This window comes from Quercus lobata, chromosome 4 (assembly GCF_001633185.2).
Source record: "Quercus lobata isolate SW786 chromosome 4, ValleyOak3.0 Primary Assembly, whole genome shotgun sequence".
Classification (NCBI taxonomy): Eukaryota; Viridiplantae; Streptophyta; class Magnoliopsida; order Fagales; family Fagaceae; genus Quercus; species Quercus lobata.
This window is the reverse complement of record NC_044907.1, coordinates 53,490,684-53,618,694: the sequence shown is the minus strand read 5'-3', so window position 1 is coordinate 53,618,694 and position 128,011 is coordinate 53,490,684. Positions and strand designations below refer to the sequence as shown.

Here is a 128,011-nt window from a genome sequence, read left to right as displayed (position 1 = left end):
AAAATCTGAATTTTAGCTTTCTTGGGCAAGTATTCCATTATTATTTGTTGGGTCTCAAAGTGTGTCAATTGAGATTCGCATCACAACCATCTACTGCCACCACCACCACCACTACGAACAAACCCAAAAAAGCTACCAAAACTCAAACAAGCTACCACTAAATTAAACATTTAAACAAAAACCCATCAACCCATTAAGCAAAAACTCATTCTTAAAATAAAAAAAAAACTCCAACAACTAAATTAAACACTTAAAAAAAAACCCATTAAAAGGAAAATAAAAAACAATCATAAACTTCAAATAAATACTCAAAATCCAATAATCGGTGAGGTTGAGCCCATCATCGGCGGGGTTTAGTGAAATGAGAAGAGAGAGTAATTTATGAGGTGAATAAATACAGAGGCATTTGGAGATGGGTGAGATGGGTAAATTGGCAGAGGTATTTGGAGAGAAAGAGAAAGGCTTGGTGTGATGAGGCTTATGAGCTTTGGCAAGAGAGAGACAGGATGAGAGACCGTGTGAAGAGAGAGAAAACGCTAATATTTTGGATTAAAATATAATATAATCTTTTACAATTGTGCTATAGTACCATCATAAATTTATGATGGTACTGTAAATTTATGATGGTACTGTAGCACAATTGTAAAAAAATTTATAATTGAGAGACTGGGTAATGCTCACTTTTGGGGCTTTGATGCTAAAATATACCTACATATGGCATTTGAGAGACCAGATACTAATATATATATATATATATATATATATATATTAATAGGCAAAACTTAGAGAAAGTATAATTAGAATTTCAAATTAGAGTTCAACTTTACGTCATGTGTCTTAAATTATTTATTTTTAGAGAGAGTTTTATTTCCTAATTATCAAATGTGGGACTACATCATAAATGTTCATCCAAGTGAGTTATTGAGTACAAAAACCAAAGAATCTAGAATAAATAAATCGTAAAAAAAAAAAAAGTGTGCTTCAAAATAACAAAAATTAAGAATTAATAAATAAATAAATAAACATGGATAGTTTACATTTTATCCATACTATTTTTTAAGGGGCTTCTCTTGTTTGGATTCCTTAATTTTGATGTCTAAAATACCCTCATCATACCCACTTATAAATTTTTAACTAACGATGATAAATATGTAAATTAAAACTCCTATACTTTAAGACCCACAAACTCACGTACGCTTTACCAGTTTCTCTCATTCTTCTTCAGATTGAAAACATTCAATTTAGCTCTACATCTTCTTCTTTCTTCTTCTTCTACTTTTAGATTTGTTTTCTAAACAATTTAAACGGACTTTATCAAAGGCTCCAACGGCTTTTCAGATTCTATTTTTTACAAGTTCCTCTTTATTTTTATTTTTATTTTTGTTTATCATTGACTTTCTTTGAGTTCTTACCTGCCATGGTTGCCAAGTACTTACCCATGAGTGAATGTGATTAGGGATTCAAAGGTGTTTGATGGTTGCTTATTACCCGTGGGCCGTGCCTGACATAGAAATTTCAAACAAGAGGGTTTGTACTTGAACTGGCTTCTTGATAAAGGATAAGAATCTTTCTTTTTCATTTTGCTAACTCTCTTTTGGTTTTTTTTTTTTTTTTTTTTTTTTTTTTTTTTTTTTTTTTTAAGAATTTACGCTTTTTAAAAAAAACTTTTTAGGAGTAGGAATTTAAGGTTTTTATTTTATTTTATTTTATGTTATTTTTCTAAATCTCTTCTTCCCTATTTGAAAAGTATTTAATTTCTATTTACATTTAGTTACTCCTTAGTCCTTCCTTTTTCTTTTCTTTTTTTAAATCTTTTTTATAGGGAAGTATGTTGGGTTACTTTAAAGAACATAAAGGAAAAAAAAAAAAAAAAAAATCTCATATCAAAATCGTGGTTTTTTAAAATCTTAAACAAAAATAATTAAATTTAAAACAAAGTGATAAACATCAATTAGTTATAGATAAACTTCTCAGATTCCTAAAGTACTCTACTAATAGATTTCTTTAAATTCTAATAAATTTTTATCATAATGTCACACTATTTTGCCTCTTTTTCTTTTTCTTTTTTTTCTTTTTTTTCACGTTCAGACTTGCTTTTTTTTATTTTTTTTTTATTTCAACAATAGAAATCCTTAAATTTAGGTTTCTTTTCACGTTCTATTTTGTTTTTTTTTTTTTTTTTTAAATATTTTTTCACTGTTTGGTTCATCCGGTACCCGTAAGGATTAGGGTTTTTTTTTTTTTTTTTTTTTTTTTTTTTTTTTTTTTTTTGCTATATATTTTTAGGTTCTTTTTTCATTATGTAAGGATTAGAGTTTTTTTGTTTTTTATTTTAAGGATAGAGGTCACACCAATTCTCCAAGTTGATCTTTTTTATTTTCCTAAAATTTAGCTTTTTTATTTTCTTTCAAAAACAAATATCCTAAAAATTAGGTTTTTTTGTTTTGTTATATTTCTTTTCACGTTCATTCTTATTCTATACATATGGATGAGTTTTGTTTTGGATAGAATTATTGGTGTAGGTTATTGTGGGATAAGAATAGGTTTTATTTTTTTAATTTTTTAATTTTTTTTATTTAACTTACGGTGGGTTTTTGTTTTGATAATTAGGGTTGTTTTGAAAACATGAGTTAGTGGGGGAGTGGGTTTTTATTTTTTTTTATTTTTTTTTAAATACTTATCCTTATCCCAATCTTTTCAAATACTACACCATGTTCAAAAAATAAATTACAATTATTTCTTATCTCTTAAACAAAGAAATGCACATTTATCCTTTTTATTTGTTTGAAAAAATAAAATCACGTACTACTTTCAAATACAGTTATTGAAATCACATTTTAAAAAATATCTCACGTTCATCTCTTTTTTCAAAATTATCTTTCTTAGACTGGACTTTTATTTTGTTCCAAATACCCTTAAAAAATAATCAGTAACTCCTCTTAGAATTAGGGTCAACAATGTCAAACACCACTCAACCTCCCCTTAAAAGCATAAACTCAGTGAGCATATGCTTGATTTGAATTTAAGTTATCATAATTTTTTTTTTTTTGATAGCATGTTATCATAATGTTGTATATGCTATAAAGTTCCTATTTGTAATTAAAAAAAAAAAAGTAATACATTTTAAAATGTGAAAATAGGTTAATGGCAAATGTAGTTGGAAAGCAATTAGAATGGGGAACAAAAGATATTGCTACACCAACTTTTTCACCATAACTTGCGTAGTTTGGATATGATTTTTTTTACGATGTTTCTAATGTAGTGAATTTATATACAGTTTCTTTTGATGTAAATATTTCAAATTCCTTACATTGATCCATTAACTTCTTAATAATAGATTGCATAAACATTTGCACACACTATTTTAAACTTATTATAATTACAAGATCATATTATACATTTTCACTTGAAGAAAATTTTTTATTATTTATTTTGATAGTCTAAAAATAAACACTAATCACACATTCTTTGTTATTGGAAAAACTAGCCTTTAAGCATGTGCGTTGTGCATGCTCAGTGACTCTTCTATTTTTTTCGGTAAAAGTTAATAATTTGCAACTATTATAATTTGGGATTATTACATTTTCCTATCACACACACACACCAAAAAAAAAAAAAAAACCTAGGTGTGTAATGAATATTATATGTTTTTTAGTGATTTTTTTCTCTTTCTATCACACTTTTAGGTTTTTTTGTGATTGGAAAATTTAGTAATCTCAAATTATAATAGATGCAAATTATTAACTTTTACCCAAAAAATAAAAGAGTCTCTGAGCATGCACATGATTGCATTTGTTAGTGATTTTCATATATTTATTTTTCCTAACAAACAACAAATCACTATCAAGAGCAATGAGGTTTCCAACATCCATAAGAATAAAGACAAAGGAAAAATGAAGGACGATGTGATCTCTAACACTCATGCCAACAGAGACAAACAGAGAATGAAAATCAAGGACAATGTGGTTTCCAACATCCAAGAGCAAAAAAAGATACGAAGAAAAAAAATCAAGGACGATGCAATCTTCAACACCCAAAACAGTAAAGACAAACAAAAAATGAGAGTCAAGGATGATGCGATAATAAAGCAGGTACAAATCATTACCACGTCTATTTAAAAACAAAAAAAAAACAAAAAAAAAAAAAAAAAAACCTTAATTACATAGTTTTTATTTAATTTTTTTTTAAAAAAATTTTGGTAATTAAATGATAGTTCTTCAAGTCCCAAGATGAAGTAGACCATTTCACATACATGGAGCTATGTAATATCATCACAAGGTCAGTTCAAATATTTCATTTTACAAGTTTATGCTTGATGTTTATTGTGTTTGTCATTATTATGTACGTTTTAAAGTCTATTAATAACACAAACTAACATATTTTGTATCATAGGTTCATGTCAAATGCTGCTGGAAAGCAATTAGAATGTGAAACAAATAGCATTGCTCCACCAACTTCTCCACCGTAGCCGACATAATATTAATAAGTTCACATATTCCATGTTTCAGATGTAGTCCACTATTTTATAGTTTGACTTGATGTAAATATTTCAATTTTCTACATTGATCCACCAACTTCTTCATAATAGCTTTTGTAAAGATCATCACATGTATTTTGTAAGTAGTTTTATTGTTACAATTTTATTATGCATTTTCAATATATGCACTATTTTTAAGATTTATTCAGAGGATCTTTTTTTTCCTCCCCCTAAAGGTTAATACTAAATTATTGCATCATCTTCCAATCAATAACATGTTGATTACTGCATAAAAAAAACAAATTGGCAAAAATGGATAATAATTACGGAATACTAGCCTCTGAGCACGCGCTCACGCGCGTGTTCAGAGGCTCTTCTATTTTTTGGGTAAGGGTTAATTTAGAGCATTTATTATAATTTGGGATTACTACATTTTCCAATCACAAAAAAAAAAAAAAAAAAAAAAAAAAAAACCTAGGGGTGTGATGAGTATCATGTGTGGAGAAATAATTTTTCATCACACCCCTTGATTTTTTTGTGATTGGAATATGCAATAATCCCAAATTATAATAAATGCTCTAGATTAACCATTACCCAACAAATAAAAGAGTCTCTAAGCACTCGCGTAAGCGCATGCTCGAGAAATTATAGAGTCCTCTGGTGGACTACGTCACTTGTCCATCATTCCATTAAAAAACTTCCATTTGTTTAAAATTGCTGAGTTAGTAATTAATTTCTGTTTAAAAAATTTTTTCTAACTAACAATTTTAAACAAGTGGAAGTTTTTTAGTGGAATGGTGGACCACATCACTTGTCCACTATGTAGATCCACTATGTAGATCTTATAATTTCTCCGTGTGCTCAGAGGCTAGTACCTAATAATATTCCTACAAGACTTTTTAAAAAGTTAACAAAATATAAGAATAACTATTAATAGTATTTAAATTATATATATAGGAATTATACTATGCATCTTATTATGTATTTTAAAGTATATCTATAGATATGCATGGGGTTATAAGCTGGTGCTCGTAAATGTGATGGATAGTTCCCTCAGTTCATTTTCTCAATCAATTATCATTAATTACAAACAAAAAAGGGTATAATGTTCCAATAGAGGTGATGATTGACCATGCCCCCTTATTTTAACACAACACCGTAGCTGCATATACGGTTTTTTTTTTTTTTTTTTTTTGCTACATATTAGTTTTTGAATATCTTTTTTAGTTAAAAACCTTCAGTAATTTATTTTTATATAACCTTTTTTTTGGAACTTAACTTTTTCAAAATCTAGTTCAAAGTAATACTCGATTTTGACAAAGTTGAAATCTATGCAATTCAATAATATATGGCAAACATGGAACTCAATTTTCTCCAACTCAAGTCCTATGTTTTTCTGAATTGCATAAAACTCGACTTTAACAAAATTGAATTCCACATTGAGTCCTTATACATGCTAATGGGCAGGTTCCTTGGTTCCCTTTTTTCTTTCTCAATGGATTATCATTAATTACATAAAAAAGTGTAAGGCCCTTTGAAAGGCTTTTCTACCCATTTTTTTGTTTTTACAAAGTTATTCATTATATGGTCTCAAATAAAATATATTAGCTATATAGTCTCATTTGAAACTTGAGCTTTTGCAAATCAAGTTTCAAGAGATAACTTGAGTTCCATTTAGAAAAATTTAAGTTGAGATTTCTTAAAAAGTTTGTCGTAGAACTCAAATTCAAAATAAAGCTACATAATTAATACGTTTGGTTTGATGTTATTTAACGAATAAGTTTGTAAGCAATGGGCAAAAAAATCCCTATGCATGTGATGATTGATGATTTCCCCATTTTTTAACGCAACACCAATAGACCATAGCTGCGTATACACATGATGCATGGCAAAAAATAGACCTGATTCCATTGACAGTAGAAAACTCCTCTTTTACACGCAAACGCGAAACAAAAGCAACTCTCTGTCTAATCTATTACGTTACCGGTTAAGACCAGTAACCAATTTCTACAAGCCACTCTCTCCACTACTCTCTACCACGTACACCTCCACCTTTTTTAACCTACCATATCCGGTCAACCCCATTCCTCCCTAGTCCTTACCCGCAATAACCGGTTCCCGAATAAATCTCCATTATAAAACCCATTTTCCCCGCACTTCGAGGCACTTCTTTCAACCTCAACCAGACTCATCGGAACGTCGTCGTTTTCTTCTCCGATATCACTCCGATTAGGGTTCTGTGAGCTCTCTCTCTCTCTCTTTCTCTCATCTATTTTTTTTTCGGATAGAATCTGAGCCGTTGATTGCGTAGACTTTATTTTCTTGCTGGACCGTGAATACTTTTTTCTTTGATTTTTGTAGGATTTAGTACAATCTTTGTTGTTGATTCATATGTTGTTTGGATCTGTATGTCTATGTTGTTTTCAGCTATCATAGTTGAATTTCTGAAGCTTTTTATTTTTCTTTATATAATTTGAATTGACTGTTGGTGTTAATTGATTGGATAAGATTGAATTTATTAGAGGAATTAGAGTTAATAATTGTTTTAGCTATTTCTTGGAAAAGAGAAAAGAATTACATATGTGATTGTGTAAATTGTTTGCCTATTTTTTTGATTGTTTGGTAGTATTGATGATGAGAAATGAAGTTTTTAAGAAGGAATTGGATTATTTTATTTTATTTTGTTGTTCTAGATAAAATCTATGAATGATTTTTTTTTTTTGTTGGTTTGATTGAGATAAAAGTAATATACATATATTAGATGTATTTGTCACTGATTGCAGCAAAGTGGGTGCAAAGAAAGAAGTTCTTCAAAGGTTTTTATTTTTATTTTTATTTTTTTTTATTGTATATCAAGAATTGGATGATGAAAATACTTTTACAAATTGGGTTTCCATTTTTTTTTTTTTTTTGCCTGTTAAAATGAAAGGTAGATGAGTTTTTGAGAGTATGTATTAGTAGCTAGGAAGCACGGACACGGGTACAGGTACTATGCAACAACATGAGTAATTTCTGAAAAATTATGACATGACACTGTGGGTACCAGTATGACATGGGTAACGGTATCCCAAATAAAGTGTCTGTGCATAGTAGTATGATTTATTGAGTCTCAAGCTGGTTGTTGATGGGCTATTTTTGATTTAGGGAAGTTATATCACTTCTATATTTTATTTGTTGTCTTATTGGTTTTTCCTAGTAATCGTTTGGTTATCGTATTAGTATCATGTACCTGGATCGGGTGAGAATTTTTTTGCATCTCTCTTTGAAGTTCTTCAACTGATGCTTGTGTATGATTTTTGTGTGGGGTTATCTCGTTTTATCTTCTAGTAACAAGAAAGAAAGCCTTACTATATCTTGAGTGGTTTTATTTTCAGAATAGCCCTTGAAGTGTTGCCTCTTTAGAGGCTTTTTGGAATTTAGTTTATTTTGTAGGATGGTGAAACAAAACTACTGTTAACTGCTATGTTTCCATAACACGTTTGACTCTAAATTAACATTTTATTGCTATTCTGACTATCATTTTATTTTCAAATTTTATTCTGGTGAAGGTGAATTATAGGAAATAAGGACTGAGTGATGGCAGATAATGAGCAGGGAGAGGAAAATCCTTCACGTGGGAATGAATGGGAGGTTGTGTCACTGACAGCATCTGCATATGCTGCTGCTCCTGGCCCAAAAGATGTTGAACTGAAGGATGATGAGAACGGTAATACTTATCGAGAGGGTAATGCAGCAGAAACATCTCATGCTTTGTTCATGTCTGGTCACTTTGTCTTTCCTCCCAATCAGCATGAGAATTTGCCATTGGAACCTGAACAAGGAGGTAAGGATGTGGCATCTGAATTTGATATCAATGAAGCTGGTATATCTAGTGGAAAGGATGAAGAAAACTGGTCCTTGAAAGGGTTAACTGTTCCAGATGAGTTCTCAGGGATACAGTTTTTTGACGAGAAGGGTAATAGGTTATCTCTCCATGGTACAGAGTTTGAAGAAGGCACTCCTGTCCAGGGATTAAATTTGGTTGATAAAGAACAAAGTATATATAGTGCTGCTACTTATGGTTCCTTACACGGTGAAACAGCTTTTGGTGGTTCTACATTTGGTGAGAACATGGCTGTGCCTGGACCAAATGAATCTTCTGAGCAAGGCCTAGATTTTTCTCCTGATATCTCTTCGTCCCCAGCACCTGTGAAAGATGAAAAACATGATGGATCCAACCTTCCTTGTGGAGCCTGGTGGAAGAGAAGGGCTGCTTCTTTATATGCTCATGCAAAAGAAGCAAATACATTTTGGTCTATCTTTATAGCAGCAGCTGTGATGGGTCTTGTATTACTTGGGCAGCGATGGCAGCAGGAAAGGTGGCAGGCTATGCAACTTAAGTGGCAGATCAGCATCAATGATGGGGTAAGTTGATTGCTATTGGTTACTCCTTACTTTTCCTTTAATCATGATATTGCTTTCAACTGAGCAACATGTTCTGTTCTGCTATTTGGTAGATAAATGATTGCACCTAATATTTGTTGTTTAACATAACATGGGAATAGCTTTTGTTCTATGCATATAAATGAAAAAGGGCTAATGAACTTGGGCCTTTTTTCTTTTTTTTATTTTGTTAATTGGCATGTCCTATTTACCACTACTACTATTAATGTTATCTTTGTTCTTTCTTTATCTTTTTTTAGTTCCCTCAACTTGAATCAACTCACTCTTTCTCACTAGTGCATCTATTATGAACATGACCAAATAATGTCAAGTGACTCTCCCTCTTCTTTTCATCAATAAGGATAGTCTCCATCTTTAAGTGAATTTCCTCATTTTGAATCCTATCTCTAGGTTCGTTTGGCATCAACTTATTTGGCTTTTGTTGAAAGTTGGTTAATATATATTTGTACTTTGAAATAGTGAGAAAAAGTGAGTTTTCCATAAACAAAATAAGCTAAAAGCTAAATGAAAAAGTTGTAGGCAAACAGACAGTTTATGTATATTATCATTTAGTCATCTGAACATTCTCATTTCAGCTTCACTCATTTATGAATATGTTGCTTCTTAACAGCCTAACATTCTGTACGCATAGCTTGTCTTATAGTAGTCTTATAAAAACAATTTTCTGACTTAATAGGTATTTTATTATCGCACAATACTCTCTTAATGCGCTTCTCTTTGGCAAAACAAAAATCCCTCTTCCCATTACAAAGTTAAAGAACCCCTACCCTCCCCCCAAAAAATGAGGATATTGTGATGGGTGAACAGTGTCACTTTGGTGACAGTTATAAAAAAAAAAAATGCAAATTAGTTTCTTCATCAATCTGGTTGCTATAAGACACATGGTTTTAATCAAATTGAATGGACTTGACATCCCTTATACTTTGATTCTCTAAGAATATTTGGCAACGAATTATGAGAAGCTGAAGATGGTATTGTAGGACATGAAGGTGAGTGGCATTAAGTGAGGTGGAAGATAGGTTGGGGAGTTCTGTTGATTTGGAGAAGCAAGTGGAGTTAATGGTTTGAATGTTGGGAGAGTTCGGCCATAAGAGATGAGGTTGTGGCAGGCTAGCAGCCTTGAAGAGGTTAGATCCTCTCATGTTGCATTAGTCTGTTCCTTGCCACTTTCAGGTCTGCGATGCTCGGCAGTTGCTGGTGTGGAAGTGGCAGTCAGAGAGTTGTGTGTTGAGGCAAATGATGACAAGAAGAAATTGAAAGACAGCCGGTTGGAATTTTGAGTTGTGTTTTGCTAAAGGAAATGAGATTGTTGATATTTACTAACTTCAATTTTTAATTAATGTGGCATATTTTAATTGGACTAGTGATCACACATGATAGGGGTTACATGCTTAGTTAGCATTTAATTGCCACGTGCTACGGAATTGGATGGAAGGGCTTCATTGGAAACAATATCAAAGGTTGAGGAAAAAATTGAGGATTTTAAAACTTAGGGACCAAGTTGACAATAACCCCAAGCATAGAGGAAGTAAAATGTAATTTGTTAGTCTTGGGGAAAGTCCAAAAAAGCACTGTAGTTTTTATCCTTGTGACAAATTAAATCTTGTACTTTTAACTGTGCCACTTTAAACCCTATACTTTCATTATTGTGCCAAATGAAACCCCACCTATGGTCTCAAGTGCTTGGCACAATAAAAGTGCGGGGTTTGAAGTGGCACATTTAAAAGCTTGAGGTTTAATTTGTCGTAATGATATAACTTCAGAATTATTTTTAAACTAGATTCAGATCCTCTAGATTTCTTAGGGTACTCTACCAATAAATTTCCTTAATTCTTAACCATTCTTTTATGATTTAAGAGTCTAGATTCTGTTATGTCAGCATTCCACTAATAATACTCTTAAAATAATATAATAATGTTTCAAACAAAATAATAAAGATTATTGTTAGTGGAATGCTGACATGGCAAAATCTAGATCACTAAATCATTAAAGAATGGTTAAGATTTAAGGAAATCTATTTTGTAAAATACCCTAGGAAATCTAGAGGATCTAAATCCTTTTAAACTTTCCCTTTTAGTCTTATTACATAATTCAAGTAATAGTTGAATTTTGCATTTCTCTGTATTAGTTAATGTACTACTACATAGGAAATTTTCTCTCCTGGTTATGGGTGGATGTCAGATTGAAATACTAAACAACCCTAATGGCTTAAGTTTTTTAGAAATATAAAAGAACACTGCATCAATTTCATACATATTTTACTGCCTCCATCTGTGACTTTCTTAAAAAAAAAAATCCTCCTTTCACAAGTTCTTCTTATGAATGAATTCTGTGTACTCAGGTTTCTCCTTATTAATGGCAAGAATGTAAGATTTATTTAATAATAAGATTTTCTTATTGCACATCAAAAAAAGAAAAAGAAAAATACTGATGTCAAGGGTAGAATGTGGTGATATCCAAATGTTTAGCCTGCATCTGTTATGAAAGAGCTACTGATGTGTCTGTGAAATGTTGCCAAGGTGTACAATAACTATGCACATGATATTATCATATATCATTTAACAAAGGCCTGAGTGCAGGATTTGTTGGGTTTGGTTTATACTGGTAAAAATCAAGTTGTATTAAGAAACCTAAGAGGCCAGTTGCACTGGTAAGCTCACAATACAGATTCATTCGTAACTGTTGTAGATCTACCTGTCATTTTGTTAGATAGGATTTTTCTATGTATGATTTTAGGATGTGGCTTAAGTTTAAATAGGTTCAAATATTGTCTATAAATATCTTTTTACTCTAATGTGGCTCACTTTATTGATGATGATAAAGATTTGCATATTGAGTTTCATACTACTTGCACCTTGTTTGCCTTGCCATCTACTGACATTGATTTTTATCTTGTCTTCCCTGATGATGTTGAAAGAGGCCAGGCAGGATTTTGGGTCCCATATCTCGACTTAAAGATGTAATTGTTGGTGGCCACCGCCGTGGTTCCATCCTCAGAGGCAGCACTGCAAGTGAGATTTAAGATGATGACGAAAGATTCTAGAGGGAGAAATGTTAGGGTATGAAGTGTTAGTATGTTACTGAGTGTGGTTCCACCTATTTTTCTTATGACAAGTAACATGGTACATATTTAAGTTTGATATTGCTCTGTTAATGGTGGTACTTTCTTGAGTTGCTTTGTATAGATTTGGGAGGGGATTCATCTTTTCAAATGTTAAGCTGTTTATAATTTTCAGCACAAAAAGAAAAAAAGAAAAAAAGGGTAGTCTGTTTGATCCATAGTACCTGTAACTGCCACCTAATTTCTTACATGGTTTCTTTTTCTTTTCACCTTTTTATTGTTTGTTTTCCTTATCTAAATTATTCATGCTTCTATGGGGGGTTCAAGAGCATCTAGTATCATTTAGAATCAAACGAGCAGATGGGAACAGGTTGGACAAAGGTTAGGTATAGCAACCTAATTTTATCATAGATAATGACCTGGAAGCCAGAAAGGTTTGAAACTAGTTGTCAGGGAGGAACATATGCGTAGATGTGGATGTGGTTACCACTTCCTGTTCGGGGATATGCTCAGCTAGAATCTGACCCTGGTTAGACATTTTGCTGTCAAGTCTTATCCACGACCATGAGTGAGAGAGATGCTATAGCTAGAATCTGACCCTGGTTAGACATTTTGCTGTCAAGTCTTATCCACGACCATGAGTGAGAGAGATGCTATAGCATCAATTTATATTCTATGATGGGATGGTATATACCAGGTGCTCTTACGTACAGGCAAATTGGCATGGATAACATCAATAGTTGAATGGGGAGCTTGGTCAAGGTGACAAATTCAGCTATAGTGTTGATTTAGGGGGTTGGGTCGTTTATGAGGCTCCTCATCGGGGGGTCATTATGATAAAAACTTATATATATTTTAATATCCCCATTATTAAACAAGTCAGACAATTGTTTACGTGCTAAGCTAGCCAATTGGAAGGTCAAATTCCTGTCACCCGCTGGAAGAGTTGTGCTAATTTATTGATTCTGCCATTCCAGCATGCTCAATAGAACTTGCTTTGAACTGAATAAAATCAATCATAAGAACTTCTTATGGGGATCCTATCCTATGAAGGATAAAGTTTGCGAAACCAAGAAGGGATTGGGCCCTTTGGTTTATTAAACTTATGGTCATGGGTCTTTGATAATTGACAGCCCATGTCACCTCTCTAATCCTGTCCAATTAGGCACTAATTAAGGCCACTGAATTCTATTTCTTAGATTCTTAAAATAAAAATTATATTCTTTACTGGGACACGATGGCAAAAAAAAAAAAAAAAAAAGAAGGAACACCCCACCTTCGGGATGGGCTGAGCTCAACAAGGATTCTCTGCTATGGGGAACCATTATGGGCAGGCCTGTACACGGTGCGGTGCGGCCGGTTATGAGAGTGTTTTTTGCACCACACCTGTAGGGTGCGGTTTTCCCTCGTGCTTGACCGCACCTAACCAACGGAGGGGTAAAACCGGTCTACACGAGGTGCGGTGTACAATATCGGTTTGGTGCGGTTAGTTCGGTGAATTCCTCAATTTTCTCAGGATCCAAATACAACATAATCACGAAAGAAAACAAACACGAAAGAACCCCAATATTCCAAAGAAAAAACAAACATGAAAGAAAACAAACAAATTCACAATCTCTCTAAAAAATATCCCACTTCAAATCACAAAAAAAAAATAAATAAATAAATAAAAAAATAAAAAAACCTAAACTAAACTAAACCTGAGTCGTAAAAGATGAAACAAAACTATTGAAAACAAAATAAACAATCCGAGCAGAAAGCATTACAAGGAGGAGCTTTAGCTAGGACAAAAAAGGGGAGGGGAGAGGGTGAAACTCCAAGAACAATGGCATCAAGCGGCAGAGTACAGTGACAGCAAGTGGCGAAGGGCTACAGGCTAAGGAGTGAGGGGAGAGAGAGAGGAGAGGCAGAGACGCTTGGGTTAGGAAAACTAACGAGAAGAGAGAGAGAGAGAGAGAGAGAGAGAGAGAGAGGTGGGGAACTGAAGACAACTGGGGATGGGGACTAATATATTTAGGGTTTGAATTGAAACGACATCGTTTCAAGTTTTTTTTTTTTTTTTTTTAAATCTGATACCAAAACGACGTCGTTTTGAGACTCATATTACAATTAATAATAGGTTCGAACGACGTCGTTTTGCTATTTTGTAGTTAAAATTTTCAAACCCTGCAACGTTTCCTATTACGCTCTCTTATTTCTCTCCATTCTCCAGCGCCGTTTCTCCTTCTTCCTTCCTTGCCTCTCTCAAACTCTCACCATCACACATTCTGTATATTGAAGCCTATAGTAACTATACATATAAATTATAGCATATAAATATAAATACATACCGGTGCAGTGCGATTTCTCGTCGGAGTGCAAAATGGCCGCCTATCGCCGCACCGGCCGCCTTCGGTATGCCCAAATCACTGCCGACCACCTCTCCGAACACCTACGGTGAAGCTTTGTATCGGTCGGATCGGTTCGGCGCCGGCCGGTTTCGTCGGTGCCGGTAGAATCTTGAACAGGCCTAATTTATGGGCACTCAAAGATATGTGGAGTATTGAGTGGGTGACAAATAGACGTGGACGTTTCTTAATTAGAAAAAGAACTTGATTCACTGTGAGAGTTGTTGAGCTAATTAAATCAAGTAAGATTATTAATGACTTTCTAAGACCTATTGTGGATAAGTGTAGATACCTAATAGGGAAGCTTCAAGCCTTCAACAATATCGTATTCACCAAATCTACGGCCTACAGGGAAGCTATTGGTAGAGAATTTCTATTTCCAATATGACAATTGATTTTTTATATTTGTAATTTTTATTTTGAAGTGGACATATGTGATTTTAATTATTGCATTCATATAAAGGAACCAAAAGAGTTTTTTGTTAGGCCCTTTTGTAGTAGTACTTTGGGTTAAGTAATGTGTTTGAGCTTGTTGAAAGAGTGTAATTAGATGTGTGTGTTGTTTAATAGTTTGTTTCTCAAATAAATAAAAAAATAAAAAAAGAGTTTTCTGTTAAAGAGAAAATTTTTGCTTCAACACTATACATTTTGATACACATTTAGCTTTATAGTTTACACAAGTTAAAACATATGGAAAAACACTACTAAAAAAGACTTTCTTTTTAATTATTTTAATGGTCACATTAGCATTTAGTATGCAAGTGGTGTAGTATGTTTGCCATGTAATTTATTTATGTTAGTGAGATGACAATAAAGAATAAATTGAAAACAATTTTCATATTTTAGGAATCAAAATAGGAGCTCTGAAAAAGAAAAAAGAAAAAAAGAGAACCAAAGTGAAAAATGACCCAAAATATAAGAGTATTTCCATCGATCCATGCAAAATAAAAAAATGTATCAATTTTACACTTTTAAGCTCCAAAATCATTTATATTAGTCAAACTAAAAATGTGTATATTTGTAAAATTGCTACAATAACTGTATAAATTTACATTAATACTATTCACTTTGCATTTTGTTTTTTATTCTTCTTTTACGTATCTCAAGAATGAAGAAAGAAAATAGATGATAGTTGTTGTGTGTGAAGAAAGAAAAATAATAAACAAAATAAAAAAAATGATATTTTAATGTAACGTAGTATAAATTAGATAATTTGATGTGAGATGTTTTAAAAAATAAGTATATAAAACAGGGAAAAAAAAAAAAAAAGTAAGTTCTTATACTAGATAAATATTTTACCTGATATAAATGATTTAAAGACCAAAAAAAAAAAAAGTATTCTAGCATGCTTTAAAAAACAAGAGGGATGCACGTGAGTAAAAATAATTTTTTGCAAATTGATGTTATGAAAATAAATAGAAAATGAACATATTTCAATAATAATAATAAAATTTCTAAGAACATGTAATTATAATTACGTTACGATTTTCCATTTTGGATTGATTTTTTTTTTTTTTTTTAAATTCACCGAAAAGGGGGAGTATACTTCTTTTGTGCACTTATCTGCACCAAACAAAAGCTCATTGGTGGGAAAGTTATATTTTCCCGCAGTTTCCTTTTTTATATTTTCTCGGCAATCTCGTCGTTTCCTCTCTTTCGCCAACTGCGTTCTTCTCGTTGATTCTGCAGAATCAGGCACTCGTCGCCACCATCACCATCGAACCTTTTCTCAGAATTTTGGTTTTGCTGTTTCAGCGTTCATTTTTCTTTCTGAAATTAGGGTTTGTGGAAGCGCATTGATTAGTTTAATCAGGGACTTATGAATTGGGTTTTACTCGTTTTTGGCTCATACATGTGATTGTCTGAGATTAGGGTTCTCTCTCACAAAACGATCTGCCCAGGTTTTTTTGAACCCCAAACCGTGGCTCAAACCACCTGTGGAGGAAATCTGAGAACATTGGTCATCAACGGAAATCAGTACCCAAAATTTGATTTCAATGGTTTTTTGCATTATGTTTGAATTTATTGGCTTATACATGATTTGCTATTGCTTGGATTTATGGGTTTTTATTTTTTGCTCTCATTTATGTTTTTCTCTTTCACTCTGTTTGTTGATCTCATCTATAGCTATTTAATTAATCAATTTACAGTCAATAAGCTAATTTGATTCCCTTATAGTTTCTTATCTTTTAATAAAAAATTTGGCCCCATCTCTATTTTTGCATGCCAACTATTCAACTTAAGGCCTTCCCTCATTGATATACAAAATCAATGATATTGTTAGCACATTGTTAAGCAAAAGTGACCTGCTTTTTGGTGCAATTTGGTTGTCCTTTAATCTCCCAAGTGAGACTAACCAGGGCCATAACCATAGCACAATAGTGATGGTAAATTCGTTTGCAAAATCAGTGTGTTTGTAAAATACTTAGTATGCTGTGCAACACAACCAAGAGACAAGATGAACTCTAAGTTTCTGGAGTCATTTTAAGTCTGTACAACCAATCTTCCTTTGTTTTTTTTCCTTGTGTCCGAAGTCAGCCAAACTCAAACTCATACAGAGCTTAATCCCTTTCCTTCTTCCTTCCTTCTTCTTTTATTTTTTTTCAATGCATTTTGATCCATGTGTTACAGTAATATGAGAATTTCGAAGTGAGCTGGTTTATATTGCCAAAAATGTCAGCTTTGATTTCAATCAAACTTTTTATTTGGTAATATAATCAAACTTGACATCTTAGTAGTTAGAATTGTCCCCCCTACAATAATATAACAGTTAAATAATTGACGGGGTTTGTGGAATTCACTTTACAAAAATGGAATTAATTGACTATGATTGAAATCCTGTTTGTAGTTATGAGATACAATGAGCTCTAGTTATTTATAAAGTAGCTAGAGCTTTTTGCTATGCTTTTTTTAATGTTTCCAAATTCATATGATCATATTACGTTTACTAAGCCTTAAACTTGATCGTAGTCATCAATTCTTCATGATATACCAAATTAATATGAAATGCAATGCTTCAAGTTGATGTTTAGGTTTGCCATCATTAATAAAGCTCTAGTTGATCCTCTCCATATATTCAATCATGAATGAGGTAGTACCAATTGTTTTAAAAACCGGACCGGACTGGCCGGTCCGACCGGTTCAACCGGGAACCGGTCACCAATCCGGGCCGGTTATATTAAAAAACCGAAAATAATGAAAAATCCGTGAAACAGTAAAAACCGGCCGGTTCAACCGGAAAACCGGGAACCGGCACGGTTAAACAGGTTCCTGACTGGTTACTTTTTTTTTTTTTTTTTTTTTTTTTTTGTCTTTTCCCAGCTAAAACGACGTAGTTTTGTCGTTTTAGGCTGGAATCCTAATTCCTAACCCTAAAGCTCACTGCCCCACTCTCATTTTGCGTTTGTCATTTTCATTTTTCAGACTCTCAGACTCTCAAATCTCAACATCCGCCTCCACCTCACTTCCAAGCTCACAGCCTCTCTGCCTCGCCGCTCAGACCTCGCCCTCTCCGCCTCACTCTCTCCGCCTCACTGCCTCGCCAGTCGCCGCTCGCCCTCTCCGCCTCACTGCCTCTGTACCTCGCCCTCTCTGCCTCACACTCTGCCACGCCTTCTCTGCCTCGCCCTCTCCGCCTCACACTCTGCCTCACCTTCTCTGCCTCGCCCTCTCCGCCTCACTCTCTCTACCTCGCCTTCTCTGCCGCTCACACTCTCTACCCTTTGACTCGCCCACCCCGCCTCACTCAAGCTCACACTCTCTAGTCTCTTCCTCTCTGCCTTGCCCTCTCCGCCTCAAACATTTTTCTTCCTCTCCGCCTCACTCAAGCTCACGGGTTTAAAGTATTGGGTTTTTTTTTTTCTTTTTGGGTTTTTTCCTTCTCATCCTTACGGGTTCTCGGTCTCGCCCTCTAAAGTGCTCTGCTCTCTGCTTCTCGGCTTCATCAGGTAAGGTAACATTCTTTTCTTTTGATTTTATTACTTGATTAATTGATTTTGATTACTTGATTTTGATAATTTTCTTTTCTCGTCCTTACGGGTTCTCGGTCTCGCCCTCTAAAGTCCTACATTTTTTGTGGTTGGGGTTGGATGGTAACTTGGGTGGATTTGAAGCAAAGCAGGGAGAATGATAAGCCAAGTTACCATTTTGTATAAATTGTTGAGTTTGTTGAATAGAATATGAATGTGTATCTATTGAATAGAATAGAATATGAATGTGTATCTATTGAATAGAATAGAATATGAATGATAATCCAAGTCACCATTTTGTACAAATTGTTAACTGTTTTTCCCTGTAATTGCCTAATTAGAGGAGGATTTTTTGATGGGCTTTCAATGACTTGTTGATAAATGTTGTAAATCTGTAAATGTGTGGCAGTGAACTCTTTGTAATATGCTAGTCATGAGCCTAATTATGTTTTTAGTATATTAAAAAATTATTAATTATTTATATAATTTAAATAAATATTAATTAAATTATTTATGACGTCATCGGTTCGACCATCGGTCGGACCCCGGTCCGACCATAAAACCGGTAATTAGTTCATTTTTCGGTTCTTTCACCGTACCGGTTTTTAAAACCATGGGTAGTACATTACAAACAACATATCCAGAACAGCTCTGATGATGCATTAGTTTTATTTTACAATCTCCCCTAGATATGTTTCAACAAACTGGGAATTCTCTTTGCAAAGTTTATTAACCAAAGAATGGCATAAGCCTTCTCTAAGTGTACAACCTATCCTAAACATAACATCTAAAACATGAAGGCATGCATAATATTGCATACCATGATAATTGAATTTTAATGTGATGCCAATGGAGTAGAAGACTTTGATTATGAACAAGTGCCTGAAAGCATCCCTACAATAGTGTCACACAAGCCTATAGAAGAATTTAGTCAATTTTCGGCATTCATTGCAGCCCATGAAAAAATTAGAAATAGAGAAAATCATTCTAAACTCCAATCAAATCTTGTTGAGCACTTGTGGCAACGATATAGCGGGTTGTAGAATCATCTAATTTTAAGTTTTATGCTCGCACTACTTTTTATGTCTTTAGTCTTTATTGTAATCTGAATTTTCTCTTCATTTATGTTAATCTTGTACAGGTACTTTAAAAATTCGATGTAATTTGAAATTTATCAAATCTATGTTAATCTTGAATTTTATCAATTCTTTTTGAAAAATATGACTATTGAGAAATATTATCATTTGAAAAATATGACCCTTAAAAAAAAGGCTATCGAGAAAATATAATTGTTGGAAAATTTAAAAATATAGTTGTTAGGAATTTGAAAAATATTAGTGGTTGGGAATGAATAAAGAAATATTAAAAAAGAATAAAGAAAGATTAAAGAAAGAATAAAGAAAGAAGCTGCTGGAGATGCTCTTACAATGTATATATATCTAGGCCTGTTCAAGATTCTACCGGCACCGGCGAAACCGGCCAGCGCCGAACCGATCCGACCGATACAAAGCTTCACTGTAGGTGTTCGGAGAGGTGGTCGGCAGCGATTTGGGCATACCGAAGGCGGCCGGTGCGGCGATCGGCGGCCATTTTGCACTCCGACGAGAAACCGCACCGCACCGGTATGTATTTATATTTATATGCTATAATTTATATGTATAGTTACTATAGGCTTCAATATACAGAATGTGTGATGGTGAGAGTTTGAGAGAGGCAAGGAAGGAAGAAGGAGAAACGGCGCTGGAGAATGGAGAGAAATAAGAGAGCGTAATAGGAAACGTTGCAGGGTTTGAAAATTTTAACTACAAAATAGCAAAACGACGTCGTTCGAACCTATTATTAATTGTAATATGAGTCTCAAAACGACGTCGTTTTGGTATCAGATTTAAAAAAAAAAAAAAAAAAACTTGAAACGATGTCGTTTCAATTCAAACCCTAAATATATTAGTCCCCATCCCCAGTTGTCTTCAGTTCCCCACCTCTCTCTCTCTCTCTCTCTCTCTCTCTCTCTCTTCTCGTTAGTTTTCCTAACCCAAGCGTCTCTGCCTCTCCTCTCTCTCTCCCCTCACTCCTTAGCCTGTAGCCCTTCGCCACTTGCTGTCACTGTACTCTGCCGCTTGATGCCATTGTTCTTGGAGTTTCACCCTCTCCCCTCCCCTTTTTTGTCCTAGCTAAAGCTCCTCCTTGTAATGCTTTCTGCTCGGATTGTTTATTTTGTTTTCAATAGTTTTGTTTCATCTTTTACGACTCAGGTTTAGTTTAGTTTAGGTTTTTTTATTTTTTTATTTATTTATTTATTTTTTTTTTGTGATTTGAAGTGGGATATTTTTTAGAGAGATTGTGAATTTGTTTGTTTTCTTTCATGTTTGTTTTTTCTTTGGAATATTGGGGTTCTTTCGTGTTTGTTTTCTTTCGTGATTATGTTGTATTTGGATCCTGAGAAAATTGAGGAATTCACCGAACTAACCGCACCAAACCGATATTGTACACCGCACCTCGTGTAGACCGGTTTTACCCCTCCGTTGGTTAGGTGCGGTCAAGCACGAGGGAAAACCGCACCCTACAGGTGTGGTGCAAAAAACACTCTCATAACCGGCCGCACCGCACCGTGTACAGGCCTATATATATCCTGTTATTGAATACATTCCTTTTTTAGTTGATATTCCTTTTCCAATTTAGTTATATTTAAATGCTTGGCTTTTTGTTTTGTTTTTTCTTTTTCTTTGAGGGTTTTTTTTAATTGTTTCTTACTATGATTGTTATGTTGTAAGTTTTTCTTTTTTCATGGGTTGATTTCTTAATTGCCTAGAAAATAAGCTCTTCTTTTCACTCATTTGATTAGATGGGTAAGGAGGAAAGCCCACAAGTTACCAGAAGAACAACCAGGTCTTCCTCTTCCGCTACTGTTGCAACGAAAACATGTGATCCACATCCTCTAACAATCAAGGATCTTGTGTTTGGAGAAGACCCCATTAGCTTGAATGATCTGTTATCTAAGTTTCCTGGTAGACGTATTCAGATTCTTGAGCTTGTGCGCCTTTTGGGTGCATCTAATTCCCCAATGCTTCCTCTTTTTATTTATGGAGGCACTTCTTCTGGAAAAACAAGTATAGTTCTTCAAATGTTCAGGCATCTCAACCGCCCTTTTGTTTATTCAAGTTGTCGTACGTGCTATAGTCCTCGTATCTTGTTTGAATCCGTTTTGAATCAGCTTTTGCTTCATAGGAAGGATGCAGCCAATGTTTATTCAAGTGCAAAGCGCTGTGAAAGGCCATCTGATTTTGTTAATTTTCTCCGCGAAGCCTTGAGTAATGTTATAAATAATTTTAAGGGGAACTCTGGGAAGTTGGGCACCAAAAAGTTGGTTGGACAGGCTGATGGAAATATGGTCTACTTGATATTTGACAATTTGGAGCTTATTAGAGAGTGGGATAAAAGTTTGACCATATTACCTTTCCTGTTCAATCTCTATGACATTCTAAAGATGCCGGAGGTGGGTATAATCTTTGTCAGCAATACTTCTCCTGATACATATTACTCAAATATGGGTTACATGGAGCCTATACCTGTTTATTTTCCTGATTACACTGAGGATGATCTTCGTCAAATATTCATGAAAAACCAAGCAAACCGGAAGCTTTATTCATCATTTCTTGAGTAAGAATACAGTTTTGAATTATCTTTAAATTGCATTCCTGATCTTTTACTTGATGTGATTTTGTTAATGAACTAGAGTTTTCTTTCTTGTTGAACAGTGTTGTACTTAGGTCTTTCTGTAGAATAACTAGAAGGATGGATGAATTATCTACTGCCTTTTTACCATTATTTCAAAAATACTGTGAGCCTTTACATGATTTGGGAGTTGTTCCCAATGAAGAAATGAAGAGACGGTTGTTTTCTCATCTTCAGCCACAAATTGCTCCTTCTCTAAATGAGGTATTTAAGGTTTCATCTCAGTCTTCACCTGCAGCTGAATCAAACAAGGAGACAAAGAAGAAGAGCAGCAGAAGGAAACTGGGAGTTTGTGCAGAAATTGATGAGTTGGATTTTCATATGTCCACTTCTGCAAAATATCTCCTTATATCAGCATTTCTTGCTTCAAGAAACCCAGCTACCCTTGATGCCTCCCTTTTTGATTCAATGGGTGGTATTGATAGTCGAAAGAGAAAGCGAAAGTAAGTGCATTGACAATTTGATATTCAGTCTATGTCATAGTAGTGTTGTCTATAAGTGATAGTTATTTGGAGTTTTCAGGTTGCAGAACTACTCACTCTGAAGTAGGATATATCTGTGTGGTTGAATCACATTCTTATGAACCCCATTTGCTTTCCTTGGCAGAGGTTTCCTATTATCATTTTTATTTTGCAATAGGAGAACTTTTTTTTTTGACTGTGCAATAGGAGAACTTCTATCCATGCTTTTGGTTGGTAATTTTTTTATTGAACATTTATTTTTCTACATCTTGGATTTTCTCCAGGAAACCAAGTTGGAATCTAATTGGAGCATTGTTAATAATGAAGAGAGGCATATCAGTCCCACTCCTTTTTGCCCCTCTATTTTATTTTTTGGGTTGACAAATTGGATCCTAATGTGATTTTTTTAAGGCTGTGATTTTCTTATCATGTTACTTATTATTTTACTAGCATTAACACTCAATGACCACACCGTGTTTCACACAGCTAACTAACCAATACCCATCTACTGCATTTCTTAATTTAAGGGTTTTGAAGAGCTTATAGGTTTCTGCAGGCCCTTTGCTGGAATCATTTATGTAACATGTGGTCACTCTTTTATTAGATTTGCAAGTTGACTCCCTCTATTATTTACTTTTAGTGTCACCTTTTGTTATGGGCATGGGCTTGTGTCTAATGTTCTCTTACAGAGGCTAGGTAGCAAGAGAATGCCAAACATCCATCCACTATAGGAATGATGCAGACTTGAACCCTCTAGTAATTTATTTTTTTGGGTATCCTAGACCCCTTTGCTCCTCCCCCCCCTCCCTCATTACTGCAAGTTATTATTTCATCTTTCTATGCTTGTTCATGCTTAGGTCCTCTCAAAAGTCATTGGAGAAGAAGGAGAATGCAGAACAGGAATTACTTATGAAGGGACCAGGAACTTTCCCATTAGAGAGGTTATTAGCCATATTTCAATGTCTCACATCTGTAGCAGAAGGTTCAATCGATGAAGAGGAACAAGGAGATGAAGGGTTAGGAGTTCAAGGTGGGGATGGTGGACTCATGTCTGACGTTCTGTTGCAACTATCCAGTCTCTGCAATGCAAATTTTATTGTTAAAGGGGGAAGCTGCCCATTGGAAGGCTCAACTCGGTACAGATCTACTGTGTGTGAAGACATGGCTCTGAAGGTAATATTTGTGCTCTCGTGTATTGATTTTGTAAGAAAATTTTCTGTAGGTTTAACATTATGAGTTGTTTGTTGTTTACATTAAATCTGTTTTATTGGTAATTTTGAAATGTTTACAGGTAGCAAGGAGTTTGAAGTTCCCTTTGTCAAAGTATTTATATAGAAGATAATAACCTGTAATGTGGAAGCTAATTGTGACATGGTCTTCAACTCAAAAAATCTTTCAGAGAAATTTTGTAAAGAAAAAGGTCAGATTGGTTACAATTTCAAGTTCTAATAGCCCCTGCAATGTGATCATGATTTCTGGATATCGAAGTTGAGCAAATATAAAATCACTGCTATTGAGTGGACTCATTGGTTCTTGATGTCCATTGGATATGATTAGCACTTAGAACATTGAAAGGGACTGGAAAAGAAACAGTTAATTAATATCCAGGTAGTTTAATTAGTTTGGTCACTGACTGTATTTCTGTTATTTTGCGGTCTCACCATCTATACATTGTACTTAACTGACTAACTACATCCAGTTATTGCTTACACGCAAACTCCAATTGTATGGGTTCTAGGGTGCAAAACTTGGTAGATGTACAAACTTTGTCCACACTGTGGCAGAATCCTCTTGTATTTATTCTGTTATGTAGTGTCCTCATACAGTGAGTACTGATGTTTCTACTTTGTATATAAGTTGTGCTTCCTGGGTTTTTCTCGATCCTGGGCTATATGCCGCTTTCAACGTAGCAAAAAGCCTAGGCCGTTGGGGTTATTCTGTGGCAAGGTCCACAAATAAACTTGGTGTGGTTATGATGGCCCTTGCTGCAAGCCTAATCCTCCCATAAATAGGCCAAGATGATTGGACCGTATATGCTGATCTTTTAGTTATTTCTACTTTTGCCTTTTGGATTGTCCAAACTTTCAAAATCAGTAGAGACATTCAGCTAGTATAAATATTTTGGTTTGGTATGGAAACAAACTTTTCCAACATTGAGCTCTAGATACAGATAGACTATCAAAAAGCTACATCCTAGAATAATGGTGGAAGATATTTCTTCAGACTTGAGGAGGAAATGTGCAAGAGCATTTAGTAGTGCAGGAGAGGGGAGGGAATGTTCATATAAAATGACAATTAGGATTATCTTATTATAAATTTTAAGAAATAGGTATAAATTAACATCTTTAGGGTAAAATGGAACTTCTCGCCTCTCCTCGCCCTCTAAGGTTCATTAACATCCACCTCCTTCCTCCCTCCCCCCTTCTCTTTCCCTCTCCTCTCCCTCCATCCAAACAAGCCTTTAGTTTAGCTTCCTAACACAGGCTCTGGAAACATTATCATTACTTCCCAACCATTTACATTAAATGCACTATTGAGCATATTGTTTTGATAGCTTGCTAAGCGTTCATTGTTCGCGCAACCATAAAAAATGGGCCAAAACATAAATTTGTAGAGAATTAAAGAACATTTTAATTAAATGAAATATGTGCCTTACATACACTGCATGTGCAGTGAGCAAGTTCGGTTTTCATTATAAATAACCCATGAGTCATTGAAGCCATCCACGTTCCTCATAAGGCAGTTATAATTTAGAGATAAAAGAAAAAATATAGAGAAGTGTTTGAAAATATTTTGGAATATTGAAACTTTCTAGAAGGTAGCTCTCTAGAGCTCAACTCAGTAGTCCAGAAGGAAGCTCCCTAAAGTAGTCTAATCCAAAGGCATGGAACCAGGACTGGAAGTACATCTCTTTAAGAAATTGGAGTAAGCCCTAAATTAGACCACTTCGACCTAGGTATGGTTCTAAAACTCCATTTTTAAGTAAAAGCAATACGCAAGGGCAGAATTTTTATTTATTTTTGATAAGTAATTGAACTTCATTGAAAAATTTGAAAGAATGTATACAGGTAGTATACCAGAGTTTTCAAAAAAAAAAAAAAAATCAGACAAAAAAAATCATAAACATAAAATATCAAAGCCTTTGTATCAATGGCTGTAGCATAAAGACTCTAGAAACTCCGTTAAGGAGTAATAGAGAGGGTAAGAGAATGTGATGCCCGTTCAAAGAGTCTTCAAGAAGAGAAACTTGAGATTAGGCAGAGAAATCTCCTTTCCCTCAAACGTGTGTTGATTACACTCCTTCTAAATACACCACATAAGACATGCTGGAACTGCCCTCCAAACTCTCACATATCTCTGAACTATCCTTACTCCTTCCCAAGATTTCAGTATGGTGTCAGTAGAGTTTGGCATAACCCAATCAATCCAAACTAGACAAAATATGAATGCCCATAGCTCATAGACAAGAGGACAATGCAGCAGCAAATGAATTAATAGATTCCCCATCAGATCTAAAAAGACCTTGTGCCTCGGTTCTGCCAAGGTCCCCAAATATCCAAAAAAATGAAACATGACAGGAGAATGATGCTCTCAGTCTCAGGCTGTTGATCCCATCATACCTTAAATACCTAATGTAGTATAATGAAGTAGAAGTGAAATCAATAGGGTTAATGTTACAAAACGTATGTCATGGGGTTCCAAACACCTTCCATGGACCCAAATTTATATCTATGGTTTGCAGACATATTTCTCACCTTAGATTAGGAGATTTGACACCCTCCCTGTCTTAGTTTGGTAATTAAAATATAGTTGGCCATTCATACCTATAAACCTTATATTTGTTGGGGACTCTATGAATCCATTACACATCACCAGACATGGTAAAAATGTCTCGCCATCGAGTCAAATTGAGAGGGGGTATTAACAGATGGTACCCAGTTACATCCCTTGTCCCACATTTCCAACTGAAGAAATATTTTGGGCAAGGACACCATGTGGCGTGTGCCAATAGAGTTACCCAATGTTAATCTTGAAGTAGAGGTAGTGCTAGATTCATAGTTAGTTAATGTTTTTCATTGGGTTAAGTCCGGTGGAACTTATTTTAAAATGAAGGTAGGACAGATAATTTCAAGCTAACTTGCAATGTTTTTATTTTGATTTTGATTTTATTCAAATAAAAACAAGCTGCAAACAATACAATCACAAAACAACACCAAACTAACAACTTGAACAATATCTGCTCTTCTAAGCTGCAGCTGCTTAATATTGCACATGAATAGTCTAATGTTGGATGTGCACAACTTCTTTCAGTGCTATATGCTATGATGAGCCTGCACCATCTTATGCTCATAGAAGATGGTTATGTTGGCACCAGCATCCTCACTTTTGAATTTAGTCGTCCAAACATTTTTGAAGCAGCCCCCCTTTCAACATGAATCTCTCTCTCTCTCTCTCTCTCTCACACACACACACACACACACACAAGCACAAAATTATATACAAAAGAAGATAATGTGCATTTACCCTTTTACCATTGCATTAAGCAAAATGAATTAATTTGGTTGTTTCTTCAGCCTGGCCTATATCATCCATGCTGATTCCTGCACAAATGAAAGTTGTCACTATTAAATTACTGGAGCATTCTTCATGTTGACCTCAGACATTCTCAATTTTTGTTTCTTGTTAAATTTATTTTAATTCACTGCAGAGAAACTAATAAAAGCTTCTATAAATAGTCAGAAGAGTTGTAGTTCACATACAAGAATTTGTGCAAGTTGATGTAATATATAGTAGTAATTAGTTAAACAGAAAGTACTAACCTCCACTGCATGTAAAGCTTTTGAACTGATTATTGTAGTGTGACCACTTTTCTTCAATCTTCCTCTTGATCTACTGAGCTGTCTTCTTCTCCTCCTCTGCATTAGCTGCCACATCATACTTTTCCTTCAGCTTCTTTCCATCATCGTAGATTGTTTTCTTCTCTTGCTTTGCCTTTCCCTTTTGTTTCATCAAAGAATCTATTTTTTGTTTTAGCTCATTTATTTGTCCTTCGTCTCCAGAGATACTCTTTCCAACTGTTGTTTGCATGTCATGCATGTGTTGTATCTGTGCTTCAGCCTCAATAATCACTGATTTGAGCTTCAAGTACTTTTCTTTATTCTCATCCAGTTGAGATGCTATCTCAGCCATAGGCTTGATCAGATTGGTGCACTTTTCGATGGTGTCACCGGCTTGGCAGAATCGACTTTTCAGATCTTTGAAGTCCTTTGAGAGTTGAAGCACTAGGGATTTCATTTTATCAGAGAAGCCATCATTTTCATCCAAGTCACACAACAATTCTAATGCTGAATTTAAAGAAATGGAACGGCCAGGATGACACGCAGAAGAGAAGTCAGCTACGAGTACATTTTTAACAATGTCCAATGCCTTGTCTATGTCAGATTGACCTGGCCTGGACTGGACATTTGTTGTTACACTGCTGGATGCAGGCTGAAGAGTTTCAGAATTGGCTCCCAAGGAAGTGTAAAAGGACTCCATATCATCATCCTCACTGTCAATAGGCTCCGGAGAACTCTCTTCATGCTTTACCATTGGTTGAGCATTTAATTCAGTAGTTTGAACTCTCTTCATGCTTTACCATTGGTTGAGCATTTAATTCAGTAGTTTCAGATGTTGGACTAGCTACTGCAACTGATGACATTTCAAGTGTAGTAGGATGAGAGGTTGATGCTTTTAAGTGTTTCTCAACTTGGGCTTCTGTATGCTTCGTTGAGGCTGACCTGGGGACCAATTGAGTTTCTTCTTCTTCTTCTTCTTCTTCTAGTTGTGGGTGACCTGATGCTTGTTTGGAGATTTCATTGTAAGAATCCTTCATTATAGATACAACACAATGAGAAATGATCGTTAAAGCAAAACAAATTTTAAGATGATCTGATTGAGAAAAATGGTAACCTTTGTGGAACTTGTTTTGCTTTGAGTTGATGGAGAGGATTGTTTGGATCTGCTCTCTTCCTGTTCTGCTTTTGGTTCATTTAGTGCCTCGTCAACAGCTTTGTCTACATCAACATCACTCTGATAAACCTCTGTGGCAATGGTCCCAATAACAAATGTGAACCATTACTGACTCAACCAATATCATTATTTACAAAGTGAGAATCACATCTTCCCTATACTAATTTTTTTTTTCAAGTGAACACCTCCTCCAAAAGAAGATAAACAGTTTATGAAAAAGGGTGGAAAAAGGTAAAGTGATAGAAGGAGACAAAAAAAAAGTCAATGTCACATAGAGGTAGTTATGTAAGAGTGATATTCTCTCTCTCTCTCTCTCTCTTAAAGGAGTGAGGTTTGTCCCAACAATTAGGATGAGAGCTTTTAAACAGTAGCCTTCATTTCATGGTATATGGCCTCCAGTCAATTTTGTTATTCATTGGGATTAAGAACTTCTTTGCATGAAGATGAATACTACATATTAAAGTAAATTCTTAGAAAAAAGAATCATGTTAAAGATTGTTCATTCAAAGAAATTTTGTTGTAGTGTAAAAAATTGTACAATAAAGAGTTGTTTATTTCTCAAAGGTTTTAATACATCACCAAACAACACAATGTGAAACAAACCATCTTTTCAAGGGCAGAATAAAATAGATGAGAGAGCATATGCATATTATATTATGGTGTGATTAACTCATACACTTACACAAGGTGTGGTCAAGTAGAAGAGCTAGTTTTACCTTTTACCTTTGTGCCCTTGCTTTAAGAGAGATGAATTTGGTTGTCTTTTAGCCTGGTGGGCACCAGTTATTTCTTTACCTGGAACAAATGAAATATATTAATAACTATAATAGCATTTTTGTTTGAACTGCACTGCAAGATCGCATCTGGAGAGACTGATAGAAAAAGCCATCATAAATACTCAGAATTTTTACTATAGTTTGTTTGCATGTGGGGGAGAGCACAGTTCATGACATCATCTCATGTTTAGTGAAATATTCCGTAGCAACTACCAACAAACATTAATATTTTATTTTAAGTCTTTGGGGTCCGAAGCAATCTTCATAGTTAGTTGGCATATTAGAATTTATGAGAGTTGATATTCTAGTTTTAAGTGCTAAATAGTTGTCATTCTATAATACGATTAATTTGTAAAACAATATAATGGACAAAATTTAAGTATAGTTGAATAGGTGTAGTACCATTGGTTGCTTAATTAGATTCAAACATATGGTTGCATAATTAGATTCAAACATATGGTTGCATTGACTGTTTCAATACAAATTAGTGTTATATTTCTCAAAGGAAAGTTAAATTCTGTGTGTTTGAATTTAATTGAGGACTTTAACAAACTTTTGTCCCGATATACATTATATGAAATACTAACCTCCAAAGCGCAGAAAACTACGATACCATTTCTTCTTGGGCAAAGCTAATGTTGAAGAAACTACAGGGAAATCAATCTCCAGGTCTGGCCAATCTGGACCTTCTCCATCCTCCTTTTGGCATCGCTCTGTCAACAGCTTGCATCCTTGTATTTGCAAATGTTGAAGAGAACTGGGAAGCCCATCCTCAGGCAAGGATTGGAGCATAGGGCAGTCCTCAATGTAAAGGTCCTTCAGTGAAGGGAGGCTCTTCAGTATCTCCTTGGGGCCTAGAGATTGCAGAAGGGGGCAGGAGACAATACTTAAACACTCCAGCGTAGCAGGTAGTTCCTCAGTTAATTTCACAAGCATTGGACAGTTTCGGATGGATAGAAATGTGAGAGATATCAAAGTTGGCAGTGACCCTTCTTCTCTCTTGGACAAAGTTACAAGATCTTTGCAATCACGAATGTACAATGCCTTAAGGCCAGGGAGTTGGGGCCATTTTGGAAGTGAGGTGAGGTTTGAGATGCCAGAGATAACCAATGAGTATAGAGAGCTGGTATTTGGTATTTCCCTCACTAATGTTCCATCATGACATGCATCCAGTGCTAAATGCTGAAGACGTTGGGCAAAATGTGGTTTTGGGAGAGCAACTAATAACTCACACCCACTGATCTCTAGCTTTTGTGGAGCAAAAGTGTTTTGGCAGTGCCTGCATCTTGGGACAGCTTCGTAATTCTATTTCCAACAAATTAAACAAAGACCCTTGCTACCAACTAATAGGTTGGCCTTGATCATTTGTACCATTCCAACTCAAAAGATCTTCACCCCAATCCTCCAGAATAGGATTGTCAATAAGTTTCAGAAACCTCAATCTTGGGGCCATTGGAAGTGCCTTCAAGGATTTGCAGCTTTTGATCTTCAAGACTCTCAACATAAAAAAGAGGTTGGGCAGCTTCCTTAGCTTGCGGCAATTGCTAAACTTTAGCCAATCGAGGGAAGGGCAATCGACCTCTGGCCATGTCTCCAACTCCAGCATATACCTTCAATGTAGAGCACTTCAAGATTGGGTAGGTCGCCTAGAGTGAGGGTTTTGCATTTTGTGCAATCATTCAAGGTAACTTTGACCAAATTTTGAAGCTGCCCTTCTCTCATCCAAGTTGAAAATTCAGTTCCCCTGTAGTGACAAATTTGGAGCTCTTTGAGGTTTATGTGAGGTTGTAAGTCTTCGAGTACACTATTTTCAGTTGCGTCATCATGTGTGTTGACTACCCTGTCACTCCATTCAAACACCAAATTGTTAAGGTACTTCTTCTGGTTCAACTTAGCCTCCCCTACGTTAACTGCATTTTCTAACTCTGAGATATGTAATGTTCCTGTAAGGTATGCCATGTTCTCCAGTTCTTCAATTCTGTATCCAGTCTTGTGGCCAACCCGAAATGCATGGCAATCGTGCAGATTGATTAAGTTCCCCAGATTTGGAGGCAAGTTGGAGGACTTGACCCAGAACAAATCCCTGAGCTCCAGACGTCTCAGATTAACCAATTTCCTAAGGTCCTCTGGCAATTCAAAAAGCCAAGGGTATCCCAAGAGTGTCAGCGTTTGCAAATTGTAGAGTTCGCAAATTGAGTTGGGGAGAACTTTGATTTCTGTTCTAGAGAGGTCGAGGTAGCGTAACAACCTCAACTCTTTAATTGAGCTAGGCAATTCCAAGATCGTACTTGAACTAAGATCCAAGGTCCGTACGTATTTCAATGTATGAAACACTTTGTCAAGGGCCTGACCAAAGTTTTTCAAGTAGTCACTCGGAAATACAAGTGACAGCAGCTTCTTAGATTTCTCGACAATCTTCAACATAGGCTGCTCCACATCTTTACCGAGTAAGCTCACATGAAGAGATTCTTCAGAGAAACTGTATGGCTCGTTATCTTTAACTAGACAAAAACTGCTGCTTGAAACTGATTGAGCCAAGTCATGCATATAAGATCATGCATGTTGAAAATCTGCTAGTCATCAATGAGTGAAAGTTGAAAGAAGGACCTTATTAAGAGCTCCTCAAAACATGCAAATCCAGTCTCCTCCTCAGTCTGTCCTGCTCGAGCTTGTATATATCTTTGTCCTATCCAGAGCTTGACCAACTTTTCCTTGTGGAAAACGTAGGCCTTAGGAAATAAGGAGCAGAATTCAAAACAACACTTCAGGCCACAAGGTATGGTCATAACTCAATTTCAGAATAGCCAAAATTTTGGGCTTGTCATTTCCGGAGTTCTGATCCTCTATCTCCCATATCTCACTACTTTGAATTTGCTTCCATTTGCTTACATCATCAACGCAACCACGCAAGAGACCTCCCATTGCCTTGACTGCCAATGGGAGACCTATGCACTTTCTGACAATTTCTTTACCAATGTCCAATGCCTTCCAAAACTTTCCGCCTCCGGCTGGACGATTTGTCACTGTCACTGGACAATTTCTTTCTTTATTTATTTTTTTGCTGAGAGTCAATATCTTAAATTTATATTTAACTCTTAAGTCTGACTTTTTATTTTGTATTAATTAATTATCAATATATATATATATATATATATATAAACGTAGATCTCATATGAGAGAGTATGAGGTTCTATCTTCATTGAATTTCTCTCATTTAGGCTTCCACCTTATCAAAGTTTACATTTATGTAAAACTTTTAATTCATTGAACGTGTTAATGAAGTAAATACACATTAATTATCTATAAGTATGCACTATATATATATATATATATATATAAGAATTTTATATTTTATATGGTTTAAAAAAATATATATATATATAAAAAAAAAGAAAAAACATCGCGTGAGAGACCATGCGATTCTGTCATGTGGCGTTTTGTAAGAGTAATTTTTCATTTAGTTTTACGCCTCAACCTCTTTACATATTTGGATTATAATAAAATTCTATTAATAAGATATCATTATTTTCACTAAGTGTTTAACTTACCACTATCATACTTCAATAACATAAATGTGACATCATAAATTTTAGATGATATTTCCATAAGCCAACTAAACATTTACATTTTTCTCAAAAAAAAAAAAAAAAAAAAAAAAACTAAACTAAACATTTACATGAAATTACAAATTTTTTATGCTAACTCCAAGCCAATGTAGAAGCTTCTACATTGGCTTAAGCAAGAATTATGATTAAAAATTTCAGCAAAAAAATAAATGATTAAACAAACAATCAACTTATTACACCACCTTTATTTTTTGGGAGAAGATATTACACCACATAATAACTAATTTCTAATTTATGTAACTTTTTCTCTATAGTTTAAATTCTCCATCTCAATTTTGTATTACATTATTAATTTAACAAAAATCTCTTCATGTTATTGCAACATTACTTCATGTTATTACTTTAAAATATTTTAGATATTCTATATAAGTTTTTCACATAACAGCTTAAAGTATTATTCGCGCATTGCGCGGAACCATGACTAGTTACATTGAATGACAAGGAAATGAGTGCTTCTAATTTTTAAGTAACTATCAATTTGATTCTCAAAAAAAAAAAAAAAAAAAAAAAAAAAAAGTAACTATCAATTTATTGGCGATATCTTATCCATTCAAATAATCAAAAGAGTGTTTATTTACAATTTTTTAAATTAGGCTAAAGTTCATTTTACACCCATTAGTTTGGGTTAATTGTTATTTTGGTCTCTGCAAGTTTTAATTTTACCATTTTCGTCTTCCAATTCTTCAACCATTATCAAACGCAGCATTTCTATTCATGGCTATTTTAATGCTTCTGTCTATTTTTTTTCACAAAAAATAAAAACCATTGTAGTTTTGGTTTAAACCAAAACTTAATAAAAATGACACAACACTCCCTTTAGTTTTAAAGAATATTCCATATTTTGAAAAGTTGGTGAAGAGGGTGTGTGGTACTCTAGAAATTTCAGACGAGAATTTCCAGATGTACATAATTGGATCTATGAACTTGCTTGGAGGAGTTGTTGGAAGTGTTTATTTCCTTTTTCCTACTGGAAGTATTCTTGTATAAGTTTAGTGATAAATAAAAGGTAGTCAATACCGTACCGGTGCCAGTTGGTATGTGCTGTACCGGTATGTATACCAATATCGAAATATCAACGTTTCATACCGGTTTAAATACCGGCCATACCGGTCAATTTCGGCCAATACCGGTCGGTATAGAAAAAAGTTTTTTTTTTATAAGTTTTGTAATTTTTGAATTTTTGTTAGGGCAGAATGATAACTTATTTACATTAACTTATTAGTATTATTTGTTTTCTTAGTATGCAATGGTAGCTTTTAAGCTTTCTATTTTTTATATTATGTTTTTTTTTTTTTAATTGATACTAAAATCTAAAACCATGAATAATTAATTATGAATTGAGGAAATATTTTATGGTAAACTTTTATATTTATTATAATATATACACACATACATACATACATATATATATATATATATATATAAAATAGCGGTAAACCCGAAACAGTACACCAGTATTGATCGGTATCTGAAATATATCGTACCGTTAGTCAAACCGATACAACCTTTGGTACGGTATCGACTCCCTTGGATAAATAATGGTGATATTTAACAATTGCAACCAAAGAAAAAAAAAAAAAAAAAAAGCAGGGATTTCACTAACCATTGTTATGGCTTGATCAATGGAATCTTTTCAGATTTGAAATGTTTTGTTAATTTTTTATTAATGGAAAGATTAATGTTTTGAGTTTTTCCAAACCTCGAGCACGGGGTGTATCATTTTCCTAAAGTTTTGGAGCAAGAGTGTCATTCTCGGCCCCAAACCTCAAGGGAGGTTTTTGTGATTTACCATGATACAATTATAACTTAAAATATGTCTGCCAAAATTATTAATAATTACAATAATATATAAAAATTGGAAAAAAAAAAAATACAATGCCCATAATATATATGAGAGAGAGAGAGAGAGAGAGAGAGAGAGTTATTGTCGTGCATCTAAGAGAGAAAACCTAGTCTCTCTATATCACCACAGTACCAAAGTTTAAGAAGTAAATCTGAAGATGGTATTTTTGAATATTGGTGAACACAGTTTGAAGCCATAAAACCATCCCAGTGATTTTGTAGAGGTCAACTCATTAAGGTGGTCCTTGGAGTCACGAATGTTGTTTGTAGAAGGATTTCAAATTAGACGAGTCCAAAAGGCTTGGAAGAATTATTGATGTCACGTCTAAAAGTATCTATGGGTATGATTCAGTTGTAAATTTCAATTCTAATAGCAAAATTCCTCTTTAAGGTTAGGATGAACCCTTATAGTGGTTTTTCCTTTGCATGTGTCCATAGGTTTTCCATTTCGTCACCAATAACTTGTGTTATTTGTTTTATTGATTTATTCTTTATATAGATGTGCTCATGGTAATAATCTGCTAATCAAACTAAATTATATAAATCGTTTATCAAACCTGACTAATTCTTCTTAAAATAAACTAAGGGGTCTAAATTGGTCATTTTAATTAGTGTTTGCGCAGGTTTCACTTTGTGTAGAATTAATCTCTCGAGTGTGATCCTTGACCTTGTTGTCATAGAGTAAATTTTTCAAATTTTATTTTTTGACTAGGAAACTTGGGTTTTTGAAGGCCCTAACGGTGAAGATGGCCTTCAAATCGCATGTGATAAACTTCTTAAGGATTGTCAATATTAGAAAATTGCAAGGAAATCTCAAGAAAAATTAAATGAGGTGAAACTTAATAAAGAAGTATTGTAAAATTAGATGAAACCAACAAATTGAATGATATTTTTAAATATCAATTTGCCTCTCAAGTGGACAAGATTAATCACTTGGAAGAGGAACTAGTTGAATGTAAAGTTAAATTGGAAAACGTAATAAGTGCCAATTGTAATAAAAAAGCCTTCACTCTAAAGACAAAACCTACATATTCCTCAATTTAAGAGGAATCATAATGAAGAGTATAAGGCTAATGAAGGTAGGATAGATAAGAATACAAGACCTTCGGTTGAAGTTCAAGTTTCAGAACTCATGTCTATACCTCCTCCTAGAGTACAAGATAGATCTAAGTTTGTCCTTAGCTATGACCACTGTTGTCATATATATTTAGTTCAATGTCTATTCCTATTTGTCACCACTATGTTGTATCCAGATTCCAAACACACTTAGTCCAAACTATTTCAAGCACCATCCTCATAAGCAAGTATTCAATGTCACAAGGTCATGTACCTTTGTTTGGTGAGTTATTAAAAGCCTTGAGCCTAGGCTATTTCTCTCAATCCTTCCATAGACGTGCATGTAAGACCAATGTCTTTTCACTTTTACAGACAAAGACTTGTGCTATGTGAGTGAGGGAAGGATTTCAAGACTTAATTATCTTTCTCTATGTCCTCTGCTTGAATTATTCCCATCTTGAGTAGGACATCACGTAGTTGTTCCTTCGGCTACTCTTCTTGCATAACATTCATCCTGATAAGAGTATTTGTATATTACTGCATATTGTCAAGTGGATAGCCATGGTTGTTCTTTTATATAATTATAATCATTCTCCGATATGATTAATTAGCTACTTGTCCTTGGTAAGTAAACCTTATGGGGTAACCAGGTTACGTAACCGCGTTGGTACCTTTGGGAGGGGTATACCGTTAAGTAACCGAGTTGGGGAGTGGTATCAGGCCAGCACTGGGATCTATGGATTCAATCATTTCATAGTCTCTTCCGCTTAGTCAACTTCTAGAGACACCACACGCATATAAATAGGGAACCACCGGAAAAAACCAAACATTATCCTTTAATCCTCAAGCTGACCCAATATACATATTTGCATTCTTCTTCTTCCTCGGGCTATTAACAATCCAATAGCTTACTCTATTTCACTCGTAACAAAACTGGATTGATTGGATATTGATTATGCGTTGTCTTTGGGCTTTATATATAAACAACTATAACAAGCCTAATTTGTAGCTAGACTAATCCTATTAGGGTATAACATAGATGTGACCAGTTCTAAATAAACAGCTAAAAAATGTCTAAAAATATGATGTCCTTATCTATCTTCTCCTTTCCCCTATTTTGTATCCGGTTGAAATTTAACAAAAGATTTTTACTAAAATAAATGATGTCATTTTGCTTCCTATTTCAACTAATGAAATTTTTTTGTTCTTCATAAATAAAAAAATTATATATATATATATATATATATATATAATTCTACTTTTTTAATTAAAATTTTCATCTACTCATATTATTAATTTGCTAGTGATAAATATATATTGGGGTTACGTTTTTCCAATGATGATGGTTGGAAAGGAAAGAGAAAAATAGAGTTTTCCCTATTCAAAAATATTCAACTTGTAGTCATTTATTTTAATGTTGTCTTTAATCCCAAACTACTATATTATCATCTAAAATTATGGTTTTATCACTTTTGACATATGCAAAAGTACGATAATAATCTCTCTTCTTGAATATATTGCTTATCTCAATACATTTGTAAATATTTACCAAAAATTGATTTTTGATTTCTTTTTTTCCATAAGAAAGCTTGGTTTTCAATATAATCCAAACTTTCAAGCTTGTTCAAGATAAATCATACTTTCCAAAAGTGTTTAATTAAAAGAATTTTTTTAAAAAGGGATTTTTCTACTTATTGTTAAGGGCCATTTTTGTGTGCAGCCACGTATTATCCGCTCGAATGGTGACCTTACTAGACTCAGATTTGTTTTGGGAGTTGAGTCCGAAACTCGACATTAGGTGGAATAGACCAATGACTTCCAGTCAGTGGAGTCAATTTCGTATCGTACCGGCAGGTGAACCGGTACAGAAACACCCATGATTCGTACCGCTTAAAATATCGGTCCTTATCAGACTATACCGAACGTACCGCCGAATATCGGACATCTCGGCCGAAAAATGGATATCGGGCGGTACTAAAAACTTGAAGAAAATGGAAAAAGGTAGCAGCAGAAAGCTCACGATGCCATCTTCACTGGTTGTTTTCCCATGTTGTCGACCATTTCCCCAGCCTTCCTCCTTCTGTTTTATCCAGCCGCTACTCTTTTTTCTTCTTCTTTCTTCTTCTTCTTCTTCTTCTTCTTCTTCTTCAGTTTTGACCGAGACTGTTCTTCTTGTGCCTTCTGTTTTAGTTGTGTGTGGCTCCTTTTTTTTTGAGAATCAGTGTGTGGCTCTTGATTAATTGTTTTGTGTGAGTTTTAGTTTTGTGTGTGTGGCTCTTGTTTTGTGTATGTTTTGACACCCACGTGAACTCTAATGAGTTCAAATTTCAAATATACTTGACTTTTAGGCTGGCTGCCACTCACATTTGGTAAGCAATTTTTTAATAGTTAATATCATCTTTTTATCTTTTTATTATTATTACAATCTAGTATATCAGGTTATATAAATGGGTTGATATTTGAGCAAGAAATAATCATATTAAAAATAAGCAATTAATTTAGAGAAACATGCTATTATAAATTTATATAGATTTATAAATAATTCTAAATAAATAATAAGTATGTATATATATATCTATAAAAATATAAAATAATAGCGATAAACCCGAAATGGTACACCGGTATTGACCGGTACTCAAAATATATTGTACCACTGGCCAAATCGGTACAGCCTGCGGTACGGTATTGACTCCCTTGCTTCCCGTGCATTTTTAGGCCTACAAAATAAATAAAACTCAAAGTCTGAGAATCAAGATAATGGTTGAAATATATATATATATATATATATATATATGTTTAGCATAATATCATTGTTTAATCATTCTCTAAAAAGTATTGTAGTAGGTTTTAATTAGCTCTGTACGGCACCGAGATCCCAAGACCCATATAGGCCCTTGGGCCCAAGCCCAACGGGAACAGCCCCATTGCCCTAAGCCCTTCTTGGATCTGCCTTAGCGTAAAAACTAATTTTGGACCTTGAATTCTGATAAGTGCTCGGCATAAGCTTTCCCGAACAAGCGTATTAACTATGTTCGGGAAAATCATGATATGCTCAGTAAACTGCATTACCGAGCACTATCGACTAAGCTGGAACCAAGTTCTAAGACCATAATTGTTGCACCCCACTCTCACCTAAATACCCACTTAAATCAAATAATATTAGACCTTCAATAGCACTAACAGAGGCTGAAATCGTAATCTCACCACTAACCTTAGCTATAAATAGCAGAAGTTTGGGAGGAAGAAGGGGTTCAGAAAAATAGAGAGAAAACAGTCAAGGGAGAAAAAGATACTGAGTGTTGCTTTGAGTCTCTCTGCCGAGAACAACCTAGAGTAGGAAATCCTTAAGCCCACTACAAATAGATTGTGAGGCCAAGTGAGTTAAGGCCCAATAGTCTCATCCTTGGTTCCCACAATTGGCGCCCACCGTGGGGCTCTCCTACGAAGCTGTGGTTCGACTGAGACTCAAACAAGGGAAATGTCCGAGGAGCGTTCAGGAGGGCGTGCGCCGAGCAGTTCCATAGGATCTTCTCGGGGATCGACGTGGAGGGAGAGAAGGCAGAAACGGCGGGAGGATAGGGAGCACCCCAAAGGAGAGGAAAGGTCCGGATTGGGAGAAGGGTCAGCCCAGACACACCGAACGGTTTCAGGCATCTCGGCGCATTGGCAGTATGATGATAGAGACCGAGAACTAGAGCGGTTGTGCAGATTGGTAATGGATTTGGAGCTGGAAGCAAGGGGTCGGCGCCAAGAAAGGAATCGCAATCCCCAGCAAAGGAGAAATCGGGGCGAGGAGGGTTCCAGCCGATTTGGTACGCAACGATTTCGAGACCGATCACACTCTCAAGAGTCACATCGACACTCCCGGGAGACACGTCATCAGCGAGACCGTTCACGGTCGCATGAATACGGTGACTGAGGGTCAGAATTACCGGAGGAACGGCAGCACCACAATGCCGCCGTGGACGCCATGAGCCAAGCCCTACAGATGGCTGCCCGATCGTCGTTCTCCAATGAGATTGAATAGGCCCCTATGCCGAGCAGATTCACGTGACCGCCATTCAATTCCTTCGAGGGGAAGACGGACCCCGTGGAGCATGTCAGTCATTACATCCACATGATGTCTTTGCATGCACACAATGATGCATTGATGTGTAAAGTATTCCCCTCTAGTCTCGGCTCAACGGCCTTGAGATGGTTCAATGGGTTATGGAAAGGCTCCATACGTAGCTTCGTCGAGCTGATTCAAGAGTTCGGTAGTAGATTCGTGACATGCAGCCGAGTGCAACAGCCGGTTGACGTGCTACTTTCCATGAAAATGAGGGTCGGAGAAACCCTTCGGAGTTATGCCAGCCGATACTGGGAACTCTACAACGAGATTGGTGGAGGGAATGAGAAAATTGCGGCAAGCACCTTCAGGATGGGGCTCCCCGAAGACTCTGAATTATGGGAATTGTTGACGAAAAGACCCCCCGAGGATATGAGGCAACTGATGAGAAGCATAGAGGAGTACAAACGCCTGGAGGATGACCGGCTGCAGAGCAGGGGGAAAGCTCCGTTAATTGGGAGATCTCGGCAAGGCGTTGTGCCGGCAAGACCCAAAAAAAACTTCAGAATGCAGGAACCAAAGGTGCAAATCGAAGGGGTTAATGTGGCATTTAAAGAGCTCGTGCATAAAATCTTGGAACGGATAAAAAACGAGTCATTCTTCAGGTGGCCAAACAAAATGGGGGGCGACCCGTCTCGGAGGAACCAAAACCTATACTATACCTATCACAGAGACAAAGGACACACCACCGAGCAGTGTCGGGTATTAAAAGATCATCTCAGGTAGCTAGTAAAGGCAGGGTACCTGAAAGAGTTTGTGGTAGACTCCACTGACCGAGAAGCCGGCCAGGGCGTCCAACAGAAAAGGAACCCCCTCTCGCCTCCACTGGGGGTAATCGAAGTCATCCATGCTGCACCAAGAGGAACGGCAGTAGCAAAAAGGGTATTAACAGTTGCTTGCACGGGAGGAGATTCAGCCGAGAAGAAGAAGAAAGTTGAACGGCTGACCATCTCGTTCGGAGAAGACGATTTGGAAGGAACGGTCCAACCTCATGACGATGCTTTGGTGGTGACGGCCAGGATAGGCGGGTTCCTGGTGAAGAGGGTAATGATCAACCAAGGAAGCGGGGCTGATGTCATGTACCCGGACCTCTTCGAAGGGCTCGGATTGAAGACCTAGGATTTGGCGAAGTATGACACGCCGCTAGTCTCATTTGAAGGGAGAGTCGTAATTCCCGAGGGACAAATCTCTCTCCCGGTGGACATGGAAGGCAAGGAAGTTATAGTTACCTTCATAGTAGTCCGATCATTCTCACCGTATATCGCAATCCTAGGGAGGCCGTGGATTCACGCCCTGAAGGCTGTTCCGTCTACCCTTCACGTGAAAGTAAAATTTCCCACTGAGTATGGAGTTGCCGAGGTGAGGGGGAACCAACAAGTGGTGAGGCAGTGTCTTGTCGCCGCGGTCAGATGGAAAAATGAGCAGCTCAGACAAGCTGAACAGATCAAGAAAGAAACTTCATAGCAATTACAGAAGCCCCGAGGGGAAACGGGGGCAGACGTGGCCGAGGAGGTATTGAAGGTTAGAATTCTTCCAGATACTGACAGGTATTTCCAGATAGGTACAAGCATGAATGACCGGGAAAGGGTAGAGATGTTTTTGTTTCTTTTGCAGAACGTAGATGTTTTCGCATGGAACCCATATGAAGTGTCCGGCGTAGATCCCGAGTTCATTGTCCACAAACTCAACGTGGACCCATCATTTCCCCCGAAGAAGCAGAAACAGAGAAGAGCATCAAAGGAACATGTCGACGCAGTAAACCTGGAGGTCTAGCGGCTGAAGGAGGCCGGAGTCATAAAAGAAATATTCTTTCCGAGATGGCTAGCAAACACTGTTGTAGTGAAGAAGAAGAACGGTAAATGGAGAGTTTGTGTGGACTTCACAAACTTGAACAGGGCGTGTCCCAAGGACCTATTCCCAATGCCCAAGATTGATCAACTAGTAGACGCCACGTATGGACACCCGAGGATGAGCTTCCTAGATGCCTTCCAGGGCTACCACCAGATTGCCTTGGCACTCGAGGATCGAGAAAAAACAGCATTTATATCCTCGAATGCAAACTATCACTACGAGGTCATGCCGTTTGGATTGAAGAACGCCGGAGCCACGTACCAGCGGATGATGACGAGAATGTTCCGAGAAAAAATTGGATGCACGGTTGAAGTATATATTGACGACATGGTGGTAAAAAGCAGAAAAGAGTCACAGCATACGGAAGACCTCCGGGGAGTATTCGAGATACTACGGCGGCATAAATTGCGCCTGAATGCCGAGAAGTGCACTTTCGGAGTGGGGGCTGGCAAGTTCCTGGGTTATCTGATCTCTACTCCGGGAATAGAGGCTAATCCCGACCAAATAGAGGCTGTGAACCGCCTCAAACCACCAAGCAATCCCAAGGAGGTGCAAGTGCTCACTAGAATGTTAGCCGCCCTAAACCGATTCATCTTCAAGTTTGCCGATCGCTGCCGGCCGTTTTATCAACCTCTGAAGAAGTGGAAGGGGTTTCGTTGGGACGAGGGATGTGATGAGGCTTTTCGAGAGCTGAAGGAATACTTGGCAAAGGCGCCAAGGTTGACGGCCCCGGAACCTGGGGTGGATTTGTTTATGTACCTCTCAGTCACCGACCATGCCGTAAGTGCTGTGTTACTAAGGGACCAAAGAATACAAATGCCAGTGTATTACATAAGCAAAACCTTGGTAGATGCCGAGACAAGGTACCTGCCCCTGGAGAAGTTAGTTTTAGCCCTGGTGCACGCCACTAGGAAGTTGCCACATTACTTCCAGGCTTATACGGTGTTCGTCCTCACCGAGTATCCATTACAGTCACTGTTAAAGAGATCAGACTTCATAGGCCGAATTGCCAAATGGGGGACTCAGTTGGGATCATTTGACATAAGAAACCGACCTAGAAGCTCGGTGAAGGGACAGGTTCTCGTAGATTACACGGCAAGGTAATCTGTAGTGCAGAAATTCACCTGTGGAGGGTATGTGTAGACGGCGCTTCAAATGCTATGGGGGCCGGGGCTAGTATTGTCATAATCACCCCTGAGGGCATACGATTGGAACACTCCTTCAGATTGGGATTCAAAGCCTAAAACAATGAAGCCGAGTATGAGGCCCTACTGGCCGGTTTGAGGGCCGTATTGCATCTGAGCACAAAAGATGTTGAGATTTACTCGGACTCTTGACTGGTTGTTTATCAGATCATAGGAGACTTTGAGGCTCGGGACTCTCAAATGAAAGCTTATCTAAGTACGGCCAAGCAGATTATCGGTCAATTCGGAACGGTAAAGGTGTCCTAGGTAGCTCGGTCACAAAACAAACACGCCGACTCACTTGCCACATTAGCCTCATCAGCTACCGAGGACACGCCACGGCTAGTCACAATAGAACTTATAAGGGAGCCAAGTATCAGTGTGAAGAGTATTCTCGACCAAGCCAGAGTAGAGGTTGCGAAGGTAGCAGTGGCTAATCCGTGTTGGATGAACCCGATCATAGATTTCCTTGCCAAGGATAAAGTTTCGGAGGATGAAGACGAGGCCAATAAGATTCGTCGGGTGGCTCCCTGGTACTGGCTGTCTTCGGACCACAAATTGTACCGAAGGTCCTTTGCAGGCCCTTACCTTTTATGCTTACATCCCGAAAAAGTCAGAAAGCTTCTGACCGAGCTACATGAGGGAGTGTGTGGCGGCCATGTTGGGGGATGATCTTTAGCACACAGAGCGATGACCCAGGGGTTTTGGTGGCCACAGATGCAGAAGGATACCGCTAAATATGTTCGGAGCTGCGAACAGTATCAAAAGCACGCCCCTTTGATCCATCAGCCTGCAGGTCGTCTAAATCCTGTCAGCAACCCGTGGCCGTTCACGCAATGGGGGCTTGACATCCTCGGACCATTCCCCCGAGCAACAGGGAACTGCCGTTTTGTATTGGTGGCTGTAGATTACTTCACAAAATGGGCGGAAGCCGAGGCCTTGGCCAATATCCGAGATACCGACGTGAAAAGGTTTGTATGGAAAAACATAGTCACAAGGTTTGGGGTGCCAAATTCGCTAGTAACAGACAATGGGCTACAGTTCGATAGCAAAACTTTTCGGACCTTTTGCAGCGAACTGGGCATCTGAAACAAGTATTCAACCCCGGCCTACCCACAAAGCAACGGCCAAGCTGAGGCAGTGAACAAGACTATTTTGAACGGGCTTAAGAGAAGGTTGGACGGGGCGAAAGGAAGATGGGCAGAAGAGCTACCCAGTGTATTATGGGCATACTGTACGACCCCCAGGAGATCCACGGGTGAGACCCTGTTCTCTTTGACGTACGGAGCAGAGGCTGTGATACCAATCGAGGTGAGCTTATGCAGTGCACGGGTCGCAGGGTTTGACCCCGTCCAGAACGCCGACCTGATGATGGAGCGTTTGGACTGGCTAGAAGAATGCAGGGAGGCCGCGATCATACGGCTCGCCGAGTATCAGCAGAAACTAGCCCAAAGATACAACCGAAATGTAAAGGGGAGGGAATTCAGTGCCGGAGAACTGGTGCTAAGAAAAGTCGTGGGAAACATGCGAGACATAGCTGCAGGGAAGCTTGCTCAAACCTGGGAGGGACCGTACAGAGTTACAGCCATCGCTGGTGCAGGGGCCTACTACTTGGAAGACCTCGACGAGAGGCCGCTTCCCCGGCCATGGAACGCCAACAACTTAAAGAAGTTCTACGCATGACCATCCGTGTAAGCCAGAACTTGTATTTTGCTAAAATCAAGATTATGATGAAGTTATTTGTATATGCTGTTTTTGGTTTCGTAACTGCACACCAAGAGAATTGCAAATAAAATCTCTAAGGACAGAAACCTGGCCCTCGGCTCGATTAAAATCGCCGAGCAGGTGGAAACCTTATAACTAAAATCTCTAAGGACAGAAACTTGGCCCTCGGCTCGATTAAAATCACCGAGCAGGTGGAAATATTATAACTAAAATCTCTAAGGACAGAGACCTGGCCCTCGGCTCGATTAAAATCGCCGGGCAGGTTGAAACCTTATCACTAAAAGCACAAAGGACAGAAACCTAGCCCTTGGCTTGATTAAAATCACCGAGCATGTGGAAACCTTATAACTAAAATCTCTAAGGACAGAAACCTGGCCCTTGGCTCGATTAAAATCCGGGCAGGTTGAAACCTTATCACTAAAAGCACAAAGGACAGAAACCTGGCTCTCGGTTAAGCTAAATTCGCCGAGCGGGTGAAAGCCTTATCACCACCAAGGAATAAAAAGATAAAAAAACAAGAACATCACCCTCGATAGAATCACAATCACCGAACATACGGGAACCCTAACCCTTTACAAACGCTAAATCCATTGGCGCTCTCGGATTCTCTAAAGCACCGCGCAATAGGTTTTGGGGGTATCATTCCATTAAATGGCCAAAACACTGGCATGATCCAAGCAAAACATACAAATAGATAGAAATTCATTCAACGGATTAAAACGAAAGTCAGAAAAGGAAAACGTTTTACCAATCAAACAAATAAAGGTAATTGTTCATTCACCACATCCCGGTGACTTAGGCAAATAAACCATTAAATTGAAAATATGATAAAAACAAGTAAAAGCATAAAAGGACTGTAAGAAAATCAGCTGGAGGGTCGGGCCGGATCCGTCACTTCTGGCTGGTCGGTCAGGGGGAAACGCGAGTCTTCGCCAAGAAGGTCCTGTACAGTCGGGATACTGGTGGCTTCCATGTCCTCTGGCTCGGCATGAGCGTCAATTTGTTCGACCAGCTCCCTCATACTTGCCGTTTCCTCCTCATCAATAGCAGCCGGGGTATCTTGCACGGCAGTAACAGGGCTCGGAAAGGGAATTTGGCCGGGGTCTCTCAGGTGTGAATCCTCGGGAACACCCAGTGCTTAGAGAGCAGCGAACCACCCGGTCTCAAAACCCAGGTTCCAAGCCTGAGCCACTATCGGCTCTACGGATTTCTCGGCATCAGCGAAGCCTTCGTTATACCACTTTTGCTTGGCGGTTGCCAAGGCTGCCCTAAGGTCGGCTAGCTCCTCGGCATTGGCAGTATTGAGGCTGATGGCTTCAGCTAGCTTGACCTCCGTCTCATTCTGCTTAGTCAAGAGCTCCGCACACCTCTTTTCGGCCAATGCCCTGTTCTTCTTCGCGGCAGCAGCCTTCTTCTCGGCGGACTCAACTGCCTTTAGCTTTTCCTTCACTGTTTTGGCCGCCGACTCCCGTGCCCCCTTTTCGCGCTCGACTTCCTCGGCGAGATCCCGTGTTCGGCTAGCTACTATGTGAGCCAGTTGGGTAGCCTAACAAGCACAAAAGTTAATAAAGAAGCAGAAGTGAATGTATGGGAAGAAATAAATAAACTAAATAATTACCGCAATGGCGTGCCACTCTAACCGGCGCCCCACAGATTCCTCAGATCCCTCCTCGAAGGCGTGCACGTCCTCAGGAAGAAGAAGACCTTCGGCCAAAGTTTGGTCAATACGGCCACCCTCGCCTTTCTCCCACATCCGAACACAGGTGGTTGAAGGCAACGGCTTGTCGTCCAATAAGAACTTGGGCTTCCACGTTGGAGCCACTTGGGAGGAGGACGCAACCCCCGTACCAGCCTGGGTCTACGGCTCATGGATAACGATTCCCCCTGTTGGCTGGGGAGGACTTTGGATGGCAGCATCCCCCGGGCTCGTGGAAGGTTGATCGGTTACCTTTTGTTTCTTACGGGCCCGTCCGACCTGAGAAGAGGGTGGAGGCTAAGGCCCCTGGCCCCGGCCCTGAGAAGGTGGGGGCTGGTTGGGTTGCCGTGCACCGGGCACGAAACGGTCAATGGTCATGACCCTCCTTGACACCATCCTTCCGCTGGGTTGGATAGCTTCAACCGACAAGGCAGCTACTTCAACCACTGATTGCTGAGGCTCGGCCGGGGGATTCTCAAGCTGTGGCTGCTCTTGAACAGGGCCCTCTTGTTGGATAGCTTTGTGGGCTAACTCTCTAAGGCGCCGAGACACCCGTTCCGCGGACTCGTCTTGCAATGGGGCTAGCTCGTCCAAGCAGGTGAAGCGCCGTCTAAAATCCCTCGCCTCCTCGGTTGTAAGTTTCGACGGCAAGAAGTTCGCGTACCGGACGTCTATGTATGACAGCAGGGGATTGTCAACTAGAAGTGCTTGCTTAAAATTTTGCCAGGTGGAGTAAACTGGCTCTATTCCGAGGATCAGGTGCGAAGCCCGGAGTTGTCCATCCCAATGCACGTATATCTCGAAACGAAGGATAAAGTTCAAATCCTTGGTGTGGACGGTTCTGATGTCCGGAACAAACACTTTGCCGTTTGCAAAAGAACAGGTGTCATATCAGTATCTGATTATAAAGATTTACTTCAATAAAAAGAAAAGGAAAAGTGGAGGAAAACAATTAGATCAAGGGATTGGTACAAACCCACTTCACGCCGTGAAATGGGGTAAGGGACGTCCCCGGTAAACCAATTGCCGTGCACCCAAACGAACTCCCCGGCGGAGTTCCTGTTCGAATCAGGCAGGCATGATATCAGCTGTACCCGATTATCTCCTGTCTTTAGGTAATAGTTGGTAGCTTTGTTCCCACAGAGGCTATACATATGGTTAATGTCATGGTAATTTAACTGTAAATCAAAGGTATGGTTCAACCTACTGACGCAGCTAACTACCCGGTAAAAGTTGGGGGGAAGCTGGTCGGGACACAGCCCGTAGTACCTAAGTGTATCGGTCAAAAGGGGATCTACGGGGAACCTGACCCCGCCTTCTAAAATTGCCATTAGAGGAAAAAAGGCTGTACCAAATCCTCGGTGGAGAGCAATATCACTCTTGTGGCAGTAAGCCACATCCACGTCATTGGGAATACTAAATGTGCTCCTAAAGGTGGCCAAGGCATCTGGGGACTCTAGAAGATAAGAGTAACCCATCTATAACACCTAATGCTATGAAAGGGAACTTGAAGAAATAAGCTGAAGGAATAGAAAGGGGAAGAAAAACTTACTTTGGGTTCTAAGGAGGAAGGGAACACTGGGCAGGAGAGTAAGCGCACAGAGAGTTGGTCGGCAGAGAGTAAGCGCGAAATATCAGAGGTGGAGGAAAAATGAGAGAATGTTCTGTGGGGAACTATTTATAGAGTCAGAAAGGGGGGGGGCAAAGAAATGTTTAATCAAGCAATAAATGGGCACGATTTACGAACGGCCCTGCGAATGCCAAACATAACCAGTACGCGCGCCGCTCCGGTTCACGAAGCGTCAGGCAATAATGACAACTGTACCTAGCGCCGCGAAACGACACGTCTTTTGAGATGAGCATTAATGAGAAACTGTAACCACGATTCCCAGGCCATAAAAATCTCCGAGGTCAAAAGGCTTAGCCAACTCCTTGATTCTTCTCGGCAACCGGGTATGAATCAAGGGGGGGCTAATGTACAGCACTGAGATCCCAAGACCCATATAGGCCCTTGGGCCTAGGCCCAACGGGAACAGCCCCATTGCCCTAAGCCCTTCTTGGATCTGCCTTAGCGTAAAAACTAATTTTAGGCCTTGAATTCTGATAAGTGCTCGGCATAAACTTTCCCGAACAAGCGTATTAACCGTGTCCGAGAAAATCATGATATGCTCGGTAAACTGCATTACCGAGCACTATCGACTAAGCTGGAACCAAGTTCCAAGGCCATAATTATTGCACCCCACTCTCACCTAAATACCCACTTAAATCAGATAATATTGGACCTTCAATAGCAGTAACAGAGGCTGAAATCATAATCTCACCACTAACCTTAGCTATAAATAGCAGAAGTTTGGAAGGAAGAAGGGGTTCAGAAAAATAGAGAGAAAACAGTCAAGAGAGAAAAAGATACTGAGTGTTGCTTTGAGTCTCTCTGCCGAGAACGACCCAGAGTAGGAAATCCTTAAGCCCACTACAAATAGATTGTGAGCCCAAGTGAGTTAAGGCCCAATAGTCTCATCCTTGATTCCCACAAGCTCAATTGGGAAAGTTTTTAATGGTTAAATAAAAGATTCGAGATTCAATCGTTGCCTACACCAAAAAATTGATTGAAGTCTTGATCTGATGATAAATAACAAAATCATCAAAAGTAAGTATCATAATTAAGTTGAAACTCAAAAATTGTTGAAGATCATGATGATGGATATTAAGTAATGTTCAATATTAGAGTACAATGGGATGGGTCCAAAATTGTTCATGTCTAGATATTTATTTTATATTCAAATAATGTATGTAAAATTGTTCACGTCTAGATAGTATTTTATATTCAAAAATTCAAATAATGCATGTAAAATTGTTCACGTTTGGATAATATTTTATATTCAAATATGTATGTTAAGAAGTGACAAATCAATTTATTAATCTCTATTTTCATTAGTAAAATATATTATGGTGAAAGATAATATTAAAATAACTTGCATCCAACAATACCTAAAAGCAATACCTAAGAAAGGAATGACACGTGTTTTTGCAACTAACCAAACTCCACCGGGTGTTTTTGCTAACACCCTAAACCTAACATAAGGGCAATTCTGATGCCACACCCCATCCCACAACTATTTGCACAACTTTCATACGTGGCAAGCCACCTCATCACCTTGGGCCCACCTAAATTCCACAACGCTTCTTTAGTTATTTCAAATATAACTACCACCGCAACTTTACACCTTTTCTTCTTCTTCCTCCCAAAACCCATATGTGAAAAAGCTTGAGCCCCCAAAATAAATTGCAGCGGCTGGAACTACGGTGGTGCGAAAATGGAAAACTCACTCCGGAAAACACCATCCCATGCCAGAAAATAAAACCCAGCCTTGAGAAACATTACCTCTTTGCCGAAAAACCAAAACTCACTGCTCCTTGAATCCGCGAAAAGCATCGTTCGTCTCAGATTTGTAGTTGCTGGAGTACTGGCACGGCGGCTCGTAAACGGAAATCCCACGGCAGAAAACACCATCCCAAATCGGAAAATGAAAACCCATCCTTGTAAAACATTAATCCATTGCTGAAAACAAAAACCCATTGCTTAATGAACTTACAAATTTTGTTTGTGTTTAAATTCCATCCAATGGACTTAAAAATCTTGTTTGTGTTTTAAATTCCATCAAAGTAAAGGAATAACTTCAATTGAGCTAATGTTTCAGCAACTTCTGGGCAGATTGGTGCTGCTCTTTTTTTGCTAAATGATTGATTTTGATTATGTGCGCACTTTGCGAATATCACGGGCTTTTCCTTTCTTTTTGTCAATGTTCTGTGTCAACCTAGATTTTATGAGTTGAGCTTAAAAGAGCGTTTGTAACTCTCATTTTAAACTTTTAAAACAAAACAGCTTATACAAATGCACCCTTAATTTAATTATAACTAGTATTTTTTTTTTTTGAATTTACATATTATGAAAGAAATTCGGGTCTGTTTGGATGTTCAAAAAAACAGAGGAAAAGAGAAAAACCCTCTGTTTCCTCGTTCCTGTATGTTTTTGACAACCAGACAGGGCATAAAATACAAGCAAAATAAGAGAAGAGAAATGGGTTTTTGGGTTACCTGGTAATAGTGTTAGAAAAGCCATCAACAACGAGAGCAGAGAGAAGCTTAACGTTGGAGAAAGAGCGAGCCATTTTAACTCAAATTTTTTTTTTTTTTTTAAAGACAATAGAGATTAAAATCGACGCCGCCGCAGAGAGATTTTTTTCCTTTTCTTCGGAGAGAAGAGAAATTTTCTATTGAAGGAAAGAAACCTTCCACAGCAGCGAAAAACTCTTTTCCTTTTGGGAATTGGCTCTCTCAAACTTGGATGGAATTTAAAACACAAACAAGATTTTTAAGTCCATTGGATGGAATTTAAACACAAACAAAATTTGTAAGTTCATTAAGCAATGGGTTTTTGTTTTCAGCAATGGATTAATGTTTTACAAGGATGGGTTTTCATTTTCCGATTTGGGATGATGTTTTCTGCCGTGGGATTTCCGTTTACGAGCCACCATGCCAGTACTCCAGCAACTGCAAATCTGAGACGGACGATGCTTTTCGCGGATTCAAGGAGTAGTGGGTTTTGGTTTTTCGGCGGAGAGGTAATGTTTCTCAACGCTGGGTTTTTATTTTCTGGCATGGGTTGGTATTTTCCGGAGTGAGTTTTCCATTTTCGCACCACCGTGGTTCCAGCCGCTGCAATTTATTTTGGGGGCTCAAGCTTTTTCACATATGGGTTTTGGGAGGAAGAAGAAGAAAAGGTGTAAAGTTGCGGTGGTAGTTATATTTGAAATAATCAAAGAAATGTTGTGGAATTTAGGTGGGCCCAAGGTGATGAGGTGGCTTGCCACGTATGAAAGTTGTGCAAATAGTTGTGGGAATGGGGTGTGGCATCAGAATTACCCCTAACATAAACTTGAGCATACTTTTGAAAATAGAAAAATAGACACCCTTTTGATTACTGAATCTGAATGGGCCTGCAGTGCACCGCGTAGAAAGATAAATAGACACTCCTGTTGACATGCATGTTATTCAAAGTTGTTGGTTGAAGAATAAAAAATCAACTTAAAAAGTTAAATTAAGATTTAAAAGGAAGAAAGAATTCTAGAGAACTTCAAAGATCTCAAATAAAACTTTTGTCTTCAGCGTGGAAGACACTGATAATTAGAGCAACCCACAAACGTCATTGAAGTTTTAATTAATTGGTCTTCTTCAAAAAAAAGACTAATTAAATGGTCTAACTGTCTTTTTAGAAAGAGAAAAAGTAACTAGCCGGTAGAAAATAAAAATCACACTTAAGTAAAATAAAATAAAATAAAGACTTGTCACTTTCAGGAGGAAGGGTCCAAGTGGGTTCTAGTTAGCTCAATTAGTAAAATCTTTGATGGTTGTATAAGGAATTTAGGGTTCAATATCCGTTTACACTAAAAACTGATTACTGTCTTGGTCTGATAATAAAGAACTACCATCATGACACCATAAGTTAAAACTCTAAAAAAAGAAATAAAAATAAAAAAATAAAATAAAAAGAGGAAGGGGCCAAGACTCTTCTTGGAATTTTCTAACATCCTTGTTTACAGAGGCTACAAATACCATTTGCTTGTTATATAAACAGCTTAGGGAGAGGAAAAGGAAACAGTTAACAGTTGATAAAATTGTTTGATTTATCAAAGAAAGAAACTATGAAGAAGAAGGGATCAACAGATCTCATCAACAAGAACATTGTGTCTGAAGAATTCCTTGAATTCAAGAGGAAGGTCAGTCAGCTTTTTCTGTTTCTCTTTAACTCATTGTAATCAATATATGTCTAAACATGAGGATGGCAAATCATGTATGCCTTAACTTTAGACACGCAGGCTTCTCAATTATTGTAAAACAAGGTAATTACTTTTTCATAATATAGAAATAACTATAAGCTGATTTTTTTTCTTTTTTGCTTTTCAATCATTATGCAGAAAAAATGGGGTGATAAGTTGACAGGCTATAAGTGCTTTATGTTGTATCCAAGGTCACTCTTCATCACCTTGGGTAATCGTGAATACTGGACTTGGAATTGTTTTGAGGAAACTGGGTGAGTTTTTTTTTTTTTTTTAATGGGTGTATTTACTATTCTCCATAATTTTATGGCTTGAGCCTTGTACCTTAACTTGCAGTGATGAAAACATTGAAGTAGCCAAACTATCTCATGTATGTTGGCTGGATGTGAGAGGAAAATTGACAATGTCAGATCTGTCCCCGGAGGTTGAATATGAGATTGTGTATGTGATGAAGTTGACAAAAGGGGCTTCTGGTTGGGAACTCCCTATCAGGCTTAAACTCTCTCTCCCAGATGGAAGAGTTCAAGAACGCCAAGTTTGCCTTTTGGAGAAGCCTAGAAAACAATGGATGGAGCTCAATGTTGGCAATTTCCAGTCCAAGGATGGAGAATCGGGAGAAGTTTGCTTCGATCTTTTTGAGCATGGAGGACATTGGAAAACTGGACTTATAATTAAAGGTGCCATCCTTCGGCCAAAACAGAGTTGACTCTTCGAAGCTTGATAGAATAAACATCGAATAATAGTTTGCATCTTTGTAGTAGATACTTGTGATAAAAGTTTTTTTATTTATTTATTTATTTTTATTTTTTATGAACGATACTTTGTGATAAAAGTTATGTCCCTAGAATTATTTTATTGTATATTAATCAGTCATGCCATATATGCTTGTTAAGTCTTGCCACACATTGGCTGTATTGGATTTTTTTTGTTTGTTCACTCTCGATTGTATATGTGGGATTGTCATATATGTAAAATGAAATTCCCTACACATAATTTAATAAATTATTCCATATAATAGGGGTGTTGGAAGTATTGCACAAATAATTTACTTCTGTGATTTGTGAACAAGATCAATAATTAATATATGCACAAATTTATGTGTAAATGTACTAGAGAAAATAGAGTAAAACATACTGATCAAATTAATGCAGAATGTTTGATACAATACTGATCAAGGCTAGTATTTGATATTATGTTTTTAAATAGATTTCGCCCCTCACACAATTTATTTGGTGATGCTTTGAGTTTTTTGGACATTAGCTTCCCAAGATACAATGATTAACAACACACAAAAGAATCACTACAATCTTCGAGCACAACAAACATAAATCTCTCTCTCTCTCTCTCTGAAGATTCTAATGAATGAATGAAAAAACTCTCTAAAATGAAATGAGGGGATACACTAGCACTAGTTCTAAATAGGTGCAATAGTGAATAGATATATTGTTACAAACTCGCACCAATTCTAAAAGGTGCAATAACCAATAGACATATTGGTTTGAAATTAAGCACAGTGTGCAATAACAAACATTGAAATAAGCCTCACCCACCAGTACTTATGGAATCAATTTCTTATTCACTCCTTAACGGTTTTTTTGTAAGTGTCCATGATTTAATAAACCATTTTTTCACCAAGGGGTTCAAATGAGTGTTCAACATTAATAGTTTTCTTCATAATGCCCCAGGTCTGTGCTTCAAAACTGGTAGAACGATTGCATCAGTACATGATAGAGTAGGCTTGTGGCGATGACATGTGAAACTTGGTTAAGTAAATATGTTGGTTTGGTTGGCTTACTTTGGATTTTATGAATGTTTATTTGGTTTGGAGAGAAGGAAAACATGTAAGTAAGTAAAAAAATGTCATTATTTTTATGTATTAAGTATCAAGATGTTCAATCGGTAAAGTCTCTGATGATTGAATAAAAGATCAAAAATTCAATTTTCACCTACACCAATAATCTTGGTCTGATGTTAAATAGTATAAGCATTAGAAATGGATCCCATAAATTAACATGCATGTACCAATTGCAATAGATGAGATCACCAGTTAAAAAAAAAGGGTGAAAAATATTATATTCTTAGAACTAATGTAAAATTAAGACTATTAGTCATATTAACCACTTTAGCTCTCACCCAAAAAAAAAAAAAAAAAAAAAACCACCTTAGCTACAATCAATTTTGTAACAAAAAATAAGTTGGATTGTGCTAGAGGATATGTCATTGCGTGTCTTCCTTTCCTAGCTGTTACAAGAGAAACAATCTATAATGTTTTTTGCGTAAGAACCGTGTTCATTCTTATTATATGTATCCTTACATTAAGACCTTTAAACTTTAAAGAATAGTGACATAGTTGGAGATTGCCCAGGATGCTAATTTGGAGTGGCCATGAAAGATTCCTTGACTTTTAAGCATAAATTTGTAAAAATTATAATTTAGCTTAATGGAATTTCATATTATCACAATTTATTTTATAAACATTCAACTAATATATTTGACCTCTAAAGATTTTGGACTAAAATGTCAAGAGTTTTGTAGGTTGTAGCACAATTGGCACATTTTAGTATTTTCGATAGAGACATTTAAGGTTTAAATCCTCCCTCCGTAATATAACTATAAATTTTATAATAAATCAATATATTACTAAAAGCTGAAGAGTAGCGTTTAATGCTGCTGCGCTCACGTTGAGCCACGTCAACGTTCACGTCATCATCTTTTTTTTTTTTTTTTCCATTTTCTTATAATTATTTATAATTTTTTTTTATTTCATATTTACACTTCTCCAACCTTTCTTCCTCCCTTACCTTTTCATCTCCCCACTACTTCTCTAACCTTTCTCCTTCTCTCATTCTCTCACCTTCTCATCTCCCCACTACTCTCTACATTAATATCATTCTTCATCTTTCCCTTCATCTTCCTCTATTTTTGTCTCTTCTTATTCACACTTTCTTACTATAAATTTGTCACTATCTCATTCATTCCATGCATAATTTTTCCTTACAAAAAAAGGTTCTCTCTCTCTCTCTCTCTCACACACACACACACACACACAATTTTTGAGTGGATTTTTATTTTTTATTTTTCTTGCATCTTTGCTTTAGGTTGATAATTTTTTATATTCTTTAATCTACTTTAGGTTAATGCGATTCAGTTCTCTCTCTCTCTCTCTCTCTCTCTCTCTCTCTGATTGTTAAATGTTATCCTATTGCATTATAAAGGATTAAATATAAAAATATAATATTATTCTAATACATAGCATGATTTGGATAATTTAATTTGGTAGCCACTGTAATTTGATAGTATGATTTTTATAGTGCTCAATTTAGATGTTAAACTATGAGACTTTAATCATTTTTGTTTATTTTTTAATCCTTTGTGGTAGACAAAGTACTCTATAATGCAATTTATTTAGAGAAAAGCAAAGGTTGGCTAAACAAAAGTTATTGGATGAGAGACAAATTTTATCTTTCGCAATTTTACTTTAATTATTATTATTATTATTTTATAACAATGCATATATAAAAATTTAATTCTTAGATTTTGCTAATAATTGATTATTTGATAATATGTTTTGGGTGGACAAAATTACAATTTCCGCAAAGAAAATAACCTTAGTAGATTATAAATAACAATTTTTTTTCCTAATTGGTTCAATTAATCATAGTTAAGTTTTATTAATTTTTTTAGTTAATTGCGTGGAAAATAGCCTTTGGAGCTCTCACAATTTTCTATGTCATCACTATTTTCTTTTTCTCTTTCTTTTTATTTTAGATTCTTTTTATTTTTGGTTTTATATCTTATCAAGTATTACAATAGTTTAGTTTAAATAAAATTCTATTAGATATATGTTTCAAAAGCTTGAAAATTCTATTTCAACTAAAATTCTATAACAAAAATTTTCACAAATATAAATTTCTGCCAAGGTCGAAACCCTTCATACTCACTCAAATTTTCACAAAGAAAACACACATATCAAATTGAAGCCATAGCAGGAAGCAAGTTGATTCTTCAACGAGAACAAATCCTGTAGTACAAAGGCCACCTAATTGCTTTTAGTTTTGAACTCGATTGTCTTATTAACAACAAAGTCTATGAATTGTAGTGATGGACAGCCGTCCACAAATAACATCCACGCAAGGGCTTGATGTTCTTCTTAATTATCTCATATAATTCTAGGAATTATTTTATTTAATTTTTTTTGGAATTAATATATTTAGATGGTTGGCATAGCAGACAACGTAAAAACAATTTTCTGTCATTTATGTTGCCTTCTGCATAACCCTAAATCAATGTTGAAATGTTGTGTTTTACAACCATCTGATCTTGGTAACCAAACCCTGCACCTATGATTGTTTATGATTATTTTTGTTCATTGTTTGTAGTTTAAACCCATTAAAACTTATTGGCTGATGGTATTTCATGGTTTTTTTTTCCCCTTTACTTTTACTTTCAAGGTTGCTAGGAACACAACCTAACATGTGATTTTTTTTTCATTGTTTAAAGTTTAGACCCATTAAAATTTAAAACTTATTACTTTATAGGTTCATGTACTTTTTTCTTCTTCTTATTTTTCTCTTTTGAATAGTCATATATTTTGTGTTAGTTTTTGCAATATTTGAACATGTTTAGCAGATTTCAACAACTATACCATGTATTATTCTTTTGAAGGTAATCAATTTTTCTTTTATATTTCTCTATTATAAAATCATATATATATATATATATATATATAGTTTTGTTTCAATAATTTATAGGATGTAAATCTTATGATTCCTTAATATTTTTTGGCCTTTTGGAAGTTTTAACATCTGACTTTTTGAGTTATATTTTTGTAATATCCAAAACTATCTGGAAAATTTCAATAATTATAACCATGAATTATTATTTTGAGTGTAACAAATTTTTCTCTTATATTTCTCTGTTGTGTAATCACACACACATATATTTTTATAATTTTTAAGCTCTTAATCTTTTTATTCTTTTCAATAGTTATAAGTTTATAGTCATGAACTATTCTTTAATATTTTTCGTAAGTCATTGCACGTTCAAACAATGACTTCTTTATCAAATTGTAACACAAATTGAAGTTATACAAGAGCAATTCATGCAATAATATAGTTTCTTAATCAATTTAAAATTTTATAAAATCAATTTAGTTTACCACATAAATAGGTAGGTTCCCGTGCATAGCACGGGTTGGCGACTAGTAATAATAATAACAAAGATTTTGGACTAAAATGAATTCATTCATATTAAAGATTGGATTGAAATGGTACATGTAACACTTATCTTGAGTCACAAGATAGCAGCGCAAGGTATAAAACATGCGTGCATATTTTATTCACTCTACACACCTCCCCTTTTGATTGGCGGGTTACGGTGGGGCTTGGGCTTAGGCTTGATGGATGATTTTGATCTCGACGAGTCATGGTTGGTTAGGGTACTACTGTTTTCTTTTAATATATAAAATATAAATAATTTTATTGTGGTAAAATGAAAAATATAGAATGAGATGCAAAGACGTGTTATTAAAGTGGTAATGTAAAATAAATAAAATAAATAAAGTGATAAAATCTCTAATTGTTGAATAAGAGATAAAAAAAATTAAAAAAAAAAATTCTCACCTATGCCAATAATCTTGGTTTGATGTTAAAAGCATAAGCATCAAAAGTGGATCAGCAGTAAAAAAAAAGGTGAAAATTATTATATTCTTAGAGCTAATGTAAAATCAAGACTATTAGTCATATTAACCACTTTAGCTCTCACCCCAAAAAAAAAAAAAAAACCCACTTTAACTACAATCAATTTTGTAACAAAAATTAAGTTGGATTGTGCTAGAGGATTTGTCATTGTGTGTCTCCCTCTCCTAGCCATTACAAGAGAAACAATCTATAGCGTTTATTGCGTAAGAACCGTGTTCATTCTTATTATATGTATCCTTAGATTAAGACCTTCAAACTTTAAAGAATAGTGACATAGTTGGAAATTGCCCAAGATGCTAATTTGGAATGGCCATGAAAGATTCCTTGACTTTTAAGCTTAAATTTAAAAAAATTATAATTTAGCTTAATGGGATTTCATATTATCACAATTTATTTTATAAACGTTCAACTAATATATTTGACCTCTAAAGATTTTGGACTAAAATGTCAAGAGTTTTGTAGGTTGTAGCTCAACTGACACATTTTAGTATTTTCGATAAAGACATTTAAGGTTTAAATCCTCCCTCCTCAATGTAACTATAAATTTTATAATAAATAATAATAATAATAACAAAGATTTTGGACTAAAATGAATTCATTCATATTAAAGATTGGATTGACATGGTACATGTAACACTTATCTTGAGTCACATGATAGAAGCGCAAGGTATAAAACATACATGCATATTTTATTCACTCTACACACCTCCCCTTTTGATTGGCTGGTTATGGTGGGGTTGGACTTAGGCTTGATGGATGATTTCAATCTCGATGAGTCATTGTTGGCTGGGGTATTGCTATTTTCTTTTAATATATAAGATATAAAAAAATGTATTGTGGTAAAAGGAAAAATATAGAATGAGATGCAAAGATGTGTTATTAAAGTGGTAATATAAAATAAATAAAATAGCTTTTGGTAATGTAAAATATATAATTTATTTATTTTTTAGCATAAGAGAATGAAAATGCTCTCAAGTATCAGCTATTCAATTACACATAAAAATAAGTATATATATGTAATTCTTTTTTTTTTTCATTAAAAAAATTACATATAAAAACTAGGTTAAAATAAATAATTTAAAAAAACAAAAAACACCTAAATGCCACTCCAAAGGCTGTGTCAACTATACTCCCAAGACATCTCACTCCAATCTCCAACCATCGGCAGCAGCTCCCCCGTGCCTCGTTGCCATGGCCGCAGTGAAACTCACCATGACCTCCACAAACCATTCACACACAAATCATTCCAAAGGATTTTTCCTTCCCTTGTTTAGATCTACATACACCAATGTCGTACATCTCCTCAAAGGTAATACTTTTCTGAGCTCTAATCTTATTATTATCATTATTATTATTTGTTTACTGATCCTATCGTTTTTATTACATTGGGGATTAATGGAGTGCTTACTTTGTTAGCTCAGAAAATTATAAAAACATAAAAAAGAAATTAAAATCTTACGCTTTAAGTTATGGCTCAGTCGTTGTGGTGAGTTTCATGGAACAAACGACCTTTCTCACCAGTAGAAGCCTAATCAAGTGTTCTGTCCCAGATAACATTTTCTGCACAAGCTTCAATAATGAATGGAATTTGGAACCAACAATTTCTCACCAGTCACCATCCAATAACCCCGCCGCGGGGGCGTGTTAAATTAATGTCAACTCTTTTACTGATTAGCTAGTTTCATCTTTCTTTTTTTTTTTTAATTTTTTTTTGAATCCCACAAACTTGTGGCATAATTTGTGTCATAACTTAGCCATGTGAGAAGTTGTGGGTTATAAAAAGGTAATAATAGATTCATAAGGAAACACCCCTCTACTGATCATAATTTACCACATGAACGAGTTGTGACACTAGACTTATTATTGGGTCTAATTTGGGCATCCAGGGCTGACTATTCTCGTCATTATAAAATCCCCTTCCATTTATTAATCATCCAATTCTCTCTCTCATTTTTAGCAAGATTTACGACACGGGTATTTATTTGATTGGAGGGGATCTTTTCCTCCACCCACACATGCCAAGTAATTACGAAGAATCCTATGTGATGGCACAAAATACTGCTCAAATTGGAAGTTGTTAAGTAACCGCGTTAGATAATCCTTCTTCTTCAGTATGTTACTTCTTGGAGGACAAGTAACTGAATTGGGACTACCCATGAGGTTCAGACTACTGAGACAGGGAAACTTGAAAAGATAGTTCAATAATTTTCTAATGCAATTTCCTAGTCTCTTCCATTTAGCCAGTTAATGCAATTTCCTAGTCTCTTCCATTTAGCCAGTCTTCTAGAGACACTACGCCTATATAAATAGAGAACCCTGGAACAAAGAATGACAGTTATCCTTTGATTTTTTTGGTTCACTTACAAAAACAAAAGAAAAAAAGAAAAAGCTTATCCTTTAATTCTCATACTGACCCAACAGAGATATTTGCGTTCTTCTTCTTCTTACTTTGAGCTATTAACAAACCATACATGGCTGACCCTACTTCACAGGTGATAAAACCAGTTCTGTCTTTCATCATGAAGACTACTACCTCCTTGATAAAGGATGAGTATTCTATGGTCCATGGTGTCAAGGAAGACGAAAAGAACCTGGAAAGTAAGCTGACTAGTATCCAAGGTGTGGTTGAAGATGCAGAGAACAAGCAAGTCAATGATCCACATTTGAAAGATTGGCTCAGAAAGCTCCAGGAGGCAGCTTCTGATGCCGAAGACATATTGGATACTTTTGCAACAGAAGCCTATCGTTGGAAACAAAAGCGGAAGGAACATAAAATCCAGCCTCCTCTGAGTAAAAGCAAAATCTCATACAAACGTGATGCAGCGCAAAATATCAAAAAGATTTCAGAAAGATTCGATAGGATTGCCAAAGAAAAAGAAGCTTTCCATCTCGACATCAAAGTTAATGGCGGTGAGACTGAGAGCCCAAGCTACACGGGCTATTTTGTGGACAAGTCAGATGTCATTGGCAGGGAGGATGATAAAGAGAGGATAACACATATGCTGCTATCGAATGAATTTGATAAAGAAGGAGACGTTTCCGTGATTCCCATCATAGGTATGGGGGGCTTGGGTAAAACAACTCTTGCTCAGCTTCTCTTCAATGACGACAAGGTAAAGGACCATTTTGAAGCCAGAATGTGGGTCTGCGTCACAGTCCAATTTGATCTCACCAGGATTCTCAAAGAAATGATACAATTTCATTCCAAGATGAAATTGGATGACAGCTCCACAAGCCACCTACAGTCTCGGCTTCTAGAATACATGGTTGGACAACGTTTCTTACTTGTTCTAGATGATGTTTGGACTGAGGATTACCTAGAATGGGAGCCCCTAAGGGATCTCTTGAAACAAGGGGCAAAGGGAAGCAGAGTCTTGGTCACAAGTCGGATTACCAAGGTTAAGGATATCATAGGCACACAACCTCCCCATCTTTTGAGCTATCTGCCTGAAGAGGAATGCTGGTCCTTGTTTGCAAAAATTGCATTTAAGGGTGATAGTTTGTCTAGCCAAAGGCTGAAAGATTTGGAAGACATTGGTAGAGAAATCGTCAGGAAGTGCAAAGGTCTCCCATTGGCAGTCAAGGCAATGGGAGGTCTCTTGCGTGGTTGCGTTGATGTAGACAAATGGCGGCAAATTCAAAGCAGTGAAATATGGGAGATAGAGGACCGGAACCCTGGAAATGACAAGCCCAAAATTTTGGCTATTTTGAAATTGAGCTATCACCATCTACCTTCTCATCTAAAGCGCTGTTTTTCTTACTGCTCCTTGTTTCCAAAGGCCTACGCTTTCCACAAGGAAGAGTTGGTCAAGCTTTGGATTTCGCAGAGATTTATACAAGCTCGAGGACTAGAGACGGAGGAGGAGACTGGAATTGCATGTTTTGATGAGCTCTTAATAAGGTCCTTCTTTCAAGTTTCAGTCATTGAAGTCAAGGAGATATTCAACATGCATGATCTTATCCATGACTTGGGACTATCAATTTCAAGCCCCAACTGTGGTCTTGTTAATGATAACGAGCCCTACAGTTTCTCTGAACAATCTCGTCATGTGAGCTTGCTTGGTAAAGATGTTGAGCAGCCTATGTTGACGATTGTTGGGAATGCTAGTAAGCTGCGGTCACTTCTATTTCCCAGTCACTACTTGAAAAACTTTGGTCAGGCCCTTGAGAAAGTGTTTCGTACGATGAAATACATACGGACCTTAGATCTTAGTTCAAGCATAATCTTGGAATTGCCTAGCTCAATTAAAGAGTTGAAGTTGTTACGCTACCTTGACCTCTCTAGAACAGAAATCAAACTTCTTCCCAAGTCAATTTGCAAACTCTACAATTTGGAAACGTTGAAACTCTTGGGTTGCCCTTGGCTTTTCGAATTGCCCAAGGACCTTGGGAACTTGGTTAATTTGCGACATCTGGAGCTCGATGATTTATTCTGGGTCAAGTTCTCCATCCTGCCACCAAAAGTGGGGAACTTAACCAGTCTGCACGATTGGCATGCATTTCAGGTTGGCAACAAGACTGGATACGGAATTGAAGAACTGAAGAACATGGCATACCTCTCAGGAACATTACATATCTCAAAGCTAGAAAATGTGGTTAATGTACGGGAGGCTAAGATGAATGAGAAAAAGTACCTTCGGAAATTGGTGTTTGAATGGAGTGACAGGGTTGTCAATACACAGGATGAAGCAACTGAAAAGAGTGTACTTGAAGGCCTACAACCTCACTCAAACCTCAAAGAGCTCCAAATTCGTCACTACAGGGGGAATGAATTTCTAGCTTGGATGAGAGAAGGGCAGCTCCAAAATTTGGTCAGTGTTACCTTGAATGAGTGCACAAAATGCAGAACCCTCACTCTAGGTGAGCTACCCAATCTTCAAGTGCTCTACATCAAAGGTATGCAGGAATTGGAGAAATGGCCAGAGGTCAAATGCCCTTCACTCTCACGGCTAAAGTTTAGCAACTGCCCCAAACTGAGGGAGCTACCCAACGTCTTTCCAAAGTTGAGAACCTTGAAGATCAAATGCTGCAAATCTCTAAGGGCTCTTCCAATGGCCCCAAGTTTGATGTTTCTAAAACTTATTGACAATCTCATTCTGGAGGATTGGCGTGAAGTACCGACAACGTGGGTGGCTGTAAATGATCAAGGCCAACGTTCAAGTTGGCACCAAGGGTCCTGGTTTGAATTGTTGGAACTGAATGTAATAAGCTGTCCCAAGCTGCAGGCACTGCCTCAACACTTTGCTCCCCAGAAGTTGGAGATCAGTGGGTGTGAGTTATTAGTTGGTCTCCCACATCCACATTTTGCCCGACGTCTTCAGCATTTAGCACTGGATGCATGTCACGATGGAACATTAGTGAGGGCAATACCCAATACCAGCTCTCTATACTCACTGGTCATATCCAGCATCTCAAACCTCACCTCACTTCCAAAATGGCTCCAACTTCCTGGCCTCAAGGCTTTGTACATTTCTGATTGCAAAGATCTAATGTCTTTGTCAGAGAGTGAAGAAGGGTCACTGCCAACTTTGATATCTCTCACAATTCTTTCCATCCGAAACTGTCCAATGCTTGTGAAATTAACTGAGAGGTTACCTGCTAATCTGGAGTGTTTGAGTATTGCGTCATGCCCCCTTCTGCAGTTTCTAGGCCCAAAGGAGATACTTAAGAGCCTCACTTCACTCAAGGACCTTTACATTGAGGACTGCCCTATGCTCCAGTCCTTGCCTGGGGATGGGCTTCCCAGCTCTCTTCAACATCTGCAAATACAAAGATGTCCACTATTGGCGGAGCGTTGTCAAAAGGAGAAAGGTGGTGGAGGAGGTCCAGATAGGCCAAAGGTTTTGCACATTCTTGACCTGGAGATTGATTTCTCTAAAGTTTCTTCAACATCATCTTTGCCCAAGAAGAAACCATCAGAACCAGCTTGGTATCGTCTTCTTCCAACACTTGGAGGTTAGTATTTCATATACTATATATTTTTGTACTGATTACTAGAATCATATAATGTCAACTATTTAACACAAAATAGATTCAAATATGCCAACTAACTATGAAGTCCTTGAAATAACTAACATTTTTCTATATGAGGCTTGCTCCTTATAATTTTTTTGCGTAGAATTTGTGTTTCTTCAGACCTGGAAAAATTAAAATTAATATTAAAATGGAATTTAAATATTTATCGCTACAGAAAACTTTGCAGTAAACTTGACATGGATTCATGAACTTCTCCCTGCATGAAACCAAGATTTAATGGTTCAAGCTGCAACCTCTTCACATTCACACCTTGTGTGTCAGTGTGTATGCTTTAGTTGGTATAAAGTTAATTTGGGTTTATTCATTTATTGCATTGTTTCTCTGCTTCATTTATTTTTTTTTTTTTTTTGTGTTGTCCCCCACATGCAAACATGCTATATTAACCATTTTGAGTATTTATGATGGCTTTTTTTTTTTTCTTTTTTCTTTTTTTAATTATAATTTTTTTATCAGTTTTCTAGATGTGAACTTGCAGTGCAGTTTAATCCCCAACTGAAGAAACAATATATATATATATATATATATATATCTGAGAATCTGTAAATTTATGTTTTCTTTATAAGTTTAACAAGAAAGCTCCTTATAGTTATTAATATATTTCATTTTGTTTCAGGGATAGAAATAATTGATGCACAACCGATTAAAAAACAACCAAATTCATCTCTCTTAAAGCAAAGTCACAAACGTAAAAGGCATAGCTCTGTCTTTTACTTGACTCTTCCTTGTGTAAGTGTATGAGCTAATGACACCATAATATGCTGCTCTCTCATTTATCTTGTTCCATCCTGAAAAAAATGGTTTGCTTCACAATACTATTGTGTAGTTTAATCATGTGTTCCCTTGAGAAAGAACCAACTATTGAAAAAACTTCTTTGACTGAAAACCTCTAACCTGACTGATAGAATTAAATTTGTCTAACAAATCTAATTTGGTATGCCTCAATCCCAAGAGGTAACATAATTGACTGCAGATCACATACCATGAAATGAAGGTTACTGGTTCAAATCTCTCTCCCAACCATTTGAGTAGTGTAAACCTCACTCAATAGAGAGAAAGAGAGAGAGAGAGTACCTCTCCCACATCTAACTCCCGATATGTGAAATTTACTTTTTTTTAGTCTTCTTGTATCATTTACCTTTTTCCGCCCTGTTTCATAAACTGTTTACATTCTTTTTGAGGCTTTCACTTGAAAAAACTTAGTATGGGGAAAAAGTCTCATTTTGTAAATAATGATCTTGGTTGAGTCAGTACTGATTCACAATTTTTATAGGGGCCATTGCCACGGCAGTCTATCAAAGTGATGTTGATGGAGACAAAGCTGTTGATGAGGTACTAAAAAAACCAAAAACAGAATGGGAAGAGAACAGATCCAAACTATCCTTTCCATTAACTCAATGCAAATCAAGTTCCCCAAAGGTTTCCATTTTTCTCAATCTAATCATCTTAAAATTCCTTTTGCTTCTAACTGTCATTGCTCATTGTGTTGTATCTATAATGAAGGATTCTTCCAATGAAATCACCAAACAAGAATCAGGTCAGGGCTCTTCTGAGTCTATTGACAGGGTTGGGCATGAAGAGGGTTCTACTGTGTCTATTGACAATGAGGACGATGATATGGAGTACTTTTACATTTCCTTGGGAGCCAAATCTGAAACTTCTCTGTCTCCATCCAGCAGTGTCATAACTGATGTGCAGTCCCAGAAAACCAGGCCAGGTCAATCTGTCATAGACAAGGCATTGGGCATAGTAAAAAATGTATTAGCAACTGACTTCTCTTCTGCATGTCATCCCAGTCGTTCCATTTCTTTAGATTCAGAATTAGAATTGTTGTGTGACTTGGATGAAAATGATGGCGTCTCAGTTGGAATGAAATTCCTAGTGCTTCAACTCTCCAAGGACTTCAAAGTTCTGAAAAGTCGATACTGCCAAGCCAATGACACCATTGAAAGGTGCACCAATCTGATCAAGCCTATGGCTGAGATAGCATTTCAACTGGATGCAAATAAACAAAAGTTCTTGGAGCTCAATTCAGTTCAGGCAACAATTCAAAAGAGTATAATTGAGGCTGAAGCACAGATCAATGAGCTACAGAAGAAAGTAGACACCTTCCCTCTGGCCGAACAACACATGCATGACAAGCAAACAATGTCAACAGATGGAAATAGTATCTCTGGAGCTGAAGGACAGATAAATGAGCTAAAACAAAAAATAGATTATTTGACTAAACAGAGAGGAAAGGGAAAGCAAGAGAAGAAAATGATCTACACCGATGGAAAGAAGCTGAAGGAAAAGATGGATGTGGCAGCTACGGCAGAGGAGGAGAAGAGGGAAGCTGAGAGGATCAAGAGAGAGATTGAAGAAAAGTGGTCAGACTACAACAAACAGTTTGAGACGCTTACGTGCAGTGGAGGTTAGTACTTTCTGTTTTTCCAATTACTATTTCATCAACTCAACAAATTCTTATATGTGAACTATAAACTCTTCTGAATACTTAAATGAACTTCTATTAGTTTCTCTACATGTGAACCTGCAGTTTCAGTGAAAATCAATGAAGAAGAAAAAAGAAAAATTGAGAAAATCATAGGGGTTTCTTTTTTAATATTAACAAGAATGCCCAGTAATTCATTGGTGATTGCTTTCATTTGTTGCAGGAATGACCATCTCCTAGGAGCATATCATAGTGCAGGTCCAACAGAACATAGAGTTATGAATGAAGTTTTGCACATTGAACATTACGCTATTCATGATGAAAAAAAATTAAGTAGCAGCAGCTTAGAAGGAATTACAGAGGATTACATGCTGAAATTGTTTAAGTTGTTGTGCAGGACATCTGATACAGGTTGTTCTTGTGCGGAAATATAAGGAATTCTATCCAAAATAGGATTCTGTGTAGCCTTTGGAGAATTCCTTTTTCTGTTTTTGATTGAATATTGGTATTGCTTTTTTTTTTTTTTTTAATTTAATTTTAAATCTGTTCTGCAGCTGACTGGGAATGTTTGTTTTGATGACGGTACAGTTTGCAGCTTGCTGCCTATTATTTGTAATGTTGTCTGTTTGTTGAATAAAATCTAGCTCATTCCAAAAGAAAAAGAAAAAAGATCGTATTGCTGTCATCAAATTATGTGTTAAATACTATATATTTTCTGTTTTAATTTTTAAAATAAGGTTTGCTGAAGCCAACTTGAGAGAATTCCTTAAAAACCTTTTTTTTTTTTTTTTTTTTTTTTTTTTTTTTTTTTTTTTTTTTTTTTTTTGGGTGTCATACACTGGTTTACGAATTGCTTCTCTCTATTTTTTTTCAGAATTTGCTTCTTAGTTCTTAGTTATCCATTATCATTGTTACTTTCAAAGTTGCATAAACTTTGTTGCCATTTAATATGGCAGCCTACTTTTAGTTCACCCTCAGTAACAAATCTTGTTAGTATGCACTTCGGTAATTATTCCTCGTTATGGCTAAAGCTCAGCTCTGTAGATAAGATTTGGAAATTGAAACAAGAAATAATGATTATTTGAAGCTGATATTAAAATGAGTGGCTGGAATTTTTTAATAGAAGATATTCAGTTGCTAATCTACAGTAGGCCATCTCAGGGCTGGAGAGTTACGGTACATGAGCAAAAAAAAAAATTTAGGTTTAGAGAGACGGTTGGATTGATGCTTTGTGGGTTCCCTCTTTACAATAAAGAGGATATTTTGTTTAGTTCTCCTATTGGAGATGCTCTAAGTCATAAATTGCAATAAGCCGAATTACTATCGACCACCCCCAAAACTCTCAGAAGCCACCTCAAGCTATACGGGGAAGCTTGATAATTGAAATGACACGTATAGCTTCAACTCTCAAACAATTGAAATATAGTTAAAGCGTAACATTTATTATTACTATGATTTCTATTAAGCTACTTTCACGTCATTGACTACATCATTAGTCTTTTTTCATATTTATTTTTACCTTTAATTTTTTATAATATTAAATATAAAAGAATATTGACTTTACAAATTCATTTTAGGCAGTTTTAACTTTACATATTTATCTACTTTAATTTTGATGTTATAACTAAATAATAAATCAATGGAAAATCAAAACAAAAATGTTATTTATATATATTCCTCTTGGGCAGTTTTAATTTTAAATATTATTTTGGCCCTTGGGTGGTTTTAACTTCTTCTTTTTTTTTTTTTTTTTTTTTTTTTTGATTACTGGGTGGTTTTAACTTTATATATTATTTTGCCCATTTATCTTCCTTTATTTACTCTTCTTATTCCCAACCTCTTACTATAACTTTGTCATTCTTTCCTATTCTTTGCATATATTTCCCATACAAAAAAGATTATCTCTCTCTCTCTCTCTCTCTCAATTTTTTTTTTCATTGTTTTGTTAAAAAAAAATTTATTTTGCTTGCATCGTTACCTTAGATTGCTGAATATTGTTGACTAATTCATATGTGATCCTTGATGCAGGTAATTTTTTTTATTATTTTCTTTACAATATTGAATACTTTTAATGAATGGTGTTTGTTTCATTTTTTTAATGAATGGTTTTTGTTGTTGATCTTATTTGAGGAAAATCATATTATAATATGTCAAATTTTGTGTTGTTTTTAGATTTTAATTTATTTGAAAAACAACAAAATAGTCTAGACAAGCTAATGAAAAACAGTTAGTGTAGTTGAAGACAATGGTCTTTATGCAGTTTACTTTCACTGTTTGTAAATATTTTGTTTAACAAATTAGTAGTGAATTGTTATGTCTTTGTTATATAATGTTTTTAGATGCTTGGGTAATTGCTTTAAGCATTTACGAATATTTTATATTGTTCTTCATCTTTCTTATCATATTAATGTATTCTTTGAGATTTTTAAGAAAATAAACTCAATTTTGTGCTAGAAATTATTTATTTAACTATTCATTTTTCACATGTTGGATTAGATATAACATTAGATTATGACAGCATTAACACAATAGTCCTTCTTCTTCTTTTCTTTTCTTTTTTTAAATTCTCTACTTTTTTCCCCTTTGGAATTGCACACTTGAGTACCTGGTTTAATCTTTTAGTTATTCATATTTATTGAAATCCAATTTCAATAAATATTAACTTTAGTAACTCCTTACTAAAGTGGACGTCCTGAATAACCAATTTCCATTAAACTTATCTCAAGGAAATATTTCATGTCTCTATAAAAAGAGATTATGGATTCTATCTTGAAAATATGTATTCCCTCAACACTACGTGTGGTTACCCAGTATACTAAGGTTTTGACCATTAATATTAGATCTCACTCCTGATATATTAAAGTAACCTACATTTCATAATCGGGTTAACTATCCTCTCAAGATTGAAAATCTATGAAATTAAAAGTCGTGAGATTAATCATACAGATGACAGTTGTTGATTGATTAGTTAATCTCACAGTGGTCCAGTTCAATATGTCTTAACACTTAAGATATATCAACACATCAACTAGAAATTTCTACTTCCATGATCAAGACAAATCATCTTAGTTGATGTGTTATAATCTTCACAGATGAAACGCTCAATTTCATCACCGACTATGAACTATGTATTGAGTTTACAAGGAACTTGTGATTAATATCTTCTGTGACTAAATTACATACAATGCATCTCAAGGACTATAATAATGTCTCATTAGTTCATTTACAAATAGTCTCATATAATTAAACAATTTAATTATTTATGACATGCCAATAAATTGGATTTTAGGGCATAAATTGTATAAGTGCTTGCTTTTGTTCTTCTATTGACTGAGACAAATTCTCAAATGTACTGCAGCATCTTGGTAGGGAGTTCCAGAATAGATAGATCCAATAGTTTAGACCAAGAAAGATTCCTTAATGTCTAAATATGGTCAAGAATCCTTAGGGAGTTGCAAATAGTGAGAATTCCTCTTACAGTCACTCTGCCACTTAGTTTTTCAGCAGGAGGAGCAACTTTGAATTTCACCAAATCAGTACTTGAGGTCACATTGATTTCACCCATTTGAAAACCCCAGTTAGAGAAAAACCCTGCAGTTCTAGCAAAATCACATTTCTTAAAAAGCTGCAAGCTTGTTTCTTCATACATACTATGTAAACAATGTACATCCTCTTAACTCCATAACCTCCTCCTTATTCTGTATTGGCAGTACTTCCACTGACGATTCTCAAAAGCATAATCTTAATTTTTTCTTCCATAAATCTTTAATAGCCAGTCCCCCATTTTTCTTAGGCTGGCAAATCAAATCCCATGTTTTCCAAGCAACATACCTGCCATTTGCTGCATCAATTTTCTGTTGAAAATTTCTGACAGCAGCACCCCTTTTTTTCCACACAACTACCGAGGCAAATTGAAAGAAGCCAGTGTATGTGGGGATGGATTGTGTCACACAGCTGCTGTATCATAATATTAATTCATTTTATATGAATTCTCATGCTATCTCTAGTGCTACAGATGAAGCCATGTTTGCAAGCATGGAGAACTTCAGTTGTTTCACAACTGGCAACTAAAATTCATAATGATGTGTATACTGTTTCTTTTGGTAATTAGAAACTGTTTGTATGGGCTAGTCAAAGTTTTTTTCAGAGTATTGATAAGTGATAACTGAGTGATTGTCTTGTATAACTGAGAATCTCTACCAAATCAGTGGATTCTACATTTTGTTCCAATCCATCATGATTCATGTTTAACTTCATCTAATATTGAAAGGCGCATTGATACCTACTTAAATGATATGGCTATATTTTGTAATATACTTGAACTGCTGCAGTTCACAATCATTTTAGATATCTAGTGACTAGTGTACATATCATTCATTACAAGTCACTGGGAAAGGGACCAATACTCACAGGATTTTTTAATAATACCATCATTTACATTGTGGCATAATGTTGATAAAAAGATAGACCAAAAAGTATAGGATCTTTTTTTTTTTTCCTTTTTTTTCTTTTTTTCTCTTTCAAAACAAAAACAAAATTCTCTCTGTTTGGTACATGAGTTCAAACATATATTTTCAGTTTTTAAATAACATTACACGTATTTTTACACACTTTTTCACCCACACGTATTTTCAAAAAAATTGAAAACTGTTGTTTAAACACACGTACTAAACGGGCCCTAATAGATTTGACACCAGTTAGCATAATCTGAAATAGTTAGAAGGTTCAGAATATTCAAGCTTTATGATCAAGTTGAACATCAATAAATTGCAGGGAAAGAGAGAGAGGACAGCTATATAGAAAGGAAGATTTTTTTTTGTATGAATAATCCTCTTTTGCGAATTTCTAAAACTTGTTCCATGAGTAAGCAAAAATGCCTGTACGCTAGGCCTTGTCTTTAAATCCAATCCAAAGGACTTAAAGAATACAAAAAAGGCCAAAACAGCCACCTACTGGACTCCCATTAGATAATATGCTCCAAGATTGACATAGTTTACTGTATGTTTTCAGCCGATTCCTTTAGTGGTATGAAGGATGAATCATGACTTCTACATTGGCCTGATATGCTGATTTATTTTGAAGAAAGATATTCACAATGAGGATATGAGAATGTTAAGATGGATAAGCGGGAATACACGGAAAGATAGGATTTGATTCAATATATTGGTAGTCCTTATTGATAAAAAGATGAGGCTTCGCTTGAGATGGTTTGGTCATGTTTAGAGGAGAGCGAGTAATGATTTGGTAAGTAAGAGTGAGTTGATCCAGTTGAGGGAATGAAAACAGGCAGAGGAAGGCCAAAAATAACATTAGTAGAAGTAATAAAAAAAGACATGTCAATTAGGAAAGTAACAAAGAGCATGACTTCAAATAGAATAAAATGGAAGAAAAGAATTCATGTGGCCAATCCAATCTAATCTGTTAAGGATTCATAGCCAACTCCAAATTTTTGGGACTAAGGCTTTGTTGTTGTTGTGTATTTACAAAATAATGGCTAGACCATAACTATCAACTAGACAAGTCTCAGAAAGAAGATTACTTCGAGTGAACTTGTATATGAAATAAAAGAAAAGATCTTGGCTATACTGTCATTATGAAACAAGATGGAAGGATTTGTCACTCAATTACATTTTCAAATTATGATAACTGAAACCAAATATGAATTCAATACAACATACCAGAATTTTTTCTTAAGAAAAGAAAAATCCAATACATAGTCAGACTGACAGAAATGCTTATGAACTTCAAATAGCAGTAGCCTGATTTGAAATTCACCCTATGGAAATCTTCCCTGTTTAGTAACCAGTCAAAGTATAAACAAATTATGCATGAGTGTCATCTTCTGCAGACATGTCAATTGTCATAACCTGCATAGATGTGAAAACTTGACTTAGTATGGTACTATAAAAGAAAAATAAAAAGTTCACTCATTAATAATCAGTGTAATTGGAGTTTGTTCATGCCTGTTCTAGAAGTCATGGCTTTGAAGTATATAAAAACATGCTAGAGGAGGAGTTGCCATGCAGTTCGTAGTTTTAATGTGTAAAAAATTATTTGGCAAAATTTTCTTGCATTAGCCCGCACAAGGTGGATATAAAAATAGCAAAAAACTCAGACACTTACATATAGGATGCCAAACTAGGACTGAACCATGCATCTAACTTAGAAAAATCCTTAGAGCAGTGAAGCTTGAGAATGTATTTCTTTTCTAGATCATATTCGCAACTTGCCTAATAAGGTTTTACCAGTTATTAAGCTTGTGGTAATTGATGACTGATAAATTAATAATTCTCGCAAAAGTTAAGCTATTAGGAAATAGTGACTTTAATCATGTAACCGTAATTATAACAATGATGATAATGTAGAGGCTTAGACAATTGGCAGTGAGCTCATGCAGGGAATCTAAGGTTAATTTTCAGGGACACAGGAAGTATAAAATGATTGGGACTGGTTATGCATAAACAGAAAAATAAGTGGACTTATTTGCTAGCCACAAAACCAGCTGAACAGCTAGAAAGGAAAATAAATAATAAATAAATAAAAATGATTAGACATGTAACAAGAAGGATTTTTGAGATGATCATTACCACAGAAAAGCTCTTAAATGCATTTAGGCTCAGTGTCGTTACAGCTACTCAAGGATCTCGACACCATTCAACCCGTAGTGACTTGGTGACTCCCCAGTTTGTGCAATTGTTTGGTTAAACTCTTCCACATCTTGCTCGTATACCAAACCAACCCCACAATGCATCACTTTCCTTCTTGAGCCATAGTTCTCAAATACAACCTCAATCAGACTGCATTGGTCAGCATTTGGAACAGCAGCAAACCAATCATCACGACACAAATACATTAGACAATTGTAGTAGCCGATCAGCGGCGACGCTGTTATTCTGAAGAAAGTTTTAGAGGCATATTGACTGTGAGGTATGTCACCAAGGGCTTTCACACGAACTCCAAGACCAAATCTTTCCTCAATTACAGCGATAGGAGCAGAGAGAATGAATCCCATCCATTTACTATTACACCAATTTGGAGGCAGCGCTATCCTTATTGAATCCCCCTCAAATGTATAAGTCATCCACCCCGGAATTCCATATCCGGGAATAATTGTCTGAAATTCAGTTTTTCTACGAAGGAGTCCCTGTACCCAAAAACAAAATGAAAATAAAAAAGATACACCATTTTAACAATTTGAGTAGGACAGTAAATAAAGCGAGTTGTTTAAGAACCGCTTGAAATGGGTTCGGAAAAATGTTTGTTACGGTCAAGTCAAGCTCAAATCTTATTTTAGACTTAACTATTGAACAACTCAAGCTCAAACATACCAATGTGTACTTGAGATTGGATTATATAAATTATTAAATAAGTTCATATGATATCAAATGATAATATTAACTACTTACTTGCAGGGCCGGCTCAAGGCCTAGGCAAGTTAGGCCTAGGCCTAAGGCCCCACCAAAAAACAAAATTTTCCTTAGAAAAAAATGCCCCACTTTTTATAGTTAAAGGTCCAAATTTATAAAATTATATATATATTTTCTAAAAGTTGTACATTTTTATTTATTAGTGATGTACAAATTTTACTATTGGCTTACAAATTGCCATGTTATTAATCACAAAAAACGTGATATAAACATTCATTAATTAAATTGATGAAGTTCATCAATGAGAAACAATATCACATTATATTTTGAACATTTTATAGTACTTTTAATTAGCATATTTTTCTTTTTCATTTCTGTTAAGACTCTCAAAGTACAAAACCAATAGAACCTTAACTCAATTGAAACCCTAAAATATTTCAAAAAGATGTTGCAAATGTGTTAAATCATCAATTATAGATTAATCTCCCCTAATAGTTTGAGACTTTGATTTTTGTAAACTAATATCCTACACCAAATAATATCAATCTCTCTCTCTCTTAAAATCAAAATATAAAATTAAAAATTAGATTACAACTTTATTTAACTATGCATCATCTTATATCCAAAATAAAGTATCTTTTTCAATCACAATATATTTTTATTTCTTTTTATTAATATTTATAATTCAACTATGATATTCAATTCTCTATATGAAATTAACATTAGTCTAGTTGGTATTATTTATATATCAAAGTAACCTTAATTTGATTAGGATTAAATAATTTTGTTTAATTCATATTTACAAATTAAAGGTCCTGCATAAATTTTTCGCCTTAGGCCCCAAATTATGTTGGGCCGCCCCTGCTTACTTGTAGTAAAAATTCATATATTTTTAAGAAAAAATTGGTATAAATTAATAAAATGACTGAAAATATAACTGAAATACCAAGTGAAACTAATGAAGTTAATTTTATTAACTCTACAACCTATAAAATTAGTAAAAAATCTGACATAAAGTATAATGATGTGACATAAAATAGTCTCTTATGCCCATTAACACTATCCAATTTTTAAAGGACTAAAATATTTTAGTCATGACTTTATTATATATAAGAAAAAAAAAAATTAATCAAGTAATTTGTGATTAAGTTCAAACTAATTTAACAAGAAAATAATTCAAGTTTGAACATATAATATTATTTGGCAATGAACTCGAGATCTATTTGTATTTGAAATATAATTACATGAACAAGCCTTAAATTTTAGTACTTGAATCATTTGAAAGAGAGGGAAAACTGAGTACCTGTCGGTAACGGTTCAATATTGTAAATGCTGCTCTACGGCTGAGCTCGTCATAAGAAGGTCTTGGCGGTCCAGGCATCTTCCTACACATTGGGCGTATATTCCGCACAAACTGTTCTTTTAATCGATCATTCCAGACATCATTGGCTGAGGGAAGTTTCCAAATGGAAGTTCCAATCAAGTCAAGTTCCTTCAAACACTCTATTTTCCAAATGCTCTCTGGCAGGTCGAAAAGACGGAAGCATCCCGTGAGGACGAGTTTTTCAAGAGAGACCAAACCATTCATATTACTTGGAAGACAATTGAGATCGCTGTCTTTTAGATTTAATAAAGTAAGGGCAGTCAAACAATCGATTGATGAGGGTAGTGTTTTGATACTAGTCCCACCCAAATAAAGTTCTGATAGGCTTTTCAAAATTCCATTAAATTCTGGAATTTCCCTGAGTTGGTAACACCCAAAAAGATTAAGAATTTGAAGGGACTCCATTTCAGTAGATATGCTGGGAAGATTGGTAAGAGATTCACAGTGTTCCAGATCTAAGACAACAAGCCTCTTGAGTTGTCCAATAGATGGGTGGATGTCAACCAAATTAGTGCAACAACTAAGAATTAGTCTCTCTAGTCTTGGAAACCCATTGAAGTCAGGTGTATGAACAAGCCTCGCTGAATAACTAAGATCCATGTATTTTAACTTGTCTAAATACTGTTCAAACCCAAAGAAAAAAAAAAGTATTAAGCATATAATTTACTTTCATAAGATAAATAAATTTTTAAATTAAGGAAAATTATTGAAGCCATTCCTCACTAAAAACAGTAAGTCTTGAGACATACAAAATTTCACTACTGCCAAGTGAGAAGTTGTTATTGGTAAGTAAAATAGTGATGTCAATAGTAAACACATATATAAACTACTAAAAACTTGTCAACTTAATTGTTGTGAAAATCATTATCTCTATTGCACTACTTACGAAAAAATAATAAAAGGACAGTAAAAGAACAAAATTACCTTCACTCCTTCCCAAAGATATTTAATTTCGCTAAATTGTAAATTAAGTTCAACAAGCTCTTTTGGTTGGAAACTGGACGGCAAAACTTTTGAAGAATAACCAAACCAGTCAAGAAATCTTAGGTCATTCGGAAGATGATTGAGGCCATCCAATATTGACATATTGTCAACTATAAGCAATCTAAGATTACCCATCTTTGAAAAAGCTTCAGGAATGACTTCAAAGTTCCAATGTGGTACTTCCCATTCATAAAAGGGGGCTTCAAAGGTCCAATCTCCTCTGTCCCATTGGTAACGGTTTATGACTATGGCTTGAATTGCTTTTGTTGCCTAAGAATAAAAGGCATACAATCAGTAAATTATTTGCAAAACAAAAGATAAGAATACTAGAATTACTCAAGTTTGTACTGTGCTTAAGGAGATGAAAATATCTACACCATCAATTTTCAAGATACTGAATTAGGCATACATCAAATTTTACAACTTGCTGATTTGTGTGACACAAGTGATAGACATTTTCTACTGAGTACATGAACCTATTACTTTTAATCAATCACTCATAGTCAAACAAGTAAAAATGTCGTGAAATTTGATAGAAAAATGGGTGTATCCCTAGTATTGTTGTTTTCAAGTGTAAAAGAGTATTGCTTGGTACACAAGATTTTCAAAACATTGCTTGCCAATAGTCTAACTAGGCATTCTCTTAATGTCTTCGATTGTGCTGTTCGGATGGAGGGTATTCTATCCATTTTTTATTACATGCTTCAAGCTGATATAGCCGTATCTTCTTAATAAAGTTTTCAAGTTTCTCTTCACAGAGAGAGAGAGAGAGAGAGAGAGAGAGAGAGAGAGAGAGAGAGAGAGAGAGAGAGAGAGAGAGAGAGAGAGAGAGAGACCCTAACAAGGAAAAAAAAGTACAAAATTATTTTAAAGTGATTAAAAAAAAAAAAAAGAGCAAATGAACGAAGTTTCAATTAAAAAAAAAATGTAGCCTTTTGTTTTGGGTAGTAATCAAGAGATGAATGATTGGCTGATTAAATCAAGAAAGATGACTTCAAATTTATGAATAATGACACAATTACATTGTGTTTTAAAAATATAAGAAATGTTCCAGCGACAATATATTAGCATGTTAAATGAAATTTGGTACTCTATATTCCATTAATTAAGTACTTAGGTAACCACTTATCTATTGGATTTTTTTTTTTTTTTTTTTGAAAACTAATTTATTGACGGAAAGTATGATATTGTACCAAATCAATCTTGCTGACTAAAATAAAATTCTAACTTTACCTCAAAATAAAATAAAATAAAATTTTATCTTTGCCACTATTCTTACCGCATTTTTAGTCAATACATGAAACAAATCCTTAAGAAGCCACAATCTGCTGCGCTTTCCAGGCTCTCCACGTGATTCTTGACGGACAATTTCTTTACCCATTTCTTGTAGTAAATCATGCATACATAATTTATTGTTTTCTATGGTTATGAGAGATTTATGCATGAGAACACTCATACCAATTCTTGCATCAAGACCACAATTTTCTAATATCTCTACTACTCGATCTTTTGCCTTCCCTATAAAGAAACATGCAATATCCAAGAATATTTCCTTCCACATTTCCTCTAGTCCATCATAGCTGACTTTAAGCGTATCAAATATTTCTCTTTTAGGATTTTTTTTTACACTTGCCAATGCACTTTCCCATTCATCCATTGTTCTTCCAAACAAAAAGGAACCCAAAGTAACAAGAGCTAATGGAAGACCATTAGCATAGTATACAAATTCTTGAGAGAGTTGCATATATCTTTCTTTGGGTTGCTCTTTTTTGAAGGCTTTCAAACAAAAAAGTTTTAGAGCAACATCACTATTTAATGCATCAAGCTTATATATTTTATGCACTCCATGTTGGACCAACAAATGTTCATCTCTAGTTGTTATGATGATCCAACTCCCCAATCCAAACCAGCCACACTCTCCAGACAATTTTTCTAATTGGTCAAGTTGGTTGACATCATCTAGAACAAGTAGGATTTTTTTATGACGTAGCCTTTTCTTGATCATGTCAACTCCTTGATATACATTCCTTATATCTATATTTATTTCCTCTAAAATGTCTGCAAGAAGTTGTTGTTGTAATCGACACAACCCATGTTTTTCAGAATCTTCTCTAACATTTGCAATAAAACTTGAACCTTCAAAACTATTACCAAACTTATCATAAACAACTCTAGCAAGAGTTTTCTTTCCCAGCCCCCCCATACCACAAATCCCTGTCATGCGAACATTATTCCCAAGATCTAAATTTGAAGTGATGAATTCTTCCACTGAAAAATCTATTCCTACCAAGTCGTTGGTAAAGCTTGAGAAACTAGAGCTCGATTTATGTAATATCACTTGTACAATATTTTGGATAAATTCTGACTCATGCCTACAGAAAAGATAAAACAATAATTACGTGATGGTCCAAATCAGTAATAAATACCCATGGGAAGAAGACAAATATTAGGCAAAAATACTCCTTTTTTTTTAAAGTTTGATAGTTACAACGAGAAAGGGGAATTCCAACCCTAGATGTCATCCACACACTAGAAAGTGCCAACCAATTAAATTACAAAGTTTTTGGCAAACACCTGAATTTTTTTACTCAAGCTATATTGATATAACATCCCATATATGAAAGGTATATTATATCAATTACATATTTCAAATAGAGATATTTAGGGCTATAGTTTTTGTTATATTTTGTTGAAATAGATCCATCAAATTTTGTTAATCAATCAATCAATCAATATGTATATATAAAGCAGAGATCTCATACTAGCAGAACCTCATGCTCTCCCACATAAGGTCTCTGCTAGCATAAGGTTCTGCCATGTGACGCTTTATTTGACAAGGAATTTTTTGACATAAATTCTTTACTCAAGTGCCATATTAGAGATAAAAACTAATTAAAATTTAAAAGATAAAACTCTTTATTTTCTTAGTTTCAATGTATTAGGATATTTCTCAAGTGCCACATTAGAAATAAAGACTAATTAAAATTTAAAAGATAAGATCTCTTTATTTTCTTGGGTTCAATGTTTCAAGACTTTCCACTCTCTCACAAAGCACAAAACTTTTCGTATTTCTACTCACCATTTTCAACTCACGCACTTGTTCTACTTTATATACATCTATCCATAGCCTTTTATCTTCATGCCATAGGTTAGGTGGTTTTTTATTCTATTTTAGCCTTCATAAGTTATTGGTTTCTTTGTGACTACTATTAGTGTGGTATTGGTATGAGCCTTGACTAACAAAGTAAAAAAACGATGATTATTTTTGAGTTTTCTTTGTTGTGAATCAAGATTATCTCAACTTTAGTTGCAACCTCAAGTTTAGTTGCAGCTATTCAAGAATAATGTGCAAACGGTGTAAAAACTACAATCATATTGTTAGTTCTCACCATCAAAGCTACAATTAAGTAGTTCTTTGCATAATTTTTATGTTCTTTCCCATGTATATTTCACGTATAATACTTATCCACCTATATCTTTTTCTATTACTTTTCTTAGTGTTGTTAATTATAGTTGTTGCAGTTTTTTTTTTTTTTTTTTTTTTGGAGCAAATAGTTGTTGCAGTTTGTAAGGATTACTTTCAAATTATTTAATTTGTTGTTATGGTTTTGATATACGATGGTAAGTTAATTATTGTGCTCTACTTCTCTATATAAAGATAAAGCTCATGTATAAAATTAATAATACAAGATCAGTTCTCCCAATTTTAGCTTATACTTTTCTTGAATTTTAGCATTTTGTTTGTTGTTTGTTTTTTTAAAGGTAAAGGATATAAAGGCCCTATTAGAGGCAATTAAATGTAGATAAATGAAAGTATTTCCAGCCAATTTTTCTTTGTTTGCTTACGTTCTCCTTCTGTTGGTACACAAATAATTTTGTTTCATTTAGATTACGAAAAAAGTTTTTGAGATTGGGGTCTTAGGATTTGGTGTTGAGAATGAAGGGGTTGAAGAAGTGTTTGGTTTTAGAACTAAACTCTACTTTTTATCTAGTTGTTATTTTATTATTTTAAATGTAAAATTTATAATATGGTATAGACTCCTAGAAATTTCTAATAACTATAAAATTCCAATCTCATATATATAGATTAGCAAAAAAAAAACTCAGTCAATAGTCGGAAACTACTTCTAGGATAAAGAAAAATTATAAAATATAAATTAAGAAAATTAAGCATCAAAGCATTCAGTAATAATATGAGAAACATCATAAATACGATATAATAAAATAAGTATTATACATGAGTCTTAAGAAATTTCAAATGAAATTACCAAACATCCACGTATATTGTGGGACATTAACTTTTTTTTTCTTTTTTTTTTAACAAATACACACACAAAGAGAGGAAAGAAGGTTTTTTAAAGAAACTTACAGTGGTGTATATCCCAAAGGGCCTAACTCTTGGATACATAGCACAAGCTTTAAACATCTTTAACTCACACTCATTTTCCAATGTGAGATTAGCCCACTGTCTACTTACAATTGTCGTTCTTGCCATGACATGTTCCCCATTATAGAATGATTTTTAAAAAAATACATACATAATTAAAAGCAACAAAAGAGGGAGAAAAGCAGGGAATGCTAGTAGCCGCAAAGATTCCAGGATCGAAGAGCAAGTGCCATCAACCAATTCCTTGATTGACAAAAAATGATTTTTTTTTTTTTTTAAGTGAGTTTCATTTTGTGCTTGATTGTTGAGAGAAACTTTGTTGAAATATTTAAGTTGAACACGCTAAATACAATTATAAAAGTTAAGCCTTTGTGCCAACACAAATATAAGCCTTTACCAACTATTTAGCATATATATATGGGGGGGGTGGGGGGGTGAACGAGGATCCAGAGGGTTGATAAAGCTCATATGGGAGTAAACCTCGGACACTGTAGTTGGGTTATCCACGGAAGTTAGCCATGTAATTTGTACTTAGACTGAACAACCATAATTGGCGAAAATGCCGAGGACATGTGCCTAACCTCGAAAGGTCGAAGGACAGAGTCAAAAGGAGCATGTTTAAGTCCGAGAGGAGACAAGGGTAATTTGGAGTTAAGCATGGAATAAAAGAAAAAGGAAGGATAGAGTGGCCATCTCCTCCGCATTAAATACCCTGCAACCACTTAGCTGGCTGCATTAATGGAGAAATGACTTTGAATAGTGTTTTCACAGCTAATACTTTGATGTAAAAACCTTCTAGCAAGGTCTGATGGGACAAGTATCAGGGAAGTATGATCATGACCCGCCAAGTGTAAGATCTAGGTGCATCTTTGCTAAGATATATAAAGCTAAGAAGCATCCGGATAAAAGGAGAGGTCTAAGAAAGAGAGAGAACATCAAACTGTAACAACCTCCTCGGACCAAACCCGAGGATTAATACTTTGCTTTTTCAAAGCTATTCTCATTTGAATACTATACATACATCTCTGAACATCACTTTTTATTGGAACGAGTACTTAAAGGTTGGCCTTACATCCCATCTCTAAAAATTAATTGTGTGAGCGCATAGTAACTAGTGTACAACATTTTCATTTTTGTTGAATCCATTCCTCTGCTGCCACAAAATATATAAAACCTTTTACCTCTTGAGTTGAGGCCCAAATTAATATACATGATTTATCATTGAAAAAAAAAAAAGGCTTCAAAATATATATATATATATATATATATTTTTTTTTTTTGTTTAAGCATCGTTTTTGAATTTCTATTTTGGTGGACTAATATCAATTATAAAAATCTACAAGCTCTATTTCTTCAAAATTATGTAAAAATTTGATTTGTCAATAAGATGGTTAAAATGCACTTTTAGCCTTTAAGGATTCTATGGAACTCAAAACAATGATTGAGCCAAAATTGAATGGAGGGAGAGGAGAGTGGAATAGAGGGGAAGGTGATTAGAATATACTAAAATTTAGTTCATTGTAGTTATCTTCCGCTCTACTCTCCCTTTTACTCCTTCCATCCAAACATATGGTAAATCTTTCTAAAAACAATTTACATGCCCACTATGAACTTAATCCAATATATAATTTGGCTGAAGGTAATTTTGGACCTTTAAAGCATCATATTGAGTTATGAGTTATAAAAAGTGTTATAAATGTCTCCAAAATTGAACTTCAATTGACTTATCTTCTAAATGGACAAGCAAGGGAAATTGTTGAATGGTTGTCCATAAAATTAAAACATTGTGTGACTTTAATAATTGATTACCTCTTCATCATATAATTAATTTTTTAGTCAACCATTTTTATAGGTAGACTTTGACCTGAAAACTCCGTGGGTAAACTTTTTTTTATTTTTTATTTTTTGAGAAACAAACGCACAAGGGAGAGGAAACTTATACAAGGGAGAGGAAAAAGACTATGTGGGTAAATTTATCTTGCCAAAAGAAGTGAAAAAAAAAAAAATGTAATGACAATCTACCCTTTGGTTTGGCCATTCACAATTTAGCAAACAAAGTTAGCTCAACTGCCTTTAAATTCTTAAGTTTTGTAAGTACTAGTTAAATCAACTAGTAAATCTTTTGTGGGTTCCAGTTAGCTCGACTGGTAAAGTCTCTGATGTTGTATAAGAGATCTGAGGTTCAATCCCCGCCTACACCAAAAACTGATTGGTGTCTTGATCTGATGATAAAGAGCTATCATCAGGAGCGGACGCCATAAGTTGAAACTCTCTAAAAAAATAAAAATAAAAAATAAAAACTAGTAAATCTTTTGTCATCCTCAGTGGCATCTAAGTAGTTGAAGACCTTGTCCACCTCATTCATGTTTTCTAGTAGACCAATAACTTGTTTGGCCTAGCCTTGGGGTTTGAATCCAGGTTTGGGGTTGGGTTTGTTGTCACAGTTATGGTTATGGGTTCAGTTCTTTAATTATTTGTTGTGATTTTGATTTTGGATTGATTTTGTTTGGTTTGGGACTCATCACCAATTGGGTCTAAAACCGGCTTCGGTTTGGGTGTGATGCAATTTTTAATTTTGGTTTCCTTTGATTATTAAGAATTTTATTTAGGTCGTTCTTAATTCTCAAGGATTTGATTGGGTTGCACATATGCAACTTTTAATTTTCTACTTTGTGTTTGTTGCTATTTTTTCTTTGGTTTGTGCGTTTTTTATACTGCCAAATTAACATGGAGAGCCCCTTTGGCCGTTTCCATTAATTTCACAGCGGATTCATAGTAAAAATTAGAAAGTTTTAGAAACTCCTCCAATTAATTTTACAGCATATTCATTGAATTTTTGCTGATGATGGAATGTTGGTTCTCTTTTTCTTTTTCGAACTAGATTTTGGAGGAAGAGGAAGAAGTGAAATGAAATCGAGAGATAATTTTGTCCAGAAAATACAAACACTATTGAGTTGGACAGAATCCTAACATAGTTTCATTTTAATCCAAAATTTGGAGGTATAAATATAATAATTGAAATTTTGTGAACTAAGTTGTGAAATGACCAAACCACAAAGGGTGAATGTAATTTACGCAAAAAAATATGAGGAATATAATAACAATCCTAATCATTTTATAATTCATAGAAGATCATGTTCTTGAATCAAGATCCTTTTTAATTATTGCAAAGGAGCTTTCCCTAAGTCCTAAAAGCAATGGTCACAAACTACTTCTACTTTCTAGTAAAATACAAAAAAAAAAATTAACAAGTATATGTTGTTATATTTTAGTCATGCATGTCATGCTAAATTTTAATTGCTATTTATATACTTTATGATATATGAAAGAAGATTGTCCTTTAAATATCAAAAGAAATATATTTGTCACAAAAATTACCTGTCTTGTAAATGCCAACCAGAGAGATTGGCAACTTCTCTCAAAGCATCTCTCCATGTTTCCAACTTCTCCATGCTTTCCTTGAAACGTTTTTTGTATTCATCAAAGGTTTGCGCAAAAATTCCGGTCTGTTTTCGTACATCAGATGGATTTACATGGTAAAATACCGGTAGAATTATCAATCCTTTTTCTTTCGTGCATCTAACAATATGTGCAAGTTCATCCAAGCACCACGTGAAAGATGCATAGTTTTTTGAGAGAATGATGATAGCAAATCTCGATTCTTCTATTGCTTTCAAGAGATTTAGGGAAATAGATTTTCCTTTATCAAGTTTTTCTTCATCCCTAAAAGTGAAAAGACCCTTACATTGCAAAGCATCGTATAAATGGTCTGTAAAACCATTACGAGTATCTTCACCTCTAAAACTAAGGAAGACATCGTACTTCCATTGAGGTGTTAAAGAAGAAGCTAATGCCGAATTGCCTCCTGGAGTGCTCATTAAAGCCATTGAAATATACTGATGAATCTTGAACTCCGTACAATTAAAACTGAAGAAATAAAATATATGAAGAAAATAAATTAGAGAAGAATAAAACTATTTGACGGGGTGAAGCAAAAAAGAGAATTCAAACCTTTTATAGAACTCCTCCTGCTCCACTAATGCTTGTGAAAATGAGAACTTTCATATTTGTGAAATGGAATTGTAGCAGTGACTACAAAGCTTGAAACCCTCTTGAGAGTTCCTATGTGAGAGAGAGAGAGAGAGAGAGAGAGAGAGAGATGAGAAGAGGGGATGGGAGAGGGTAGGCATTAAATCCTCCGTCTTGATCAAATTAACAATTATTATTCTAAAGCAGACTTGTACGCAAGTGGCCAGCAAGGAAACGTCCTAGCAAGCCGACCATAAAATTATTGAATTTTCGTGATCGTGCGTAAGCACTGATTACAAAATTATTGAATACATGTACACTGAAATATATATCGTAGAAAACCAATTGCGTTGAATTTATATATAATTTTTTTGATTTTTTTTTTTTTTTTTTTTTGGTCTACCATAAATTTAAAAAATAAAACACAATTACAATGACCATAAGTTAAATAACAACAAAAATAGTGTTAAAGACACACAAAAAAAAATTCGAGTGGAGTTAAATTTTTATTAAAATAATGCTATGGACACAATAAAATTTAAAGTATTTAAAAAAGTTATTTTTAATAAAATAATACTATGCACACAACAAAAATTTTGCAACTATAAAAATTAAAGTTGAGTTGAATATTCATTTTAATGAAAGGAAATTATAAACTTTATGTATTTGATTTTTTTTATGATGTCAATATATTTATGTTATTTTTTAATTATATTTTATATAATTAAGTCTCTTTAAGCATTCGCAACTAAAAAGCTTTGCAACTCCATCAAGTTGATCTTTTGTTTTATTATTACCAAGATTCATAGATAGGAAACTTACAATCTTTAGCTACTTCACGTGATTAGCGATCACTTTTGGCGATATTTTAATTTTAATTTTTTTAACCTTCACCTAGTGATTAGTCAATTCTATGACTTTGTTTTGTGCCTTCGTGTTAAATCTGGCTTAAGAAGCTTAGTTGTTTGTTTTCTTTTTTCCCTTCAAAATCTACGTTGTGAGTTTGGTTTTACTTTGAAATGGGTCAATTCTGTGTCACACTGGCCAATTTCATCCTCTATTTTTCCCCCGTTTTCTTCTGTTTATTTTTTGAGATCCATCTTGATTTTGTCATTATTTTTTTCCTCTCCATAACCAACAGTAATAAGTAATAACTAATAAGGTCATGACTAAAAAATGTTGCATTTGAATGCTTATGTTCTTTGCTCTCCGATATGAAAATGCTGGCCTGATTGTTCTAGAAGTGGGTTCTTTTCTACACTTTTTCCCATAAATATCATTCTTTTTATCTATATGTTATTGTTAAAGAATTTATCATGCAATAGCATAATAAAAGGCACTTACGTGTTTAGTATCTTCCTATTCTCTCTTTGTTTTAATTTTTTTTTAGTTTATCAAGCAATTGGAAATGGAAAGGATATTTCATTTAAAAATTAGATAGGAAAAAAAAAAAAAAAAAGCTATCCTAAACTTTTAATTCGATTCAGTAATGCTTCTTTTAGAGAACTCAACAAAGAAACTTTTGGTAGAGAACCCCTAAGTGTTCCCAATGATCCCGCTTGTAAAATAAACAAGGAACTAAACAGTGTACATTATAACAGGGACAAAACCACACGGTGTGTTCAAATGGAAATGGGCAGGAATAAGTATTAGTGGTTTCAGAATGTTGGTTTAAATTCCACTTAGATCATCTGCTCAACACACCAAAAAACAAAAACAAAAATCCACTTAGATCAATGTAATGGGACACATTTCTATAGGGTTCTCATCTCAAGAATAGTTTGAGTTGTTGTATTGAGATTGAAGCAAAGTTATTATTGTGGTGCACTAAAATTAAGAAAGTTAAATTGGACACATGTCACAAAATTGGATCCTAATTTAGAATCTAATTGAATTTTTTTAAAACTTTAGCTTTAAATATACTAATGTAGCACCATGCATATGCATAGATACAATTAAAAACAATCGTAATTATATAGTTCAAATTATACTTGTTTTTTTTAGAATAAGTTCAAATTATATACGGTATTAACTTACACTTTTTTAAAACTATACATTTCAAAACTATGTAATGACTTCTCATTATATATATATATATATATATATTTTAGAATTTAATTAGTTTTAGATTCTTCGATTTTTGCACCCAATATTCACTTGCCACAAAAATTAAAAATTGAAATGAACAGATGGCAAAAAATTGAACTCTAATTGAAATCCAATTTAAAATCTAATTGGATTTGGACTCTTTAATTTTTACGCTCAATAATTCACTTAGTACAAAATTAAAAATTAAATGGGACATGTAGCGCAAAATTGCACAAAATCAATAATCCAATTAAAATCTAATAGGATTTTCTCTAAGATATAGATATAGATATATATATATATATATATATATATCATTGAGCCATGTGACTACATAAATTAATGTCTATGTATACATTTAAAAACACTGAACAGTTGCATCTTTTTATTTTTCAATAGGCACATTTTCATTCAATAGGAATATTTTTTATCAATAAGCACATTTTCAACCAATAGGCATCTTTTCATTCAATAGATACTTTTTCGAGCAATAAGTACATTTTGGTATATCCAATATGAAGAGTTATAACCTTTAAATAGACACCTTTTAGTATATTAAATTTGAAGGGTTATGATCTTTCAATAGGCACCTTTGGTATATCAAATTCGAATGTTTATAACTTTTCAATAGGCACCTTTTGGCATATATATTACAACCTATTTTATATATACTTATATATACAACACAAACTAAACTAGAAACACAACATTCTGTCTCTTATTCCTTTCCACAAAAACCTAATACAACACAAATTAAACTAGAGACACAACATTCTGTCTCTTATTCCTTTCCACAAAAACCTAATAAATAAAACAACATTGCTTTCTTTTACCTAAGTAATAAAACTTTGTGCTATTTCTTTTAATATCATATATATTCTTTAATTTCATACATTTTTGCTTATTACTCCAACTCAAAAATAATGACTTTTTTTTTTCCTAAAACTCATTCAGTAGCTATTCTCATGCATGGCACAAATTAGCAACTAGTTTCCAATAAAACCGAAACCAAAGCCATTTTCAAACCAATCCAAGAAGACACAGATGGGCTAAAACATAGGAAAAATCGAAACAATAAGAAAAACCCTCGATTTAATCATTGGTAAGCGTGAAAGCACAACGATTACTTGAAGGTTTGAACAGAAATTTTGGGGTTTTTTTTAATTTATTTTTATTTACACTTGATGGTAAAATTAACAATTAATGTGGTATGAAAAATCATTTTTTATTACTCTGTTTGGCATATCATATTTTTTCATTCAAAGAGATAACGACGGAGACTAAATTGATATTGCACTGAAAATTGAAAACAATAAAAAAAAAATTAATTAAATTACTATTCGTTTTCTATCCAAACGCATACGCAGTGTAAAGATAAGTACCACCCATGTATTTTACTCAAAAATATATTCTCAAAAATAAATAAATAAATAAACCACCGTCTCAAAAGCTGAGCTCAGTGAGCTATAAATTCCTTATCACTCCTAACCTCTAAGTCTGTAACCAAAACCATCGCCATGGCCGCCACAAACTACTTACAAATCATTCGAAAGGACAAATCTTTATTCAATACTAATTGATGACGTTGAGAATTGTCACCAATGAGTCGCACTGTACTCGCGAGTCAACGAACCTGCACAACAAGAACGAACGGGAGAAAAACCCTTAGAGAGCACCGGTGTGGTGCCGGCCAAAAGTTCTCCGAAGGTCAAGTTAGAATTCGTCCCTTGAGTTATTTTTTAAAGGCGTTAGAGAGGGTCAATTAATCTTACCTTGATTTGCGTGAAAGTTACTCCTTTTATAGCAGTGGAGAGGTGGCTTTTCTTCTTGACCTCCAGATCTTTCCAATGTGGGACTCTGATACCATTTCCCTTATTGGATCTTAAGGCTTTTCCAGGCAATAGAGATTTCGGGCTATGGGCCCTTACTATGTCTGTCCATGATGGGCCTTTAGGGAGCGTGGGTCCCGCTTTACACAGACCAAACAGTACCTATCCGTCAGGCCCATTAAGATAGGCCCACCAGACTAAATCTTACCATCTTCAGTTGCCCCCTTCACCCCAATGGTCCGTCTGTTCCAAGGATCAATGGGGTGACGATCCTAATGTAGGGGCATGACGGGTACTTTAATGACGGAATGGATCCGTGAAACAGAAGATTTAAAGTAATAGGCGGACACAACCGTCAGAATGTATGACGGTTTCAGATCTTTAACCGTCAGATAGGATGACGGGTATCTTGCAGTTTCAGACGGTTTCATATAGTCGACGGTTACCATCTACTGATGCGAGCAGACAGGTTAGCATTTATTAGCATGCCACGTGTCAATCTCTGACTGGCCGTTGTATAGGATCGAAGCGTCGCTTCGTCTTCCGTGTATCTCCTATATATATGAGGCGTCTCAATCTCTCATTTTCGCATTTCCAAACAGAAAACGTCTGTCAGAGAGAACCGTCAACCTTGCCAGAGAAGTCCGTCGAGCACTGGTAACCACCAATTACCACAACCGTCAGCATTACTCCGTCAGGTGTGGTAAGTATTTACTTTAATTTCATATTCAAGTTACATTTTCGACCAAGCAATATTGTTAGGCTTAATATACCCGTCAATGTTTTTAAACCCGTCAAGTCTTAGGTTTCATCATTAATTGTAGGAAATGTCTAGTGCGTCAAGTAACCAATCGGTGGTTCGTGACGGGACGGAATACGAGAATGTATACCCGTCCGGTCATAAAGACCAAGATAGTCCAGGCGAAGATAGGAGTCCGTCTGCATCCTCTTCGTCCTCAACAAGTGAGGATGTGGAGAAAATTGAGATAGAGGGTCCTGACGGGAATCAAGCACTGGAGTCCGTCGTAGGTGCTGATGGACTAAGGCAGTTCATCATGTTACCAGAGTGGACAGTGCATAGGTTCACATCCGTCATCCGGGAGAGACATTTCAGTACCTTTAGAACAAATTTTCAGATACCAGACTACATCCCGATCCGTCTTCCCTACGTGTCGGAGAGATGTTATTATGACGGAGTAGAAGGTGTTGGAGTGTACGAGCAGGTGTTGAAGGCTGGACTTCGGTTCCCGCTCTCTACACTCCATAGGGAACTCTTGCATTACCTGGGACTGTCCGTCACCCAGATTTCTCCAAACGCCTGGAGGGTCTTCATAGCAATGGAGATTCTTTATGGCGCAATGTCGAATGGAGAAAGGAGACTGACGGTCCGTGAATTTCTTCACTGTTACCGTCCAGATGAGATTGATAGATCAAGGGGGTTGTACCGTTTTGCTAGTCGAAGTCCCTTGTTGAAGGTCATCTTTGAGACCCCAGACTCAAATAGAGACTGGAAGAGTCGCTATTTCTTCCTGGAGGGTGACAGGTGGATGAACCGTCCAGGAGAGACGGAGTACATGCCCGTCGATACAACTTGGGGGATAATAAACCAAGCGCGTATGCACCCGTCTTGCTTGTTCCTTTTTTATACACCCGTCCTCTATTATGTGCGTATTTTGACCGTCTCTCTTTGCAGGTAGAGGGCGCCCGCAGGTTAGCCTCGAGGAATTTAGTTTCCTTGAAAAGGTTTGTAGAAAAGCTAAGCCGGACGAAAGGACCTGGGCCAAGTTAGTGAATCCAAAGACAATACACTGGTATTGTGACGGTCCAGAACCTACCCGTGAGGCCATTGCTTACGACGAAAGAATACACAAACGTGAGTCCGTCTACTTTTACCCTTGAAATTGAAATTTTACTTTTGAGAGAACATCATCATCCGTCCTGTATTGCAGAAATGGACGACGCCAAGAGAAGAGCCATGATAAAATCTCTAGCCGTCGAGCAAAAGAAGACGGGTGAGATCGTTGTTCCCAGTGTGCCGGGGTCATCGGGCAAGAGGAAGCAGCCACCAAAGTCCGACCGTCCACACAAGCAGCCAAAGGTGTCAATGGAGCCCATCGTGGGCTTGATGGCTGAGGGCCCTAAGGCCGTCAACCAAGTTAAACAGGGGGCCGGTAAGGGCCTAATGCATGCTCCACCCGTCAGCGAGGAGAAGCCCCCTCCCCTTCTTCGTGATGATTCGAAGTTCGCTTTGGAAAAGCTTACGTCCATACTTTCTGCAGAGGACTATGAGGATCTGGGGAATCACTCGACGGAGGCGATGGGAGAGACGGGGTTATTTGCCGTCGGACAGGTAACTTTTCATTATCCTTCAGTGTATGTCCGTTCACTTTCTAGTTTCATTTTTAACACTTCTAATTTTCTTTATTTCAGTCCTTGGTTATGATGAAGGGCTTGATGGACCGTTGCCTCAACCGTGAAGCGGCTCTGGAACGGGTACGGTCAAAACTTGGGAAGACGGAAGAAGAGCTTAGCCAGCTGCACAAGTGGAAGTCCACCATGGAGCAGAAATTTGAACTGTCTGAGAATACAAGAAAGGAGCTCGAACAGAAGACGGAAGAAGCTGGGAAGGTCTTGAAGAGCAGAGCGGACGAGGTGAAAGATCTGAAGAAAAAGCTCCGTCATGCAAAGGACGACGCCGTCAGCGAATATCGCAACTCCGAGTCCTTGTTGAAGGAGCTTGGAGGATCGTTCCTTCAAGGCTTTGACGATGCGCTCCGTCAGATAAAAAAGACCTACCCAGATCTGGACGTGTCTATGATAACACTTACTGATCAAGATCAGACTTCTGCCCTGCCCGTCGCCTCCGAAAATACGGAGGACCTCTTTGGGGAAGAAGCAGCTCAGGGTGACGGAGAGTCCGCTCCGCCGAATGAGGTCGCTGTTGCCGACCCCAAGAAAGCAGAGTAACCCATGTAATCGTTTAGGAGGATCCGTCTCCCTTTTATATACAGTTAATTATTTGTAGACGGTTTGTTTAAAGTTTGATTTTGTATTGAACAATGTTTGATTTTAAGTGTTGATTTGCACAAGCTAATCTGTTGATCCGTCCATTTTAAAAGCTGTTGCTGACTTATATAGTCATGTCGTCCGTCCACCTCGTGGGCGTTCTGGAGCCGTCCGCTTTATTTATGTATGTAATTTTCCCACCGTTTTGGCTGAACCGTCCAATTTATGGACATGTAGAATTATTCACCGTTTTAGATGATCCGTCCACTTAGTGGCTTAAATACCTCGAACTTATGGAAGTATTGAATTACGTAGGTCCGTCCACTTTGTGGAGGCCATACCGTCCAACTTGTGGACTTGTTTAAATACTCATCGTTTTGATGATCCGTCCATTTCGTGGACATGTAGAATTATTTACCGTTTTAGATGATCCGTCCACTTAGTGGCATAAATACCTCGAACTTATGGAAGTATTGAATTACGTAGGTCCGTCCACTTTGTGGAGGCCATACCGTCCAACTTGTGGACTTGTTTAAATACTCACCGTTTTGATGATCCGTCCATTTCGTGGACATGTAGAATTATTTACCGTTTTAGGTTACCCGTCCACATTGTGGCGTATAGACCGTCTACTTTTACGGACGCGTAGAATTATTCACCGTTTTTAGGTGATCCGTCCACTTAGTGACGTATTAACCGTCCACTTTTACGGACATGTAGAATTATTCACCTGTTTAGGTGATCCGTCCACTTAGTGGCGTATTAACCGTCCACTTTGACGGGCATGTAGAATTATACACCTGTTTAGGTGATCCGTCCACTTAGTGGCGTATTAACCGTCCACTTTGACGGACATGTAGAATTATGCACCTGTTTAGGTGATCCGTCCACTTAGTGGCGTATTAACCGTCCACTTTGACGGACATGTAGAATTATACACCTGTTTAGGTGATCCGTCCGCTTAGTGGCGTATTAACCGTCCACTTTGACGGACATGTAGAATTATTCACCTGTTTAGGTGATCCGTCCACTTAGTGGCGTATTAACCGTCCACTTTTACGGACATGTAGAATTATACACCTGTTTAGGTGATCCGTCCACTTTGTGGACTTTTAACTAGCATCCGTTTCAATTTGAGGACAATTGTAGTGACATCAAAGTAGACAGAAAATCATACTTGTTTCTAATTGCGTAAAGGAAAAGTGCCTGCCCCCTTGGGCTTAAAAAAGGCACGACTGGATTGTAGCAAAGAAACACATGTTAAAGAAAACTTATAAATAGTTAATAAAAAGCCAAATGGAAAATTGGTTGCCGTTCGCCGTGTTACTATCACTGGTAGTATTTCCTCAAATGCTCCGCATTCCATGGATGTAGTAGCTTCTCCCCCTCTGTAGTCTCCAGGTGGTATGTTCCTTTCCTTTTCCATGCCGTGACTCGGTAAGGTCCTTCCCAGTTGGGGCCGAGCTTTCCCTGTGTAGGGTCTCTAGCTGCGCCCATGACCCTTCTGAGTACCAGGTCTCCCACTTGGAAGTCTCTGTGTCGGACCCTGGAGTTGTAATGTCTGGCCATGCGTTCCTGGTATCTTGCGATCCTTTGCTCCGCGGCCGACCTTACCTCATCTATCAGGTCCAGCTGTAGCCTCATTGATTCGTCGTTCCTGCCTTCATCATGGTTATGAACCCTGTAACTTGTGAGGCCAACTTCTGCGGGGATGACCGCCTCATTCCCGTATGTCAGTCGGAATGGCGTCTCTCCTGTCGGAGTCCTAGCCGTCGTCCTGTACGCCCAAAGTATGCTCGGTAATTCTTCGGGCCATATCCCCTTTGCCCCCTCGAGCCGAGTCTTGATAATCTTTAGCAGGGATCGGTTCGTGACTTCAACCTGGCCATTGGCCTGAGGATGGGCGGGTGATGAGTAGTGGTTTTTTATTCCTAGCTGTGTGCAGAAATCCCTGAAGTGGCCGTTGTCGAACTGCCTCCCGTTGTCCGAGACAAGGACTCTAGGAATACCAAACCTGCATACGATGGACCGCCAGACAAAACTTCTAATGTTCTTTTCTGTGATGGTGGCCAAGGCTTCCGCTTCTACCCATTTTGTGAAGTAGTCAATACCCACTACCAAGAACTTGAGCTGCCTTACCGCCGTTGGGAAAGGCCCCATGTTGGGAAAGGCCCCATGATATCCAGTCCCCATTGAGCGAACGGCCATGGAGCCGTCATGGGTGTGAGCTCCTCAGCCGGCTGTCCGATAAAATTGCTGAACCGCTGGCATTTGTCGCAGCTTTTAACGTAAGACTCGGCATCCTTCTGCATGGTCGGCCAGTAGTACCCAGCTCGTACCAGTTTGTGCACTAACGACCGCGACCCAGAATGGTTCCCGCATATCCCTTCGTGTACTTCCCTCATTACGTAGTCTGCCTCTTCAACCCCGAGGCATCTTAGGTAAGGACGGGAGAAACCCCTCTTGTAAAGAATGTCTTTTATCAAGACGAATCTCGCCGCTTGGACTTTTAATTTCCTCGCTGCCTCCTTCTCTTGGGGCAGTAACCCGTCCTTCAAGTATGAAGTTATCTGTGTAGTCCAGTTTCTTTCGGAGCGTATCTCCTGCATATTGTCGGGGTCTATTAGTGGGAAGACTTGAACAAAGGAAAGTACATTACCCGGTGTCGTCACATGTTCTGCTGAAGCGGCTTTGGCTAGGCGATCGGCGAGCTCATTCTCTCCTCTGGGGATTTGGACGACCGTCGCTTTTAGCCCGTTGATTCTCGCCTTCACTTGATCAAGATATCTCTTTAGCCTTTCCCCCTTACATTCATACTCTCCGTTTACTTGATTGGTTACGACCTGCGAGTCGCAATGAACGGCTACACTTTCCGCTCCGGCGGCTTTTGCCAGGTCGAGTCCTGCCGCCACTGCTTCGTACTCTGCTTCATTGTTGGTAATGGGAAAGTCGAGACGGACCATACATTCGATCTTGTCTCCTTCTGGTGACAGCAACACTATGCCGGCCCCTCCAATTCGCCGATTGGAGGACCCGTCGGTGTAGATGCTCCATTTGGGGGGTTCTTCTGCCCCCTTGTCCTCGTCTCGCGTAAACTCTGCTATGAAGTCGGCTACAGCTTGTCCTTTGATGGCTACACGCGGACGGTACTTGATGTCAAACTCACTCAATTCTATTGCCCACAACGTCAGTCGACCCGCGGCTTCGGGATTACTCAGTGCCCTTCGCAAGGGCTTGTCGGTCATTACATTCATGGTATGGGCTTGAAAGTAAGGTTTCAGCTTGCGAGCCGCCGTTATCAATGCGAAAGCGAGTTTCTCCATAGGTTGGTATCTTTCTTCGGCGCCGCGGAGCGCCCGGCTGGCGTAGTATACAGGCTTCTGTGCATTATCCTCTTCTCTAATTAAAGCAGCGCTGACGGCGACAGATGAGACTGCCAAGTAGAGGAAAAGTTCTTCGCCAGGTTGCGATGGACTCAATAGGGGTGGTGAAGATAGGTATGCCTTTAACTCCTCGAACGCTCTCTGACACTCGTCCGTCCACTCGAAGGATTTCTTTAATGTGCGAAAAAAGGGCAGGCACTTGTCCGTGGCTCTCGACACGAATCTATTTAACGCCGCTATCTTGCCGTTAAGGCTTTGTATCTCCTTCACATTTCGCGGGGGTGCCATTTCTAATATGGCTCGGATTTTGTCCGGGTTAGCCTCAATCCCTCTCTGGGATACCATGAAGCCTAGGAATTTGCCTGCCGTTACGCCGAATGCGCATTTTCCCGGATTGAGTTTCATGTTGTAGGATCGTAGCGTACCGAACGTTTCCTTAAGATCTTCGAGGTGGTCTTCCTCCTTCCGGCTCTTCACAAGCATGTCGTCGACATAGACTTGAACATTCCTCCCGATCTGCTGCGCGAACATCTTGTTCATTAGCCTTTGGTATGTTGCCCCCGCATTCTTCAGGCCGAATGGCATTACTTTGTAGCAGAATAGTCCTTGGCTGGTTACGAACGAAGTCTTTTCCTGATCGGCCTCGTGCATGCGGATCTGATTGTAACCCGAGAAAGCGTCCATGAAGCTTAGTAACTGGTGTTGAGCCGTCGAGTCTACTAGGACGTCGACTCTTGGAAGGGGATAGCTATCTTTAGGGCACGCTTTGTTAAGATCGGTGAAATCCACGCACATGCGCCACTTGCCGCTCGCTTTCTTTACCATTACCACATTCGCCAGCCAATCGGGATAGTAGACTTCCCTGATGAGGCTTGCCTCTTGGAGTTTGCGGACCTCCTCCGCTATTGCTTGGTCCCGTTCCGTTGCGAACACTCTCTTCTTTTGTCGGACGGGTGGAAACGAGGGTAATACATTCAATTTGTGTACCATGACGGAGGGATCGATTCCCGGCATATCGTCATGGCTCCAGGCGAACACATCCTTATTGCTCCTCAGGAAAGCTACTAGCTCTTGACGGATTCCGGGTTTGGCAAGCGTTCCGATCTTGGTTGTTCTGTCCGGATTGGAACTGTCAAGAGTTATCTCCTCCAGCTTCTCTGTCGGTTCCGCCACCGTTCGGTGCTCTTCTATGTTCAAGGCCTGGATTTGGTCTTGCATCTCCATCATAGCGACGTAGCATTCTCGTGCGGCAACTTGGCTTCCGCGTAGCTCTCCTACCCCATATTCCGTTGGGAACCTGACCATTAGGGCGTAAGTTGATGTTGACGCCTTCCACGTGTTGAGCGTAGGTCGTCCAAGAATGGCATTGTAGGCGGACGAGCAATCGACCACCAAGAATGTCACGTTCCTGGTGATTTGTTGGGGGTAATCTCCTACTGTCACCCGTAACGTTACTGAGCCCAGAGGGAATACCTTACTCCCTCCAAAACCAACGAGCGGGGCGTCTGTCGGTATTAGCAGGTCCCTATCAATCCTCATCTGCTGGAATGCCGGATAGTACAATATGTCGGCCGAACTGCCGTTGTCGATCAACACTCGGTGGACGTTGTAGTCTCCTGTCCGCACGCTGACGACGAGGGCATCGTCGTGTGGATGGTGTAGGCGCCGTGCATCCTCTTCCGTGAACCCAACAATAGGTTCTTCTCCGTTTGCTATCCTTGGCAGTCTGCTCGTCAACTGGACATTCTGTACCGTCCGAAGGTATGTTTTGCGAGCCTTCTTTGACGATCCGGCCGCAGCAGTCCCTCCGACTATCATTCTTATGTCTCCAATTGGGGGTCTTGGTCGCTCGTTTTCTCGACGGAGGTGTTGTTCCTGTGGGGGTTGATCCGTTCTCCCCTTGTTGACGAACTTCTGCAGCTTCCCTTGTCGGATAAGTGCTTCGATTTGCTGCTTCAAGTCGTAGCAATCGGCCGTGTCGTGGCCGTGGTCACGATGAAAGCGGCAATATTTGTCTCTAGGCCTTTTGCTGGGGTCACTCTTCAGCTTTCCTGGGAACGTCAGGGACCCTTCGTCCTTAATCTGCATTAGGACTTGGTCAATCGGCGCGTTTAGAGGGGTGAAACTCGCGAACCTTCCGCCCATGGGTTTTGGACGTCTGTCCTCCCTTCGGTCTCCCATCCTTCCTTTCTTCCGCCCCTGGTCTTGTCGAGAATCCTCCTGTCGGTCTCTTTTCTTGGGCCTATCTTCTCGCGATAATAGTGCGTCTTCAGCGTTCATATATTTGGTGGCCCTGTAAAGGACCTCCGACATGGTCTTGGGGTCGTTTTTGTATAGGGAGAACAAAAACTTACCCCCCTTTAGTCCGTTTGTGAATGCTGCTACCAATATCTTGTCGTCGGCTTCGTCGATCGAGAGTGCTTCTTTGTTGAAGCGTGATATGTAGGCCCTTAACGTCTCCTCTTCCCGTTGCTTGATATTCATCAAACAAGCCGTGGATTTCTTGTACCGATGTCCTCCGATGAAATGCGTAGTAAATTGAGCGCTTAGCTCCTTGAAGGTGCTGATGGAGTTGGGCGCTATCCGGCTGAACCAAATCCTTGCTGCGCCCTTCAGGGTTGTAGGAAAGGCCCTGCACATAATCGCGTCTGCCACTCCCTGAAGGTGCATCAGGGTCTTGAAGGTCTCTAGGTGATCTAGAGGGTCCTTGACTCCGTCGTAACTATCCATACTTGGCATACGGAACTTATTTGGCAGGGGGAAGGAGTTAACAGCTGCTGTGAATGGTGAGTCAGTCCGGTTGACAAGGTCGTCAAGATCACTTGACACTCGCCCCTTGAGAGCGCTCATCATCACATCCATCTGCTCCTTCATCGCCTGCATCTCCGCGATGATGGATTGTGGGGCAGTGTCCGTCGGGGAAGGGATGCTTATGTCCCGTCTTACTGGTTTGCTCGGGGCGTTACTCCCCTGTGGTCCGTCCTGATTTCTCCTTTCGGCGCTGTTTCCCTCTTGATCCGCTCCTTGGTTACTGACCGCGGCATTCTTTTGGTTCAGCTGCTCTTGTAGGTCGTGGTTTTGCTTGGTGAGGCGCTCTACGGCTGCGGCGAGCGTCCTGACCTGTCTCTCAAGGGCCGTCGTAGGGGCTTCTTCCTGAACGTCATTCGTGGTTGCCATTGAGCGAGTGAGTACCATGTAACTCTTTTGTCTGGGAATCTACGAAGTACTATACGTCTCTCGTTCTTTCCCACAGACGGCGCCAACTGATGACGTTGAGAATTGTCACCAATGAGTCGCACTGTACTCGCGAGTCAACGAACCTGCACAACAAGAACGAACGGGAGAAAAACCCTTAGAGAGCACCGGTGTGGTGCCGGCCAAAAGTTCTCCGAAGGTCAAGTTAGAATTCGTCCCTTGAGTTATTTTTTAAAGGCGTTAGAGAGGGTCAATTAATCTTACCTTGATTTGCGTGAAAGTTACTCCTTTTATAGCAGTGGAGAGGTGGCTTTTCTTCTTGACCTCCAGATCTTTCCAATGTGGGACTCTGATACCATTTCCCTTATTGGATCTTAAGGCTTTTCCAGGCAATAGAGATTTCGGGCTATGGGCCCTTACTATGTCTGTCCATGATGGGCCTTTAGGGAGCGTGGGTCCCGCTTTACACAGACCAAACAGTACCTATCCGTCAGGCCCATTAAGATAGGCCCACCAGACTAAATCTTACCATCTTCACTAATAGTAATACTTTCTCAACTCTATTCTTATACCTTTTCTTTTTCATTTATTATTGTTTTTATTAAATTGGGGATTAATGGGTTCTTCTGAATCCAATCCCTTGACGCTTTCTTTGTTAGCCGAGAAATTCCCTTAACAACGACATATAATAAACAGTTTTTTTTTTTTCCTTTATAGGAACATATAATAAACAGTTAAGTTCAAGTCTGGTCAAGTTTGGCTAGCTACCTAGAATCTTTACTGAGTCACCGGATAACATTTTATGCACAAACATTTTTTTTTTTTTTTTTATAACTCTATAGTTAGTAAGCAGGGCGATTTGAAATTTTGAACATCTCTATATAGGGTTTATCTCAAAAAAATAAATAAATAAATAAATAAAAAAAGACATCTCTTTCTAAAACACGAGAGCCGGCTACATTGGCGTGTTAAATGAATATGTAAAGTAAACCCCGGTCTTATTCATCTACTCTTTTACATGTCATTTTCAAATGGGAAACCCTGGCTGTACCTGGTTTTATAATTCTACTATGATATGAATAGCTAGTTGTTTGTCTTGGTAGTTGGTAAGTAACCGAGTTAGATACGTTTTCTCCTTCTTCACAATAAATTTCAATCATTTTTTGGTGCCATTTCCTAGTTTTTCCTCCGTTTAGTTAGTCTTCTAGAGACACTATGGACAGGTTTGGATAGAGTTTGCGTTTGCGGCAGTTGTAAGTTTGCATTTTTGTGTGGGTCTCATGCACTGTTTACGGGACCTACAAGTACGAATTTCAGTAAATTTTTCTTTAAAACTCACGACACTATTCACATATTTAAAAATTATTTTACTATAGCGTTTTCAGTTTTCAGCAATAAGTGGTATCCAAATAGATCATATTTATGTATACACTTATGATAGTATAGATATTCATCCTTTGTAACTTTGTTCCACTTACACAACAAAAGCCTATCCTATCTACTGACCCAATAGAAATATTTGCATTCTTCTTTGTCTTTCGGGCTATCAACAAGCTATATATGGTAAACCCTACTTCATATGTAATAAACCAATTGTGGATATCATCCTCAAAAGTGAAAGAAAACTGTGGTTCTTGGAGAGAATATTATAGAAGAGAAAGGAAATGAGAATTATGTATCTTGTATTGTATAGATTACATGTAATACATCATATATATGATAACCAATCATAACTGATTAGGTGCCAAAAACTCTATCCTAACAGAATTGTTTAATATCCAATAGAATAGAGACACGTGGACTTAACAATGTAACTAACTAACAACCCAAGCCTTATCCTAAACTACATACAGGTTTACAACACTATGAAAAAACTACAAGTCATTTAAGCAACATTGATACAACTTTGAGCATGTCTGTTAACTGATGCTTTGCGAACTGATTTAACTGATGCAACACCATCCTTTACAACCCCCCTCAAATGAAGGGGAGAAAGCCCCACGAGTTTGAAAGAAAGAGCATGAAACCGAGGGGAAGGCAAGCTCTTGGTAAACAGATCAGCCAATTGGTCCAAGGTGGAAATATACTTGATGACCATATCCCTAGTCAAAACTTTCTCTCGAACAAAATGATAATCCACTTCAATATGTTTAGTTCTGGCATGAAAAATGGGATTAGAAGCTAAAGAAAGAGCTGAGACATTGTCACACCATAAAATGGGAGGATGATACAAATAAACCCCTAAGTCTTTGAAAAGCATCCTCAGCCAATATAACTCTACAGTGGTAATAGCAAGGGATCTGTACTCAGCCTCAATTGAAGATCTAAACACAACTAAATGTTTCTTAGCAGACTAAGTGATGGGAGAATTCCCTAAGAAAACAATCATGCCAGTAATAGACCTTATATCAATAGGATCCCCAGCCCAATCAGCATCATAATAGACAGATAGAGTGAGAGGACCAGACCTAAAATAGATGCCCAACTGAAGAGTGCCCCACTTAGACAATAAATCTTTGGCATACTTAAACTAATGCACAAAGATACCATCAGTGGTATACTCAATCTGCAGACCCAAGAAGTAACTCAAAAGACCCAAATCTTTGAGAGCAAAAGAAACACCAAGTTGCCTGATAATCTCGGTAACAAAAGCACCATGATTGCCAGTAATAATAATGTCATCCACATACAGAAGCAAATAAACAACATGATCTGAATGGATGAGGATAAACAAGTTACTATCTGCACAAGAAGCATGGAAACCCAAATGGAAAAGCTGAGTGATAAGGCCTCAAAAAAGAGTAACAGGCACAACCAAAGGTTTTCAAGGCATGAAGGGGCGGTTTGTGATCATACAACTTTTCCTAAGGTGAGATAAAGTTCAAAATACAGGGAACTCTATTGAGAAGATAAACTGTAGTACTAAAAGCATATGACCAATAGGAAAGAGAAAGATTGGAATGATGAAGCATAGATAATCCACTTTCGTAATCTGCTTGTGTTTCCTCTCAGCAATACCATTCTGCTGAGGGGAATAAGGGTAGGAAAGTTGATGTTAAATACCATGCTCCAAATAAAAAGATTTGAAATTGTTATTAACAAACTCACCACCTCCATTAGACCTTAAGGTCTTGATTTTAGCAATAAATTGAGTTTCAATTAAGGACTTGAAATGCAAGAATACCTTGAACACATCAGACTTCCTCTTTAATAAAAACAACCAAGTAAAACGAGTAAAGTCATCAACAAAAATCACATAAAATTTGTGTTCAAGAACAGAAGTCACAGGAGCAGGACCCCATAAATCATAATGAACTAATTGAAAGGAATATTCAGTACTTGATACATGTTTATGAAAAGGAGGCTTGTGCATTTCAGCACTTATACAAGATGTACACTTCGAACATATATCACTAACAGTAGAAAGCTTGACAAAAGGATAGGGAGACATAGCATAATGTAAAACCTTTGCACAAGGGTGTCCAAGCCTATTGTGCCAAAGTAAAGTCTGAGGAGACATTGCAACAAAGCCACTAGAACTAACATGAGAAGGAAATGAGGAAGGCAGAGAGGCAAAAGAAGGTATAGGGTAGACTCCATCCTTACTCAACCCTCTATAAAGAACCTTCCCCGTAGGCAAATTCTGAATTGAGAACTGATATGCATCAAAAAAACAAAATACATTATTTTGAAGACATAATTTGTGTACATATAACAAGTTTGAAGCAATTTGAGGAACCCAAAGTATGTTATTCAAACAGAAATTGTGAGAAGGAGTGATTAGCTTACCATTTCCAATATGTGTCACTAGTAATTCTTGCCCATTGCCAATTGTTATAGACTTAGCAGTTGTAGGTTGCTGAGCAAGAGAAAGTTGAGACAAATTTGGTGTGATATGATCAGAAGCACCACTGTCAGTCAGCCAGTTTTGATTCTGATTAGCACTTGTAGTTGCAACCATTGATCTTGCAGCCATGGAGACAAGTTTAGCTAGAGCATGTCTACCTTGGTTAGCAAAATTCATGCGATGGTAGCAATCCAAAGCAAAATGACCATTTTTACCATAGATTTGACATGCAACTTTCTGTCCCTAAGAAGAATTGGACTTGGTCTGTGGAAAAGAAGTGAATTAATGATCACTAACTTGATTATTGCTATTATGAAATTAACCACCTCCTAGTGTTTTAAAAAAAAAATTAACCACCTCTAGAGAATTGATTGCCACCTCTGCCATTGCCACGACCTCTATTATTACCATTCTTGCCTCTTCCTCTCGTAAAACCTTGACTGAATTGATTGACTGCCATAGCCAAAGATGTAGAATCCCTGAGATCTGAATTGATTGACCTCTTCTTAATTGATCTTTCTTCAACATTCAAGAGTGTATTCAATTCTTCAAGTGTAAAGATGTCATTCCCAATTCTGATTGTAGAATAGAATGCATCATATTTTGATAGTAGGGCTTTAAGAGCTAGATGGATTAGCTCTTCTTCATCAACACAAACTGCTACAGCCCTAAGCTTATCTCTGACTTCTTCAATTCGTTGGAAGAAAGAATCCATAGATTTTGAGCCCTTCTTGATGCTCATTAGCTCATCTCTCAAACTGAGAACATGAGATTGTGACACTGATGCAAACCTTTTCTCAAGCACTTTCCAAACTCCTCATCCAAATTTCTGGCCTACAGTAAGAGCCAAGATTGATGGAGAGAGAGTTGAACTAAGGAAAGTGAACAAGGCCTGTTCACAAATCTTCCATCGAAAAAACTCTGGATTAACTTCAGTTGTAAAGTTTCCTGAGCTATCCTTAAGAAAAGGATCTGGTGCATGATTATCATCATTGATGAAATTGATCATTGAATATGCTACCAAAATCACTTCGATTTGATGTCTCCACACCATATAATTGTTGTAGTCAAGCTTCACAGTAACCATACTTACCATATTTGACAAAAGTAGCAGAGAAGGATTAACACCATGAGTGATTGAAGAACTCGAGGTTGATCCTGTTGTTGTAGAGGATGAAGAACTAGCAGAAGACGCCATTAATGGAGCTCTAATAAGATGAAAGAAAACTGTGGTTCTTAGAGAGAATATTCTAGAAGAGAAAGGAAAAGAGAATTTTGTATCTTGTATTGTATAGATTACATGTAATACATCATATATATGCTAACCAATCATAACTAATTAGACACCAAAAACTCTATCCTAACAGAATTGTTTAGTGTCCAATAGAATAGAGACACATGGACTTAACAGTGTAACTAACTAACACTCCAAGCCTTATCCTAAACTACATACAGGTTTACAACACTATGAATAAACTACAAGTCGTTTAAGTAGCACTAATACAACTTTGAGCTTGTCTATTAACTGATTTAACTGATGCAGCACCATCCTTTACAAAAAGTACTACCTCCTTAATCCAAGAGGAGTTTTCTCAGGTCCATGGCGTGAAGGAAGATATAAAAGACTTGGAAAGTAAGCTCACTAGTATCCAAGGTGTGGTTGAAGATGCAGAGAACAAGCAAGTGAATGATCCACATCTGAAAGATTGGCTCAAAAAGCTCCAGGAGGCAGCTTTTGATGCAGAAGATGCATTGGATACTATTACAACAGAAGCCTTTCTTTGGAAACAAAGGCAGAAGGAAGATATAATCCAGCCTCATCTGAGTAAATCCAAAATATCCTATAAACATGATGCAATACATTGTGTCAAAAAGATTACAGAAACATTCAATAGGATTGCCAAAGAAATGGAAGGTTTTCATCTTGACATCAAAGTTAATGGCCGTGAGATTGAGAGCCCAAACTACACAGGCTATTTTGTGGACAAGTCAAATGTAGTTGACAGGGAGGATGATAAAGAAAGGATAACACATATGCTACTATTGAATGAATTCGATAAAGAAGGAGAAATTTCTGTGATTCCCATCATCGGTATGGGGGGGCTTGGGTAAAACAACACTTGCTTAGCTTGTTTTCAACGACAACAGCGTAACTGGCCATTTTGAATCCAGGATGTGGGTTTGTGTCACAATCCAATTTGACCTGACCAGGATTCTAAAAGAAATGATACAATTTCATTCCAAGATGAAATTGGATGACATCTCCACAAGCCACCTGCAGTCCCAGCTTCTAGAATACTTGGCAAGACAACATTTCTTACTTGTTCTAGATGATGTCTGGACCGTGGATTACCTAAAATGGAAGCCCCTAAAGGATCTCTTGAAACAAGGGGCAAAGGGAAGCAAATTCTTGGTCATCAGTCGGATTACCAAGGTTAAGGATATCATAGGCACACAACATTCCCATCTTTTGGGGTATTTGTCGAAAGAGGAATGCTAGTCCTGTAGGAAATTAACCCAAAATTCTCAACCTGTGAGAAACAAAAAATAGAGAAAACACAGGCCAAAAAAAAAACAATCACACGCACAAGACAATATTTACATGGTTCGGCAATTTGCCTACGCACAAGATTCACAATTGGCTACAAAACTGGCCAAAAAAATGAGCAATCCGGCTTGGGCAAGCCTAAGCCTCCACTCCATGGACTAAGCCTCATAAAATCTCCCATTAAAAACCACGCAACATTATTTGGGTCATCAACCGGATCAAACACAACTAGACTCTACAAAACCCAACAAATCTCCCACTTAGAGACTAGTTCAATCACCAACATCAACCGTAATCCTCCAAAACACAATCCCTCATCCCTACAACTCATCCTCCTATCCTCAAGCTAGAAGGCCAACTAAAGCTGCACACAGCTTCAGCTTCTCAATAGTGACACCCTTAGTCAACATGTTTGTCGGGTTCTTAGATCCACAAATCTTCTCAAGTATTACCAGCTTATCTTCAACAAGGTAACAGATAAAGTGGTATTTTGTCTGTATATGTTTCGACTTTGAATGAAAAGTCGAATTTTTGGCTAAAAAGATTGCACTCTGACTATCACTATGTAAAATGCCCATCTCCTGCTTTTTACCCAATTCATCTAAGAAACCATGTAGCCAAATCATCTCCTTTCCGATTTCAGTTGCTGCAACATACTCAGCTTCTGTAGTAGACAAAGTGACAATCTTTTGTAGATTTGAAGCCCATGATATAGCTGTACCATCCAAAGTAAAAACAAACCCAATGGTACTCTTTCTACTATCAATATCACCAGTAAAATCAGCATCTACATAACCCTGCAGTTTCAAACTTGCACCTGTGAAGCAAAGACATGTATCTAATAAACCCTTCAGATATCTCAGAAACCACTTGACTGCCTCCCAATGCTGCTTTCCTGGCACTCATGTATCTAATGAACCCTTCAGATATCTCAGAAACCATTCATGAATCTACTCACAACTCCCACTGCATGTGCAATGTATGGCCTTGTACACACCATAGCATTCATCAAGCTGCCAATAGCTAAGGCATAGAGCACCTTACTCATATGGTCCCTTTCTTCTTCTGTCTTCGGTGACTGTTCTTTGCTTAGTTTGAAATGACTACCCAAGGGTGTGCTCACTAGTTTAGCTTCATTCATGTTGAATCTGCTGAGAACTTTCTTCACATACTCTAACTGTGAAAGCTTCAATGTACCATTAGCCTTGTCACTAATGATTCTCATACCAAGGATTTGCTTTGCAACTCCCAAATCCTTCAATGCAAACTGTTTCGACAATTGCTTATTTAGATTATTAATCTCCTCTATGCTAGGGATGGCAATTTTTGCCCGACCCGCAGGTACCCGACCCGGCCCAGCCCAACCCTAATGGGCCGGGTTTTACCCGGTCTGATTAGGAATAGGGTCGGGTATGTGTTTTTTTAAAAAAAAAAAAAAACCCAAAGCAGGTCTGGGTCGGGTCCAGGTTTTATCAAAAAAAATTTGAAACCTGACTCGAAACCCAACCCAGATATAACCCAGTTACCCTAAAATTACAAAAAACCCCCTATAACTGACCCTAAGTCCATTATTTTTTTCAACAACAGCTCACGCCTCCCTCGGTCCCTCCTCACCCTCACTCCATCATTTCAGCTCACGCCTCCCTTAGTCCTCTCCCACTCTCACTCACTCACTCTCTTCTCCTCTGACCACCACAGCCACAATCGAGCCTTACTCACTCACCTCTCTTCTCACCACGATAGCCCCAACCAAGCCCAGAAAACCTGTAAACAGGCGATGCAGGTGCAGCATCATCTGATGGACATTTCGTACTCAACATTTCCTTCACCCTCTAATCGAAACCCCCACTATCCCTCAGCAAATTCAAAGCCACCAAACCCCCAAACAACTTGTCGTTGAAGAATATTTGTTGTCATTATTTCTATTTAAACATGTATATTCAACGATTTCTGTGTTTGTGATTTTGGGATTTCTGTGTTTGTGATTTTGGGTTTGTGAATCATGATTTTCTGGCTCTGTTTAGTTACCGAGAAAGTGAGAAAAAGGAGGAATCGTTAGAGTTTTAATTATTCATTGCTTTGATTCAATTCTCATGTATTTTTTTGGTTTATAGTTTGATTTTGAGGTTTTTGAATAAGTTTAGTTACTAAACTGTGATTAGATTTTCGTTAGGGTTTAGGCTTCAATTCTTTTTTCTTTTTTTTTTCTTCGGTTGGGCCATGGATTGGCCTAAATCTGGTTGACCGAAACGGGGCCTGTAGGGCCCAACGGGGCAGGTTTAGGCTCCAAAAGAAAAAAAAAATTGTTTAATAAATAGGCCGAGTCTGGGCCGCAGGTTCAAGCCCACAAGTCGGGTCCGGGTATGAAAAAACCCAGCCCGAACCTGACCCGTTTCCATTCCTACTCAATGCTAGACCCTGCAATAAGCATATCATCCACATATAACAGTAATATGATGAAAGAATTGTCAAAAGACTTAATATAACAACAGTGATCAGCTTCACATCTCTTGAACCCAATTCTATGCATAAAATTGTCAAATTTCTTGTACCACTATCTAGGAGCTTGTTTTGGGCCATACAAGCTCTTTCTCAGTTTGCAGACTAGATTCTCTTATCCTTGAACAATGAACCCTTCTAGCTGAATCCTGTAAAGGTCTTCCTCCAAGTCACCATGAAAGAATGCCGTCTTCACTTCTAACTACTCAAGATGTAAATTTTCTACAGCCACGATTCCCAATACCAGTCTAATTGTTGACATCTTCACAACTGGAGAAAATATCTCTGTGTAGTCAATGTCCTCCTTCTGCTGGAACCCTTTAACAACTAATTTGGCCTTGTAACGTTTGCTACCATTATGCTCATTCTTTGTTCTATATACCCACTTGTTGTGCAAAGCCTTCTTTCCTACTAGTAATTCAGTCAATTCCCATGTTTGATTCCCCAACAAGGAATCCATTTCATCCTTCATGGCTAACTCCCACTTGCTTGAATTCTTTTCTTGCAAGGCTTCATCATAACACTCTGGCTCACCACCATCAGTCTACAGGAGATAATTTAGAGCGGGTGAATAACGCTGTAGAGGTCTAATGTTTTTGGAAGATCTGCGGACTTCAGTTATAGGTGTACTAGAATCTACTTGTGAATTTACATTCTCCTTATCTTCTTCACCCTTTTTCTGGACAGTACTTTTAGTCAATTCATCTAAGTTGACAAACTCAGATTTCTTTTGATCTATCTCTGTAACATCTAACACTACAGTTGACCTATCCTTGTACATAACCTATTCATTAAATATCACATTTCTACTCCTGATGATTTTTCTGTTTTGTTCATCCCAAAACCTATAGCCAAATTTCTCATCACCATAGCCAATGAAAAAACATATTTTAAACTTTGCATCAAGTTTACTACGAGCATCAGAATCAATATGAACATAAGAAACACAACTAAAAACTTTTAAATATGAAAACTTTACCTCTTTACTGTTCCAAACCTCCTCAAGAAGTTTGAACTCCATGGGAACTGATGGTCCTCGGTTTATTAGGTAAGCTGCAGTGCTAACAGCATTAGCCTAGAAAGTTTTTAGTAGTCCAGCATGCAACCTCATACTCCGAGCACGCTCATTGAGAGTTTTGTTCATGCGCTCAGCCATGCCATTCTGCTGTAGTGTCCTAGGAATGGTCTTCTCCATCCTAATTCCATGTGCAACACAATACTTACTGAACCCTCCATCTATGTACTCTCCTCCATTATCTGACCTTAAACATTTTACTTTCAAACATATTTTTGTCTCAACAACGGCCTTCCACTTCTTAAAAGTTTCAAATACATTCGATTTATTTTTCAAAAAATAAACTCATACCTTTCTACTTGAGTCATCAATAAAAGTGATGTAGTACCTTGAACCTCCAAGGGATGCAACCAGAGAAGGGCCCTCATAAATCAATGTGTATTAACTCCAATTTTTTAGCCTTTGGTGTCCTACCAGTTTTCAAGAAGCTCTCCTTTTTTTGCTTTCCTAAGATGCAACTTTCACACATGTCAAAATCAATGGACGTCAATTCTGGTACTTTCCTTTTGACAGCAGCATCTTCATCCCTTTCTCACTCATGTGACTAAGTCCGTGATGCCATAAGCTTGTATCAGTAATTGAATCAGTAACTACAATTGTGTCTCTTGGACTTGAGGTCATATATAGAGTACCAGTCTTCTTTTCACGAGCCAATACCCTAGCTCCCTTTGTAACCTTTCAAGTACCACCAACAAATAGTATTGCATGTCCTTCATCATCAAGTTGTCCAATAGAAATCAGATTCCTCCTCATGTTAGGAATATGTCAAACCTTCTCCAGTAACCAAACAAACCATTAGGTAACAATATCCGGAAGTCTCCCATACCCACAACATCCAAGGCTAAACCATTAGCCAAATACACCTTACCAAAATCACCTGCAATATAATTCTGTATGATTTCTCAATGTGGAGTGGTATGAAACGAAACTCTTGAGCCCAAAACCCAATCATCAAGTGGACTGTCTACTGCAAGAAGTAATGCATCTTGTACCTCTTCTATTACAGCATTAGCAGAGGCATCTTCATTCTTCTTCTTAGGACTTTTACATTGCCCCCTAAAGTGACCTGTTTTTCCACAGTTCCAGCATTGTACTTGTTGGCCTGATCTAGATTTAATTCTGTTCTGATTAGAATTTCTAAATTTTGATCTGCCCCGATTTGAATTTATGTCATGTGACTAAGTCTGCAATGCCATAAGCTTGTATCAGTACTTGAATCAGTAACTACAATTATGTCTCTTGGACTTGAGGTAATATATAGAGTACCAGTCTTCTTTTCACGAGCCAATACCCTTGCTCCCTTTGTAACCTTCCAAGTACCACCAACAAATAGTATTGCATGACCTTCATCATCAAGTTGTCCAATAGAAATCAGATTCCTCCTCAGGTCAAGAATATGTCAAACCTTCTCCAGTAACCAAACAGACCATTGGGTAACAATATCCGGACATCTCTCATACCCACAACATCTAAGGCTAAACCATCAGCCAAATACACCTTACCAAAATCACCTGCAACATAATTCTGTATGATTTCTCGATGTGGAGTGGTATGAAATGAAACTCCTGAGCCCAAAACCCAATCATCAAGTGGACTGTCTTCTGCAAAAAGTAATGCATCGTATACCTCTTCTATTACAGCATTAGCAAAGGCATTTTCATTCTTCTTCTTAGGACTTTTGCATTGCCCCCTAAAGTGACCTGTTTTCCCATAGTTCCAGCATTGTACTTGTTGGCCTGATCTAGATTTACTTCTGTTCTGATTAGAATTTCTAAATTTTGATCTGCCCCGATTTGAATTTCTGTCATTACCTCTGCCTCTTGTCTCAAGGTTTAGGGCAAAACCAGATCCTGGGGTTTCACCTGCATCTCTTCTGCGAATTAAATCTCGTATGTCATTGTACTTCAATTTTTCCTTTCCTGTAGAATTACTTACTATCATCCTCATTGCCTCTCAACTGTTTGGCAAAGAAGCCAAAACGATCAGTGCACGAATCTCATCATCAAAATCAATTTCTATAGACGACAATTGATTTGTGATGGTGTTAAATTCGTTCAGATGTTGTACTACTAATGCATTCTCTGCCATCTTCAAATTGAACAATTTCTTCATCAAATGCACCTTGTTATTTGCTGACGGCTTTTCGTACATACCAAACAAGGCCTTCATCAGATCTGCTATAGTCTTCTCCTTTACAACATTGTGTGCAACAGACCTAGACAGAGTTAACCTCATAACTCCTAGTACCTGTCTGTCAAGAAAAGCTCATTCCTCAGCCTTCATAGTCTCAAGTTTTGTCCCCAAAAGAGGCAAATGCAATTTCCTCCCATAGAGATAATCTTCAATCTGCATCCTTTAATACGCAAAGTCTGTGCCATCAAAATTTTCTATTCCAGACGCCTTTCCTGCTTCCTCTACCATTACTCCCACTCAAACCTAACCCTAGGCTCTGATACCAGTTGTAGGGAATTAACCCGAAATTCCCAACCTGTGAGAAACAAAAAATAGAGAAAACACACCAAAGAAAAACAATCACATGCACGAGACAATGTTTACGTGGTTCAGCAATTTGCCTACGTTCACGGAGTTGCAAGGATTTCACTATTATCAAGGAAAAATTACAAAGTGCAGCAGTACAGTGTTTAGGTCTCTCAAGAACGACAACAACATAATAAAACCCTAATCACCAAAAAACGGTTTTTACATCCTGCACACAGGATTCACAATGGGCTATAAAACGGCCAAAAAAATGAGCGCTCCAGCTTAGACCTATCGGCCCAAGCCTCCACTCCATGGACTAAGCCTTAGAAAATCTCCCATTAAAAACCACGCAGCATTATTAGGGTCGGGTCGGGTCGTCAACCGGATTAAACACAACTAGGCTCCACAAAGCCCAACAGGTCCTTGTTTGCAAAAATTGCATTTTAGGGTGAAAGTTTGTCTAGCCAAAGGCAAAAAGTTTTGGAAGACATTGGTAGACAAATCGTCAGAAAGTGCAAAGGTCTCCCATTGGCAGTCAAAGCAATGGGAGGTCTCTTGCGTGGTTGTGTTGATGATGTAAAAAAATGGCAGAAAATTCAAAGCAGTGAAATGTGGGAGATAGAGAACCAGAACTCTAGAAATGGCAAGCCCAAAATTTTGGCTATTCTGAAATTGAGCTATGACCATCTACCTTCTCATCTAAAGCGTTGTTTCTCCTACTGCTCCTTATTTCCTAAGGCCTACGTTTTCCACAAGGAAGAATTGGATTCAATTGGTCAAGCTCTAGCTTGCGCAAAGGTTTATACAAGCTCAAGAATAAGGGATGGAGGAGGAGATTGGAATTGCATATTTTGATGAGCTCTTAGTAAGATCTTTCAAGTTTCAGTCATTGACGACAAGGAGATATTCAACATGCATGATCTTATCCATGAATTGGCACTATCAATTTCAAGCCCCAATTGTTGTCTGATAAATGATAACAGGTCATACAGTTTCTCTGAACAATCTCATCATGTGAGCTTGCTTGGTAAAGATGTCGAGCAGCCTATGTTGACGATTGTTGAGAATGCTAGGAAGCTGCGGTCACTTCTATTTCCTAGTCACTACCTGAAAAACTTTGGTCAAGCCCTTGACAGAGCATTTCATACAATGAGATACTTCCGGACCTTGGATCTTAGTTCAAGTATGATCTTGGAATTGCCCAGCTCAATTGATGAGTTGAAGTTGTTACGCTACCTTGACCTCTCTAGAACAGAAATCAAATTTCTGCCCAACTCAATTTGTAATCTCTATAATTTGGAAACACTGAAACTCTTGGGGTGCCCTTGGCTTTTCAAATTGCCCAAGGACCTTGGGAACTTGGTTAATTTGCGACATATGGAGCTCGAGGATTTATTCTGGTTCAAGTTCTCCGTCCTGCCTCCAAAAGTGGGGAACTTAACCCGTCTGCAGAATTGGCATGCATTTCGGGTTGGCAACAAGATTGGATACAGAATTGAAGAACTGAAGAACATGGCATATCTCTCAGGAACATTACATATCTCACAGCTAGAAAATGTGGTTAATGTAGTGGAGGCTAAGATGAATGAGAAGAAGTACCTTAGGAAGTTGGTGTTTGAATGGAGTGACAGGGTTGTCAATACACATGATGATGCAACTGAAAAAATTGTACTTGAAGGCCTACAACCTCACTCAAACCTCAAAGAGCTCCAAATTTGTCAATACAGGGGCAATGAATTTCCAGCTTGGATGAGAGAAGGGCAGCTCCAAAATTTGGTTAGTATTACCTTGAATGATTGCACAAATTGCAAAACTCTCACTCTTGGTGAGATACCCAATCTTCGAGTTCTCTGCGTCAAAGGTATGCAGGAGTTGGAGAAATGGCCAGAGGTCAGATGCCCTTTCCCTCTCACGGCTAAAGTTTAGCAACTGCCCCAAACTGAGGGAGCTACCCAACTGCTTTCCAAAGTTGAGAACTTTGAAGATCAAAAGCTGCAAATCCCTAAGGGCTCTTCCAGTGGCCCCAAGTTTGATGTTTCTAACTCTTATTGACAATCTTATTCTGGAGGATTGGAGTGAAGTAGTGACGGCTTGGGAGCCTATGTGTGGGTCCTGGTTTAATTTGTTGGAACTGAATGTAACAAGCTGCCCCAAGTTACAGACACTGCCAATAGACTTCGCTCCACAAAAGTTGGAGATCAGTGGGTGTGAGTTATTAGTTGCTCTCCCACAACCACATTTTGCTGAACGTCTTCAGCATTTAGCACTGGATGCATGTCTTGATGGAACATTAGTGAGGGCAATAGCAAATACTAGCTCTCTATACTCACTGGTTATATCCGGCGTCTCAAACCTCACCTCACTTCCACAATGGCCCCAGCTTCCTGGCCTCAAGGCATTGTACATTCGTGATTGCAAAGATCTGATGTCTTTGTCCGAAAGCAAAGAAGCGTCACTGTCAACTTTGTTATCTCTCACACTACTTTCCATTCGAAACTGTCCAATGCTTGTGAAATTAACAGAGGAGCTACCTGCTACGCTGGAGTGTTTAAGTATTGGCTCATGCCCCTTTCTACAGTCTCTAGGCCCCAAGGAGATACTGAAAAGCCTCCCTTCGCTCAAAGACCTTTACATTGAGGACTGCCCTATGCTCCAGTCCTTGCCTGAAGATGGGCTTCCTAGCTCTCTTCAACATTTGCAAATACAAAGATGTCCACTATTGACAGAGCGTTGTCAAATGGAGGAAGGAGGTGGAGGAGGTCCAGATAGGCCAAAGGTTATGCACATTCCTGACCTGGAGATTGATTTCCCTACAGCTTCTTCAACATCAGCTTAGTATCACTTTCTTCCACACTTGGGAGGTTAGTACTTCGCATACTATACACTGTTTCACTAATTACTATTATCATAGAATGTCAACTATTTACCACCATAGATTCTAATATGCCAACTAACTATGTAGTCTTTGAAATATACTAACATTTTCTACATGAACTTACTCTATTTAATTTGTTTGGATGGAATTTATGTTTCTCTGGACCTGGTAAAATGGAATATTAATATTTATTGCTACAGAAAATTTTCCCCTAATTGTGACATGAAGTCTTGAACTTCCCTGCATAAAACCAAGATTTAAACGTTCAAACTGCAACCTCTTCACATTCACACTTTGTGTGTGTGTGTCTTATAGCATTGTTTCTCTGCTTCTTTTGACCTTTTTGTGTTTTGCCTCACACATGCAACATGCTATAGTATTTATTATGGCTTTTTCTATCAGTTTCTCCAGATGTGAACTTGCAGTGAAGATTAAACCACAATTGAATAAACCAAAAAAATAAAACTAAAAATTGAGAATCTGTATATTTATGTTAGCATTATAAGCTTAACAAGAATTCTCCTTAAAAGTTATTAATATATTTCATTTGTTTCAGCGATAGAATAAATGATGCACACCAGGCTAAAAACAAACCAAATTCATCTTGCTTAAAGCAAAATCAAAAGGTAAAAGGCAAAACATTCTCTTTTTCTTGACTCCACCTTGTGTTAGTGTATGAGCTAATCACACCATAATATGGTGCTCTCTCATGTATCTTATTCCATCCTTTTTTTTATATATATAATTATCTTATTCCACCCTTAAAAAGATGGTTTGCTTCACAATTCGATTATGTTGTTTGGTAGTGTTATTGAGAAAGAACCAACTCATCGTTGTCCAACTCTTTGCACTGCAAACAAAACTTCTCTGACTGAAAAATCTATGATTTAATTGATAGAAATAAATTTATCCAAAATATAATTAGATACGTGCTAATCATCAGCTTGTAAAGAAGTTCACTTCTTTTAATCCCAAGAGTTAAACACAATTGACTGCAGACCACACACCATGAAATGAAGCTTACTGTTTCAAATCTCTCTCTCCTAACCCCTGGGACAAACCTCAATCATTTAAGAGAGAAAGAGAGAGTATCACTCCCCACATTTAACTACCTATATGTGACATTGACTTTTTTTAGTCTTCATGAATCCATTTACCTTAGTATGGAGAAGAGGTATATTCTCATTTTGTAAATAATGTTCTTGATCGTGTTAGAATTGATTCACAGTTTTTATAAGGGCCAACTACAGAAGCTGTTGATGAGGTACTAAATGAACCAAAAGCAGAACAGGAAGAGACCGGATCCAAAAAGGTTATTGCCTTTCTTTTTTTGATAGGTACAAAAGTTACCATCTTTCTCAATCTGATCATCTTAAAATTCTCTTTGCCTTGAACAATAATTTCTCATTATGTTTTATCTATTATGAAGGATTCTTCCAATGAATTCTATAAACAAGCATCAGGTCTCCACAACTAGTAGATGAGGAAGAAGAAGGAAAAAGAAACTCATTTGGTCCCTAGGTCAGCCTCAAAGAAGCACACAGAAGCTGCAGAGAAGAAACACGTAAAACCATCAATCTGTCATCCTACATTCCTACTACAGAACTTGAAAAGTCATCAGTTGCAGTAACTACTCCAACATATGAAACTACTGGATTAAATGCTCCACCAATGGTTGGGCATGAAGAGGCTTCTACTGTGTCTAATGACAGTGAGGATGATGATATGGAGTCCTTCTACACTTGGGAGCCAATTCTGAAACTTGTTAGTCTGCATCCAGCTGTTTCATAACAAATGTGCAGCCCAAGAAAGCCAGGCCAGGTCAATCTGACATAGACAATGCATTGGACATTGTAAAACTGTATTAGCAACCGACTTCTCTTCTGCACTTTTTCCTGGTCATTCCATTTCTTTAAATTTGGCATTAGAATTGTTGTGTGACTTGGATGAGTCATGGCAACTCGATTGGAATGAAATCCCTAGTGCTTCAATTCTTAAAGGACTTCACAGTTCTGAAAGCCATTTCTGCCAAGCCAATGACACCATTGAAAGGTGCACCAATCTGATCAAGCCTATGGCTGAGATAGTATCTCAACTAGAAAAGAATAAAGAAAATTTCTTGAAGCTTGATTCAGTTGAGGCAACAATTCAGAGTATTAATGAATCACAGATCAATGAGCTACAACAGAAAGTGCACAAGCAAAAAACGTCAACAGTTGGAAAGAGTATATCTGGAGCCAAAGGACAGATAAATGATCTAAAACAAAAGGGAAAAGCAAGGGAAGAGAAGAAAATAATCGACACCGATGGAAAGAAGCTGAAGGAAAAGTGGGATGTGGCCACTAATGCAGAAAAGGAGAAGAAGGCAGCTGAGAAGATCTAGAGGGAAATTGAAGAAAAGTGGTCAGACTACAACAAAGAGTTTGCCTTTACATTCTGTGGAGGTTAGTTCTTTCTGTTTTACGAATTACTATTACATCACAAATTCTTGTATGTGAACTATAAACTCTTTTGACTATATATAGCAACTTTATTGGTTTCTCTACATGTGAAACTGCAGTTTCAGTGAAAATCAAAGAAAAAATAAATAAATAATTGAGATTTTTTTTTTTTTTTTGAGAAACAAATAATTGAGAATGTCAGAAGGTTTATTTATATATATATATATATATATATTAACTAGAATGCTCTAGCAATTTAATGGTGATGCTTTCATTTGTTGCAGGAATCAACATGAATGATATAAGCCAGGCTGAAGAACAACCAAATTAATTCACTTTGCCTAATTCAAAGGCAAAAGGGTAATACACGATTATTTGATTTACTGACTTCATCCCAAGTTGCAGCATAACATAGTGCGGGCCCAGCATAACATATGAGCACTAAATGAGGTTATACACATCCAAAATTACTCTTTTCAGTATTCATGATGAAAAAATTAAGCTGGTGCAGCTTAGAAGGAATTCTATCCAAAATAGGATTCTGTGTAGCCATTGGAGAATTCCTTTGCTGTTTTTGATTGGATTTGGTGCTGGTTTTTTTTATCCTACAGCTGGCTGAGTGTATTTAGTTTGGTTTTGTTTTGATGATGGTATAGTTTGCAACTTGCTGCTTCTTGTTTGTTTGTTGAATAAAATCTAGCTCATTCCAAAGAAAGAAAAAAGCAAAACAAAACAAATGAATGATATGCTTTTTTTTCCTCTCTCTGTTATGCTCTGATTTAGAATTATTTCTTAGTCATCCATTATAACTGTTACTTTCAAAGTTAGATAAACTTTGCCGCCTGCTAGGATTTAAGCATTGGCATATTCAGTGCCAAATTTTCGTGTATTTCGTGCAAATTAAATTCCTATGTATTTGTACAATTTTGGGTTTGAATGTATTTGAGATGAGAGTCCAAGTGCTGTAATTGGAGCTGATGCCTGAAGAATCTCGGTCAAGTGAGATAAGGCTGTCAGCTGAACTGTCAAGCAAGTGTGGATTTCAAAAAGCAGTCAGGCAAAGAGTCACGCTTGGCCCTTGCCTATCATCTCGGTTGAGCAAGATTGCAAACTTGAGAGAAATCAGTTAACCACCTATTTTCCTTAGGAGAAAAGCCCATTGTAGTCTCTACCTTTACCTTCTCAAATTGCCAAATCCTTAGATAGGAGACCTAAGCCTTACACAATTAGATACTTTGAGTGATCTTTATTGAAGCTTGGTGCTAAAAACCATTATAGAAATTCATAATCTTCAAGAGGCCTTGGGGTGGTCAAGGGGAGTTGGTCTTGTGATTGGCAGCTCAACTTGCAGAAGTGATAGCTAGTCTAAGAACTCCTCCATCTTTGTCTAAGAACTAAGAAAGAACGATCAAAGCTCGTGGCCTATCAAATCAGACCTCCTCATTTCTACCAACCCTCATCATTTCACTCCGAGAGACTATAAAAGTGAGGGCATCAGTTGAAAATGAACCAAGAAGGCGGAACCCAAAAAAATAATAAGCAGAATATGCGTAGCACCCTTACTTTTGAATTGTAGTTCTCACATAGCTCATTCCTCTCATAGAACACCCACTCTCGAAGCCTCATTGAACTAACCTCGCCATCACAACAACACAAAACTCCACCATATGGTCATCACCTAAGTATGCTTTGTGAAAGAAGGCTTGCTCGAAGCACTGTTGCACACGATTGGACACCCTTTTTTTCCCTTCAATTGCACCGAGTTTTCACTCTTTTCTCTATGATTATAATGGGAAGAACCCATATTATTTTATAGTTTTACTGTTGATGAATACGATATGTCTGTTATTATTGAGTTTTTTTCATTTTTTTGACTTCTTACCAGAAGATGAAATGCAAAGGTTGTTAGCATCTTTCTGAGTTATTAACCACTGAATTTTTCTTATACTGATTAATTGCTGGATAAATTGTCTATGCTGACTTGTGGTTGGGATTGCTGCACTGACTTAGTACTATTGTAGGGTGGTTATTTAAGTTATATTAAAATCAACCTTAAGAATCTTATCGTGCATTCTTCCTCTGCAATTTAGGCCTTGGGCTAGTTCCCCCTCCAGGGGATAAGAAACACATTGGTTGTTAGTCTTTTCTTATGGGCTAGCGTTCAGTTCCAAGCTGGACTCCTAAACTTATCTCGATATGTGTCTTTGATCTTCAACTAGAGGATCTTGGCAGATCCTCTCAACTTCCATTAAAGCCAAAAAAATGTCCCAGCCTGAGAGAAGAGATTACTCTCTCATGCACAGTTTTTATCCAATACATTCAGTAGATGCCACGATAAGTTTTCTTTATGTTAGGAAGCACAAACGGAGGGTCTTTTTTCTCCCTTACCACATTGCTCCAAATTTACCCACTTTTGTTATTCCACATCGTACATCCCTATACTTGGTTGGAAATCACATATTACTTCTGTTTTGCAGGTTTGTTGACTAAAGTGCAATTCCAAGACAATTCACGAGCCTTCTTAACTCTTGTGTTGATGCAAACAGCGGGCTCGACTTATCAACTTTAACTCAGGTCCGAAAGCCAAGCCAATCAAAGTTTGAAGCATGGTAAGGTGACAAAAAGGACCCCAACAAAATATTATTATGGCAAGTAGGCCTGTCCACCAACCGCCCTAACCCAAAGAACTGCCAGAACTAGTAGCTCTCCACCCAATAACCGCCCGATCCAAGCAGTGGTTTGATCGGCCACAAGTCACCAATGCCAGGACCTGATACTGTCAGTTCGAGTTGCAATTTGGCTATCTGAGAAACCGATGAACCCAACCCACCCAATGACTTGTCCTCTCCCCGTAAGAAATCACAAGTTTCAGCCAAAAATCCAGTAAGCCTAAACTCTTAACTCCTCTGATATAAGGAGATCTCGACAAATCTAGAGGGATCTCAGCTAGATCTTGATAGATCTAGAGGAATATAGGCCAGATCTCATGAGATCCAACAAGATTTTGGCCAAAATTGGCAAGATGTTGACCCTGGGAGCATACTCTAAACCGATAAGACCCAATCCGGCCGATTTGAAGCTCCATTCAGGTTGGTTATGGGTTAAGATTTTCCCCACCCGATGTTGTGAGGTTGAGTTTGAGTTGGACACAAACTCAACCCAAACCAACTTATAGACAGCCCTAATGGCAAGTGAGTTTTCAGTTTTGGGTGGTTGTGCTTGTAATTTTGGGTGGTTATGCTATTTGATTGTGTGATTGTGCTTGATGGGCATTGTACAATTGGCAGTTTGGGAATCTCTTTTGTAGTTTTCTATCATGTGTGCCTCTAAATGAGAGGAGGTGATAGGGAAGAGAAGAAGGGGTGTTGTGCGATAGAAAAATCTATAATATCAATTATTGTGAATTAGGATTAGCAGAAGCACATTCACACGAATTAAAATATCTACACGAGACAAATATTTAATGTAATTCGGCCAAATCCATGTCTACATTAAAAACTCTCTTACACTCACCAAAAAAATAAATAAATAAACTTCCAACACATAACAACGGGTAATCTTTTAATCCCAAAAAATCTACCAAACTACTTTTTGAAAAAAAATAACTCACGTTCTTCTAAAAGTCTTCTCCTGTCCTCATGTGAGAAGACCCTTGAGCAAAGACCATCAAATCCTTTGCAACATTACCTATTTATAAAGCTCTAATTCTATTCCTTGATAGACAAGAAATACATATTACTTCTTGAACAAAGAATACATTTTTTTCCTTTAATATCAATGAGAATCCTTGTCTTCCACCCAAATGATAAGCTTTCATTTCTTGACAAGGAAACTCAAACCAAATCGAATTAAGAATTTGAGACTATTTTTAACAAGAGGCAATAGCAATGATCACAATTGTGAATGGACTAAGTTTGAATGAGACAATGTCGTTATAGGCTTCATTTTAAAAAAATAAATAAAAATAAAAATAAAAGGTTCTATATCATTTCCTAATTATTGGAAATTTTAGTGGTCATTTTTAATTATTATAAATTGTAAAAACAAAAACTACAATGATTTTTAAAGGTTGACAATAGCATTTTAATTTTAATGGCAGTAGATGAGAGGGTCATATGACAATAATTGCAAAATTGGGAGATGAAATTAACAAGATTAAAATTTTAAAGACTAAAATAATAATTAAATAAATTTAATGGGTTTTAAAAAAAAAATAAACTTTAGCATATTTTTGAAAAATAAATAAAAAATAATAATTTTTTTATTATTTGAATGTCTCAGCAGAGCATTTCAAAGAAATTGACAATTAGACACTCCTTTCGGTCTACATGTCATTTAAAATAGTTGGTTGAAAATAAAAAATTAACTTAAAATTAGATTAAGATTTAAAAGGAAGAAAGAGTTTGTCAAGACATTTTGCAACAACGGCCAAAAGCGAGAATGGCTCAAATCTCCCCTTGAGTTCTTTATAAGTGATTGTTTGTGGAGAGTATCAAGTCCAAAATTCCAATTGTAAAGTTGTTATTTACAACTATTTTGTGTTGGCTTTAATTCCGTGCCAAATTTGATTGTATTGTTGTTCAATCATATGTACCCTGTATTTTATGTGGGATTTTATTGTATGGGTTGTGTGTAAGATAGAGTGTGAAGACTCAAGCGCCTATTGAAGACAAAGTGGATTTCACGAGAAGTTTCGCGAGAAGCCTTCCCGCAAAGTGAGCCACGTACAAAGCACATGACTGGAATGCGAAGAGTTATGATAACTGGTTTTCGTGAGTATTTCGCAAGTAAGGCCTTCCTGCGAAACATTTTGTTTTGCTATTTTGGCATATCTATTACACCATGTCTTCACCCACATTATATATACCCACATTATCCACATATTGTGTGGAGTGCTTTTCAGAGAGAAAACCCTAGATATTACCCTTGAGAGTTAGAGATTTCTATACCCACAATCTTCTACACAATCCTTTGTGGTTTTCCTCAACTCCTACCTCCACATTTCCAAATCCTTGAGAGGTTGATAGCCCAAACACTTACCACACCCATTCTGAGTTAAAGTGAGATTTTGGTGCTACTGGAAAGCATTGGAAGAAGCCAATTGTTTGGTGGATGCAATCGAGCTGAATTGTGTGATCTAGAGAGCTAGAGAAGATAAGGCTTCATCAAGTCAATTGGTAGCAAGAGCTTGGAGGGCTCAAGTACATGGGGTAGACTAGGCTTGGAGGGTTTTTTGTCATTTGTGTACTCCAACTTATTCTCTAGTGGATCGATTTACCACTTGGAGGGCAGCAAAGAGGTTTTTCACCGAGTTCTTCAGGTTCCTCTTCAATAACACATCGCAGTGTTATTTTTTATTTGTATCTTTCTTCCCTACTCTTTTAGCTTTCATTTTATTGCTTTTATTTGATGAAAATGGCTTAGAGTAGTTTTATAGTGTGTTCGCTCGCATTTACTCTTATTCCACACTTAGTTAAGTTAGAGTAAAATCAACCGAGCCGTAATTTTTAATTTGGGATCTAAACAAGCTCTTGTGTTTTTACACAAATTCAAGCTTTCATCAATATTTAGTGAATAGAGGCTAATGGTGCTTTAACAGGAGAGAAATCAAAATTCCAATAACAAAATTGCTAAAAAATGCATAAAACAACATAGGTCCGAAATTTTGACCCACAGTCAACGAGAAGAGAAAATTGAGAGAGGTCATGAAAAAGAGAAGGAAGGCTCCCTTGTACGCATATTTCCACCTCCTAGCTTCAAAATTTTGAGAATGCATCCTACTTGAATGGGCCTTTGCTCTAAAGTTTAATAACAAAAGTGCAGAACAATGCATAAAAACAATAGGTTTGAAACTACGACCCATAGTAAGCCAAAAGAGGAAATTGAGGGAGGTCATGAGGTGAAGAAAATCTAAGCTTATCTAAGTGAATCACAAGAAAGCTATTGAAGATTCTGGAGCAAATACTCGGAGAACGAAAGAAAGAGTGAGGGACGGAGAGAAAAAGAGATTTCTGAGAAAGAGAAAATTGATATTTCCATTATATGAGAAATTTACACAGTACACACACACACACACTTATATATATATAGTCAATCAAAGAATCCAGAAATCTTGGATCACTTATAAATATCTTCTAGAAAAATCCTCTAACAACCAAAACAGAATTTCCCACTCAAACCCGTGTCGTAACTAACTTCTTGAAAAACTAACTGCTACTTTGCTAGCATGAGATGAAACGCACTGTGTGCCTAAGTTAGTACTACTTCTAATGAAATGCACCGTTTGAATTAGTTGATACACACATGTTTAACAGCACGTGTTATCTCTTAATGGTGTCTTTTACCTGATCATATTCAACATCCCTCCTTAAATGAATAGGGGAGGAACAAGTCATGAGTTTGTCGCCAAATAGAAGAAAGAGAGGAGCAGCCAAAGGTTTAGTAAACACTTCAGCAAGATTGCCCTTGCTAGATACAAATTGAACACAAAGATTGCAGCAAAGAACCTTTTCTTGATTAATATGATAGTCCACCTCGATGTGCTTTGGTACAGGCATGAAACACTGGATTGGAAGCAAAGGCAATGCCAGAGACATTGTCACACCAAAGAATTGGAATATGATGAAGAAAAATATGAAGCTCACGAAATAATGTTCTGAGCCAAGAAGGCTCAACAGCTGTAAGGGCCAATGCACAATACTTAGCTTTAGTGGAGGACCTGGAAACCATGGTTTGCTTCTTAGAGGACCATGAGACAGTATTAGACCCCAAAAACACAATGAAACCAGTAGTGGATTTCCTATCAAATGGATCCCCTGCCCAATCAGTATCAGTTAATGCAAATAAAGGGAGAGGCCCACGAGAAAGGTGAACACCATAATTAAGGGTACCTCTAACATAACGAAGTACTCTCTTTGCAGCCTCTAAGTGGGTAGTAGTAGGAGATTGCATGAATTGACATAACTAGTGAACACTGAATGCCAAGTTTGGTCTAGTAAAGGTAAGGTACTATAAAGCCTCAACCATGCTCCAATAAGTAGTTGGATCAGTGAGAAGAGACCCAGTGGTAGGAGTAAGCCTTGTAGCAGGACAGTATGGAGTTTTAGTGGGCTTGGAGTTATGCATATTGAATCTATAAAGAATGTCAGATGCATATTTAGACTGAGACAAGGTGAGACTAGACTTAGTAGGAGTTATCTGAATACCAAGAAAGTAATTAAAAGGGTCAAGTTACTTGAGTTCAAAGGTAGAACTGAGAGCATGAACAAAATTTGAAATCTGAGCAGAAGCATTTCCAATGATGATTATATTATCAACATACAAAGAAATAGAGAACAGTAGGACTAGAGTGATTTACAAATAAAGAAGTGTCTGCAAAAGAAGCTACAAACTCAAGATGAAGAAATTGTGAGGTAAACCTCTCAAACCAAGCTCGAGGAGCTTGTTTCAAGCCATAGAGAGATTTTAGTAATTTGCAAACATGCTGAGGTTTGGATTGATCAATGTAGCTTAGAGGTTGTTGCATATAAACCTCTTCCTTGATATGACTATGGAGAAAGGCATTTCATACATCCAACTGTCTCATAGGCCAGTTAAAGCTCACTGCAATGGCTAGTTTTAATCTGATTGTTGTAGGTTTGATCAATGGACTAAATGTCTCAATATAATCAATGTCTAGTTGCTGATGGAAGACCTTAGCTACAAGCCTTGCTTTGCAACAAGCTATGGAGCCATCATTGTGAAGCTTAAGTTTATAAACCTATTTACATCCAACAAGATTAACATTAGGAGATGGAGGAACAAGCACCCAGGTCTGCTATTTCTGCAATGCATCAAATTCAACATTCATAGCCTTGCACCAATTTGGATAAGAATAGGCAATCTTGTAGGTAGGGGGTTCAGTGAAAGAACAATCAAGAGCAGCTTTACACCTAGGATTTCAAGCTAGGGGGGCCGAAGCGTAACAAAAAAATCCAAATAGATATCCATATAGTACTAACAAAATATTAACAAAGATAAATATACAAAATCATTGTTTCTTAATACATTAAGATGTAATCATCTACCAACAAAAACAAAATAATATTGTTTCTTAAGAGCATCAACTGTTGCAAAAAAAAATTATTTTCACAAACCAAAACTTACTTATGTAACTTTAATATAGCATTTGAAATATCTCGTACAGTAGTACTTTTGGTATTTGATGTTCTAAATGCTAAATATTTATCATTTAGAACACCTGATGCTAGTACTAGGAATGGCAACGGGTCGAGTTCGGGTCGGGTTTTTTCATACCTAGACCCGGCCCGTTTACTAAACGGATTTTTTTTCCGGGACCTGTACCCGCCCCCACGGGCCCCGTCCCTCATGACCAGCCCATCCCAAAATCAGAAACAAAAATTTTGATTTATGATTTTTCGACCCAAAATTACAAACACAAACACAAACACAAATCCAAACACAATCACAAACATAAACACAGAAATCACAAATACAGATTTCAAATCTACGATTTTCCCTTTCAAAATCACAAACCAAACACAAATTTCAGATCTATGATTTTCATTTTTCCCTTTCAGAAATCATAAACACAAACTCACATAATTAAGGCGAACTAAACCCAGAAAAAAAAATAAAAAAATAAAAATAAAAATAAAAATTGGAGAATGAGGTGGAGTGAGGCCATGTCACGCTTGTTGCCATAGGCGAGGAAGATGAGAGGGGTAGAGGACTGTGCGACAGTGCGAGATCGGCAACGGCGAGGACGAAACGAAGTTGAGAGAGTAGAGAGCCTGTGCAGCCGCAGTGTGGGGTAAAGCTTGTGCGGTGGCGGCGTGAGGAAGATGAGAGGGGTAGAGGACTGTGCCTGTGCTCGACTGCTTAGTCTGCCTATGGGCTTGTGGCCATGTGTGTGAGAGAGCTGAGAGATGAAGAGGGAGAGGCAGAGGTGTGAGTTGAAATGAGGAGAGGAATAGAAAAGTTTAGGGTTTTTAACTATATATGTGAGGGTAATTTAGTAATTATATATATAACCGGGTCTTATCCAGGTCGGGTTTTGGGTTTTTTGATAAAAACCGAACCCGACCCAAACCCGCTTCGGTTTTTTTTTAAAACCCATACCCGACCCTATTCTTTATCGGGCCGGGTAAAATCCGACCCATTAGGGTCGAGCCAGGCCGGGTATCTGCGGGTCGGCTAAGCTAATTAATGGGAAGGGGGTCTAAGATTTTGGAAGATGGAAGTGCAGCTCTAGAAATAAATAAATATATATATATAACCAATAAAAAAAATTTCTCTTTTTTTCTTTGGGAAACTTTTTCCCTTTTTTTCTTTAGGCCAAGCCCCCCCCCCCCCCGGCGGGTCCATCCCTGCTTTATAGCAAAGTTTAGGTTTAGAAATTCCACTTTTGGATCTAGTTTGCATAGGGTGTTGATTAACAGGAACAATAGGTAATGGATTAGGATCAATAGGAATAGTAGGTAAATCTATAGGTGGAGAAATGGGAGCAATTGGAGTAGGTAAAGTGGATTATGGAATAGGATCAAATGTAGTATGTAACAGTGGAGTTGAAAAGTCAGAAATGGAATTGGAAGGGGAAGTGGAACGAATGGAATTAGAAAAAGGCAATGGACCTAAGACAGAAGGTTGATTAAGAGAGTGAAAATAGAGAAGATTGGAGAACCAAAGGGACTGTGACTGAGAGGAAGAGATCATATTTGGATATGGGAATTTAGTGTAATTGAATAGAACATATCTAGAGGTATACACAGTTTTAGAACTAGGATCAAAATACAAATAACCTTTAGAAGTAGTGGAATATCTTAGAAAAATACATTCTTTAGTTCTAGGATCTAGCTTATGAGAGTTATATGGTCTGAGAAGAGAATAACAGGCACAGCCAAACACCTTAAGTTGACTAATATCATGAAAAGGTCAGAACAAAAGTAGGCAAAAAATTGACAAGAAAAACAGCAGTTTAGACAACATAAGACCAGAAAGTGGAAGGAGTAGAAGCTTCAAAGAGAAAAGTGATAGTGGTTTCAATAAGATGTCTATGTTTCCATTCCATCAAACCATTTTGTTGGTTGTATATGAGCAAGATAGTTGGTGGAGAATACCATTTCCAGATAGAAAAGATTCAAAGGATTTGGAAACATATTCCCCACCACCATCTAATCTCAGAATCTTAATTTTGGAGGAAAATTGAGTTTCAACCATGGTTTTTGTTTGTTTTTAGACCCCTTAAAACCACAATCGGATTAACCTAGTGAATTAGCCAAGTGATTACTTAGTCCAAATTTCAGATCTAGGTTAACACAATCATAAAATCATATCAATGTAAAATGCGAAATATAAAGAATACAAAGATATGATGACCCAGGAAACCACACTGGTAAAAACCTGGGGAGGATTTAAACTAGCTATCCTCAAGGTAAACCTGAATCCACTATGAAAGAATCGAAGTTTTACAATAGCGACTTAGACCACTAACATCCTATTGCTACCCACTAGTAGAAACTTACTGACACGACCATATGCAAGCTCTGAGACCACGGACTTCTTCTTTCTTGGATTCTCTAGCAAGTACAAGCACTCCCGCTTGTATATCTTTAAGCTCTTAATGCAGCAACTGAATCGATCACCAAGTTCTTGACATAATCTTGGAAACCCTAAGTATGTGTGAAGGCAACCACCTCTTGATCTTACAAAAGATTCACACACACAGCATAAGGAGCAATCAAAACGTGGCTAGGGTTTTCTCTTTTATACTTAAGACAAAACATAAAACCCTACACGTCAAACGGGCTTGGGTTAAGTTGGAAAATTTTGCAGAAAAACATTTTGCCCAAGTTTCGATCGATCGAGTCTAATTTTCGATCAATCAAGCCAAATAGAATTGCATAATAAATTCTGCAGTAACTCGATTCCAACTTTACATAAAACGCATACCCTTTGAGCAAGTCTAAACAAGACTAAAACCTGTTTTGATCATGGTTTGCCAACAATACAAATTAGAGTTCTAATACATTAGTTCCTAATCCTTAGAACCTAACAGTTTTGAACTTGACAAACATGGAAAAGACTTCAGACTTCTGCTTAAGTAAGTAAATCCATGTCAAATGAGTATAATGATCAACAAATAGCACATAATATTTGGCATCATTGACAAATGAAACTGAGGCAAGACCCTATACATTAGAATGCACTAATTCAAAAGGTGAATGTGTAGTAAATTGAGATAGATTAAAAGGAAGTTTATGCATTTTACCACTAAGGAATGTGTACAAGATGTGAGATTACACTTATTGGTAGAAAATTTAAACTTTGGAAAAAGAAATTGTGGAACTTGAGCATGTGGATGTCCAAGTTTATTATGCCAGATTTCCCGGGGTAGATAAGGTAGACACCCTATACACTCTTACCCTAGTAGATGACATTCCCCATGGCCAAAGGTTAGTTTAGAGCCCAATCAGATTACAAATTGACTTAAGGAAGGTTTCTATGGAAAATATAACTCTTTTATGAATAAAATAAAGCTATTTTCCTGCGTACGCATGCTCCAAACCTGCGTACACAAGCTTCATGCGTACGCATGCTAGGGTTCTAGAACTATGAAAGGCAAGTTTTCTACATTAAAGATTGAGGTTTAGAACGAATCCCACATGGTTTGGGAGCCATTCCCAACTCTAATTTTCTTAATATAAAAGGCCATACACATAGAAAATCCTAATGGAAAACCTAAGATTCACTAGAAATAGTGAATCAAAGAGGAAGTTTTTCACAAAATATCCTCAAGTCAATTTTCTTTTGATTAGGACCTTTTCTAGCCTTGATCTTCGAGTTTAAGATTACTAATCACTTTTTTATTTGATTGTGAATAGATTTGACTTAGAGGAACAATCAAAATTAAGCTAAGGAGCTCTGTGTTTAAGGTACAAGTTCTAAGTCTTTTTTTTCTTTTATTTTTCTCTGTTTAATCTTTAATTCTCTTATTTCTTTTGTTTCTTTATGTTGTAATATGTTTTTTTACCTTAGGTTAGGGTTTTGGGGCATGTATGCATATGCATGCTTACTGCATGTGCATGTATACATAAAGTATATGTATGCATACAACTGGGCTACATATGCAGGCCCTATATATGCGTACACGTACTCAAGCCCAAAAACCCTAATCCGAGTTTTTTTTT

At 37.0% G+C, this 128,011-nt stretch overlaps 9 protein-coding genes and 1 pseudogene across 16 annotated transcripts; 6 read left to right on the top strand and 4 right to left on the bottom strand.

The window, feature by feature from the left end:
* The first annotated feature begins 6,551 nt into the window (after window positions 1-6,551).
* On the top strand, window positions 6,552-12,252 carry LOC115986418 (ATG8-interacting protein 1). Its single transcript, XM_031109424.1, has 3 exons — window positions 6,552-6,716; window positions 8,026-8,881; window positions 11,838-12,252. The coding sequence occupies exons 2-3, from the start codon at window positions 8,054-8,056 to the stop codon at window positions 11,940-11,942; spliced, it is 933 nt and encodes a 310-aa protein (XP_030965284.1). The 5' UTR covers window positions 6,552-6,716; window positions 8,026-8,053; the 3' UTR covers window positions 11,943-12,252.
* A 3,698-nt stretch (window positions 12,253-15,950) lies between these two features.
* On the top strand, window positions 15,951-24,408 carry LOC115986487 (origin of replication complex subunit 5). Of its 5 annotated transcripts, none has more exons than XM_031109564.1 (6): window positions 17,980-18,315; window positions 19,780-19,958; window positions 21,179-21,993; window positions 22,092-22,511; window positions 23,387-23,702; window positions 23,821-24,408. In XM_031109564.1, exons 3-6 carry the CDS (start codon window positions 21,179-21,181, stop codon window positions 23,869-23,871), a joined length of 1,602 nt encoding a protein of 533 aa, XP_030965424.1. In that variant the 5' UTR covers window positions 17,980-18,315; window positions 19,780-19,958; the 3' UTR covers window positions 23,872-24,408. The 5 variants fall into 5 exon arrangements, with proteins under 5 accessions (XP_030965428.1, XP_030965424.1, XP_030965425.1 ...); XM_031109565.1 differs by having other exon boundaries at window positions 17,980-18,320; XM_031109568.1 differs by lacking the exons at window positions 17,980-18,315; window positions 19,780-19,958 and adding an exon at window positions 15,951-16,063.
* A 1,986-nt stretch (window positions 24,409-26,394) lies between these two features.
* On the bottom strand, window positions 26,395-28,423 carry LOC115984358. Its single transcript, XM_031107364.1, has 2 exons — window positions 27,350-28,423; window positions 26,395-27,130 (listed from the first exon to the last, which is right to left on the bottom strand). Exon 1 carries the CDS (start codon window positions 28,158-28,160, stop codon window positions 27,420-27,422), a length of 741 nt encoding a protein of 246 aa, XP_030963224.1. The 5' UTR covers window positions 28,161-28,423; the 3' UTR covers window positions 26,395-27,130; window positions 27,350-27,419.
* A 78-nt stretch (window positions 28,424-28,501) lies between these two features.
* Window positions 28,502-33,634, bottom strand: LOC115985450 (annotated as a pseudogene).
* Window positions 33,635-52,045: 18,411 nt separating this feature from the next.
* LOC115988142 (lectin-like) lies at window positions 52,046-53,173 on the top strand. Its single transcript, XM_031111789.1, has 3 exons — window positions 52,046-52,182; window positions 52,381-52,496; window positions 52,579-53,173. Exons 1-3 carry the CDS (start codon window positions 52,108-52,110, stop codon window positions 52,946-52,948), a joined length of 561 nt encoding a protein of 186 aa, XP_030967649.1. The 5' UTR covers window positions 52,046-52,107; the 3' UTR covers window positions 52,949-53,173.
* Window positions 53,174-59,049: 5,876 nt separating this feature from the next.
* LOC115983179 (putative disease resistance protein RGA3) lies at window positions 59,050-67,057 on the top strand. Of its 3 annotated transcripts, XM_031105820.1 has the most exons (7): window positions 59,050-59,250; window positions 60,434-63,896; window positions 64,591-64,662; window positions 65,248-65,306; window positions 65,340-65,393; window positions 65,478-66,387; window positions 66,629-67,056. In XM_031105820.1, the coding sequence occupies exons 1-7, from the start codon at window positions 59,230-59,232 to the stop codon at window positions 66,643-66,645; spliced, it is 4,596 nt and encodes a 1,531-aa protein (XP_030961680.1). In that variant the 5' UTR covers window positions 59,050-59,229; the 3' UTR covers window positions 66,646-67,056. The 3 variants fall into 3 exon arrangements, with proteins under 3 accessions (XP_030961680.1, XP_030961679.1, XP_030961681.1); XM_031105819.1 differs by having other exon boundaries at window positions 65,248-65,393; window positions 66,629-67,057; XM_031105821.1 differs by lacking the exon at window positions 64,591-64,662 and having other exon boundaries at window positions 65,248-65,393; window positions 66,629-67,057.
* A 5,080-nt stretch (window positions 67,058-72,137) lies between these two features.
* Window positions 72,138-84,679, bottom strand: LOC115985449 (TMV resistance protein N-like). Its single transcript, XM_031108383.1, has 7 exons — window positions 84,539-84,679; window positions 83,906-84,454; window positions 77,420-78,512; window positions 76,081-76,410; window positions 75,076-75,777; window positions 72,993-73,549; window positions 72,138-72,272 (listed from the first exon to the last, which is right to left on the bottom strand). Exons 2-6 carry the CDS (start codon window positions 84,412-84,414, stop codon window positions 73,037-73,039), a joined length of 3,147 nt encoding a protein of 1,048 aa, XP_030964243.1. The 5' UTR covers window positions 84,415-84,454; window positions 84,539-84,679; the 3' UTR covers window positions 72,138-72,272; window positions 72,993-73,036.
* A 3,773-nt stretch (window positions 84,680-88,452) lies between these two features.
* LOC115983242 lies at window positions 88,453-91,693 on the top strand. Of its 2 annotated transcripts, XM_031105880.1 has the most exons (5): window positions 88,453-88,942; window positions 89,076-89,176; window positions 90,167-90,346; window positions 90,423-90,823; window positions 90,904-91,693. In XM_031105880.1, the coding sequence occupies exons 1-5, from the start codon at window positions 88,929-88,931 to the stop codon at window positions 91,438-91,440; spliced, it is 1,233 nt and encodes a 410-aa protein (XP_030961740.1). In that variant the 5' UTR covers window positions 88,453-88,928; the 3' UTR covers window positions 91,441-91,693. The 2 variants fall into 2 exon arrangements, with proteins under 2 accessions (XP_030961740.1, XP_030961739.1); XM_031105879.1 differs by having other exon boundaries at window positions 88,453-90,087.
* Window positions 91,694-102,253: 10,560 nt separating this feature from the next.
* LOC115985448 lies at window positions 102,254-103,102 on the bottom strand. The gene is made up of 2 exons (XM_031108382.1): window positions 102,792-103,102; window positions 102,254-102,662 (listed from the first exon to the last, which is right to left on the bottom strand). Exons 1-2 carry the CDS (start codon window positions 103,100-103,102, stop codon window positions 102,254-102,256), a joined length of 720 nt encoding a protein of 239 aa, XP_030964242.1.
* Window positions 103,103-103,120: 18 nt separating this feature from the next.
* LOC115985447 (putative disease resistance protein RGA1) lies at window positions 103,121-113,343 on the top strand. The gene is made up of 4 exons (XM_031108381.1): window positions 103,121-103,136; window positions 103,448-103,996; window positions 111,394-112,397; window positions 112,576-113,343. Exons 1-4 carry the CDS (start codon window positions 103,121-103,123, stop codon window positions 113,341-113,343), a joined length of 2,337 nt encoding a protein of 778 aa, XP_030964241.1.
* The last annotated feature ends 14,668 nt before the right edge of the window (window positions 113,344-128,011 follow it).

What these genes read in the sequence shown, in the direction of transcription:
- LOC115986418 (XM_031109424.1), top strand. Translation starts at nt 8,054, where the DNA reads ATGGCAGATAATGAGCAGGGAGAGGAAAATCCTTCACGTGGGAATGAA. An exon ending in AGATCAGCATCAATGATGGG is followed by an intron (nt 8,882 to 11,837) that starts GTAAGTTGATTG and finishes TGATGTTGAAAG; the next exon opens with AGGCCAGGCAGGATTTTGGG.
- LOC115986487 (XM_031109568.1), top strand. Translation starts at nt 21,179, where the DNA reads ATGGGTAAGGAGGAAAGCCCACAAGTTACCAGAAGAACAACCAGGTCT. An exon ending in CTTTATTCATCATTTCTTGA is followed by an intron (nt 21,994 to 22,091) that starts GTAAGAATACAG and finishes CTTGTTGAACAG; the next exon opens with TGTTGTACTTAGGTCTTTCT. An exon ending in AGTCGAAAGAGAAAGCGAAA is followed by an intron (nt 22,512 to 23,386) that starts GTAAGTGCATTG and finishes GTTCATGCTTAG; the next exon opens with GTCCTCTCAAAAGTCATTGG.
- LOC115984358 (XM_031107364.1), bottom strand. Translation starts at nt 28,160, where the DNA reads ATGAAGAGAGTTCAAACTACTGAATTAAATGCTCAACCAATGGTAAAG.
- LOC115988142 (XM_031111789.1), top strand. Translation starts at nt 52,108, where the DNA reads ATGAAGAAGAAGGGATCAACAGATCTCATCAACAAGAACATTGTGTCT. An exon ending in TCCTTGAATTCAAGAGGAAG is followed by an intron (nt 52,183 to 52,380) that starts GTCAGTCAGCTT and finishes ATCATTATGCAG; the next exon opens with AAAAAATGGGGTGATAAGTT. An exon ending in AATTGTTTTGAGGAAACTGG is followed by an intron (nt 52,497 to 52,578) that starts GTGAGTTTTTTT and finishes CTTAACTTGCAG; the next exon opens with TGATGAAAACATTGAAGTAG.
- LOC115983179 (XM_031105819.1), top strand. Translation starts at nt 59,230, where the DNA reads ATGTCGTACATCTCCTCAAAG. An exon ending in TGTCGTACATCTCCTCAAAG is followed by an intron (nt 59,251 to 60,433) that starts GTAATACTTTTC and finishes CCTACTTCACAG; the next exon opens with GTGATAAAACCAGTTCTGTC. An exon ending in TCTTCTTCCAACACTTGGAG is followed by an intron (nt 63,897 to 64,590) that starts GTTAGTATTTCA and finishes ATTTTGTTTCAG; the next exon opens with GGATAGAAATAATTGATGCA.
- LOC115985449 (XM_031108383.1), bottom strand. Translation starts at nt 84,414, where the DNA reads ATGGCTTTAATGAGCACTCCAGGAGGCAATTCGGCATTAGCTTCTTCT. An exon ending in GGTTGGCATTTACAAGACAG is followed by an intron (nt 78,513 to 83,905) that starts GTAATTTTTGTG and finishes TCTTTTCTGTAG; the next exon opens with GCATGAGTCAGAATTTATCC. An exon ending in ATCTTTGGGAAGGAGTGAAG is followed by an intron (nt 75,778 to 76,080) that starts GTAATTTTGTTC and finishes GGGTTTGAACAG; the next exon opens with TATTTAGACAAGTTAAAATA.
- LOC115983242 (XM_031105879.1), top strand. Translation starts at nt 89,301, where the DNA reads ATGTCTAGTGCGTCAAGTAACCAATCGGTGGTTCGTGACGGGACGGAA. An exon ending in CGACGAAAGAATACACAAAC is followed by an intron (nt 90,347 to 90,422) that starts GTGAGTCCGTCT and finishes CCTGTATTGCAG; the next exon opens with AAATGGACGACGCCAAGAGA. An exon ending in GGTTATTTGCCGTCGGACAG is followed by an intron (nt 90,824 to 90,903) that starts GTAACTTTTCAT and finishes TCTTTATTTCAG; the next exon opens with TCCTTGGTTATGATGAAGGG.
- LOC115985448 (XM_031108382.1), bottom strand. Translation starts at nt 103,102, where the DNA reads ATGGCGTCTTCTGCTAGTTCTTCATCCTCTACAACAACAGGATCAACC. An exon ending in AAGATTTGTGAACAGGCCTT is followed by an intron (nt 102,663 to 102,791) that starts GTTCACTTTCCT and finishes TCATGTTCTCAG; the next exon opens with TTTGAGAGATGAGCTAATGA.
- LOC115985447 (XM_031108381.1), top strand. An exon ending in TTCTGTGATTCCCATCATCG is followed by an intron (nt 103,997 to 111,393) that starts GTATGGGGGGGC and finishes TTCAAGTTTCAG; the next exon opens with TCATTGACGACAAGGAGATA. An exon ending in AGTTGGAGAAATGGCCAGAG is followed by an intron (nt 112,398 to 112,575) that starts GTCAGATGCCCT and finishes CTTATTCTGGAG; the next exon opens with GATTGGAGTGAAGTAGTGAC.